A 143870-nucleotide genomic window follows, 5' to 3' on the forward strand; every position below is an offset into this window, starting at 1 on the left:
TTCTGCTGTTGCCATTCTCAGGGTAGTTTCATCACTGACTTCTCAGCTTCTTCATTATTTGTGAAATCAATTTCCTCTTTAATTTTTCCTTTTTTGACAGTATTAGAGTAGTTTCTGTGCTTATTGCTGTGCCCTGTCTTAATACACAGACAATATAACCCTCTTAGAAACAAGAGCAATAATGATAGTCATATCATTATTGACTCAGTTTTTTAATCTGAAAAAAGTGGCTTTGGAAAATAATATAAAAGAAATAAAATATTTGCATAAAGATGTCCATTTTAGCATGACATATAATAGCAGAAAATTGGAAACCACTTAAATGTCCAATATTTTTAAATGGCTTAAAAAATTAAAAAAATTAAATGCTGTGGTAACAGATGATACCCAAATTTCAGTGATTTATCACAGATTTATTTCTCATTCACATTACCTACCCTTTGCAGGTTAGCTATAGCTCTGCTTCATCCTAGGACCCAGTTGGAAGGACCAGTCCCCATGTTGGTCTCATGGCAGTGGACAAAAAGTATGGACAGAGTAACAGCTCTTAAAGCTTATGTTCAGATGTGGAATATTTCATTTCTGGACAAATTCCACTGGCCAAAGAAAGTCACATGACCAAGCCTGCTATCAATGGGACAGATACTACTCCTTCAGGGAGGCCCCTCCCCCGGAAGAGGTTCTATAGAGATGGACCCAGAGGAGAAGGGAAGGAAATTTGTTGAAGAATAATAAAACCTACCACATTAATGAAGACTATGAAGAAACATGGAAAATGTTTGATATGAAGAAAAGTAAAGTAAGAATCTACAAAAAGAGTTTACGTATACCATCATGGTGAATTCTGGTAACTGTTCACCAAAATCCATTCTAACCTGCTTCCTAGGCATATAAAGTTAGATGTAGTCATATGATTAAGTCCTAGTCAATGAGATATGAGTAGAAGGGATGTGTAATACTCCCTGGCCAGGTGCCTCCTTTACACATTTTTTGTCATCTACTAGCTGGTATCTGTTTGTGGCAATCCAACCTCAACCTTGTAGGTAACAAGGCTATAGAAGTTATAGAGGCACAAAGCAAGAGGACCGTGGGTCCCTAGATCACCATGTGGAGGAGAACACCTGTCAACCTACAATACCTGACCTAGACTGTTATGTTAGGGAGAAATAATTGTGTTCTTTAAGTCACTAAATTTTGAGGATTTCTTTTGAGTTCTATTAGCCTACTCTAACTGATACAAGTATTACTGCATTTGTAAAAGTAAATGATCCTGTCACTTCCTTCAATTTAGATGTCGTTGTCTCCATGAAGCCTTTCATGAGTCCCTCAGTCCAAATTAGGTATCTCTACTAGGTGCTCCTCATATCTACCCTTATTACACTTTATTGTACTTGTTTGTGTATCCATCCCTTTAAATAGAAAGCTATAACCACAGATCTTTGTTCACTGCTATGATCCTGGCTTCTAGCATAAGACATAACATCACAGAGCCTCCTTATATATTTGTTGAATGAATGAATGAGTAAAAAGGAAAGTAATTGTTTTATAATAATAGAATTACAGACGATTAAATGTAATATTTTAAATAATCATCCACTGACTTTTGACTATAAGTTAATATGCTTTATTTATAATTTTCTAATCAAATATGCCAAATTAAGTATTATCAATGATTATTCCTCAACATGTCTTTTGGACATTACACACATGAATCATAATATGAACTAGTGGGGTTTTTTCATTTTTTGGAATTTCATTTTGAGACAGGGTCTTGCTCTGTTACCCAGGCTGGAGTGTAGTGGCATGACCATGACTCACTATGGCCTCAACCTCCCAACCTCAAGCAATCCTTCCATCTCAGTCACCCAAATAGCTGGGACCACAGGTAAGTGCCGCTATGCCTGGCTAAGTTTTTAATTTTTTGTAGAGACAAGGTCTTGCTGTGTTGCCCAGGCTGGTCTTGAACTCCTGGGCCCAAGTGATCCTCCCATCTCAGCCTCCCAAAGTGTTGGAATTATAGGTGTGAGCCACCATGCCCAGCCTGAAACTGGTTTTTAACCCATCTGGGTTTGAAAGATCTATGCATGCACCTTATCAGCTACTCCAAGACTATTCTTTGTCTAAGGAATATCAAGAGGACTCACTCGCATGCACCATGATTTAGCATCTCCCAACTGTTCCCTCTCACATCTCTGAGCTCACAACAGTGAGTCAGAAGATTGTAGAAAAAGAAGTTAGAAAGAGTTCTTATGAGAGCATGAGATTTGAGAGTAAGCCAATCATCATTTTAAGTAGCAAAAGGAAACATTAGCTGGGCATGGTAGCTCATGCCTGTAATCTCAGAACTTTGGGAAGAAGCAAGTCATCTTTTTAAGTAGCAAAAGGAGATGTTAGCCGGGCATGGTGGCTCACGCCTGTAATCTCAGCACTTTGGGAGGCCAAGGAGGGCAGATCACCTGAGGTCAGGAGTTCAAGACCAACCAGCCTGACCAACATGGTGAAACCCCGTCTCTACTAAAAATACAAAAATTAGCTGGGCGTGGTGGCTAACACCTGTAATCCAAGCTACTCAGGAGGCAGAGGCAGGAGAATCACTTGAACTGGGAGGCAGAGGTTGCAGTGAGCCAAGACTGAGCCATTGCACTCCAGCCTGGGTGACAGAGCAAGACTCCATCTCAAAAAAAAAAAAAAAAAAAAAAAAGTTAAAAAGCTTTAACTTTCTCCTAGGTAAGATGGAAATAATAATAAACCTTAATTTTGAATTTTGTTGTTTTATTTATAACAACTGGACATATATTTACTCATTTTTATTATAAGTTTACACATGACCTCCTTCAGGACAACTGCAGACAACTCTGTCCCACCCATAACTTTTCCCAACCCCCACTCTCCCAAACACTTCCTCCAGGCCCATAGCTTCTAGAACACCAAAGGCATGAGCTATGGCTTCATTTGCTACATTCCATTATGCTTATTTGTTTATGTGACATTCTTTCTAATAGGCTGCAAATACCTTGAAGCCATGGACTTTGTCTTATTCATCTCGGTATCCTCAGAACATGGCTCAATAAATGTATGTTGAACGATGAATTAATCCCTAAGGCTGTGAATAAATGATACTTACTGTTTCTGGTGTTCCTGGCAGAGAGCTCATTGCATTTGGGAAGGGAAGGGCTGAATTCCCATCTTGGCTGGACCAGTTACCTATTACCTTGGGCAATTCTCTTAACCTCAGTTTTCATCTGTCAAATGTCTCTTTGTACTATTACATGTTTACTATGAAAAGGAAACTCTGTGGTTCAGGAAAACCTCAAAACCATCAGGAAAAAAAGCTGCTAAAACAAGCCATTTTTTAATGTGTATTGAAGGGTAGTCTATAGTCTTCCCAAAAGCCAAGAATACTCTCAGCTACAATATTTTGTAAGCAGTATTGATTCATAAATCACTTACTTTGGGTGGGGAGGGGTTTAAATCCTGCCCCTGTCCACTCACTGTGTCACCTTAGGTTCTCCAGGTGTGTTTCCTTTTGTAGAATTACAATTAATTTAACACATGCTTATTGAGCACTTATGTCTTGAGTATTTATTACATGTTGAGCCCTAAGCAATAGGCAAAAATTGGATTCATTTTATTGAAACAATATAAATATTTTTGGTCACTTTGCTTTCTGTATTAGTCCATTTCCAGGCTGCTAATAAAGAGATACCCAAGACTGAACAATTTACAAAAGAAAGAGGTTTATTGGACTTACTGGTCCACATCGCTGTGGAGGCCTCACAATCATGGTGGAAGGTAAAAGGCACATCTCACATGGTGGCGGCAAGAGAGAGAATGAGAGCCAAGCGAAACAGTTTCCCCTTATCAAACCATCAGATCTCGGAAGACTTATTCACTACCAGGAATACATTATGGGGGAAACCGCCCCCATAATTCAATGATCCCCCACTGGGTCCCTCCCACAACACATGGGAATTATAGTAGTACAATTCAAGATGAGATTTGGGTGGGGACATCGAGCCAAACCTTATCACCTTCCCTATACTCAGTCATGATCTTGAGTATTCAAACCATTCATTTCTTAAACTCTTTCATTCATGATATATTCATTTAGAATCTTTTCTTTGCAAGTGACAGAAAACATATCCCAAACAGGCTTATGCAAAAGGAAAAGAGATCATGTAACTAATAGTATAGAAGATAGGACTGGTTTTAAGTACTGCATGATGCAGGAGTACAAATGATATCCCCCAAATCTAGTTCTTCTGTCTCTCTCTTTATCCCTCAGTTCATTACCTTTGGGTTGGTACTGTTCTTTAGACAGAGTCCCCACTATAGTCATGATATAGAACTAATTAATAATTTTATATTCCCTCTTTCAGTGTCTTGGTATAAGAGGGCTCAATTCAGTTGTTTCTTGTGCTTATGATAGGGAAAATTAGAGTAGGTTGCTCTTAATTCTTCTAGCAAGCTCAGAAGGCATTCTTACACTTGTTATTTAAGGTACTGGCCAGTACAGGGGCAAGTATTAAATGAAGGTTAGGTGGGAAGCAGAGTAGGGGGTAGAATATACAGAAAAAAAATTAGATTATAAGAAACCACTTTTCCATTGAGAATCACTAAATCACGAAGTAAAAATCAAGGGGTCTACACAGAACATTAACATAGTTTAAATAGGGTATTTTAGTACAAAGAGCAGATTTGTCTAAATGTGATCCTGAGAACTCATGTTGGGTTACAGGCAAAAAGCTAACTGGAACCAGGGATCTGCCCTTTTACCAAAGAGAAAAGCTGCACCCAATTTCAGCTTCCCATAGGACTTCTTCCCCTCATAGAAGAATTGTAATATCTAATTAACCCCAAGGTCCCAGACAATGCCTATAAACAGTTGGCACCGCAACTTCAGATTGCCTGGCATCAAGCAGCCCGAGTAGTCCATCACTGACAAGGCTTCTCTTAGACTTGCACTATAAGAAGGGAAAGCAAAGGGGCAAGGGATTCTCTCAACTGAACCCAGTGTTACCCTTCAGGCCCAGCAAGGGCTCCCTCTTACCAAGGCTCAATTAGCTATTACTGGCCTGATCTACCAGCAGCAGAGATCAACAGTGAGCCCACAGTACAGCACCATTTCTCAAGGAGACCAGCCACTTTGGCAGATTGATTACTTTGGATCCTTTCCACATGGGGTGTGGGGCATGCAGTTCATTCTTGCCAGAGCTGATTCATACTCTGAATATGAGTTTGGCTTACCTATCCACAGTTTTCCCATGAGCACCACCATTCAGAAGTTTACAAATGGTCATATAGTAACATGGTATCCCACAAAGTATTGCCTTAAACCAATGGACCCATTTTACTGCAAAGGAGTTGCATATGACAATGAGAACTGCTGGCATCATATACCTCATCATGTAAAAGCAGACAGCCTCATGAAATGGTCCATGAAAGGCCCAGCTAACTTTTTAGCTTTTAGACCATACCTTGTGGAGTTGGGAGTGACACCGAATGTCGTTGGTCCCATGAATAGCCTCTATTCTTTTTACCATGAGTGACCCCATGTGAGACCAGAAGAAAAACTGCCCAGTTGAGCCCACCCCAATTTGTTGACCCACAGCATAATGAGCAAATAACATGATTATGATTTTAGACTATTGATGTTTTGAAGTGGTTTGTTGCAGGACAATAGAATATTGATACAACAGGTGAGGCCAAAAATATCTGAACTATCTGAAATGATACATAAGATGTGTCTGATACAGGGGAAAAGAATGCATACTAAGTACTACCACATTCCAAAGAGAGCTCCTAGGCACTTCTCTACAGGACTCACTGCAGAGGTGACAAAACCGGTTCTATGACCTCACTCAAACACTTCCTCCAGCCTAAATAAGAGAAGACTACAAGGGTGAGGTATCTTAGTTATTATCTTCAAGGGGGTGTTGTAGATTTTCTCTCCCACTGCAAAGGGGGAAGCCAATGAGAAAAATGAGAGTGAGGTGGCCTCTGAGAGCTGATTAAGAATGTCTTCAAGACATATCACCCTCCAGATGGTTGGTCACTGAACTGAAGCTATCTGTAGGTCCAACCCAGAGAGAAAGTTTTAGGGAGAGCCTGCTATGTATCCCTGGAGTTTGGAGGCCCATGTCAGTATAGACACTGACACTGCCTCTTGTCAGAATTCTAAAGGCAGAAAACTTGCTGGAGCAGCAATGACAAGGCAGCATGTCTGTTGTTCAGTATGGCAAGGACATGTGAACTTCTCATGGATCAGGTGAGTGTCTCAGAAGGCAAAATAGCTTGAGCTATTTGCTTGTGCCTGCCAAAGGGCTTGCCAGTTGTTGAAGTAACACTGGCAGTAAGAAACTATGGGTATTCCACAAGAGACAGGGGCTGAGGAGAAGTTTAAAAGGATTGAGTCCATATTTAAGAAATGTGCAGTGAAGGGGGTCCTGAACAATCATACTCACCCTATAAGAGCCAGCATTCGGATGCCAGTCATATAGAAGGCATTGACAACCAAGAGAGGACTTACAGCAGCACTGAAAAGTAAGAGAGACAAAGGGCTGAGAAAAGAGAGGCTAGATGGAAGAAAGAGCTTCATTTGTGTCCTGACAGGTACTCCTGAATCTTCCCAGTGGGACCCTAAGAAGAAGTCACAGAAGAAATCAACAGAGAGCCAATTTTCAGCATTTTCCATGTCCAGAAAAGACAAAGCCATGTTATGAAAGGATCAGTAAAGCAACACCTTGCCACCTCCATTTCTATCACCCCCGGAGGAGATACAGCTATGGTTAGCAAGATGGGGTAGGAGAAGTAGAAGCCTAAGGGACAGAAAGAGAAGGGTTACACCTGCTTCCTTGACTCGAAGCCCCTCATCGGTGGCAGGATCCAACTGGGAGAGAGGACAAGATATAATTTCAAATAAGGTCCGAGTTTTGATTATTTTATGGGTCTTCTGGTTGTCCCCTCAATGTTTTTTCCAAAGTCATGGAATGTTTAGCTAGTTACAGGACTGCTTAGAATAAGACCACGTTTCACAGTCTCCCTTGCAGGTAGATGCAGTAACGTAATTAAGATCTGACCAATGGGTTGTGAACATAAGTTGATGCTAACAACTTCTGGGTCATGCTCTTAAAGGAAATGGGTAGGCTTTCTCCCCCTTGATGACTGAAATGTGATGTGGTGCTGAGCCATTCTGGACCATGTAGACTAGGACAACAGTCTAGGAATGGTGGAGCAAGAAGACATAGGGAGACTAAACCATGGCTCAGTTTGTAGAACAGAGCTGCCGTGTTAGTCCACTTTTGCCATGTAATAAGCAAAAGTCTCAGTGCCATGCTACTGAGACTTTTTTTCTCACTCATGGTTTTGTGATTTGGCTGGGGCTGCTCTCCTTGGTCCGAAACCTGAACTTGAAGCAGGTTTTCTACAAATGTTTCAGCACGATGGGCCCCACTGTGTGGGGTGTGTGATAGGAGTGAATGAACCCCTTTCTGACCACATCCAGCTTCCAAAATGAGTGGCTGTTGACACTGCAGCTGCTCTACTTCAGGATGTGGGTCAAATTCAGCTCCAGTCTAGCTGTTACATTCTCATCCCCAGGCTAGAGGGAGATTGGAAGCTCCCAGAGGGACAGGAGAACTTCCTTCCCATAGCAGCAGTTGGATCGTTTGCAGTTTGCCCACACTTGCAGAGGCAACGCCTTGAGCCCTGCCCAGAGACATAACACCAGCGGATGCTGTTCCTTTCTCAGAGGTCTGAGTTTTACCTCCACAAGGCAACTCCTCTAAACGTATAAATTGTAATAATCCCAACCTCTTCCCGTCCTCCTTCTAGCTCTAGGCATAGTAGCTGCTTCCTGCAGTTGCTACCTCTGTGGTACATTAACAGTTCTCTCTGACCTTACCAGTTGCCTAATAATCAATTCTTGATATTAAATTTTATTGGTTGAAATAATTGGGGTGGTTTGTTTCCTGCTATCACCCCGAGTGATTCACTGGACTAAATCTTATGCCTGTTAGACACCTCTCAAGAATTTTCTCTTTGGCTGGGCGCGGTGGCTCACCACCTGTAATCCCAGCACTTTGGGAGGCCGAGGCGGGTGGATCACCTGAGGTCAGGAGTTCGAGACCAGTCTGGTCAACATGGTGAAACCCTGTCTCTACCAAAACTAATCAGCTGGACTACAGGTACACACTACTCAGTGTCCCAGCCACTCAGGAGGCTGAGGCACGAGAATTGCTTGAACCCGGGAGGCAGAGGTTGGAGTGAGCCGAGATCACACAGCTGCACTCCAGCCTAGGCAACAGAGGAAGACTCGGTCTCAAAAAAAAAAAAAGGGATTTCCTCTTTGATGTATTTTATGATATCCTCCCCCCATATCTGTCACTCCTCTCTGTACTCATTTCTATCACAGAACTTACTGTGCTCAAGTGTCATCATTGTTTTTTCTCATTCATCTCCATCCCAGGCCAATAGCTCCCTGAGGTTACAGCATTTCCTCAGTAGCTAGCACATAGGAAACTGAACAACACACGTTTGAATGAATGAGCAAGAAAAAATAAAATAGGAAAAAGAATTATTCGTATCAGATGGCTCATGTAGCACTAAAAATGAAAGAGAAAGTTAGATGGTGATGTGGGAGACAGGACTGTGGCTGCCAGCTGTGAGGCCATCTGCAAGCACACAGCAAGAAGCTCTTGATCAATAATGTGAACTCATAACAGGATGAAGAAGGTGCAGCTGAGGCTTTGCAAAGAATACTCGGTGACAGAACCCATAAGGACAAGCAAAGGGTTGGAAGACTCCCGAGGACGCAAAAGTGTGTTGGCCATTCGGGCTCCTGAGGGATGACCAAGCCTTAAGGGACGCCTCTCACTTGGTGCCTGGTCCTGCCAAGCCCTTTACTGGGTTTCTTGACTGGGTTTCATTACCCCGCCCCGCGCCACTAGTGGAAACAGGTAAAACCTGGAGAACCAGGTCCTACTTTAGGGGCCGTTCCGGGCATGCGTCATTACCCGCGCACGCAGGCGCAGTAACTTCCTCGGTAACTGGTACTGCCCATTTCCGATATGGGAAGTGTTTGCTCAGGCTTCCCTAATTTATCACCTTTCCTTTGGGCCCCCGCCCTCCTGTTCCTGTGGGGGAAGCCTCGCGAGATCGCCCTTGGCAGTACCCGGCGGCGCCATCTTTGTACCTGGCGAGCGACGGCGCCCGACGGAAGCCCTGAAGCCAGAGCTTGCTTGCCAAGCTCTCGCTCAGACCGGATCTAGGAAATACGAGGCGGGCCTCGGTGGGAGGGACGCACTGAGGGAGGAGGGAGGAAAGGGGGCGGCGGCGGCGGCGGCTCACACCGGATCCCGGCCCCGCACGGCGCGCACCCTGGGGGTTCGGGCGGGGAAGCGGCGCCGGCCCGGACCCCCCGCGGGAGCAGGCAACGGGCGTGAGGGCGAGGCGGCGGCGGCGGCGACCAGAGAGCAGCAGCCGCTTGGTGAGTGTCCGCGGGGAGGCCCGGCACCTGCCGGAGCTGGGACGTCGGAGGCGCCCCCGGGATCGTCCCAGTGACCCTGTGCCTGAGACAGTGGGCGTGTGCGCAACTGCTGGTGTCCCGGGGACTCAGCTCGGCCCGGGACTGCGGCTGACAGCGGGAACTGCGGGGCTGCGGGAGGTTTGCGCAGGGCCTGGCGCGTCCGCGCCCGCCCCAGACGCCCTGAGAGGCCGAGGGGAGAGGGAGTGGCTGGGGTGGGGTGTCGACTTTATTGGCCTTGGTCCCCCCAACGGAGGGGAAGATGCCCTTCCTCGCCGGACCCTAGGCATTGCGGAGAGTGAGCCTCTGTGGACCGGCTTTAAGCCCCCAGGAAGGTGTTTGAGGATGAGGACTAGCAGCACCAGCGTAGGGGCCGTTGAGGGTGTTGAGAGATGTGAAGGTTAGTAGCAGTATAGTAAGAATTGTTGGAGAGAAGGTTTACAGATGACTGTTGGTAGGTGTTGAGTAAGGAGAAAATATTGCTTTCCTTTAAAGATCACACAAGCAGTCCTCTGAGGTCCAACATCAGATTAGTTATTCCCAGTTGGAGTTCTGTAGCTTCCTACCGTGTGCCAGTTCATAAAGTGCGTAAAAGCAGGATTTGAAGGGTGAGGGACAGGTGAGGCATAAAGTAAGCTGCATTAAAAAAATCCGAAGTTTGTTAATGTGTTAAAATTAACACTGTTAATGTGTTAAAATGTAAAGCCTTCTGTTTCTACTGAAATGTAACTTACTTGAATTATTTAAGAAAACTTGCCACCTTTGGTCCAGACCGGGCTTGTCAGTTCGGTGTGTTTCTTCAGTGACGTTTGTCAATCAGGCAGTCATTTTGGCCTACAGTATATTTACTTCTGGTTTCTAAAAGAACAAGAATGAATGAGAAAAGGGAACGGTTTGGCAAACTGAGCTTTCTTTGCGCACTTTTTCATTTTGAAAGGATAAGAGAATTTACTTTTTTCTTTGCTTTAGCAATGATTTGCAGTAGTATACAAGAACACGTGGAAGAAGAAAGAAAGGGTTTTTTGAGATGAGAGTTTAATTTTGCACAGTGTTAAATTATAAGGGGCCTCATCACCCATGGCAAATTTTGTGATGGTATGTTTTTATGAACACCGGAAGAATGCAGGCATATACATATACATGCTTTTTAGTCAGTGTGTGATATGAATCTTTACAACCTTAGGGACAGCCCCCGCCCCCATTTGCTTACAACTGGCTTAATCAAGGGAAAGTTAGACTTCAGTGAAGGTAAATATTAAATATGTGATTTTCATCTTCACATCCGAAAGAACATAATCTGCATTCAATCACCCTGAATTTTCTTCCATATGTTTATTTGATGGAGTCTTCTCTTCAGTTATAGATACCACACTGTGTACAGTTTGTTGGAGCAAACAGAGCTAACGTCGATTATATTCAGGCACTGGAGATCCTCACAGCCACCCCGTGTTAAAAAGATAATGTTATCCCGATTGCACAGAACAATACTAACCTCGAATATTCTTTGGTGACTTCCCTGAGGAGATTATATAGCCCTTAAATTGCAGAGCTAGAACTCAGACCCATGTAGGTCTGATTCTAGAGCGTGTGTTCTTTCACCGTACTCTGCATAAGTTTTTGTGCTGACTGATACAAACTTTATGAAAATGGAAATTTGTGTTACAAAGAAACCTTTCAGTTCTGTTGGTAATCTTGAAAGCTTTCAGTGTCCTTGGCTCCAGATAATCTCAAGGTTTTTTTTTTTTTTCTTTTCGGATGTGTCCATTTTCTAGCCAGAGGTAATATTTGAGTTAGAAGTCTGCTAATCTGTAAAGATTCCTAATAGCTGGTAGTGACCTATCTGAAATTCAGATATTTTCAGCAACTTTGCCTCTTGCGTCAGCATGCCCAAGATACTTCAAAGAACAAATATTTTGTTTATTCTGGTCCTGAATAGTATTTCAAATTACATTATTAAAATGGCAACTATCTATAGGGATTTGAATTTGCTTTATCAGAGCCTGGAGGTACGCATACACACCCCAGCCTTCTCCAGCAAGTGGAGTACTTGACAGCTGACCCTGTTTTTCTTCTCTTTAAAAATTTGATACAAAGGTTTTGGACCCTATTCATGATTTGCAGAAAAGACGGCAGCTCTTCTGGGATCTACCATAATCTGCTATGGGGCAAGGGAATGAAAAGACCTTAACAGGTTCCCAGGCAGTATCTGAGGTGTTGGTGAAACAGCGTGAACATCTTGCCGGTGGTCACTTTTATCTCCCACTGTCTCTGCTGTTGCATTTCTTATGTGCTGCAGAGCCTGCCATCCTGGCCCTTATCTCTGCTCAAGAGAAGGGCTCCACATCTGAGTAGAGTTGAAGTGGAAGAACAGCCACAGAAATCATAAAAAAAGAGAAAAAGATACTAAATATCTGGTACTCATCCTCCACCAAGTCATTTGGTCAGGTTTAGCTGCCTAGTTAATTATCTCTGGCTGAAAGTTCTAGAAAAGTTATGCAATTTGGGATTTGCTGCTTCATTTAAGAAGTACATTGTTCGGGGGCCTTCAGTTAAGTAGTCCTGTCTTCATGGAAACAGAAAAAGAAGTCTTGTGTTCCTCAGTACACATCAGCATGTGTGTGTATTATGTGGCTTTAGAGACTGTTTTAAATAATCCCTTGGCATCTTGATGGGCAATCTTTGATCTGAATAAGTTTTTAAATATAGTTATACTCCCAAGAAAGAGTTAAATAAAATATACTTCCTTACTTGTGAAAGTAATTACTCATGGTATTTGGGCTGTTTATTAGGGCGAAAAAAATCAACAAATGATAATGTAACTGAATGCTTACCAAGTAAACAAAGCCTTTCTGAAATGATTTATATTGCCACTGTATAAAGATAAAACATTGGGAAATTGCCTCATATCTACTTATAAGTTTATTTTCATACCTTCTATATAGTAACCTCAAATGATTACCATGGCCACAAATATTTATTTCTCTAAAAGTGAAATGGACCTGACGAAATATTTGGAACTATCGAACTGAATTAATCCTAAATAAGAACATTTATTATAGTTTAATTCATGGACAGTTCTATTTGTCCAACTCTAACATCCTACTTCCCTCCCTGCTTCAAATTTCTCTACTTTCCATCCTCTCCTTCTGATGCTGTTCCTGCCATTTACCTGGCACCCTTAGTTTTCCGTTGACATTGAAGTCTTTGATAGGGTGGATACTAACAAGGAAGGCACCAAAACTCCTCCAAGTCCCTTCTCCACATTCCCGTGCTCTAGGAGGTCAAGAGGGATGTGGATAAGACCTCTTAACCCACCCTGTTCTTTCTTGAAAAGGAGAACGAGAATAGCCAGAGTGAGGGAGGCACTGTCAAGACCCTCCAATGGTTTCTCCTCCTCTTCCCTCTCCTTAAGCATCAAGGAGGAAAGTTGGTAAAAGCCCACGTGCTGCAGGAACAGGCACTGTACACTCATCCTCTTCAGCAGCCCACCATCTTCGCACTGTTTCCTCACTCCTTTCAGCTGCCATCCCCCCCTCCATCCTTCTTTCCCAGTTGGTCTTGCCTTCCTCATCCCTGGATCTCCTCCCACCCCAGCTCTGCCTTTTTGCCCTCCTTCATAGTGGAAGCCGAAGTCTATGGCCCTAGAGAACCTCAGACTTCCAGTTATGGAAGGGAAGATTTCCTTTTTCTACCTCCAGGGCTAAATGGGTCAGGAGTAGTTGCTGTTATCCTCAGTTGGAATGCTAAATTGATTTTCCTGTAGAAACATTGCCTGCACGGGTTCTGTGTTTTGTTATACTTCTGTAACCTTTTGGACATTTAGGCTTTTGTGAGCCGGCTTGGAAACCTAGCATATTGATCACTGTCTCCTGGAAAGGCAAAATCTGAGTTTCAAATAGATGATTTTAAAAATCAGCTTGTGCTCCAGAAATTGTTGAGGGTTGCCTGCTTTTTGTTAATTATTCACTGAAATGGTAGGTATTAATAGTACACCTTTAGCTGTCCGGAATTAGATTTATGTGGATCAGATGACTCTTCTGGGAGATAAACTGATAGGCTTTTTAGATTGTCAATGAAGAATTTCTAAATTTAGGCACATGTTTTGAAATAAAATTTAAGTTAGTCCCTCTCAGCCTAATATTGTCATTAAAGCAGGCATATCTTGAAGTTTTGTTGAAAGAGCATAGTTTTGGTTTTTCATAAAAGGAATATCTCGTTCCCACCGTGAATTACTGCTGATTTGAAACTTTTCAAAAGTATTGGATCTCTTGCAGTTATTTTACCCTCGTTTATTTAGTGAGTAAATAACATGGGACAGTGTGTTTGTTTTACTTCAAGATTTTAAAATAAAGAGTGTGTTGAGGTTACATACTGTTACCACTGTTTGTGATGTTCAGACAATTAAGTGAGGGATTTGAAGGTGATAAAAACAAAACTAAGTACATTTTAAATTTGTTTTCCATAAATGTGTTCAGTCTTATCTTGGTTGAAGGAAATACTCCTAATAAAAGGCAAGATGGGTTTTTTTTTTTTTAGTTTCCAAACCACTCTTCTGTTTGAAAAATGACTTTCAGTAAGCATGCTCTGTTCATTTTAAGACATTTTAGAGTTTACCAAGTTATTTAATTACACACAGAGTGCGGAGGTTAAAAATATGATCTCTAGCGGTAAAATGCTCAGATGTTCAGATCTGACACTAACTAGCTCTGTGTTCGTGGGCAAATTAATCTCTGACCTTTTCCCCCATTTTTGAAGTGGGGATAATGTGGTATCTACCTCATATAAGGATTAAATGAGCCAGAGGATGTATCATATTTAAAACATGCCTAGCAATGGTGAATATTCAAAAAGAGGTAGTTCTTATTATTACATTGTCATCATCATTACTACTATTACTGTTATTACTTTAGCTACTTTCTAAGATGATATGCCTTCTGTTCTGCGGTGTGGGCATGAAAGATATATTTGTTTACCTGGTAGCAATTTTTTAATGCAGAGTTTATTTGAGAGGTTCAGGGAGAGAGCAGTATGTTAACTGCTGGATACATCCACAATTGGCCATAGTGCAGGAAATTCATAGAATATTAAGCTTATTTTTTTCAGTTACACCATTCCTTTTTTTAGGTATAAAGAACTATGCCTTTTTGATGTTTGAGCAAAACTAGATTATTTGAGTGATTGCAATGTCTTTATTAAAATTCAGTTATCTTGGTATCTACAGGCTAGAGTCTGTGTAGGGGGAGCCTCAATTTCTAAATGATCCATTGGTAAGACTTTTTTTAAGCAGCACCATTTTCCCACAGAAAAATGTCACGTAATAGTGTTCCTATTCCCAAGCCAGCCCAACATATATGAATTTGAATACTGATAGTATTATAAAAACTAACTTTTATGTGTAACAGTGTCTCAGCAGGAACATGCACTGAGTACATCAAGTACTGAAAGATTATGACCACAATCTTGCAGATATGGCAGTAGGGCTATCTTCCTTTGCAGTTCTAGCAAGGACCGTCAAGCCTCGGGAAGAGAACTTTTTCCTCTGGTAGAGGCCGAGGGTAAGTAGTGGAGACTGGTTTCTAGAAGGCAGTAGCTTTTTTCTGGCGTGGCTCCTCAAAAGGCTGTATAGTATAGTGGTTAAACGCATGGACTGTCCACTCAGAGTGCTTATCTTCAAATCTCTGTTCCATTACTTACAGAACTTCCCATCTGTAAAATGTAGGTAAAAGTAGTGCCTCCCTTATGGGGTTCTTAAGAGGATTAAATGTGTTAATACGTGTGTAGCACTTAAAATAGCACCTGACCCATAAGTGAGTGCATAAGAAATGTTATGTATTTTTTAATTATTAAGCTTTACTGGTCTAGGATTTCTAGAATACCTTTGTCTGCTTGGCTGTCCACTGCCCACATCTTCTGCACTAAACAGGATTCTTCTCTTTCCTTTCCACTTTGGAATGGTTTCAGACTTTTCATTCCTGCCTGAAGTATTTTTTAAGGAGTTTTGGGGGATTTATTTTATTTTTTAATGTTGGAGAAATAGCATTTAAAGAGTCCCTTCTGAGAACCCACTCTGTTTCCCCATTTAGGCCTTGTGTTGATGGAGACCATTATTTTAAGAAAGATATTGACTGCGGGCATTTAATTGAGTCAGAATTGAGTTACAAATTTCTCAACTTTTAGTAGTTTTTGCTAAGTCATTTCTTTTTAAATAAGCTTTTTATTTTGCAATAATTTTAGACCTACAATGAAGTTGCAAAGATTATACAGAATTCCCATATACCCAAGTATATATAACCCTGGTACATTTGTCTAAACTAAGACATTAACATTGGTACATTATTGTTAGCGAAACTGTAGATTTTACTCGATTTTACCAGAATCTCACTAATGTCCTTTTTCTGTTCCAGAATACCATGTTGCACTTAGTTGTTAAGTCATTTTTAATTATTTGTATTTATATCATGGAGACCGTCAGTTCTTTAGTGAATAGATTTCTGTGGCTATAAAACCATTCTCTGTTTTAGTTTGAAGTTTTCTGCACATACTCAAGGGCTAGGTGTTTCCTCTAGGGATGGCAAGTCCAGGGATTTATCTTGGCACTGAACTTTATAGGTTGAAATAAAAGGAGAGAGTCCTATTATAGTGGAAAGAACACTATGGTGATGGAGTTTAGGCTAAAGCATTTTTATAATTTAAAACTGTTTTCATGGGACTAAATGAGTTCGTTTATGCACTATTCACTTTTGATGGATTTGATTTCAAAATGACGAGTCATTCTTCCTATTAAAAGTGTTAAGCATACTTCTTGGATATAGAAGCTAATTGAAATGAATTGGAGAATTTAATTTTTTAGTACTCATCATAGTTATGATTGACTTAATAAATTAATATTAAGTTAGTATAATTAAATTTCAGTAATTTAGAACATTTGTTTATATGCGCTTTTAGAAAATCCTTGGTTTCAATTTGTGATAACAATAGAGTCTTCTTGTTTTTTTCAGGGATACCATATGTAATAGGTGCCATTGTTACTCTAACTTTTTGCACATGCCTTCAGTTTGATGTCAAAGTCATCATTTAATGTAAACAGCAAGTTATCTGTTAGGCTGCACATCATGAACTTTACTTTTAGAAAGTCTTATCTTTTATGCCACAGAAATAGCATTTGGCTATTAGTCATGGATGGCAAAGAAATTAATTTTGAGTTGTTTGGATAAAAATGTTTCAGTTGACTATAGTGTGTATTGAGGGACACTGCCAGTAAACAAACTCTTGGTAGGTGGAAATCCCCTAGAAGTTACAGAAAATTGGGAGGAGGTTAACTTAATTAAATAACTTGAATTGTTTAGACGTATTCAGAGCTTCTTATGACCTTGAACAAATCACCCAACTTCAAAGGACCTTGGTTTCTTCATTTGTAAAATTAGGGAGTTTGACTAGATGTGTAAATCTAGTTGTTAGTTAACTTCTAAGATGTAAAAACCCTCTTGTTTAACAAAAACCTGCAAGATCAAGTTGCTTATCTGAAATCTTTATGAATCAACACGAGTCACTAAGTCTAGATATAAGTCAGTTTATCAGTTGGGTTCAAATAGTTTCAAACCAATATTACTGTAAGTTTGAGAGTCACTAGTTGGTTTGACACCTCTTATATATTTTTGGTAATTAGTATGTTGCTTTTTAAAATTTTATTATCTGATTTTTGTGCTTTACCCTGAAGCAATGAACTTCAAACATTTTTGTCCTCATATTCCCTAAACAATTGTGAAAAATGTACTCCTTTACACTTAAAAAAAAACCCAAATAACCTTTTACTGAAGTTTAATATGCAGAAAGTACACAGAAAGTATGGTAGTGAACAACTCAGTGAATTTTCACCACCTGAGCACGCTTGTGTACTAGCACCCAGATCAAGAAATTCTTACCACCTTACCCCCCTCCAGCCCCACCTCCGCATATTTTCCTAACTTTTAACACCACAGGTTAGTTTTGCCTACTTTTATACTTTATCTAAATGGACTCTTTTGTCTCTGACTTCCTTTATGCAACATTGTGAATTTGAGATGTATTTATATTGTATGTAGTTGTAGACTGTTCATTCTCATTACTGTATATCATTCCACTGTATGAATAGATCATTATATATCATTGTTGATGGATATGTAGGTAGATCTCAGTTTGTGGAGAATGTCTTTGTGACCTTGGAGTAGGCAAAGATTTCTTCAACAGGGCTTTTCAAGAGTAATTATTTCTTTTACAGTTTAGATTGGATAAGGAATGGGAGAACTGGTTTATTGAAATATGAGCAGTTAATTTTTTTTTTAATGTTAATGTATAGTTAAAAATACTCTCTAAATCTCAGGGAGAATGTTAGTATTTTTAACTAAATCTTCCAGGTAACAGGTTTGTGCTTTCATGACTATTTTGGGAGGAATTCCTTCAAAAATGTGTCATGTACTTCCTTGTCTTTTTGACTTGCCGATTTGTAGGAGTTTTTTACTATATGCTGGAAATGAGCCCTTGCTGGTTGTAAATATCTTCTCCCACTGTGTGGCATGCTTTTTCTATTTCATGGTATTCTCATAAGATTACTTCAAGGTATTCTCTCATCTCCTAGAAGCTTTATTGTTTTGGCTTTCGCATATAGATCTAGCATATACCTGAAATTGATTTTGGTATATTGTGTGAGGTAGGGGATAATACTGTTTTTTCTTATATGGATAGCTAATTGTCCCAGCACACTATTTCCCTGCTATTTTCAGGAATCAAATGTCCATATATCTGTGGTTCTGTTTCTGTGCTCTCTGTTCTGTTCCTTTGGTCTGTTTGTCTCTACTTGTACTGATGCCACATTGTCTTGTTTATTATAGTTTTATCATAAAACTTGATATCTAGTAGAACAAGTTCTTCCACATTGTCCTTCGAAAGCATCTTTGCTATTCTTGACCCTTCGCACATTTCTTTGATTTTAGTGTCATCTTGTCATTTTCCACACACACCCACAAAACCTGTTGCTACTCTGATTGGAGCTGCATGGAATCTAGAGAGCAATTTGGGAAGAATTGACATCTTTATCATTTTCTGATTCATGAACATGATACACTACTCCATTTATTTAGGTCTTTAATTTCTTTCAGTAATGGTTGTGATTTTCTCCAGAAGATTGTTCACAACTTTTGAGAGTTTTATTTGTAGATATTTGATATTTTTGATATCGTAAATGTTTTTTATAGCCATTATTTTGTTTGTTTATATCTTTATAGTGACCTTGTATCTAACAGTTTTGCTAAACTTTTAGTTATGTATCTTTAGAGTATGTATTCGATCTTTTACTATGTATTCAGTCTTATCTGCAAATAAAGTCTTGTTTCTTCCTTTTGAAATGTTATACTTTTGTTTCTTATCTTACTGTACTGGCTAGTATTTCAATTATAATGTTGAAGAGAAGTAGTAATAGTGGCGCTATTGTCTTCTTTCCTTTCTTGAAAGGAAAACTTTGAACATTTCTCCATTAAATATGATGTTTAGTTTAATTTTTTTCTAGCTATCATCAGATTAAGAAGTTTTATTCTGTCCTTAGTTTGTTAGGAGCTTACATCATGAATAGATACTGGATTTTATCAAATGTTTTTCCTACTGTTAATATAGCCATAGGATATTCCTCAAGTTACATTATATTGATTGATTTCCTAATGCTAAATAAACTGCATTCCAGAAATAAACCCAGCTTGGTCAACATCACATTTTCCTCTAATTTTACTTTGGAATTTTAGATCTTTGTTCGTGAGTGGGGTTGGCCTGAAATTTTGTTTTTCTTGTGCTGTCCTTGTCAGGCTTTAGTAGCCTTGTAAAATGAGCTAAGGAAGATACCTGCTTTTTGATTCTCTGGAAGAGTTTAGGTTAAATTTGGTTTTATTTTTTCTTTAAATGCATGATAGAATTTAGCAGTGAAGCCATTTAGGCCTAGAATTTTCTTTGTGGGAAAGCTTTTAATTACAGATGCAGTTTTAAAAATACTAATAGTATTCTTCAAGTGTTTCTATTTTGTTAATCTCTGCCTTTATATTCATTATATTTTATATACCTTTTAAGGAATTATTTTGCTCTTTTTCTAACTTCTTGGGATGGGTAGGTAGGTGTTTATACCCTTGTTTCCTTCCTGACATACATATTTAAAGCTATACATTTCATTTTCAAGTATTGCTTTACCTGCATCCCATCATTTTTGAGATGTAATATTTTAATTATTTGACAATATTTTTAAATTCTCACTGTAATTTCTTTTTTTGATCCATGGGTTTTTTAAAAGTATATTTCTTAATTTCCAGTAATATGAGAATTTTCTGTGTATTTTTTGTATTTTGTTTCTGGCTTTAACACATTTTCCTTAGAGAATTTTCTTTGAGTGATTTCAATCTTTTAAAATGCCCTGGGACTTACTTTATGGTTCAGCTTGTGGTCAGTTTTTGCAAATATGTAAGCACTTGAAAAGTATATATTCTGCAGTTATTGGATATAGCATTCTATATATGCCCATTGATCAAGTTTGGTAATCATATTGTATCTCTGTCCCTACTAACTTTTTTGTCTTCTTATTCTTTTAACTACTGAGAGAGATATCCTTTCTTTCTTTCTTTCTTTCTTTTTTTTTTTTTGAGCTGGAGTCTTGCCCTGTTGCCCAGGCTGGAGTGTGCAGTGGTGCAATCTCAGCTCACTGCAACCTCTGCCTCCTGGATTCAAGCAATTCTCCTGCCTCAGCCTCCCACATAGCTGGGACTACAGGCACGTACCACCACTCCTGGCTAGTTTTTGTAATTTTTGTATTTTTAGTAGAGACGGGGTTTCACTATGTTAACCAGACTGGTCTCGAACTCCTGACCTCAAGTGATTCACCTGCCTTGGCCTCCCAAAGTGCTGGGATTACAGGCGTGAGCCACCACGCCCAGCCAAGAGATATCTTAAAATTTACCCCTGAGATACTAATGCATGTCTAATTCTCTGAGAAGTTTTGTCAACTTTTGCTTTATATATAATTTGAGTCCATGTTATCAAGTGCATACAGATTTAGTTCTTTATATTGTTCTGGTGAATTAAGCATTTCATCACTATGAAGGGACTCTTTTTAACTCTAGTGATCCTTTTTCTTTGATTCTGTTTTGTCTGAAACGAATACGGCAACACCATCTTTAATATAGCAATACCATCTTTATTTTAGCTAATGTTTGCATGATATATGTTTATCCTTTTACTTTTAACCTTTCTGTATTCTCATGTTTTAGATGGGTCTCTTGAAAGCAACATATATTTGTAGATTTATTTTTTAACCCAATCTGATAATCGTTCTTTTTTGAAACATTTGATTCATTTATACTTAATATAATTATTGACATTTTGGGGTTAAGTACAACATCACATTTTTATTCTACTAACTCTGTATTTCTTTTTCCCCCTGTATTTTTCTTTTATTTGACTGAGTATTTTTATATCGTTTTTCCTTTATTACTTCAGATATCACTTATTCATTTGTATTCTTTTTGTGATTACCCTAGCATTTATAGCACGTATTCTTCACTTATCAAAGTCTAGTGTTAACTGATACTTCTACCTTCCTCCTAGTTGAAGCAAGAATATTAAAGCACCTTAGTTCCATTTACCTACCTTGTAACATACATATTGTTGTCCTGTAATTTAATTTTCTGTATGTATTTTAAACCTTACAAGACATTATTATTTTATACAGTCAATATTCCTTTAGATTTCACATGCTTATTTGAACTTCATGGGTCTTCATTCCTTTCTCTATCTGTGACCTTCCATCCTGAGGCAGTTTTCTTTTGCTTCATTCGTAGTGAGGGTTTGCTGGAGATGAACTCTGTTTTTATTTGTCTGAGTCTGTATTTTAATTTTTTTCTTGAAGGATATTTTCTCCTATACTAGGTTGGCAGTTGTTTTCTTCATGCTCCTTGGAGATACACGGTCTTTTAGCTGCCATTTTTGTTGTTGAAAACTAAGCTGTCAATCTAACAGTTGCTTCTTTGAAAGTAATCTCCCCACCCCTGCCCCCGCTGCCCCTCCATCAGGATGCTTTAAAACTTTCCTTTGTCTGGTGGGAATTCATTAAGATTGTTACACATGTGGTTTGACAGGTTTCATCATTTTTGGAACATTTATTCAAATATTGCCTCTGCCCCATTCTGTCTCTTTTCCTTCTGAGATTCTGATTAACTCTTGGATATTAGACCTTTCTCACTGTATCTTCCAGGTTTCTTACCCTGTCTTCATTCTGAGCGTTTTATTTTCCCCCACCTATCTTTTGGTTCACTATCTCAACGGTGTCTATTGGCTGTTAGACCTGTTTATTGAATTCTTAATTTCGGTTTTTGCATTTCTCAGTAATAAAATTATTCTTTGCTTCTTTTAAAAATCTGCTGTGTAGCCAAGGCAAAACCCCATGTCTACAAAAAAAAAACAAAAACACAAAAAAAACAAAAATGAGCTGGGCATGCTGGTGCATGCCTGTAGTCTCAGCCACTCAGGAGACTGAGGTGGGAAGATCACCTGAGCCCCAGAGGTCAAGGCTGCAGTGAACTGTGATCACGCCACCACATTCCAGCCTGGGTGACAGAGTGAGACCTGGTCTCAAAAACACCCAAATTCTGCTGTGTCACATTTTATGATTTCTGGGTCATTGCTGAGGTTTTTAAGTTTGGCTTTCATCTCCTTGAACATAGCAAGCATAATTTAAAATCCATGTCTGATAATTCCAATACTTGGAGTCCTTCTGAATCTGTTGTGGTCATCTTATCTTGTTTCCTCGTGTACCTGATTGTCTTTAATTGCATGCTGGGCATTGTATTTGAAAAATTATTTGAAAAATCATTTGAGACCAAGGATGATAGTTTTTCAGAAAGGAGTATATGTGTGTGTGTACATCTGCTTAAGGGAATCCAGAAAATCCAGAGTTGCTTAATCAAATCTCAGCTTTGGAGACCTTCCTGAGCCAACCAGATGACTCAAGGCCACACTGCATTCAGTGTATGAACTGATTTATTGTGGTTCACCCTTATTTCTAAGGTGTAGCCCCTTCAGGGTCCCAGCCCGAAAGTGGGTGAAGAGGATTTTCCCTTTTGTCCTTCTGTTTTAGCTCTTTGACCCTTTTAAGAAAGCCATTTCTTATATTTTAACCAACCCTATTACTTGCCTTCAGATAGGGAGGTGTTTTGTTGGCTCTTTATGGGCAGGATTTTCTTAGAAGTGGCAGAGACTATCATTTTCTCTAAGACTTCAGACTCAGCCCTAGTTCTGTTTAAGCTTTGTTTTATATAGCTGTACTCACTTGTATAATTATATACATTTTTAAATTGAAAGGTTACATTGTATGTGCGTAAATATAAGTAAATTGTTTACTAAACACTCAACAATATTTTAAGTTTCTTCAACCTTGGTCAGTTGCTAGACCTTGACAATGGACAGGTTTATTTAAATTTCAGCTATGTCTGGAATGGCTCAAAATATGAAATCCCTCTTAATTGCTATTGAAATTAGCATGCATAATACCAACTAAAGTTTTTTCCTGTCATGGAAGAGAATACTTTTCTAGTTACACTTTTGCAGTCACAACTTCTGTCTTAGCATACCTGTATGTTGGTATAATATGTATCTGCCTTGTAAAATAGGAAAAAAAAAAGGCAATTCTGCTGAGATTCTTAGATTTCTGCCATATGAGAACCCTCAAACAACCTAATCAATGAACATTGTGTTTTACTAACTTTTTTCCTTCTATGTAAATTAATAACCCACAGCAGCCTTGTGAGGTAAGTATGTGATAGTTAGGTGTGATACTAAGCAAAGGATTAGGAAACAGGGCCCAAGAGGTTAAGTAACTTGTTGGTAGTCCCACACCTGGTGAATGGCATATGTTCTTTGTCTGTTACTATTACAACATTGTGTTTCAGCTATAATGGCCAGGTAACTCTTGCTTGCAGATGTTCACTGACTTCCCAGTTTTATCATGTTATGCTTTCTTCCTTCTGTAAGTCATATAATATCCTGACCCCATGACTCATGTCCTGAAGATTGAGACAATTAGGAGATTACTCCTTCATATCTCATCCTCACCGCCTCCCACCCCATTTCTAGAACATGGTACCACCAGCTCTGAAATTTAGCAACCTCTCTGCCCTGTTAGAAAGCTTGCTGTGTCACTAGTCCTTTCTCATCCCTACACATACAGTCCCTTTATCTCTTTTTAGACATGCCTCAATTTTTCCAGTTCTAAAAAGATGCGTCTTTGCTTCCCAGTTCATTTGCCGTCTTTCTTGGCACTCAAGGCTTCCTTTGTTGCTTCTCCAGTCACTCTTGAAGAAATCCTAGCCAGTTGTGTTTGCCTTATCCTTCTGAATCTTAAGAAGGGCAAAAAGCTTATCTGCCTTGTACTTCTTTCCCAGCAATAGAGTCAGTGCTCCTATACTTCTAGTGGTGATTCTGCTTCTGAATCCCCCTCATATCTCATTTTCAAATCATTGTTTTCAGCATCCAGCAACATCCTTGCTACTCACTTATAATGATAGCCTTGAACAATTATCTTACGTTAGGCCTGTGAATGTCAAATACCCTTGTTCATTTGTAGGTACTTGACATTTGAACGTTTTATTTGAACATTTCTAAATGTACACAAATGAAAAGTCCAATGAACCTCTGATGCTACAGTTATGTACGTTTTACCATACTAGTTTCATCTCCTTACTCCTCTTTTTTCCAAGAATTTAAGGCATAGCCAACACATAATTTCACTCCTCAATAATTTAATATATCTAAAACAACACATTTTCTTATATAGCTACAATGTTATTATCTTATACAGCACACCTAATAAGAATTCTTAATAGCATATACAATACAGTTGACCCATGAACAAAGCCAAAATTAGGAGTGCTGACTGCCTGCAGAGTCAAAAATCCACCTGCACTTTTGTTGTTGTTGTTGTTGTTTTGAGATAGGGTCTCACTTTGTCCCCCAGGCTGGAGTGCAGTGGCATGATCATGGCTCACTGCAGCCTCAATCCCCTGGGCTCAAGTGATCCTTCCACCTCAGCCTCCTGAATAGCTGGGACCATGAGCATGCACCACCACACCTGACTACTTTTTTATGTTGTTTTGTGGAGATACGGTCTCCTCATGTTGCCCAGGCCAGTCTTGAACTCCTGGGATCAAGGGATCCTCCCACCTTGCCTTCCCAAAGTGCTAGGATTACCGGCGTGAGCTTCTTTTGACTCCCCCAAAACTTAACTACTACTAGCCTGGTGTTGAACAGAAGCCTTATCAGTAATATAAACAATTAACACATGTTTTGTATGTTACATATATTATTGTATTCTTACAATAAAGTAAGCTAGAGAAAAGAAAATGTTAAAAATCATAGAAAAATATATTTCCTACTCATTAAGTGGAAGTAGATCATCATAAAGGTCTTCATCGTTGTCATTTTTATGTTGAAGAGACTGAGGAGGTGGAAGAAAAGGAGGGGTTGGTCTTGCTGTCTCAGGCATGGCAGAGGCAGAAAAAGGGGAGGAGGTGGAAGGAGAGACAGGCACACTTGATGTAACTTTTTTTTATTGAAAAAAATCCACATATAAGTAGACCCACATACTTCAAACCTGTGCCATTCAAGGGCCACCTGTACTTAGCCCATCCTTAAATTTCCCTAATCGTCTAAAAAAAATTCTTTTTTTATAGTTGGTTTCTTTGCAACAGGATCTACTCATTGTATTTGGTTATGCCCCTTAAGTCTCTTAATTCTCTTATAATTTATAACAATCCTGTCTGCTTTTTTTCATCCTCAGACTATCCCATTCTGGTGAAGTATTGTTTAACTTGTTTCTTTATCCTCTTATTTCATATGGACTGGAAATTAGATCTATGTACTTAATTAGGTTCAGAATATATTTTCTTGGAGGGGTGGGCAAGAGTGCTTGTGGTCACTTCATATTACATTACACCTGGAGGCATATATTGTCTGGTCATTTCACCTTAAGTGTTGTGAAGGTTCATCAGAGGGTTCAAGTGGTGACAGCTTGATCCCTTTGTGAAGCCCAACCTTTTACCTAATGCTTTTACCATCCATTGATTACCAGTGCATGAATTTAGTTATGTAATTAAAGGTTGCAAAATTGTGATTGTTCAATTTGGTCACTTCTGCTATTATTAGCTGAAATATTTATATATGGACAAACTGTTTTCTCATTCACAAGAGCTATTTGATTAACCTGAAATATGTAGTCATTTATTGAGTTGTTAAATGTATAACTCTATTATTTTACTAAGGTTTATGAAAACTTGATAACTTGAAGAAGTTAAAGCTATTCCTGAATGTTAGATTAGTGATTTTTGTGGGTTGGGTCATGGGGAAGGCCTTCTAATCCTGAGTGAACAGTTCTAATCCTATTGAGAAGAGGTAAGGTAACAGGGAAAAACAAACAAACAACAAAACAGAAGAAAAGATTGTATACTCTGGTCATTGTTGTGGGCTTGCAGTGCGAGTGTGGTGCTTACTTGGGGTATGGGAATTTTAAAAAGTTCCTTTACTTTACCAGAGACTAAATCAGACTCACCACGGAGTCCTTTAAATTTTAAAGACCTATGGCCCTAAAAGGGCCTCAGCACAGTTTTGCAATCAAATTCATTTAATTTTAATGACTAGTACATCTTGGGAAGCTGCAGGGACTCCTGATGGTTTTCCAGGGATGCAGCTAAAGCTCTTCTTGCTAGCTTTCTCTGAAGCTAAAATCTCAGGAAAGCTTTGTTCATCCCCTCTGCTGTTGTAAAGCTCTGCCTTAGGCACTCGAGGTGATGAGAGAGGAGCAGGGTGGCTCAGACAGTCAGGAAAACTATCTCTTAGTGTCAATTAAACATAAATTTCATTCACTGAAATTTCATGTAGTAAAATGGCTGCCTGCTTTTTCATGACCTTTTGTTCATACACTATATCACTTGCTCACACTGTTGTATTTAAAGCTTTCACAGTTTGAATCTTACCTCATTAGCCTTTTATTTTTTAGGATACTGTCTTCAGCCTTTTCTTCAAGTTTCTAACCGTGAATTGTGTTGTGTCAAACTGGATGAATTATCTTAGTTGAATTTTTACCAGTTGAAAATTGGAGGTAAGGAGTATATTTCTTTTTTGAAATTGAATCTATATTACTGTTAACATGTTTACACCCTCCCCTCCATTTATATTCCGTGTCCTTTGTGTATTTAAGAGCAAGGATGACAAAAGATGTCCAAGTGATTTCATGTGCTTAGATTTAGGCCCTAAGTCAAGACCCTAAGAGCAGCAGCTGCTACTGCTACTACTAGTGCTAGTACTACTACTGCTGCTAGTGGGAGTTATAAATTCTTTGGACAATTCATTTGCTATTAGAAACTTCACCAGAAAATAGAAGGGTAATTTAGCAGTTTATTTTGAATAAAAGGGGCTAATCCTACTCAGGTGCCAGATCCCCAGCATTAGAGCTGGTGGAGATTGAAAGATCTGCCCCAAGAAATAACAAGATGTGTGTGGGATATACAAATCTTCCAACTTCCTAGTTTTTGTAATCTTTCTTATTCTCAAATCCATGTTGAATAACTGAATTAAGCAGATGGTAAATACAATATTATGAACAAATAAGGGTATAATTTTGTTAGTGGTATTGTAACCATAATTCTTGCTTTGAACCATTGGTAGATCTGTATCAGGAAAGACTACATAACAGTATCAGTTGTGATTTCTAGACAGTTTATCTTTCTACCTTATGAAAATGTTCCCACTTTTTTTAACATCTGTTTCCTAGTATAATAACACACACGGGTATGTGCTGTGAATTAAGTACTTAGGCAAGATGTTGTGACACCTGTTTAATAATCTTGGCTTTTAACAAGTTTTAAAATCCCTCCAGCCTTTAGTTATCTTCTTGTGTGAAGTGTTTGTATTTGGGTTGAGTTCAGGGTTTCTCGGATTTGGCACTATTGGCATCTTGGGCTGGATAATTTTCTGTTGTCAGGGGCTGTCCTGTGCAGTGTAGGATGTTTAGCAGCATCTCTGGACTCTGCCTGTCAGATGTCAATAGCACCTTTCCTCAGTATGACAACCAAAAATATCTTCAGACGTTGCCAAATGTCCCTTGCAGAGCAAAGTCACCCCTGGTTGGGAACTACTGGGTTAGATGATGTGGAGTTTCTTCCAGCTTTATTATTCTATAGTTTTTATTTTAAACAAAAAAACCTATTTTTTGTAATCAAGCTTAAATGTCGTCTCTTCCCTGAAGCTTTCCTCAGCTCTCCTTCTCTTTGTTCTACCTTCATTGTTTCTTTTTCTGACTACTAATTATGGAACTCACCCCACTCTATTATAACTGCCAGTGTGTTTCTCTCACTACGAGGACATGGGTCTTCAGTATCGCCAAGCTTAGATTGTATTAAATGAATGGGCAATGCATTAGAAATTGTTTAGTTAATGATTATAAATGGCATTTCTGTTAATCTTTCAAACTCTTCCACTAGGAAATTCCCATAGTTGTGATCTTGGATTTCAGGGTTAATGAGACTGATTATTCATTTTTTAAAAAAATCTTTTAAATATATTATAAGGCAGGAGCCTCCTATATGTATGTGAGGATGCTACATGAACACATCTAGGCTGCACTTGAGAGAAATCACACAGAAATTCATAACGTGAAGAGTTAAGTCATTTCAACTTTCATATCTAGAGGGTTTCTCCAGTACCTCCACTTTGCTTCTTAATCAGAAAGCTTCCATCTATTCAGAAAAAGGTAACAAGGAAAGTAGTAATATTTTTCCTTATATAACCTAAAATATATCACCATATTTGAAGTCACTATTTCTCAAACCCACAGTAAGAAATACATTTTAATCGTGATCTAGTACATATGCACATACCTGAAACAAGTTTTTTGAATTAGTATTTGCCATTACTGTGTGTGAAACACTTTGATATTTTCTGTTTTTTCTTTTCCCTGATAGTCATCACCTAGTATATTTGTTATACAATTCATTAATAGGTCAGAACCCACCATTAAAAAAACACTGTTCTAAGTAATCTCTTTAAGTAATAAAATGTGCAGATGATCTGCCTCTGGCATATGTCACCAATAGGTTATTCTGTCTTTCTTTTAAAATAACGTCATTTAGGAATTGATGCAACCAAGACCTTAAAACACCTTAACCAGAGCATATTAGATTTCCAGTTATTTTCAAGGCCTATATTTTCTCATTTATATTGAATATTTAGTGTGTATAAGGCACTGTAGCCAAAAGAGCATGTTTGGTTCTTGTTCTCAAGATTTATAGTGAAAAATCCTAGAGGAGACTAAAAAGTTAATATACTAAATGTTGAAAGTGATAATCCACACACAGTGAATTTTATAGGCATTTACGAAAGGGAGAAAACTTTATAGGCATGTAGGAAGGGGTTAACATAAATGTGGGATGGCAAAAAACAAACAAAAGGCCGGGCGCAGTGGCTCACGCCTGTAATTCCGGTGCTTTGGGAGGCCAAGGTGGGCAGATCACCTGAGGTCAGGAGTTTAAGACCAGCCTGGCCAAAATGGTGAAACCCCATCTCTACAAAAATACAAAAATTAGCCAGGCATGATGGAGGGTGCCTGTAATCCTAGCCACTCGGGAGGCTGAGGCAGGAGAATCGCTTGAACCCAGGAGGCGGAGGTTGCAGTGAGCCAAGATCGTACCACTGCACTCCAGCCTGGGCGACAGAGCGAAACTCCGTCTCAAAGGAAAAAAAAAAAAATGTGGGGTGGATTTTGCATTGTTGTATCAGAAAGTAGAAAAAAAATTACACATGGTAGAAGCAGCATTCATGTCAGTGCACAGTGCTTCTTGCTCATACTTGAAGTTCATTTTTTTTTTGATAAAGTAACTGAGAAATTAAAAAATAAGAAAGTTTGGTAAACTGCTAAATTAAATATATGATATAAACAGGGTATGTTATTTTAGCTCTACTGTGGTTGTAAAATGAAGTTTACTCAGGAGCTCAATTAGAAACTTGTGTGTATGATAGCTCTGATAAAAGCCAATATATGCCCTAAAATGATAATATTAACATTGAATTACTAGGTTTACTGAGAATGCAGATAATCTCTAAATGGGGAGAGTGCTCATCTGTCAAAATAAGTGAATAAGGTTACTATTTCTCTCTCTCTCTCTCTCTCTCTCTCTCTCTCTATATATATATATATATATATGTAGTTTTTCACAGACCAGAAACAGGATTTATAATAGAGGTAGCATTTTTCAAAAAGTTATACACACTGTATGCTATGCAATTAAAAATCATGTAGGCTGGGCATGGTGGCTCACACCTGTAATCCCAACACTTTGGGAGGCCCAGGTGGGCGGATTGCTCGAGCCCAGGACTTTGAGACCAGCATGGGCAATATGGTGAAACCCTGTCTCTATAAAAAATAAAAAAATTAGCCAGGTGTGGTGGTGTACACCTATAGTCCCAGCTACTTGGGCAGCTGAGATGGGAGGATCACTTGAGCTTGGGAGGTTGAGGCTGCAGTGAGCCGTGAGTTTGCCACTATACTCTAGCCTGTCTCAAAAAAAAAAAAAAAAAAAAAAATTATATGCATGCTTCATAGGCCTGGGCTTAATCCTCTCTTTTCTAAATAGAATGGAGGCTCAGGATGCTAAGTCAGAACCAGGTGTTGACTTAAGAAAATAAGTAGTGGACTTGTTTTTCTTTTTGAACTTCTGCTGTCTTCTGTGGGATAATGTAGAATTTACTTGCTGTAGAAGATATTTAAAGAAAAGAAGATTCAGCTTGTAAGGATACTTGGGAAAGAGCCAACCTGCCCTGAAAGTGTGGTCTAGCATCCTGTCTGCTGTTACTTTGAGGCACCAGAAGTCTACTAGTTTTTGTTACTTTCCATATTGAGTTGGGAAGTTAGCAAAAAGATAACCATCTTTTCGTTTTCTCAGATTTTATAGACTACTGAAAAGAAGTTGCTTTCAGAGCTGGAGATGTGAATAAAATTTCTGTGCCAGGGTTGATAAACCATCTTGAGGTATATTTTTTTTCTATTTTTAAATAACTATATTTTTTAGAACAGTTTTAGTTTTACAGAAAAATTGAGAAGATGGTACAGGGAGTCCCCATATACCCTGCACTCCGTTTCCCCTATTATTAACAGCTTACATTAACATGGTACATTTGTTACAATTAGTGAACCAATATTGAAACATTATTATTAACTGAAGTCTGTACTTTATTCAGATTTCCTTAACTTTTACTAAACATGTTTTTCTCTCTTTCAGGATTCCATCCAGGAAACCCCATCACAGTTGGTTGTTATGTCTCCTTAGACTCCTCTGGGCTGTGACAGTTTCTCAGACTTTTGTTTTTGAGGAGTACTGATGAGGTATTTTGTAGACTATCACTCAATTGGGATGTGTCAGATGGTTTTCTCGTGGGTAGAATGGGGTTATGGGTTTTGAGGAGGAAGACCACAAAGATAAAGTGCCACTCTCACATTCTCATCACACCATGCAAACAGTCCATACTATCAACTTGACTTATCACTGTTGATGTTGACCTTGATCACCTGGCTGAGAACGTGTTTGTTAGGTTTCTTCACTGTAATCTTTTTTTTTTTTTAAACACCTCTTTCCTGTATTGTGCTCTTTGGAAAGCAGTCACTGTGTGCAGTCCACACTGAAGAGGGGGGAGGTTATGCTCCACCTCCTTGAGGTGAATTATCTATGTAAATTGTTTGGGATTTCTGCGTGGGAGGCTCCCCCCAACCCTCATTTATTTATCATTCATTCATTTATTCAGTCATTTCTTTATATCAGCATGGGCTCATGGCTATTTATTTTATACGTTGGGTTATAATACAATACTACTTTATTTTGGTGTTCAAAATTTTCCAGCTTTGACCATTGGGAGCGCCTTCAGTTGGCTCCTGTGTCATTTTGACATGCCCTCATCATCATGGGATTTTGATTTTTTAGTACTTTCTTACTTTCTGGTACTACAAGATGCTCCAGGCTCATCCTATATATTCCCTGCCCCAGTTTTAGAATCATCCATTTCTCCACAGGGCCTTGGTTCCCTTTATTAAAGAGAGAATGCAATTAGAAATCAAGATCTGGATTCTGGGTGTGCTCATTACTCCTGGGGTATTGTTGCCTCTGTGTCCTCTCAGCTGAAATTTCTGCGTATGTAGTCTCTATATATTTATGCATATTTATAAATATTCTTGTGTATAAGTTTAATGTGGCAGCTAACAAACATTCTTTGTGGGGGCTGTTAAGTTTAAATTAAATATGAATATATTGTTTCTGGAGGCCATATTTAAATTGAAAATGTTTTTGAGGATTATTTTAATATAAATATTTCAGTCTTATAGTATATCTCTTGAGACTATAACAGAATATGAGATAGATGCAGTGAATATGTGACTATTTCAAAATGGTTTCTATTGTAATAAAAATCCTATAGGATGACTGTTTCATAAATTATTTAGAAGGCCTAATTTAGGGGAAATAATAACTATCGTATTCCTCTCTCCCTTGTTATTTGGTAGCACCTTTACATGTATGCATTAAAAATCTTGAAAAATGGAACTCTTATCTCTGCCAGTAAAATATCATTTGTTATGCCTCAATATTAGCCACTTTTTATTACTGTTTAACTTGAATAATTCACACTCTAGTATAAAAACTTCTGTTTTAAAAGCAAGGTTTGGTTTAAACTGTTGTTAAGAGTTATGACATCATCAGAGTCTTACCAGGTAGCCAGTAGTACGGAAGAATAATGGTTAAGAGCATAACCTTAAATTTGTATCTTAGTTTTGCTACTGGCTGACTGTGTAACCACAGGCAATTTATTTGCCCTCTCTGAACTTCAAGTTTACTTATTTGTAAAATGTGGATGATAATATTACCTCTCATGGAAGTATTTTGGGGATTAAATGAGGTAAAGCACTTAGCACAGTACTTGGTACACAGATACGGCTCAATAAATGTGATCTAAAATCAAAACCTCCAAAGCAGCAAAAAAATGGGTGAAAGCTTGAAAGCTTTATACTCATATACATACTGTGTTTTGTTCAACAATTATTACTGGGCCAGACCAACCAGAAAAATTAATGATTCTTTTATTTTGCAATCCTAAAATTCCTCTCAAGACAAGGCTAACTTTTCTTCAAACCTGGGAAATGCTCACTCACCTCATTACCTTAATATGCTAGCAGTGGCTGTCAGCCCAAGAAAGTATTGCCTCTCTAGAGGCCACTTGGGGGTGCTACTGAGATTTTATGGGAGGGGCCAGGATGCTAAATACCTTTCATTGCCTGGAATAGTCTTGCATGACAAGGAATTCTTGTGCCCCAAATTATTGCATCAATAGTATGCCGTTGAGACACACTAGAGTACACTGATACTTACCGTTGTATCTTTAAACCTTTCTGCAGAACACATTTTGGGTGTCACAAACCCAGGAGATACCTAGATGGGTGAAGCAAGGCCAGGCTGCAGTGCTTGGGACCAGCTAGGGAGTATAGGAACTAGGCAAACTGTCCTTTCTAAAAGGGGAGTGGTACCTTAGCTTCAGCCAGTTGTTGCCTGCAGTTGCTAGATCATGTGATTTTTCAGAGAAAAGCTAGATATGTAAATTTTTATGTGAAATCTCCCAGCTTTTTTTTTTTTTTTTGAGATGGAGTCTCGCTCTGTTGCCCAGGCTGGAGTGCAGTGGCCAGATATCAGCTCACTGCAAGCTCCGCCTCCCGGGTTTACGCCATTCTCCTGCCTCAGCCTCCCGAGTAGCTGGGACTACAGGTGCCCGCCACCTTGCCCAGCTAGTTTGTTTTGTATTTTTTTAGTAGAGACGGGGTTTCACCGTGTTAGCCAGGATGGTCTCGATCTCCTGACCTTGTGATCTGCCCGTCTCGGCCTCCCAAAGTGCTGGGATTACAAGCTTGAGCCACCGCACCAGGCCAGTCTCCCAGTTTTAAATGTAGCTCAACTTAAAACAACACTGCGGCGGCCAAACCAGGCAAATCTGTGGGCTGAATTCATTGCACAGACCATTGGTTTTACTACCTCTGATACAACTGTTTTAGGAAGTGACCTAAAATTCTGACAGAGGTAAAACACTCTGGGCCATAATGGCACCACCCTGTTTGTTTGCTGAGCTCAGAAAAAAACTGTGGAAACAAAGCACTAGATGTCGACATCATTTTCTAGAGTGTGGGGAATTGTGGCATTAGAGCAGAGCTCTGGGGGAGCTTCCTCTCTGATTGGGAGAAGCAATTCTGTTGGGAGACATCCTAGCAACTGCTTTTTCAGGAACAGAAACCACTGTGCCTTGTGTTACCAGCAGTCTTGAATTAGGGAGGTAGCTGCACCACTGAAGGAAGCCTCTGATTCCACTGCTAAGCATAGCATCTGGGCCCCATAGTGTGTCTTGCCTTTCAGAAAAAAATCCTCACAAAGCTGACATGCATTAAAGGCTTAAAACTCTGCAGAATCTCTTGGTTCATGTGGCCCCTGAACTGTGTGATGATCATAGGGTTTATGTCTTTAGTATTTCTTCTTTCTTGATCTAGGGTTACCGCCTACACAGCTCCACAATCCACAGCTGTGGCCATCTGGACTTTAGTGGGAGTGTTTCAAGGGTATCCCAGGAGTTTGGTCATGCCTGAGCCTAGCCTGTACAGTTTAGATACTGCTTGAGTCCTCTGTCTGGTTTTAAAGTGACAAATCATCATTCAGCGCTTATTGTATTAAGCCCATTATAATGTTAAGAAACAAACTCAATGTGTATTTTGCTTAGTAGTTGTTGCCTACATTGATATATATGGACAAGAATAGATTATATGCTTTGATCTGCATGGTAGCCACATCTATAATATGACACTATATGACAGTGTTTTCTATTGGATTAAATATAAAAGTACAGTGTAATACTTTACTGTAAAACTTTGTGTTTTTAAAGGAAACTGACTATATTAGGCCATTCTTACATCACTGTAAAGAAACACCCAAGGTAGGGTCATTTCTAAAGAAAAGAGGTTTAATTGGTTCAGGATTCTACAGGCTGCATAAGCATGGCACCAATATCTGCCCAGCTTCTGGTGAGAGCCTCAGGAAGCTTAACAATCATGGCAGATGGTGAAGCAAGAGCAGGCATGTAACATGGCGAGAGCGGGAGCAAGGCGGGTGGGGGAGAGGTCCTAGAGTTTTAAACAATCAGATCTTGAGTGAATGGAACAAGGACTCACCTAGGATGGTGCTAAACCATTCACAAGGGATCTGCCCCTATCATCCAGTCACCTCCCATCAGGCCCCACCTCCAATGTTGGGAATCACATTTCAACATGAGATTTGGAGGGGACAAACATCTAAACTGTATCACTGACTTAATTTATTGGCTGGAATATTTTCTATTTGTAAACAGAAAGCCTCCCAGTGAGCAAAATGGAAATTGCTTTTTTAAAGTATTTTAACATGATATAGTTATCAAAAAATTAAGTTTGAGTGTTATATATTACAGTGAAATACTAAATGATTATTCATGTCAATTAGTGCTTATGTGAGTGAATGTTTGTACAGGGCAGAGTGCTAACCACTATTAAGATTACATACATAATCCCTTAAGGGAGGATATGTGTTTACCAGTTTAGATTCCTATTTGTTGTGAAAAGTCAGTCTATTAATCATCTTTTCAGATGGTAGCCATTTTTGTAAGCTGTTGGCTTCCATTTGAAAGATGCTTTCACATGTTTTTTCAAAGGCAAGTATTTATAACCATTTTTTCAAAAGGCATTTTCTTCTTGTGTGTTTAAACAGCTAACTTATTTGTACAAGAATTTTTTCCTTCCCTCTCAGTCGTCCACCTCACCACACACCTTTAGCTCCCTATTTGAATGATAAACTTAATGAGGGTTTGCTCCTTAGCCAGTCAGAGAAAGGCACTCATAATTAGAAATGCTCTGATACCTACTAGTGACACAGTAGAAAGAACACAGACTTTGGAGAAGGCAGGCATGGATTTGAGTCATGATTCTGCCGTATGTTCATTCTTTGAGTTCATTTTCTTATTTGTAAAATGGAGATAATCATAACTACCTTTGAGGTACCAATAAATGGTAGCTAATAATAGTGATAAAAATAATGGTAACCTTGGATTCAGTAGCATCTGAGGTTTCTGAAGGCTCTGACAAAGCTAGGTGAGAGCTGGCCGCTCTCAAGATCTCTGAAGTATATGGAGCCTATGCTTTTGACACGTGAAGCCTGTCTGTCCTTGTTTTGATCCTTCTTGCCTTTTCTTCTATCTCATAAAAAAGACAATGGTATTGCCCTTGTATTTTAAAGGCTTGTAAGTAAGGTTGGGAAATGAATAAAACCGTTTTTGGGAGCCACTGGGAAAGCTGGAGTTAGGCCTTTGGCTGCTTCAGAAGCTCTTTATTGAAGGTTTGATTAAATAGCCATGAACTGTTCTGAATGTAGTTTAGCACCTCAAATATTGGGATCACTTCCTGTTAGGAAAACTGTTATTTCTGTAAATACAAGCAGATTTGATGAGTTAAGGTCATCCCTACCATTAAATTCAGTGAATTCCTTTTTTCTCCCCATTTCTCCTAATAAATATTTATTGAACACCTAGCCTGTGCTAGGCCGTGTGCCTACTTGATTGTATACCCTAAAAGGAGATGCTGAATTAAGGAATCTAAGAGTTCTAGGTTGTTGCCTATTATTTAAATGAAGATCCTAAAGCCTTAGAGCTGCACTGTCCAGTAAAGTAGCCACTAACTACAGGTGGCTACTGAGCACTGGAAATGGGACCAGTGTGAATTAAGATGTGCTGTAAGTATAAAATATACACTGGATTTCAAAGATATCATTTGAAATATATATATAAAATAACAATGATTTTATGTAGGTTACATTTAAAACAATATTTTTGACATAGGTTAAATGTTACAATTAATTTCACCTGTTTAAGTTGGCCACTAGAACATTTCTAATTATACATATGACTCACATATTTTTACTGGACAACGCTGCCTTAGAGCCTCAGTGACTTGGTAAGATTATACATCTAGCTAGGGCTCCTTTGGCCAGTGGAAATTAGAAATTGCTTTACTGTGAAAATGGAAGATAGATAATTCAAACCCCATTCAGAAAAAAGTTAAATTAACACTAAGGACTTTGAAACATTTTAAATCCTGGATTGTTAATCTGGTAGAATCTCTTAGTATTTCAGATTTGGGATTTTCAACAGGGACAAACTGGAAAAATATACCCATTGATTTAGTAGCCTAAACCAATTTTTTTCCCTAAGCGTTCACAAGTTACCCTATATAGGTGACTCCACTCCCTCGATATTTGCTGGGTGGGGGATGGCAGGAGATGGGGGGACAAGATTCATCTAAAAGGCTTGTCTATATATTTTTGAGTATGAATATTGTTTTATCCAAATCTATCTTATTAGGTAGATTGATTTAGTATAGTGAAATTGATTCATCATTTAACAATACTTGAGTAGATATGGGGTTGGGCTCTGGAAATATAGTGGTGAACAAGGCACAGACCTTGAGTAGAGCTACAGGCTTTTGTTTGGTTAGCTGGTTTTTGTTTTCATTTTTACTTTTTATTTGGAAATAATTTTAAACTGACAGGAATTATGAGAATAAAAATAGGAGAAAGAACACTGTATACCCTTTACCCAAATTCACCTATTAACATTTTCCTGTTTGCTTTATAGTTGTCTGTGCACACAGGTATGTGTGCATGTACACGTTTGTATGTACACACACGTACATATTTTTTTTTCTGAACTATTTGGGAGTAAGTTGCATGCCCTTTACCACTGAATGCTTCATTGTCTAATACCTAAAAATAGGAATATTCTCTTATGTAACCACAGCACAGTTATCAATTCAGTAAACAGGAAATTCAGTACATTTATTGATACAGAATACTTCTGATCTACCGTCAACATTTCACTTCGGTTAATAGATCCACTCATTTATTTTATAACAGTTTTCCCTTTTAGTATAGGATCCAATCTAGGATCAGGTAAAAGATTTAGTTGTCATGGCTCTCTCTTTTTTAACCTGGGACATTTTTCAAACCTTTGTCTTAAAATGACATTTCCTCCCCCCACCCTTTTTTATAGAAAAACCGAAAATGAGAAATGTTCTATTTCCTCATGATTAGTTTCAGGTTTTGCATTCCTGACTATAATACTATAAAATGATGTGTTCTTCTCATGGTGTCACATCTGGAGGCCTATGCAGTCCATCTGGCCCTCATTGGTGATGTTCATTTTGATCACCCAGTCAAGATGTTGTTCAATTTGTCCACTGTATAATTAAATTTTTCCCCTTTGCAACTAATAAGCTTTGGGTACACAATTATAAAACTGTGTGTACTTCCTACTCTTTGTGCAGATTTTCCCCTAGATTTAGCATCCATTGATGATACTTGCTTGAAGCAGTCTCTATACTATGATGACTGCAAAATGATTTTTCCAGCTCCAGCACTCCTGCATGTTTACCGATTGGATTTTACTGTAAGCAGGGACTTCCCTTCTCCCCTATTTTTGTATGTATGTATTTAGCTATCTTCATTGATACGGATGCACGGCTCCCTCTTTTCTACAGGTTTATAACTCATTACTGTCTTCTATTATTTTGGTATTCAAATTGTTGCAAATGTGGCCAGTGAGTGCACCTCTTCAAGTTGACTTCCAGGTCCTTATATGTTCCCATCACTTCTTGAGTACATCCTCACTGTCTGTAATAATGAGCTATATTCCAGGTGGGGCTTCAGGTTTTTTTGTTTTTTTTTTAAATAGGTGACAGCTTTAGGTGCATAGATGGTTTCAGTATAGTGTGTTTAGTGTTCCTGTGAGGGTAAGCAAAGCCTGCTTTGGCAGCATCATGGAGGGGAGAGGCAAGGCAGCAGGACTAAGACGGGGAGGGTCAGTGGAAGCCTCCTTAGAGGAGATGCCACCACTACTGAGTTGTACAGGATCAATAGGAATAAAGTGAAATATGTAACTAGACTTAACCATACTTTTTTTTTTTCTTTTTTAAATAGAAAATGACTGTGGTGCTAGAAGATCATCACTTTTGGAAAGCCAGTTAACATCCATTTCCTAAGAGAAACTTGGCCACCATTTGCTCTGGCATGGCGCAAAGCAGCCCACAGCTTGATATTCAGGTTCTCCATGATCTTCGACAACGTTTCCCTGAAATTCCAGAGGGCGTGGTGTCTCAGTGCATGTTACAGGTAAGTTACCTACCAGTGATAATGATATTAAGTTTTAGTTTTTCCTATTAGAGCTGGTGATGTGTGATGTAATTAGAACCCAGTTATGTTTTCTTTGTGTGTGTGTGTATGTGTGGTCGGGGGGAACATTTAGAGCAGGATTTCCCCTCAAACTTGGCACTGTTGACAATCTATCCTGGATAATTCTCTGTTGTGGGAGTCTGCCTTGTGCATTGTAGAATTACTAAACATTCTAGGCATCCGAGGCCTCTACCCAGTAAATACCAATAGCTTCCCCGCAGTTGTGACAACTGAAAATGTCTTTAGACATTGCCAGATGTCTCATGGGAGGCAAAATCTCCCACCATTGAGAACCACAGATTGGAGAGTAAAAGCAGGTAGCAACAAGAAAAACAGATTCTCCTTATGTTTCACTTTTTGAAGATTTTGGGTTGTACTATCAGTCCCTCAGTCCTTAGAGTTGAATTTTGAATCTCAAATTTATCGTTTTAACTTCTTAGACTATACACTTTTGAGTCTTTTTTTTTTTAAGTCTGTAGATAATCCACTCCTTGTTTTTCTAATGCTAAATCCTTACTGATATCTAATTTTAAATGTAAGCCCACTTTAAATGTAAGCCCACTTTCACTCACATTACCTTTGTCTTGCTATGTGTCTTACATTGAATCTCTCATCTCTAAGATAGAATGTGTCTTTCCCACTCAGGGGACAACAGAGAAGTAGGCCTACCACTTCCCCTGTCCCACTGTCCCCTTGTTGTGTTTTATGTCATCCTTCACAGGATCGTAGTGTTTTGAGTTATGGAACTTACCTATTTGCTTAACTGTGGGCAGCACTACTTCTACCATGCTCACTGGTCTTCCTCACACACAGTCAGTACTCATGTTCAAACTCTACCTTATGGCAGTGTGAGCAGCTCAGGATATAACCTAAACCTATATACAGGTGTGGTTAATTATAAATAGAGACTCACAGAACAATGATGGTAACAGAGGTGCTTCCTTTGTTTGCAAGCCCTTTACTAGTCTAGAGCTTTGGGCTTATGGTTTTTGTGTTACAGCTTGCCTTTGCTTTTTCTCACACACATTCCCAGCCTGAATCTCAGCTCTTTACTTTAGCCCCATTTTGGTTTCTGGTAGAGCAAAGATACTTCCCACCAGAGTGAAACCAAGTAAGGGTGAAGCTTTTAGTTTAAACCACTTCCTAGCAATCACCTTCCTCACCTATCTTAGGGCCCCACCTAGCCCTGACCTTGTTTTATTTCATTTAGCCCTTTATTACCTGCATTTCTCATGACCATTTAACTAAACTGAAGGAATAGAACTTTACATTCAGCTCAGTGAACATTTGTTGATAATTACACTGTCCTAAGTCTTCCACTTTTTTCTTCCTTTGGGATTAATAAAATATATTGTATGGAGATTTACCACCTACTGGCTCTGGAAAACTGTTTTTCACATTAAAATGTATGAGGCTCAGTAGTTTGCATTTAATGCGCAAGCCTTAGAGCCTCACTCAGGGGTATCATCCTCAATTTAGGATCACTTTTTAGGAATATGATGCTTTTTTGCCTCATTCCTTTCAAAAGTGTTTATTATATGTCTTAAAAATTCTTACCTCTGAAATGATTTTGATTTCTTCTTCATGTTTACTGTTTGATACATTTTTTATCCTTATTATAATCTATTCTGGTAGTTTTCTTTTTAAAATACTTCTGTAATAATAATACTTTAATATCTTGGTTTTGTGGTTTTTAAATTTTCTTCATAGGAAAATTTACTCAACTTGTCACTATAGACATGCTGACAATTCCAACTTTATATCATTTTGAATTTGGATACTTTTTGTGACAATACTACATAGGCTATCTAACTCAGCGTACAGAACATGGAATTTCAGGGTTATTAATAATAAAAATATCAGATGGTAAAGTATCCATGACTACCTTATGTTTAAAAGAAAACTCTCCAGTTTTTGTTTTCCCCAATCCATAGGTCTATTAAAAAAAAAAAAATAGAATACTTTATTTCACCTTCCATATTTTTTTTCCTTCAGATGTCTGTCAGTGACACATTCTAGTTGCCAATCAGTTTGAATCCTTTGGCTCCAAATTTGCTTTTAATATCTTCCCTTCCTTGCTCAATACGATTTTCAAGCAAGGTAAAAATAATTCAGATCTTTGAGTTGTAATGATTTTCTTCTTCAATTAATACATCTTTCTGTGACTCAAAGTATTTTTAAAAGTATTTGAATTTTAAATTTTCTATATTGATAATAATTACTATTTGTTACTATCATCTGGGTAGGATGTTAATGTTTTACATGCATGATCTCATTTTTTAAAGTATTTGAATTTTAGTATCAAAAACTTTATATAAAGAAAAGGTTAAAAATGATCTATAGAGTTTTAATAAAGCCAATTCATTAAATTTCTAAGAATTCATTTTGCAAAGATTTGCTTGACTTTTTTTTAAACTTCCTAAAGCTCTAGTTTAATAATGTCCTTTTGGCCAAACATCCTTTCCCTTGAAATTACCATGTGGAAAGAGCACTGGGACTCAGGAGAGTAAGAATCTAGAATTGACTTTCCAGTTAACTAGTTAAGTGCCTATTGTCAAGCAATGTAACTTCCCAGGCATCTCTTTCCTCATCTGTAAATGTGAGTTGCATTGGAGCAGATGAACTCTAATAGGAGTTCTCCCAACTCTAAAATTACAACATTATGGGTCCTGTTTTAGGTTTAACTTCATTTGGTTCTCAGCAGAAGTGAATTATTTCCTTTCGTTTTTATATAAAACATTTTTCCTAAAATATATAGTAATATCTATGCATGTGCATATCTCTGTGTATATTTATGAACTACAGAGAAAGTCACAATAATTGGGAAACTTTTATGGATTACTTCAAAAGCAGTGGATAATATGTGTCTTACACTAGTAAAATAGTTTGGAATTCTGTATTTCAATAGAAAACTGCTTTTTGATATATTAAAATTTTACAAAGAGGGAACCTTTTATTAGTCTGATTACTGTCAGTTGGAACTTCTAAAGTGTCAGTTTGCTATTACCTTCTTTGTGAGTGTGTAGAACTAAACAATTCACATCTTTCAGTGATTTTGAAAGTATACCAAGACACCTTTCAGCGGGTAAAAACTTTTGAGACTGTGAGGGTATGAATGAATTTAATTAAGGCAGTCGACACCAGGTTTTTAATTAAATTACCCTAACTCGGGCAAAGTCATGGAGCCATAGTTTAAGTTATGGATTTTTTTAATACTTATTCATTTTGCTTAAATCTTATATAATGGTTCAGACAGTTGAAGTTATTCAAGGATAAATTTAGGTAAAAGAAAAATGAGGGCTGCTTTAGAATTTTTATTGTTTTAACTCTTGAGGAATTTTATTGTAATTCTTTTTCTCCTTTTGTGGTTTTAGTGCCTTTTAAAAACTAAAGCATGGTTATTTTTATGTTTTTTATCGATTTAAATATTAATCATGGATATTACTTATACTTATATTGCAGCAATTGTGGTGAATCCGAGATAAGCCCAACATTTTAATTTGTTGAGATGCAACAAGTATAAAATGAGTCCTGGATTTGGAGTCAGAAAACTTGGGGTTGAGTCACAGTGTTCATTAGTAGGTACTTTACATTTCTGTAGCAGTAGCAGTAGTGGTAGTACTAGTAATGTGAGCTAAATGTTTGTAAAGTAATATGGATCGTTTGGTATCTCCTTTTCAGGATAGATGACCATGAAGCTTTTTGTGGTTAAGATACTGCTCTCTATTTATTCTGTGACAGTAGTATTTGCATAACTCTCTGGCAAAGCCTGACTTTCACTATTAGAATTTGTTAATGTTGCCAATGTTACTTTTACCATTTTTCTCCCCTAGAATAACAACAATCTTGAAGCCTGTTGCCGAGCCCTTTCCCAGGAGAGTAGCAAATACTTATATATGGAGTACCATAGTCCAGATGACAATAGGATGAATAGAAATCGCCTTTTACATATTAACCTGGGTGTCCATTCTCCTAGTAGCTATCACCCAGGAGATGGAGCCCAACTTAATGGTGGTCGAACACTGGTACATAGCTCAAGTGATGGACATATTGATCCACAGCATGCAGCAGGTAAACAGCTGATATGTTTAGTTCAAGAACCACACTCAGCTCCAGCTGTTGTTGCTGCTACTCCCAACTACAATCCATTTTTTATGAATGAACAGAACAGAAGTGCAGCTACTCCTCCTTCACAGCCACCTCAACAGCCATCTTCCATGCAAACAGGAATGAATCCGTCTGCTATGCAAGGGCCTTCACCACCACCGCCACCTCCTTCATACATGCACATACCTCGGTATAGTACAAATCCAATTACTGTTACAGTATCCCAGAACCTCCCTTCTGGACAGACTGTACCAAGAGCTTTACAAATTCTTCCACAAATTCCAAGCAATCTCTATGGATCTCCTGGTTCTATTTATATTAGACAGACATCTCAGAGTTCATCAGGAAGACAAACTCCTCAGAATACACCGTGGCAGTCCTCACCACAGGGCCCAGTGCCTCACTATAGCCAGCGTCCTTTACCTGTTTATCCACACCAACAGAACTATCAACCTTCTCAGTATTCTCCCAAACAGCAGCAGATCCCTCAGTCTGCTTACCATTCACCACCTCCTTCTCAATGTCCTTCACCCTTCAGCTCTCCACAGCATCAAGTGCAACCTTCCCAGTTGGGCCACATCTTTATGCCACCTAGTCCTTCAACTACTCCACCCCATCCATATCAACAAGGACCTCCTAGCTATCAGAAACAGGGAAGCCATTCAGTAGCCTATCTTCCATACACAGCATCTAGTTTATCCAAAGGTTCCATGAAGAAGATAGAAATTACAGTTGAACCTTCTCAAAGACCTGGGACAGCAATTAATAGGAGTCCTTCACCCATCAGTAATCAACCATCTCCACGGAATCAACACTCACTATACACAGCCACCACGCCACCTTCAAGTTCTCCTTCAAGAGGGATATCTAGTCAACCAAAACCTCCGTTTAGTGTTAATCCTGTGTATATTACATACACACAGCCAACTGGACCTTCGTGTACTCCATCACCATCTCCTCGAGTGATACCAAACCCAACTACAGTTTTTAAAATTACCGTAGGCCGAGCAACGACTGAAAATCTTTTAAATTTAGTGGACCAAGAAGAGCGCTCTGCAGCACCAGAACCTATTCAGCCCATTTCAGTGATACCAGGCTCTGGGGGAGAAAAGGGAAGCCATAAATATCAGAGGAGTTCTAGTTCTGGATCAGATGACTATGCCTACACACAAGGTAAACTTTAACCCTTTTATGAAATTTCATTTCTGTGATGAGGCAGCAATCTCCCATTCAAATATATTAGCTGTTTAGTTTTAATTAAATGTTTAGTATTAAATGTTGGGCAGTAGCATTGCTATTAAGAATAAAGTTAGTGGTCGGGTGTGGTGGCTCACGTCTATAATCCCAGCACTTTGGGAGGCTGAGGCGGGTGGATCACCTGAGGTCAGAAGTTTGAGATCAGCCTGGCCAACATGGAGAAACCCCACCTCTGCTAAAGTGTGGTAGCGCACGCCTGTAATCCCAGCTACTCGGGAGGCTAAGGCAGGAGAATCACTTGAAGCCAGGAGGCAGAGGTTGCAGTGAGCCGAGATCACGCCACTGCACTCCAGCCTGGGCAACAGAGGGAGACTGTCTGAAACAAACAAAAAGAATGAAGTTAGTGCTTCAGAGTCATCTATAGACTTTGTTTTAAAACATGAAATTGTAGGCCTAATAAGGCTTAGTTTAGAAAGAATATTCATAGAGCAAAAAATACAAGTGAAATGGAAATTGTCAAAAGTACAAACTACAGAGTAGGAAAAAAGAGATTCATGGAAAATGGAGTAAAGTTCATCAAATGAAAGAATTTGAATCTTTTCTAAAGAGGATGGCCCAGAGGGCATAATGATATTTACATATAAATAATATATAAGAAGTGGAATTATTGGATTAGCTAATAGTAGACCTAAATTAGATATAGAGTTTTTAAAACGTCTATTCAGATTGTTTCAAGATACCTGAGAATTTAGTTTTCTTTCAGTATATAAGAAGGGAAGTAATGATTAAGTATGCCTGGTAGTCAGCCTGTTCAAAACACACACAAGTATAAAGAGAATCTTAGGACAATAGAACAAGAGGGATGTTCAGGTGATGTTACTTTGGTAGCATTCAGAGAGCTAAATTGAAGCAGATATGGAGGCAGCATAGCATTATAAAGACATGAGAGTAAATGCCAACCCCCAAGTTGAATGAGTCTTTTATACATTAGTAATACATATCGAAATTTTCCAGTCACTTGTTCAGTGTTGTTCTCTGCAATGACGTTATCTATAATGCTGTAGCCTTGCTGTTACATCAACGAGCAAGGATGGAGAGGTTAGCAAAGCAATTGAAACTTGAGAAAGAGGAGCTAGAGCGGTTGAAGTCTGAAGTTAACGGTATGGAGCATGACCTGATGCAGAGACGGCTCAGAAGAGTCAGCTGCACCACTGCGATCCCTACGGTAAGTGAACTGTTAGATGTGTTAATAGGTGGGTCAGGATATTGGCTATCAGGTCATTTATTTTTCTTTAGGTTTTATTCCTGACAGAGTTCTGGGTTTTTTGTTGTTGTTGTTGTTGCTGTTTTTTTAAAACAATAGATGAAGGACTTTTGCCTTTAGTAGTTCTTGTCAAAATAATTCATGTATGCAAATTCCATAGGCTCATCAGTATTTTCAAACACTGATGATAATAATCAAGGTATAGCATCTCATTTATTTGTAAATTGCTTTCTGTCAAAATAGAAAAGTGCACACTGACCAAAAATTTGATGAATTATTCTTTGTGTATTCATTTATTATTCTAAGCGTATGATATATATATATTTTTAAACATTTAAAATTATTTTTATAAGTACATTAGTTCAGATGATTTAGAATAGATCAATATGAGTTTTGGGGAAGTGTTGACTGTAGAATATTTTAAGGCAGAGCAGTTTTGTTAAGTATAAATAATTGTAGAAACTGAGGTAACAGTATTGATTGATAGCAGTCTTAAAGGGAACTGCTCTAATGAAAAGATTCAGATAATATATTTTTAACATGTTGGTTAATGTATATGAGTTCTAACGATCCCAAGCAACTGATAATTTTGAAACATGTTTAAAATCTTGTGACTTCACAAGCTATGATCCAACCTATCATTTTACCTTTCAACATTTAGCAGTTTTGTGCATATAGTTTATGAAATGTGATACTATGCTAGATGCTTAGTACATACCTACCAGTGGGAAAAATAGATACATCAACAGATAATTATAATACAGTGTGGTAAGTGCTCTATATGTTCATGGGTAATGAGAGAATTCATACATCAACTCGTTTCTGTGCAGATTCAATGCACTTCTCTGCTCTTACATTATCCTCCTGCTGGAATGCCCGTCTAAAAAGCTCTGCACGTGTAAATCTTGTCTGTTCTGTTCTTCAAGGCTCAACTTAACCTCTACTTTTTCCATGAAGCCTTTCCTCATTTTCCTACCCTCTCTAAACTTAGGGCAATCTCTGAGTTTACAGGTTTAGAGAAGTGGGCATATGTCAGGGCTCTTGCAGTCAGCATGTCTGCAGCCACTCCCTCATAGAGAAGTTTCTACTTGAGGTTCTTGGCTTCAAAGGGGATCTGTGAATTCTCTGAAATTATATGCAGAGTTTCATAAGTGTGTCTAATACGGGAAGTGGGTCTATAGCTTTCATCAGATTTTCATAAGATTATTATATTGAAGGAAAAAAAGAGTGAGGAACCACTGCCCTAAACAATAGGCAGAGAGAAAAGGGGAAGGCATTTTAGAAAAGAACAATAATAAGGTAATGAAGGCTTGAAGTCAAGATGGAGAGTGACTTTTAGGAGACAGTGACTACAATTCCCTGGCATAAGCATGAGATTTCTGAAGAGTTAACAGAGGGTAAGTGGGGCTTTGACCTTGAATGCTAGGTCGAGGTGCTTGAACTTTATTCTGCTGGTAACAGGGAACAAGTGGGAGTTTTTGAGAAAGAGAGTCTTGAGAAATAGTCATATTCACTAATTTAATGACTTTTTTGTAATATCGTCTATAGTCCTCAGTATAGTCAATATTAGAAGTGAGGAGGAAGATTTTAACTACTTAAAGCAATGGAAAAATAACAGAGCCATCTTTAATGGAAAGGTGATGTTACTACAAATCAAATTTCTGCCTCATTTTCTCCATTTGAAATCTTAATTGAATCCTCTGATTGTGGAAGATATTGAAGAACATAACCCATATGGGAATCCACCTATGGTGATTGAATACTTTGGAAACCTTTAGGTACCTGTAGAGCATAAACGAATTTTCTTAGCATAGTAATTTTCTTTCTTTTTTTTTTTTTTTTTTTTGAGACGGAGTCTTGCTCTGTTGCCCAGGCTGGAGTGCAGTGGCCAGATCTCAGCTCACTGCAAGCTCCGCCTCCTGGGTTCACGCCATTCTCCTGCCTCAGCCTCCCGAGTAGCTGGGACTACAGGCCACCGCCACCTCGCCCGGCTAGTTTTTTGGGGTTTTTTTTTTTTGTATTTTTTAGTAGAGATGGGGTTTCACCGTGTTAGCCAGGATGGTCTCGATCTCCTGACCTCGTGATCCGCCCGTCTCGGCCTCCCAAACTGCTGGGATTACAGGCTTGAGCCACCGCACCCGGCCAATTTTCTTTAATCATATACATTTTATTTAGCAACTACTTGCTGTGTGATAATCCCTGCTAAATAAAATACTGGGTTTTTTTTTGTTGTTGTTTTTCATTGGAAGTGGAGAACTGTCTAATGTAGCATAGGTTAGTACTTTAAAAAATAAAAAGCCCCAGATTTTATATCAGAGCTCTTATTGACGTATCTTTTTTTCTTTTCTTTTTTTTTTTTTGAGACAGAGTGTCTCACCCTGTCACCCAGGCTGGAGTGCAGTGGTACAATCTCGGCTCACTGCAACCTCCACCTCCCAGGTTCAAGTGATTCTCCTGCTTCAGCCTCCCGAGTAGCTGGGATTACAGGTGTGCGCCACCACGCCTGGCTAATTTTTTGTATCTTTAGTAGAGACGGGGCTTCACCATGTTGGCCAGGCTAGTCTTGAACTCCTGACTTTGTGATCTGCCCGCCTCGGCCTCCCAAAGTGCTGGGATTACAGGCATGAGCCACTGCACCTGGTCCCCAGTCTATCTTCTTGAGAAAGGAAAAAGAGAAGTTGGTGAAACTGCTGCCCTGGGCTGTAATTTAAAGTTTTATTATAATTTCAAAGATACATAAAATAGTATAATGAACCCCCATGTAGCCATCCCCCAGACTGAGAAATTGGTAGTTCATGTGGGTGCTAACATCTGAGAGATAAGACATTTAAGTGTGTTTCCCATGTGTTGCCAAGCCTAGAGTAAAATGGAGGACAATTGTAGTACACGGCAGAGGGACAGTTGTACGTGGTGGTTGAGACAGTGAGTAGGCTTTCAAGTCAGGTGCCAGTTTGAATCCTACTTCTATTTGTGTCATTCATGTATCCTTGGATAAGTAACTTTCTCTATGCTTGTTATCTATAAAATGTGTGGTATAGTACCCATCTTACGGGATTTTTATTAGGATTATATGAGGTAATTTATGTGAAGCAGTTTACACAATGCCCAACAAATAGTAAGTGTTCTTATAAAAGTGTTGGTTGCAAAATACTAGAAAAATTTGCTTGAGGTTTAGACACACAAATCTAAAGCATTTTGTACTTTGACTTCCTTTGAACTTGAGGAACATATATAAGATTATTCTTATGTAAGAAATTAATCAAGAAATAAATCATTTAGTCAGAATGCCCATTTTGCTCATCAAGGCTCATTTGAAGAACCATGACATAGTGGAAAGAGAGCCCACATAGGCTTTGGAGTCAGAATTGCTCAAGTGCTCACTGGCTATATCTGACTTCTCTGCATCTGATTTTCCCTATCTGTAAAAGAGAATTATAGCAGGTACATTATAGTAATTGTCAAGATAAAGAGACAGTGTATGTAATAAGCCTGGCATGAAGTAGGTAATCAGTAGATGGCTAGCCTTATCATTGTCCCACTTGTGTATAGGAATACCCAGTAGAGAACTGATGTTTTTGCTACTAAAGCACACATTGCTACCTTCAAGTTTTCAAACAAATGCTTATCAGGCAGTGTATACAAAATTGATTAGAAAGCTGCTTGCCTAATGATACTGCAGTGCACATTTGTGACCAGCTATGGGGTAGGGGGAGTTGTAGAAACTTAGAGTAGCAGTGAAATAATCTTTTTCTAAGGAGAGCAGAAGTACATGTAAGATGCATGATGGTGTCATTTCCCTTAATCTGTTATTTGCAAAGCATTGTATTAAATGCTGATGAAGATGCCATCTCTTAGATCTGCATGTGAAATGAGATAGGTATATCTGTGAGTCTATATGTATTTGTGTGTGAGAGAAAATATAAGTACTTTCAAAGTATTGAGATAGAAATGTTAGCTTTTTGCCTATAAAGTTTATAGATGAAACAGTTTCAAGGAGAAGGGGGAAATGTAAGTTTTACCTTGAAAGATAAGATTTTAATATGCAGAAAGCTGCCAGTTGCCCCCTCCCTCAAGTTATTTCCCCCCATTCTTCCTGTTCTGATTAGGTTTTTGGACTGTCCCACAGCTTTGAGTCCCAGAGGCATAACTGAGGCCAAGCCACAAAAGAACATCAGTGGTCTCTGACGCTGGTCTATGCCAGCTTTGGAAAAAAAGCTTACCGTTTTTTATTTTGAAATGTTAGCTACAAACATCCTGTTATCTTACAGACAACTTTGAATTATACATACCCAATTTTGAAATTCCTTCTCCACAAAAACTACTTTTGACAAATGGTGGTAATTTCTCAGAAACTGCTTTTTTCCCCCCTCAGTTTAATCAGAAGCTACATGAAAAAGGACATAGGAATCTTACTGATAAACCCTTAGTAAGATCGAGTGCTTCTACTATCTTTGGAAATGAGCCTGTTGATGAGAGTACTTTTTGTTGTTTCTGAGTCTCGCTCTGTTGCTCAGGCTGGAGTGCAGTGGTGCAATCTGGGCTCACTGCAACCTCCACCTCCCAGGTGCAATCAATTCTCCTGCCTCAGCCTCCCGAGTAGCTGGGACTACAGGCATGCGCCACCACGCCCAGCTAATTTTTGTATTTTTGGTAGAGACGGTTTCGCCATGTTGGCCAGGCTGATCTCAAACTCCTGACCTCGAGTGATCCACCTGCCTCGGCCTCCCAAAGTGCTGGGATTATAGGAGTGAGCCATTGCGCCCGGCCTGATGAGAGTATGTTTTTTGTTATGAGCAAATGTGTGGTGGCCGCTTCACTGTTTAGGGCCACTGTGGCTGAAACATCTCTCTTGTCCTCAACTCCCTAAAACCTATGGAAAAGATCATCCTTTTCAGGTGCTTGACTTTCCTGATAGGTTCTTCCATGTGTTCCTAGGAAGACAGCATCACTGTCTGGAGCCCTTAACTAAATACATTATCTTTAATTTAAATGTTCAAGTATGTATTTTAAACTATTTGAATATTGCTTGATAGGCAAAGCACAAAGCATTTTACACATTAATGTCACATAGTTTTAGCCCATAGGAATTAGAAAAGGCAGTCCATAATAAATATTTCTGAATGACTTTTTTTGTTCCTCTAGCATTCTGTGGAATTGTAGCTATTATATTCTGCCTTTTATCACTTATTTTAAACTTTGATACCTGCTTATTTAATGGGCATTCTCAGTTATTCTGATGATACCTCCTAACATCATATGAATTAAGATATCCTTTCTGCTCATTTTTCTTTCACTGGCATATTAACATATTTAGCGTTCAGCAAAGTACATGTTTTTAACAGAATAGGATTTTGTTCTGCCTTCCTAGAGTAGCAGATACTTAATTTTTCACTTTATATGTTATAGTTAAAATCACCCTAGTCATTAATAACTGGGCTGTGCTGAAAGCTTCAGTATTTCAGCCTCTAGATTCTAAACTTTGACTTTTTTACTGTACATACATGTACACATGTGTATATATATACACATATACACGTGTACATATGTGTGTATATATATATATATATATACACATATATACACATGTATGTATAAAATAAGAATGGCATGGGAAGTAAAGGCTTCCAAAAAGCTTTATTGAATGGAAGATTAGGACTCTCTTCACATTTCAGTGCCTCATATGTGCCCCTGAAAGGCCTAATGAGTGGGCTGGCCTGAAGAGGTGGAGGCAGAAGAAAACAAAGTTGGGGAAAAAATGGAATTCAGTTGTTTCTGAAGTTTTCGTGCACTAGAGTAATTGCCTCCTTCAATCTAGAAAAAAAGATGACAAAAATATTTATATATGAATTTATATAGGAGTCTTTTATATAAATCCTGGCTCTACCAATTACTAGCTTTATAACTTTAAGAGAAGTATATAACCTCTCTGTGCCTCGGTTTCCTCATCTACAAATTGGGCACAGTATTAGTACCTACCTTAAAAGATTGTTAAGAAGAAGGAATGAGAGAATTCTGGTAAACACCATACTGTTGTAATTTTTACCAGGCTGGACAAGACTAAGATCATGGACATGACTCATTTAAAAGGTTGATTCTTACATTTTCCCTTACCATGAAAACATAGAAACAAAATATTCTCAGTGCTCTGTGATTAAAATGGTAGTATCTTGTATGGTAGAACACAGTCCACTGTTGCAGCTCGCCACTTTATATGCAGATTTTGTTTATATGTGGCCATTTTGATGTCCCCATTTTACCTGACTATTCCTTTAAAAACATACACATAGGACTTCTTAAACATGCCCTCTTATGGACTAAGGCCATATTCTTGGTAATACCCAATCATTACAATTAACATGAAACGCAGTTCTTAAATGTTGGGCTTGATAATGACTTTCCCACAATTGCTATTTTGGGTCCTTTCTTACTAGCCTGAGGAAATGACAAGATTGAGAAGCATGAACAGACAACTCCAGATAAATGTTGACTGTACACTGAAAGAAGTTGACCTCCTTCAATCTAGAGGTATAGACTTGATTATTTGGTAAACCATAAGTAATAGTGTGGTATTTTAAGCTGCTTAAATAGCAATAACTTTGGTTTTGTAGATTTAAGAGACAGTTTTTATCCATGATAAGATTACAATCCTGGTAAAGAGATCGCCCTGTCCCATGGTCATGGATCAGATTTGGGGATGAAAAAATAGTTTTACTTTGGCAATTTCATCAAGTTCTTATCATTTAGACTGTTCTCTGTTGTTACTTTGCATTTATCCTTTTTTTGTCATTTACTGTGAATATTTTATAAATTGATGGGTTTTAATTCTAAAACTTAGTAGAGTTCATATTATGTGATAGACATCTAAAGTATCTGTAAAAAGGGATCCCAAATCAGAGTATCAGATTTCTCAGTTTTAAAATAAACTCTATATGTTATTTTTCATGTTATGTTATGTGAAAACATTCAACTATAATCATAGTTTTAGTTTTTTGGATTTTTTTACAGAAGTATACTACAGCAGAAGCTCTCTTAAACTTTCATTTACCCAACTCACCAGATTAGAGATGGTCTTCATTTTCTGTGGAAAATATACTGACTGATGTCCACAGCTGCTGCATACTTTTGACTAGTAGGCTGCATTCTGGTAGGCCTATGAATATTGCTCCCATCGGTTAATTGTCTGCTTACCAAGAGTTGATTCTGTCCCCAAACCTGTTTATACCAGTTATTGTATTTCTGCATTTTAATGTTTCATAAACTGACATGAAGGAGAAAGTTGCTCTTTCTATGAAAGCCAAAGGCAGATCACTCAAAAAATAGGGATTGTGAATTAGATATTGGTGAAAACAACTGAAAAAGGTTAAGGGAGAAAATCATGTAAGTCTAAAAGGATTCTGTACTCAAATTGCATTATAAGTGTTCTTAATATCTTTCTTGCTCCATTCTAAAGCAATCAGAATTATAGATGAGGGTTCAGCAAACTAGGGCCTGTTGCCTGTTTCTGTGAATAAAAGTTTTAGTGGAGCGATAGCCATGCCCATTTGTTTACAAATTGTCTGTGGTTGCCTTTGTGCTTCAACAGCACAGTTGACTGCTTGCAACAGAGACTATATCACAGGTCCACAAAGTCTAAAATATTATCTGGCCCTTGACAGAAAAGGTTTGCCAACCTCTGCTGTAGGTCATCATGGGTGTGGTTTATGTAAGAAATACAATATGGAACCCCAGCCAACAGACACATAAAAAGTAGGTCTTCGTCTAACTTTAAAATATAGCTATATACAAGTGTTTTGTTACGTTAAAGTTGACATGTAATTTTTCTTAACGATTCTGTGTATTAATCAGCTTTCCTGCCCCCCCATCCCCCACACTTACTTTTCTTGATTATGGCAGCTAAGAGTTTCTACAGTGTTTTAAGAGTATATAATAAAATATCTCATTGCCATTTTTAGGCAAGATTAAACAAACAGTAGGCTGGGCACAATGGCTCATGCATGTATTCCCAGCAGTTTGGGAGGCCAAGGCAAGAGGATCACTTGAGCCTAAGAGTTAAGAGACCAGCCTGGGCAACATAGGGAGACCTCATCCCTACAAATCGTTTTTTAAAAATTAGCTAGGTGTGGTGGTATGTGCCTGTGATCCCAGCTACGTGGGAGGCTAAGGCAGGAGGATCACCCGAGCCCAGGAGGTCAAGGCTGCAGTGAGCCATGATTGCACCACTGCACTGCAGCCTAGGCACCAGAAAGAGACTTGGTCTAAAAAACAGAGAGAGATTAAAGATTAGTGGCAGGTGAACCCAAAAGACATGGCATTATCTGAACAGACAGAAGCAAATTTGAATGTGAAAATTGAGCAATCTAGTCAGGTACCCTTAAAGTTATTTGCAGAAGCCTAGTCACTCTCTAGCCCACTAACTTGAAGCAATCAAAGAATGACTATGCATGATGTAGGGGTTACATAAACTATTGCTACTGTATTTTACAAGATTGCATCAATTTTTTCTACTTGTGTGGTCTTTGAAGCAAAACAGTGAAACATTTGGTTAGGATACTTATAGTAAGCCTTTTGTGATCTAGAAATTAGAACATGAGCTGTAACAAGTAATTGAAGAAATAACATATGCAGCTTCTTAAAGCATAAAAAGATCCAATTAATACATCAGATAGCACTGTGGCTTTTATGAGCTATCACAGCAGTTATTTTCAGAAAATTATCTTAAAACAGCATATTCAAGTGGATAAAACATTTGTGAAAGGGCCTGCAAGGGAAACCACTATTAAGGTTTTCCAAGCAAAGAGCTGTGGTTTTTTTTGTCTGCATTGGACAATGAGCTCTTTGGGATACTTAGGCATTTCTAAATCTCTTTTCATAACGAATCTAAATGTATCCATTTTATACTAAATTCTACTCTTCCACACTGCAGAAAACTTTTTATACTGAGTTCCCAATCTAAACTTTTAAGCTAGGGAAGGAATCTAAACCTTTTTTGGTGGTGAGGGGGGAGGCAGGGAAATAAGCATTTAGAATAGATGCAAATCAGTGCATGATTTTATGAAAACCAGCTTTTTTTGTGATTTTTGGTAAGGAAAACGTGTTGGGGAAAAAAAAAAGTAGATCTGGAAATCAAGAGATATCATATATTTAAACTATCAGTGTTAGTACCATACAGCATCTTCTATAAATAAGTATGGCTACAGTTAACCGTAATTGTTTAGAACAAGCAGAGCACAGTGATAGGTTCACAGAAGTGAAGGCAGCACCCAAAACTGGCACTAGATCAAAACCAGCCTTGGAGGAGACACGGCAGGAGATGTGGCTGAAATAGACACTAGACCAGGGAATGAACATTTGAAGACAGGTGAAAATTTTGTGGCAAGACAAAATTCTCAGGTATTGTTCTATCTATTCTGAAACTGGCACCTTTTATCATTGATAAATCTTTAGGAAACATTTAACATTTATGATTCTCCTTTTCTTGAAAATAAGAATACATAAACTGTTGATGTTATTTCAGATGTATTGAGGTTGTTCAGTAGTCTCAAAATATAACTTGATTAATCCTTGTAAATGTTTATATTTGGCTTCTTCCATAGTTCAATTTATAATGAATTTTTAAGGTAAATTATGAAAAATATGAAAGTAAGCTTTCATTATTTAAGTGTTCTTTCTCACGGTTTGTTCATTAAAAATCAAAAGCAGAAAGAGAAAACAGTTCAACCATCCTTTCATTTCTCCTCTTCATTTATCTCCCCAAATGCCCACATGCCTAATCCTGCCTAAGGAGACTAGCCTTACAATTAGAAAAATATTCCTTTAGGTGTAATACATTGTAGACATACATCTATGTAGTGGTTTTCTTGGGTCTTTTCTCATAGCAATGAAAACACAATTTCATTGGGAGGATAGAATTACGTAATGAGTTCTGAAATCCTGGAAAACATTTTTTCCCTTATGTGTTTTATTTACATATTTTCTTTTAAAAAATCAAATAACAGGAAAAAAGAGTTCTTAAATGCCTGATGAATTTAATTCCTTTATAGGAAACTTTGATCCAAAAGCCATGAATAATTTTTATGACAACATAGAACCTGGCCCAATTGTACCACCCAAGCCATCTAAAAAAGGTGAGTATGAAAAATGTCACAAATATGACAGAAATAAATATCAAAATAATTTGGGATTTCACATTTATATCTGAAGAAACTTCCACTAGAGGTTAACTTATTCACCATAAAGTTACCATATTTTTATTCTTTTTCAGACAGGGTCTCATTCTGCTGCCCAGCTAGAGTGCAGTGGTGCGATCCTGGCTTATTACAGCCTTGACCTTCTGGGTTCAAGCGATCCTTCTGCCTCAGCCTCCCAAGTAGCTGGGACTGTAGGCACACACCACCATGCCCGGCTAATTTTTTTTATTTTTTGTAGAGATGGGATGTCACCATGTTGCTTACTGGTCTCAACAAATTTACCATATTGGTGTTAATGTGGCAATAATGAAATGTCCCCAAACTTTAGTTTTTAAAAAGTACTGAAATTAGTAACTCTTAGAATTACTGTCAGAGGTAATTTGATGGAATATATAATTTTTACAAACAGAAGTTGAAACGCTGTATTACATAGTTAACATTATAAATTTACTTAGCATTGTAAAAACTATAACCCTAAAAGATAATTCTCATAAAATAATGAGGATTTTAAAGGTCTAATGTGAGAATAGAAAGTTAGATTTGCAGTAGACTTAAGATTATTTTTCAGACAACAAAAGAATCCCTGTGTACTCAAAAGGGGAGCATAGCAATTAGTAGCGACTAGGTGTTTTCCCATCAAGAACAAAAGAAATCCTACATAACCAAGGTTTGAAGGAATCATTTCCGGATAATTGTTACATAGAAATGATTTAAAATTAAAGATATCAAATGTGTTCTTCTTATTTTTATGTACCAAATGTTTAACTGGCATTTCCATATCTTAAAAAATTAATTTTAATTGAACTTACACGTTTAGTCATTTAAGCCAGATGCAGTGGCTCATGCCTGCAATCCCAGCACTTTGGGAGGCCGAGACGGACGGATCACATGAGGCCAGGAGTTTGAGACTAGCCTGGCCAACATGGCAGAACCCCGTCTCTACTAAAAATTCAAAAATTAGCCAGGCCTGATAGCACGCGCCTGTAGTCCCAGCTACTCGGGTGACTGAGGCAGGAGAATCACTTGAACCCGGGAGGCGGAGGTTGCAGTGAGCCGAGATCGTGCCACTGCACTCCAGCCTAGGCGACAGAGACCCTGTCATTTATTCATTCTTTCATAAATAAGTAGTCATTGAATGTAGATTAACTTTCTGCCTCATTCTTAATATTTTAATTCTTTTTGCCTTAAGCAACTCCAGGTAGATTGATCGTGAAGACACATAGAATAGTGGAGAATGCCTTATTTTTTAAAAAAAAATTACCAGAGAGTATAACATTTAACATCTCATCAGACTTACTTTTAATTAAAGAATATATAAATTCTATCTAAATACTACCTGACCTAATTATTTAAATTTTGGTTGAATAGTTTTCTACGTGTATTAAGCTCATTACAGTGTGGTTTTTTTTTTTTTTCATTTATAAGTTGCAACACAGTATCTGTTCTTCTTTTGTTTAATATTACCATGGCTGTTTCATCTGATCTGCATTTAAAAAACAGTCTATTGATTTCTTTTGAGATGGAGACTCACTCCGTCACCTAGGCTGGAATGCAGTGGTGCGATCTCAGCTCACTGCAACCTCCACCTCCCGGGTTAAAGCGATTCTCCTGTCTCAGCCTCCCGAGTAGCTGGGATTACCCACCACCATGCCCGGCTAATTTTTGTATTTTTAGTGGAGACGGCGTTTCACCATGGTGGCGAGGCTGGTCTTGAACTCTTGACCTCAAGTGACAGCCTCCCAAAGTGCTGGGATTACAGGCGTGAGCCACCGCACCTGGCCAAAAAATGGTTTTATTGATTTCTAAAAATGATACAAAGAATCATCTTAGTGGATGACTGCCAAGTGCCAGATTTGGCACTTTGGCAGCATTATATGCAGTTTCTTGCTGAAAGTCACTGAAGTGTATAGTTATCATTGATCAATTTAGTCTTCTGGGTTCATAAAATCAGAGTCTTTAAACTTGATTTTGCCTGAATGTCTACTAAAGAAGTATCGCCAGACAAACTTTAGTTCATTGATTCAAGGAGCTGTCTTAGAGGAATTGCCCTATCTAAGGGAGTGCATTGGAAAGTTTTTACCCTGGAAACAGGATCAAGTTGATTAGAAATGGTGGAATACACATGCACCATGAGCCATCCCTCAGCATAAACTCCCTATAGGTGTGGTGTATTAGTCTGTTTTCACGCTGCTGATAAACACATACCCAAGACTCGGCAATTTACAAAAGAAAGAGATTTATTAACTTACAATTCCACATAGCTGGGGAGGCCTAAGGCAAGGAGGAGCAGGTCACATCTTAAAGAGAGCTTGTGCAGGAAAACTCTCCCTTATAATAACCATCGGATCTCGTGAGACTTACTATCAATCACAAGACCTGCCCCCATGATTCAGTTACCTCCCACAACACGTGGGAATTCAAGATGAGATTTGGGTGAGGACACAGCCAAACCATATCATGTGGTCTGAGGGACCCACCATAAATAACAGACACTGTCGTTACTCAGGAAATGTCAAGGTATTGAGCCAGGGACAAAGCCAGACCTCTCTTTGGGCAAGGCAGAATTCTTTCCTATGCAATAAAGCAGTGCTTAGAAGGGAGCATATAGCTTTAAATGCTCATATAAGACAGGAATATCCAAAATCAATGATCTAAAATTCTACCTTAAGAAACAAGACAAGAACAAAGTAAAACCAAAGTAGAAGAAAGGAAGGATAACAAAGCAAGAGTTTGATCTTTGAAAAGGTAAACAAAATCAATAAACTTCAAGGTAGACTGATCTGTAAAAAAAAAAAAAAAAAAAAGAGAACACAAATTATGATAATCAAAAGTGAAAGATGGGTTATCCATTACAATGATAATGATAATAAGGGAAAGTGATGGACATCTTTATGCCAGTCAGCTTGACACCTTAGATAAAGTGGACAAATTTCCTGAACCATATAATCTACCCAAACTGAAAACAAAACAGTAAATATTAGTAAGTGTGTGTGTGTGTGTGTGTGTGTGTGTGTGTATATATATATATATATATATATATGAAACTGAATCTACTATCAAAATTTTTCCCACAAAGAAAACTCCAGATCCAGATAGATTCACTGGTGGGTAAATCCTACCAAATATTTAAGAAAGTAAAAATACCAATCTTACACAAATGCTTTGAGAAAATACAGGAGGGAATGCGTCCCATATTTCTTTTTTGTTTTTTCATTTTCTTTTCATATTACTGAGAGGAAGTTGCAGAGATTTTCCGTATGCCTCCTGCCCCCCCAAATTCAAAGCCTGCCCCATTATCAGCATCCTACACCAGAGTGGTGCGTTTGTTACCATTGATGAACTTATATTGACACCTCATAATCACTCAGAGTCCATAGTTTACATTAGGGTTCGCTGTTGGTGTTGTACCCCATCTTTTTTTATGGCTCTAGCAGAACTCTGATTCTAAAACCTGGTAAAGACATTATGTATCTGCCCCTCACAAAAAGAAAACAAAATTTCAGATCAATATCCCTCATGAACATAGAAACAAAAAATCCATAATTCTGTTTTCTATCTCATTGACTTATAGTCACAATATATTAAAAAAAAAAAATACATCATGATCAAGTTGAGTTTAGCTTAGGAATGTAATCTTGGTATAAAAGCATTAAAAAACCAACCAGTGTAATGGGAGAAAAAGCATGTGATCGTTTCACCAGATACAGGAAAAACATTTGACAAAATTCAACAGCCATTCCTGACAGACAAAAACTTTTAACAAATTAAGAATAGAAAAGAACTCTTTTAGTCTCATAAAGGGCGTCTTTCAAAAACCTTTAGCTACCATTATTACTTAAATAATGCAATCCTGAACTTACTAACATTGGGAACAAGGCAAGGATGTCTATTCTCACCACCTTTATTCAACGTTGTACCTGGAGTTCCAAGACCATGCAGTAAGAGAAATAAATAAATAAATAAATAAATATTGGAAAAGAAGAAATAAAACTATATATACTACAGATGACATAATTATTTTTAAAATCCTAAGGATACTGAAAAACAACTATTAGAACGAATAAGTGAATTTAACAAGGCCTCAGGATGCAAAGTCTATATATAAACATTTTTACAATATCAGTAAACACTTAGAAAATAAAATTTAAAAGAGAATTTCATTTACAATGCCATCAAAAACCATGTAACAGGAATAAATTTATCCGGAGATGTATACATTGAAAACTATAAAACATTGTCAAAGGATATTTAAGAAGACCTAAGTAAATGGAGTGATATACCATGTTCATAACTGACTGAATCAATATTTTTGAGATACGTGTTCTTACAAGGTTATGTATAGATACAGTGTAATACCAATTATAACCCCATTAGGTGGTAGTGCATTTTTAATTAACAAACTGATTATAAAATTCATATGGAAATACAGAAAGTCCTAGGACATCCAAAACAATCTTGAAAAAGAGCAGCCAGAAGTCTTAGACTGGCTCAGTGCAATGGCTCACACCTGTAAACCTAGCATTTTGGGAGACCAAGGCAGGAGGATCACTTGAGCTCAGGAGTCCAAGACTAGCCTGGGCAACATAATGAGACCTCATCTACAAAAAGATTTAAAAATTAGCCAGACATGGTATAATTAAAAGTGTATTAAAAGTGTATTAGTGTAGAGCTAATTTAAAAATAGCTCATTGCAGCCTCACTTATAGTCCCAGCTATTCTGGTGGCTGAGACAGTAGGATTGCTTGAGCCCAGGAGGTTGAGGCTGCAGTGAGCCGTGATTGCAGCACCATACTCCAGCCTGGGTGACAGAGCAAGACCCTGTCTCAAAAAAAAAAAAGTCTTAGACTAACCAACTTCAGGACTTACTATAAAGCTACAATAACCACAGAGTGATATTGGTATAGGAATAAAGACATAGATCACTGGAACAGAATAGGGAGCCCAGGTTTACACCCCCCAGTCACACTGTCATTTGATATTTGACAAAAGCACCAAAGCAACCAATAGAGAAAGGAACATTTTTTCAACAGGCAGAGCTGGGAAGAACTGGATATCCATGTGGAAGAAACACACAGTCTGATCTCTACCTCACATCATACACACAAATTTGAGATAGATCATACACCTAAGTATAAAAGTTAAACTATAAAGCTTCCAAAACAGAATATCTTTGCAATATAGGTATAAAAGTTTTTAGACAGGTCGCAGGAAGCAATAAGAAAAACAATTGATAGATTAGTCTTCATTAAAGTTTTACACTTCTGCTCATCAAGTGACACTATTAAGAAAATGAAAAGGCAAACCACAGACTGGGAGAAAGTATTTGTAAAATATGTATCTGATGAAGGATGGTATCCAGATTATATAAAGAATTTCTACAACACAGTAATAAAAAGACAACTCAATAAAAAAAGGTGTAAAACACTTGAACAGACACTTGACAAAGGAATAGATATGAAAGACCATGAAAAAAGAAATATGAAGAAATTTTCCTGGGGTTATGAAATGGATCTGCTGCCAGGATCCTGTATAGTCAGATTGTGGTTTTCTAGCAATGGTGATGTTCGTGTTAATATGTCATTCTGAGGCCAGCAATCCCAGCACTTTGGGAGGCCCAGCAGGGAGGGAGGATCACTTGAGGTCAGGAGTTCGAGACCAGCCTGTCTAACAGGGTGAAACCCCGTGTCTACTAAAGATACCAAAATTAGCTGGGCATGGTGGCGTGCACCTGTAATCCCAGCTACTTGGGAGGCTGCGGCAGAAGAATCACTTGAACCTGGGAGGTGGAGGTTGCAGTGAGCCGAGATCGCACCACTGCACTCCAACCTGGGTGACAGAGCGAGATGCTGTCTCCAAAAAAAAAAAAAAAGTCATTTTGCCTTCTGTCTTTGGGACCAACACCATGTATTCGAGGTGGGAGGTTCCTGTTTGGTATCCTCCTTAGCTGGGAATTGAACAAGGCTTGCATTAATATTCCATGATGTGGTCCCATTAATATCAAGCTTCATCTAGCTCTCTACATGTACCTTTACACTAAAAAGACTTTGTTTGTTTGTTTTTGTTTTGAGACAGGGTCCCGCTCTGTCGCCCAGGCTGGAGTGCAGTGGTATGATCATAGGTCATTGCAGCCTCGACCTCCCAGGCTCAAGCCATCCTCCTGCCTCAGCCACCCGAGTAGCTGGGACTACAGACGCACACCACCACACCTGGCTAATTTTTGTATTTTTTGTGGAGACAGGGTTTCGCCATGTTGCCCAGGCTGGTCTCGAACTCCTGGGCTGAAGCGATCCTACTGCCTCGGCCTCCCAAAGTGCTGCGATTACAGGCATAAGTCACTGTTCCTGGTCTGAAAGACTCTCTTCTATGGCTCATTTGACTCAAATACAATTTGCTAAAACTGATAGTCCCTTAGAGTTAGTTATAATGGGATTTCGGTTACAATTTCATAAATATGTATTGAATGCTCAGTGCGTATCTCGATTATGTATTATGTAGATAGATGCTTGATGTTACAAAGGGAAAACATGACTCCTACCCCAAGCAGTTTATACTCTACATATATACCCTTTTAATAAAAAGGAGACTAGGAAGCCATCTCAAATAGTCCTCTTTGCTATAAATGAATTTCTATTTTAGAAATTTAGTAGTTGTAATTCTATAATAATATATATTATTGGTAAAAGTATAAATGGTTCTGTTATATGCCAAATTGTCTTTAACCCGTTTTTTTATCTTTTTCTGCTAAAACTTAGAAACAGTAGAACTTGATTAAATTCTATAATTTTTTGGTGAGGCTTTTATCAGATTTATAAAAGCTATTTAGTTTTCTCCATAAAATCAAGTTTGTTTTCCATTAAGCACTTGCAGATTCTCATTTTGTATTTGAAACTAAATCGGCCTTTTCTAAAAGTACATATAGTTTAGCACAGATTGGCTTGCAATACCACTCAAATAAAAAACAAAAAAAAAAGATAAACCAGTAAAACACAAATTACTGGTAGAATAGGTTTATTGGTTTGAATAAATGTCTTGGAGTTATTACAGATATATAGCAGAAATCCAAGTGGAATATAGTTGATCTGAATAGTAAGTGTGATAATTAGAGAAACAATATGAGGGAGACAGAAGGAAAGAGAGAGAAAGAGACAGAGGAACAAGCCTTTTTGGATTGAACTTTGTAGTTAAGCAATACAGTGTGTACATGCTCTTCAGCGGGCTTAGAAAGTCTCCCAACCCTTATTAGTAACTCATAACAGTGGCAGATTGGACTTTGTAGTTAAACAATACAGTGGGTATGTGTGCTCTTCAGTGGGCTTAGAAAGTTCCCCCAATCCTCATCAGTAAGCAAGCAAGCACACTGACCTTGGTGTCCCACAATCTGAGCACTGGTCCTGGTCATCTTGGCCACCTGACCTTGTTCAAACTCAATCTGAGCACCACAGAGGGACAATCCCGCCAAGTACTCCCAAGGTTGGAAGAGTTAGTGAGATAAGGTATGTGACTCTGTAGAAGTACTTTGCAAATCTAAGAAACAGAACTTTACTTTATTCTTTGGAGCCTAAGGAGACATTAACTCTGCTTTTGTTTACTTGGACAATGGAGTGTTTAAGTACCTGAGCACCATGCTTTGGATTCTGGAGCAGTGATTTCCAAAGATGAGTTGTACTGTCAGCTCAGAATTGATTAGAAAATGCAAGATCTTTCTTTGGTTCCTAAGGGCAAATAATATAAAGGCTGCCATTTTTCATTTTTAATACAAAGGGTTGCTTACTAATAAACTATAAATTTATAGAAACAATATTCTAGCAAGATATTAGGATGCCTACAGTTCTTGTCTGTGTTGCAAAGTGTCTGCTGGGCTTCTGCACACATAGGTAACTGGAATTCAGGAAATGATTTGGGAGCATGTGGTTGTCAGTATATAATATCGAGTTGGTTCTGATTTTTCAAGTACTGCTATATTTAAAAAATCCACCAGACACAGTTGCCTGTAATACCAACACTTTGGGAGGCTGAGGTGGGAGGATCACTTGAGGCCAGGAGTTTGAGACCAGCCTGGGCAACATAGTGAGACCCTGTCTCTACAAAAAATAAAATTAAAAAAATTAGCTGGGCGTGGTAGTGGCATGCACCTGTAGTCTTGGCTACTTGGGAGGCTGAGGCACTTGAGCCCAGGAGATCAAAGCTGCAGTGAGCCATGATTGTGCCACTGTACTCCAGCCTGGACAGCAGAACAAGACCCTGTCTCAAAAAAAAAAAAAAAAAAAAAAATCCTGTCATTTTCATCACATTTCATCATTCTAATAGCCTTACTGTATGGATAGTACCCATAATTTTTAAATAATTATTGCTTAATCAGATACTTGCTAAAGTATATTTTCCCAAATTTTGCTTTCACATTGACATATATTTGCTATCACTGAGTTTGTAACCTTAATCCATTAAAAAGTAGAAAACAGTGAAATAGGGCATTTGTTCTAAGTAATGGGACAAGATGTAATTGGAGAAGATGGAAAAAGTCGTAAGAACCACTGCTCTGTATAAGTTGTAAAAACAGTATTAAATATGGTACTTGCCCTTGCTAAAAAGGTAACATGAAGTAATAGGAAGGGTAAATGCACTCAGCTGCGTGGGTTGCATGAAAGATCTTGTGAGCCTGTTCACTCTTGGAGTTGAAAGACTGGATCACTTCTTTCTGGCGTTGTTTCTTCTTATGCAGACTCCTCAGACCCCTGCACAATTGAGAGAAAAGCCCGAAGAATTAGCGTGACCTCCAAAGTACAGGCAGACATCCATGACACCCATGCAGCAGCTGCAGATGGTTTGTACTTGTGTGTCCAGAGTTTGTGCAGAATGTCCAAAGACACATGTTAATCTGTGTAGAATTATAAGTAAAACCATACCTTTATTTTCTGCTTTAAAAAATTACCAAGTTTCTAAGGCTGTGCTGTCCAATAGAAATATAATGTAAGCCACATATATAATTTAAAATTTTCTAGTAGCAAAGATGAAATTTTAACATTTTATATAATTCAGTATATACAAACTATTATTTCAATATGAAATCAATATAAAATTATCAGGGAGATGTTTTACATCCTTTTTATACTAAATCTTTGAAATCTGGTGTATATTTTACACTTATAGCAACACTGAGTTTTTAGAGCATGTCTATTAAAAACCAACAACAGTAAGATACAAATTTTTTTTAAGTGTTAGGTTTTTGGGCATATTGTTCTTTTAAAAGGTAAAGACAAAAGAGGTCCTTTTCTGAAAATGGCATAGTAGGCCAGGTGTGGTGGCTCACGCCTGTAATCCCAGCACTTCGGGAGGCCGAGAAGGGTGGATCACGAGGTCAGGAGATCAAGACCATCAAGACAGTGAAACCCCGTCTCTACTAAAAATACAAAAATTTAGCCGAGCGTGGTGGCGGGCGCCTGTAGTCCCAGCTACCTGGGAGACTGAGGCAGGAGACTGGCGTGAACCCGGGAGGCTGAGCTTGCAGTGAGCCGAGATAGCGCCACTGCACTCCAGCCTGGGCGACAGAGCGAGACTCTGTCTCAAAAAAACAAAAAAAAAAACAAGGAAATGGCATAGTAAACATTTTTCCTCCAACCGAAGGCTTTATTCCTCCATATGAGACAAAAAAGAAAACTGTATTAAATCTACATGTTTTAGAGTCATGAGCCAAACAAAAGACACAAGGTGGGTGATATTGGCAGTTAAAAAGCAATAGTTGAAGCAAGAGAAACAAGCCCATCTCCTATTTATAGTCATAGAAAGTGACTGAAGAACCCAGTAATTTTCTGTTACATCGTAAGGCTAAGATCACCTTCCTGTTTGAGGCTGAGCATTATCATACCTTGGGGTAAGGTTCAGGGTCTAAAATTCAGTTCTCTTTACCTCTTGGGGAATGTTATGACATTTGTCATATAAGGCAAATTGATAAACTAGAAGTCAGCTTGTTAATTTCCAGTGGAAGATATGCCTAGCCCAAAATAGTAACTGACAAAGCTTCCCTAGATCTGTTTCTTTTGTTACCTATTTAAAAAGGTGTTGCTTACCTTAGATCTTAATCTCATTTCCAGTTCATAGTGACCATTTCCAGTTACCCCAGATTCCAGGGTGAATTCCATCTGGAGATCTTTTTTTTTTTTTTTTTTTTTTTTTTTTTTTTTTTTTTTTTAATTTATTATTATTATACTTTAAGTTGTAGGGTACATGTGCATAACGTGCAGGTTTGTTACATATGTATACTTGTGCCTTGTTGGTGTGCTGCACCCATCAACTCGTCATTTACATCAGGTATAACTCCCAATGCAATCCCTCCCCCCTCCCCCCTCCCCCCTCCCCCCTCCCCCCTCCCCATGATAGGCCCCGGTGTGTGATGTTCCCCTTCCTGAGTCCGAGTGATCTCATTGTTCAATTCCCACCTATGAGTGAGAACATGCGGTGTTTGGTTTTCTGTTCTTGTGATAGTTTGCTAAGAATGATGGTTTCCAGCTGCATCCATGTCCCTACAAAGGACACAAACTCATCCTTTTTGATGGCTGCATAGTATTCCATGGTGTATATGTGCCACATTTTCTTAATACAGTCTGTCACTGATGGACATTTGGGTTGATTCCAAGTCTTTGCTATTGTGAATAGTGCCGCAATAAACATACGTGTGCATGTGTCTTTATAGCAGCATAATTTATAATCCTTTGGGTATATACCCAGTAATGGGATGGCTGGGTCATATGGTACATCTAGTTCTAGATCCTTGAGGAATCGCCATACTGTTTTCCATAATGGTTGAACTAGTTTACAATCCCACCAACAGTGTAAAAGTGTTCCTATTTCTCCACATCCTCTCCAGCACCTGTTGTTTCCTGACTTTTTAATGATCGCCATTCTAACTGGTGTGAGATGGTATCTCATTGTGGTTTTGATTTGCATTTCTCTGATGGCCAGTGATGATGAGCATTTTTTCATGTGTCTGTTGGCTGTATGAATGTCTTCTTTTGAGAAATGTCTGTTCATATCCTTTGCCCACTTTTTGATGGGGTTGTTTTTTTCTTGTAAATTTGTTTGAGTTCTTTGTAGGTTCTGGATATTAGCCCTTTGTCAGGTGAGTAGATTGCAAAAATTTTCTCCCATTCTGTAGGTTACCTGTTCACTCTGATGGTAGTTTCTTTTGCTGTGCAGAAGCTCTTTAGTTTAATGAGATCCCATTTGTCAATTTTGGCTTTTGCTGCCGTTGCTTTTGGTGTTTTAGACATGAAGTCTTTGCCCATGCCTATGTCCTGAATGGTACTACCTAGGTTTTCCTCTAGGATTTTTATGGTATTAGGTCTAACATTTAAGTCTCTAATCCATCTTGAATTAATTTTCGTATAAGGAGTAAGGAAAGGATCCAGTTTCAGCTTTCTACTTACGGCTAGCCAATTTTCCCAGCACCATTTATTAAATAGGGAATCCTTTCCCCATTTCTTGTTTCTCTCAGGTTTGTCAAAGATCAGATGGCTGTAGATGTGTGGTATTATTTCTGAGGACTCTGTTCTGTTCCATTGGTCTATATCTCTGTTTTGGTACCAGTACCATGCTGTTTTGGTTACTGGAGCCTTGTAGTATAGTTTGAAGTCAGGTAGCGTGATGCCTCCAGCTTTGTTCTTTTGACTTAGGATTGTCTTGGAGATGCGGGCTCTTTTTTGGTTCCATATGAACTTTAAAGCAGTTTTTTCCAATTCTGTGAAGAAACTCGTTGGTAGCTTGATGGGGATGGCATTGAATCTATAAATAACCTTGGGCAGTATGGCCATTTTCACGATATTGATTCTTCCTATCCATGAGCATGGTATGTTCTTCCATTTGTTTGTGTCCTCTTTGATTTCACTGAGCAGTGGTTTGTAGTTCTCCTTGAAGAGGTCCTTTACATCCCTTGTAAGTTGGATTCCTAGGTATTTTATTCTCTTTGAAGCAATTGTGAATGGAAGTTCATTCCTGATTTGGCTCTCTGTTTGTCTGTTACTGGTGTATAAGAATGCTTGTGATTTTTGCACATTAATTTTGTATCCTGAGACTTTGCTGAAATTGCTTATCAGCTTAAGGAGATTTTGGGCTGAGACAATGGGGTTTTCTAAATATACAATCATGTCATCTGCAAACAGGGACAATTTGACTTCTTCTTTTCCTAACTGAATACCCTTGATTTCTTTCTCTTGCCTAATTGCCCTAGCCAGAACTTCCAACACTATGTTGAATAGGAGTGGTGAGAGAGGGCATCCCTGTCTTGTGCCAGTTTTCAAAGGGAATTTTTCCAGTTTTTGCCCATTCAGTATGATATTGGCTGTGGGTTTGTCATAGATAGCTCTTATTATTTTGAGGTACGTTCCATCAATACCGAATTTATTGAGCGTTTTTAGCATGAAGGGCTGTTGAATTTTGTCAAAAGCCTTTTCTGCATCTATTGAGATAATCATGTGGTTCTTGTCTTTGGTTCTGTTTATATGCTGGATTATGTTTATTGATTTGCGAATGTTGAACCAGCCTTGCATCCCAGGGATGAAGCCCACTTGATCATGGTGGATAAGCTTTTTGATGTGTTGCTGAACCCGGTTTGCCAGTATTTTATTGAGGATTTTTGCATCGATGTTCATCAGGGATATTGGTCTAAAATTCTCTTTTTTTGTTGTGTCTCTGCCAGGCTTTGGTATCAGAATGATGTTGGCCTCATAAAATGAGTTAGGGAGGATTCCCTCTTTTTCTATTGATTGGAATAGTTTCAGAAGGAATGGTACCAACTCCTCCTTGTAACTCTGGTAGAATTCAGCTGTGAATCCATCTGGTCCTGGACTTTTTTTGGTTGGTAGGCTATTAATTATTGCCTCAATTTCAGAGCCTACTATTGGTCTATTCAGGGATTCAACTTCTTCCTGGTTTAGTCTTGGAAGAGTGTAAGTGTCCAGGAAATTATCCATTTCTTCTAGATTTTCCAGTTTATTTGCGTAGAGGTGTTTATAGTATTCTCTGATGGTAGTTTGTATTTCTGTGGGGTCGGTGGTGATATCCCCTTTATCATTTTTAATTGCGTAGATTTGATTCTTCTCTCTTTTCTTCTTTATTAGTCTGGCTAGTGGTCTGTCAATTTTGTTGATCTTTTCAAAAAACCAACTCCTAGATTCATTGATTTTTTGGAGAGTTTTTTGTGTCTCTATCTCCTTCAGTTCTGCTCTGATCTTAGTTATTTCTTGCCTTCTGCTAGCTTTCGAATGTGTTTGCTCTTGCTTCTCTAACTCTTTTAATTGTGATGTTAGAGTGTCAATTTTAGATCTTTCCTGCTTTCTCTTGTGGGCATTTAGTGCTATAAATTTCCCTCTACACACTGCTTTAAATGTGTCCCAGAGATTCTGGTATGTTGTATCTTTGTTCTCATTGGTTTCAAAGAACATCTTTATTTCTGCCTTCATTTCGTTATGTACCCAGTAGTCATTCAGGAGCAGGTTGTTCAGTTTCCATGTAGTTGAGCGGTTTTGATTGAGTTTCTTAGTCCTGAGTTCTAGTTTGATTGCACTGTGGTCTGAGAGACAGTTTGTTATAATTTCTGTTCTTGTACATTTGCTGAGGAGTGCTTTACTTCCAATTACGTGGTCAATTTTGGAGTAAGTACGATGTGGTGCTGAGAAGAATGTATATTCTGTTGATTTGGGGTGGAGAGTTCTGTAGATGTCTATTAGGTCTGCTTGCTGCAGAGATGAGTTCAATTCCTGGATATCCTTGTTAACTTTCTGTCTCGTTGATCTGTCTAATGTTGACAGTGGAGTGTTGAAGTCTCCCATTATTATTGTATGGGAGTCTAAGTCTCTTTGTAAGTCTCTAAGGACTTGCTTGATGAATCTGGGTGCTCCTGTATTGGGTGCATATATATTTAGGATAGTTAGCTCTTCCTGTTGAATTGATCCCTTTACCATTATGTAATGGCCTTCTTTGTCTCTTTTGATCTTTGATGGTTTAAAGTCTGTTTTATCAGAGACTAGTATTGCAACCCCCGCTTTTTTTTGTTCTCCATTTGCTTGGTAAATCTTCCTCCATCCCTTTATTTTGAGCCTATGTATGTCTCTGCGTGTGAGATGGGTCTCCTGAATACAGCAGACTGATGGGTCTTGACTCTTTATCCAGTTTGCCAGTCTGTGTCTTTTAATTGGAGCATTTAGTCCATTTACATTTAAGGTTAAGATTGTTATGTGTGAACTTGAGCCTGCCATTATGATATTAACTGGTTATTTTGCTCGTTAGTTGATGCAGTTTCTTCCTAGCCTCGATGGTCTTTACATTTTGGCATGTTTTTGCAATGGCTGGTACCGGTTGTTCCTTTCCATGTTTAGTGCTTCCTTCAGGATCTCTTGTAAGGCAGGCCTAGTGGTGACAAAATCTCTAAGCATTTGCTTATCTGTAAAGGATTTTATTTCTCCTTCACTTATGAAACTTAGTTTGGCTGGATATGAAATTCTGGGTTGAAAATTCTTTTCTTTAAGAATGTTGAATATTGGCCCCCACTCTCTTCTGGCTTGGAGAGTTTCTGCCGAGAGATCTGCTGTTAGTCTGATGGGCTTCCCTTTGTGGGTAACCCGACCTTTCTCTCTGGCTGCCCTTAAGATTTTTTCCTTCATTTCAACTTTGGTGAATCTGGCAATTATGTGTCTTGGAGTTGCTCTTCTCGAGGAGTATCTTTGTGGCGTTCTCTGTATTTCCTGGATTTGAATGTTGGCCTGCCCTACTAGGTTGGGGAAGTTCTCCTGGATGATATCCTGAAGAGTGTTTTCCAACTTGGTTCCATTTTCCCCCTCACTTTCAGGCACCCCAATCAGACGTAGATTTGGTCTTTTTACATAATCCCATACTTCTTGCAGGCTTTGTTCATTTCTTTTTCTTCTTTTTTCTTTTGGTTTCTCTTCTCGCTTCATTTCATTCATTTGATCCTCAATCGCTGATACTCTTTCTTCCAGTTGATCGAGTCGGTTACTGAAGCTTGTGCATTTGTCACGTATTTCTCGTGTCATGGTTTTCATCTCTTTCATTTCGTTTAGGACCTTCTCTGCATTAATTACTCTAGCCATCAATTCTTCCACTTTTTTTTCAAGATTTTTAGTTTCTTTGCGCTGGGTATGTAATTCCTCCTTTAGCTCTGAGAAATTTGATGGACTGAAGCCTTCTCTCATCTCGTCAAAGTCATTCTCCGTCCAGCTTTGATCCGTTGCTGGCGATGAGCTGCGCTCCTTTGCCGGGGGAGATGCGCTCTTATTTTTTGAATTTCCAGCTTTTCTGCCCTGCTTTTTCCCCATCTTTGTGGTTTTATCTGCCTCTGGTCTTTGATGATGGTGATGTACTGATGGGGTTTTGGTGTAGGTGTCCTTCCTGTTTGATAGTTTTCCTTCTAACAGTCAGGACCCTCAGCTGTAGGTCTGTTGGAGATTGCTTGAGGTCCACTCCAGACCCTGTTTGCCTGGGTATCAGCAGCAGAGGCTGCAGAAGATAGAATATTTCTGAACAGCGAGTGTACCTGTCTGATTCTTGCTTTGGAAGCTTCCTCTCAGGGGTGTACTCCACCCTGTGAGGTGTGGGGTATCAGACTGCCCCTAGTGGGGGATGTCTCCCAGTTAGGCTGCTCAGGGGTCAGGGACCCACTTGAGCAGGGAGTCTGTCCCTTCTCAGATCTCAACCTCCGTGTTGGGAGATCCACTGCTCTCTTCAAAACTGTCTACAGAGACAGGCAGGTTTCCTTGAGCTGCTGTGAGCTCCACCCAGTTCGAGCTTCCCAGCGGCTATGTTTACCTACTTAAGCCTCGGCAATGGCGGGCGCCCCTCCCCCAGCCTCGCTGCTGCCTTGCCGATAGATCACAGACTGCTGCGCTAGCAATGAGGGAGGCTCCGTGGGTGTGGGACCCTCCCGGCCAGGTGTGGGATATGATCTCCTGGTGTGCCTGTTTGCTTAAAGCGCAGTATTGGGGTGGGAGTTACCCGATTTTCCAGGTGTTGTGTGTCTCAGTTCCCCTGGCTAGGAAAAGGGATTCCCTTCCCCCTTGCGCTTCCCAGGTGAGGCAATGCCTCGCCCTGCTTCAGCTCTCGCTGGTCGGGCTGCAGCAGCTGACCAGCACCGATCGTCCGGCACTCCCCAGTGAGATGAACCCAGTACCTCAGTTGAAAATGCAGAAATCACCGGTCTTCTGTGTCGCTCGCGCTGGGAGTTGGAGACTGGAGCTGTTCCTATTCGGCCATCTTGCTCCGCCCCCCCCCCATCTGGAGATCTTTAGTCTCCTATTCATTGACCTCAGTCTCAATAGGGACCTAAAAGACAGAAATTACAGGTTAACTCTAGATGCAAAGAGCTTTTTTGAGCACAAAGCCAGAGGGACTAAGGACCTAAGAGGAATGTAAATTTGGATTTCTTTATCAAATCCTGGGGACCAACATAAGGTTGCCAGGTATGGGCATTTTTAAAAACTGATATATGAAGGATTTTTAATGCCAAAAATGTAGGAAAGAATATGAGAATAAAAGTCTTTTATACTGAATGAATTTAGCTTTATGAAAAATGAACTGTAGAATCTTTCTCTTTTCACTGTTCTGGGGAAAACTTTGGTATGAACTGCCACTGCTATTTATGAACCATTAATATAAAATACATGCATATTGTAGAACTTAAGTTGTCATGGAAGAAGGCACACATTTAGTCAGATGTTTAATATAGTATGGATAGTATTATACTATAGAGAGGAAAAGTCAAGGTGGGCTGAACGTCAGGGAAAACTTACAGAGGCGACAGAATTTAACATGCTATAAAACATTTCTCTCTCTTTTTTTTTTCATTTGGCTAGAATAAAGCATAACTCTCCACTATTTACAGGTAATGACCTAGGAAGGCAGTCTATTCTGGACATATATCCATCTTCTTATAGCCAAAAAAAAAAAAAAAAAAAGTAATTAGAACAAAGTAAAAGATCAACTTTCTGTTCAACTATGCATTTCCAGTAGATATGTTTACTAATTGGCTTACATATTAAAGTAGGCAATTAACTCCCTTGATTTTTGTGGTATTTTTCTTTTCAGTTTGGAATTATACTTGGAAAAAGGTTAATCTATTTACCTTCCCCCGCCCCCCTTAATCCTAACCTCCCTCAGAGCATCGAACTGGCTCCACACAAAGTCCTCGGACACAACCTCGAGATGAAGACTACGAAGGGGCTCCATGGAATTGTGATAGCTGCACCTTTCTTAACCACCCAGCACTAAATCGCTGTGAGCAGTGCGAGATGCCACGGTACACTTGAATTCAGAAAGTCTGCGCCAGGTTGAAAGTGAAACTTTGAGCACCACCAGAAGAAAAGGAAACCTCGGGACTCTATTCATCCACCCAGCCTTTTCATTTTCGATTGCACAGCGGGGAGGAGGAATGGCTTTGTGGTCGTTGTGCTCACGAAAGGAAAAATGGGGAGGTCTTTTTTTCTCCTTTCTTAACTCACTACAGTGTGAGAGATAGGAAGGGATACTTGAAACTGGGAAAGGATTCACTCTGTGAAAGAATGTACACACAGAAGTCAAGAGCTCTTCTGTGGTGGAATCCCAATTGTTAAAGTTACTGCTGAGTGGCCCTTATTTTTCAAACTAGAACTTTGAATCATAGTATAAAATGTTACAGTTTATGCAAACTGTGAATTCCCAGAGCAGACTTACCTGGTCGCTGCTCTCTGGAAAACCAAGGCTCCCCGTGCTTCTTCCGGTTGCTTCCTACTAAAGAGGACAACAGGAAAAAGCACCTAGAATATTTTTTTGGGGGGGCGGGGGGCAAATTAATTAAGGGTATTTGTAATTGCTGCTTTTTTCAGGGGTTATTTCCAACACACATACATGCACACAAACAAAATGTTTTAAAATGTGATTTGTAGCAGTCAGGAACTAGGCATATCATGCCTTTGTTTAAAAGTACAATCAGAGGTGGTAAGATGCCTTTGGCTTGTACAGTGATTCATCAAGCTCTATCAACACTGGTAACTAAGACCTACTTATGCCACATAAGAGATGCATTTTTTAAGTTACTGCATGTTTTTATTAAGGCCACCGGTTTTCAAAATAACAAGTCCTTACAAAGTATGATTTTATAAATGATATTCTCGTAACACTGCGCTTTGCCAGTAGCACAGAGAATGTATGCCAAATGCAAGTCCATTCCAAAATCCATTTGGAAATCTTGAACTCAGCTGTGGTTCTTACACTTTGGCAGTCCATAGGGCCTTTTTTTTTTTCCTCCTTCCAATTTTGTGATAAATTCATGATGTTTACAGCACAGATAAAACTTTGTGCCATAATCCTAATTTAGCTGAAAAGAAATCAATATTAACTGTTGGATAAAAACTTACTTGCACATGTTAATAAACCAATGTGAGGGGAATTACAGTTGGCCAATGACAAAGTTGCACACTGCATTATTTGGGAAACGAGAGGGATTGTCAAAAATTATTAAGAGAAAGGTGAATATAGAGGACTTTGAAACAGAACTTTTAAAATTTAACATAACTGTATCTAGAGGTCAATTGAGTTTCTACAGGCAGTTCAGGTCATTTTAAAGCACTCCTTATTTATGAAATAGAACTTCAGGGTGTGGATAAGTGAAGAGATATAAAATCATGTGACTCACTAAGGCGCATCACTGGAAACTTAATAGCACGTTTCATTAAGGTCTCTGCCATTGCTGGAGTTCCTTCTTAGCTCAGAATTGGAGTTTTGGAATCTTCCCCTCATTTTGGTGAGTATAAACAGCAATAAAGTTAGTAGGTTCTCCCATCCTAAAAGATTTTACCTGAGGATATCATCTTAGGAATATCCATAGACTCTCCCATCAGGTATCTCCCTGAACCCCCATACACAGACACACACCCCCCTTCTAATTTAGCAGTAATCTCTGGCAGACCTGGAAAAGCAAGCTGCTCTTAATAGCATAATGAAACCAAAGGCGTAATAACTCATCATAGTTTTCCATCAGAATCATCATTTCACACTCTGCCTACAGCTTTGAAAACATTTTTTCATATGTGAAAAATTCCCCCAAAATATATCCACTTGTCTCCCAAAGGAAGCGTGGTAATTACACTGATAAAACATCTCTCATACAACAACTGTGGCAAAACTGTAAAAATAACGGTGAGAAAGCAGATGGGCTCAAAAGCATGGTCCCCAAAACAATGTTCTTTAAAGGTTTTTGTAACACTGGTCTCTGTCTCCAATAACAGTCTAGCCGTCCTACTGTTCTGTAATATGCCTTTGCCTTTGTATGGTTTCATATCTCTTTAGTGATGGTCAACCCCACTTGTTTTTAAGTTACAATTTAGGGGAAAATATATATATATACTGCTTGGTGTCCTAGCTAAAAGGTTTACCAGTATTCATAGTGATATGCTGAAGTGGAGGCAATTAACTTGGCAGTTGTCAGTTGAGAATGAAAGTAGCATGTCTGAAAACAGTCTGATGCTTTATAAAACCACGTAGATGACTTTAAAACTATTGCATGAAAATACATCAAGGTTAATTAGCTGTTATACAGTAGATGCATGGTTTCAATTCTTTGGTGATGTATCTAGTCAATCATTGTTTTCACCTGCCAGGAAAAGAGAGCAAACAGTCTATTGGATAGGTGTAAAGGGTGGGGTATGCAGTATCAGATTGATTTTAAGGAAGTTTTGTACATGTTAATTTTTAATTGTGCATAAGTTTCATATGCCAACATAGGCTGTATTCAGTTTTAAAACAGGCAAAATGACTTGACACTGATAAATCTGATATATTTAACTGTGTTCCGTATGTATACTTTTTGCCTATGACCAGTTTGAACAAGAATTCACCGAACTTTCAAGGTGCCTTTTCAAAAGGATCTTGTAATCAGTTGGTATGTACAGACAATTGGCATGAAAGTGGTAGGATATAAATTGGATGATGCCTGGCTGCTGAGGTGCCTGTGCTCTCTGGATCAGCTGGTGCACTTCTTGTTTCCTGTAAGAGGTTTGCTTCTTTAAAATGACTAGTTTGATGTATCTGGTAACATATAGACCTGACTATACATTTTACATTATTTCACTATTTTGTAAACTGGGATTTTAGAAAGCACGTTTGCCATTTTGTTAAAGTACATTGCCCCTTAAATTTTGGAGTAGTTTTTAAAAGTTTAAAATGGTAATAGAGGAGCCAGAAACTTTCTAAGCATTGTAAAATGTTTTGAATTGATATTGACTTTGTTTGGAAGAGAGTAGAGGCAGGGGGTTTTAAAGAAACAAAGAAATGCATTGTAAAAATGTAGTTTTAGAGCAGATTAATAATGATGGTGGGGAAAGTGTTGCTAATTTGTTTATTTCCCTGGAAGAAATGGGAAGTGTGATAAGCAGTTTAATTTTTAAGGAGCTGGTCTCAATTTTAGTACTTTTTAATTATGCAAATAAATCAATGTTTCCTTAAATTTTGTCATTGCTTTGTCACAGTTGTCTAGGGTTCATATCCAACCTTCTGTGGCAATTCAATTTTATATAGTCTTTTAAGAGGTAATTGTAATGTATTTCTGACAGTATAAACAAAAAGAATATAAGGCATAGACGAATTGTCCTTTAAAAATATCAATGATGTATCCTGGAATGTGAAGATGTCTCTTTAGAGTTAAAAATCGAATTATTTTAATATTGTACCATTGTTAGACCTTGAATGAGTCCATGTTACCGTGTGTGTCTGTATATCTGTAGAGAAAGAAAAATGACAACTGAAATGTTACTTTTTAAAATCGGAATAAATTGGGCACTGCCTGTGTTGCGCCACTACTGTATCTTTTCGAAAGAATTAACAGTATTTGCCTATTGTAAAAGTTAATTCTGATGACGCTTTCACATTCACCAGATTTCTTTTCCTGTATTATTTGCATCCCCAAATATTTAATACAAGTAGATTCTGCATGGCTTGGGCATTCAGAGATTAATAGAATGATGACTCAATTTTAATTCTAAAGCCATGAAAAGTTACTTTAAGACTGAACAATTCTGAATTATTTATGATACCAAATGTCCATGTTTCTTTCCCTACTGTAAAAGAATTGATCAGTTTCTTCATTAAAGCAGCAAAAACTTATTAAATCTTGTAAATACCATGTCTCTTTTAGATTTCTGTGTATGCTGTGAATGAAATCATTTTGAGATGAAATTGTACAAAGGCATTTTAAAAGGCTCTGCATGCATCGTACCTCCAAACAGTACATATTCGGAAAGTCAAAGATTCCTGCAAAATAAATAAACTAAAAGCAAACACTACATTCTGCATCTTTTCTGTGTAGTTAGAAATTTACAGTATCAAATTAGTTCTAGTGTCAGCACTCATATGTCTGGACTGAAATATGCTGTCTCACAAACCTAATCATCACATTTGTCTTCCTTTATTAGAACATGTAATGTTAGATTTGGGGTATTAAGTGCACATTACTCCAATTGGAAAAATTGGTAAAATTATACATAAGCAGGTTTTATATAAAAGTTGGAATATGTTAGGAACTTCTTTTCATTCCACTTTAGAATGTTATTTACAAAAGAATACGTAGTTTTCTTTTTTAAAAAATCTTTGTCATTTCAGAGGCAAATAACGTTCTGATAATTTGTTAGGGTCTGTAGTAAACCTTTACAACTTTTACACAGAAATTACCACAAATGAATTATAGTAGGTAACACTTTCAGTGATTAAGCACATTTAAATTCAAAATCATTTCCAGGCTGGGCACAATGGCTTATGCTTGTAATCCCAACACTTTGGGAGGTCGAGGTGGGAGGAAGGCTTAAACCCAGAGTTCAAGACCAGTCTGGGCAACATAGTGAAACTCTTGTCCATTCAAAAAATATGCAAATTAGCTGGTCATGGTGGCATAGGCCTGTAGTCCCAGCTACTCGGGAGGCTGAGGTGGGAGGATCGCTTGAGCCCAGGAGGTCAAGGTTACAGTAAGCCCTGGTTGTGCCACTGCACTTCAGCCTGGGCAACAGAGCGAAACTGTCTCAAAAAGGCATTTCTACTACACTGTTTTAATACATGAAAAATTGCAAACATACGCAAGTAGAGATATAATGATCCCCCATTTACTACCCAGCTTCCAAAATTATCTATGTATAAGCGTTCTTATTTCATCTATGTTTTCATTCCACCTCCCCCTAGATTATGTTGAAACAAATCCCAGACATCATATCAATTCACTGGTAAATAAACTTTCAACATAAGCAAAGTACACTCATCACACCTTACAAAATAATTTAAACACTGAATATCCAGTGGTAAGTTTCTCTAACGTTTCAAAGATTTTTTAACAAGCTTATCCAAATTAGGGTCTAAATAGAGTACATGAAATTGATTATGTCTTTTAAGTCTATATGCATTCTCATAGTCTCTGTCAGAAGCCCAGTCATGTGTTAACTGGATTTTTTGAGACAAGATCTCACTGTGTCACCCAGGCTGGAGTGCAGTGGCACGATTACAGCTCACTGCAGCCTCCAACCCCTGGGCTCACGTGATCCTCCTGCCTCAGCCTCCTCAGTAGCTGGGACCACAGGCTTGAGTGGTGTCACCATGCCCAGCTTATTTTTTTTTTTTTTTTTTTTTTTAGGAAATGGGGCCTTGCTATGTTGCCCAGTCTCGGAATATTTTTACAGGGGAATTCCCTCATCTACTATTGAGTTATCCTCCACCACATCTTATAGTTCAATTATGCATAGAATGTGAAAGATAATTTTTAAGACAACTTTTTAAATAGTGTGTGCAGTATTCCCTTCCCCTTGCTTCCTGCACCCTGGGTTGTCCCTTTTAAACGACTGATTTTTAAATAGAAAAGTACTTCAAATCTGTTTGGTTACCACAACAATGGTTCACTGTGGTGCTCATTTTCAGAGACATATCTGGTTTTTTTTGTTTTTTTTTGTTTGTTTGTTTTTTTGAGACAGGGTTTTACTCTCACCTAGGCTGGAGTACAGTGAGTGGCACGATCTTGGCTCACTGCAGCCTCAAACTCCAAAGCTCAAATGATCCTCCCACCTCAGCCTCCCAAGTAGCTGGGATTACATACGTGTGACACCATGCCCAGTTAACTTTTGTATTTTTAGTAGAAAGAGGGGTTTGCCATATTGCTCAGGCTGGTCTCGAACTCATGAGCTCATGCCATCTGCTCACCTCAGCCTCCCAAAGTGCTGGGATTATAGGTGTGAGTCACTGCACCTGGCCCATAATTAGTCTTTAATCCCACTATCACTATGATGATTTCAGGTATTGCCCAGCTCAGTTTTCCACACAGAAGACTGGAGGACTGTTGTGTAGGAGATGCACAGTGTGTATCCCACCTGCATTCCTCCGAAGACTTCCTGACTTGACTTTGTCCTCTTGGCCTTTTTTCTAGAACATTGACCAGGTAATGTTTTATGATGGAGATTTCAAAGATATTAATAGAATATGTGAGTGAGATTTTGTTTTGCAAGTTCCTTATTCTCAGAGCAGTCAAACCATCTCACTTGTCCTGCCTCGTGAACATTGGTGGGTGTGCTTTTGACCACCCTTTCATAACATGACAGTGATAATATATTGTGCAAGAAAAGTGGTGCTGCCTAGCTCTCTAGAGTTTTGCACTGCGGTGGGAACAAAATGCCAGTTACTACATTCTATATTACTTTGTTTTCTTTTGACTGACTTGTGCATTTATTCCTGGGGACTGAGGCAGTTTTCAGGCAATTCCATTCCCTTGATCAAGAACTGCTAACATTTACAGCAATTTCTAAATCCTATCCCCCAATTCTGTTTTCTTTCAAATCATTTAGTCTGATTTGGGTGTGCAAGATTCAAAAAAAGATATATGGAAGGTATTTGGGGTTGGGAGAGGAGAAAATTGGGTTAGCATATGGAAATAGCTTGCATCCTCTATACACTTTGACAGTGAATCAAATGGTCACATGTGGCAGGAAGACTCTGATTTTAAGATTACGATTTGAGATTCTCTTCCCAAATTCCACTGGTGTAACTAACAAAAGCGTTTTCAAGGACTAGAGAATAGGCTCTCAGGGTCAGAAATTACAGGAAGCAGATGGGGATGTATGGAGGGCAGTAGCAACCAGTGTCAGCCAGCCCACAATTCTAGCCATCAGTGAAAGTCAACCTGCAAATCAAGTCTATGGGACTCCTCAAAAGAACCCATGAAGACCCCCAAACTCTGAGCAGTGGGCAAATGGGAAGGGATCTGTGTGCTGGACAGGAAGCATGTAGATTGCAGCATTTGCTTTCTGGCTCACTTGGCACCACAGTTCACTACAGAAAGCATTTAATGGGAGTGGTTTGGCCACCTAGTTAAGGGGCATAAGGCACCAAGTAACTTCAAGCTGCCACAATGAACATAGAGGAAAAGCTTGCTTGGCCCAGCTGAGGATTCCAGGGAGCAGTTTTCAACCCCGCAATGAATACTTAAAACAGCACCCATTGATGCCTGTTACTGAGTGGCTGAAAAGAAATGCTTAGCAAAGCGATGAACTTCCCGATCTTTCTAATACTTTTAGTAATTTCCAACCAAGAAAAATTAGACTACAGAAGTAGACAAATTTTTGCTTAAGATATTAAAAGAGTTAAACAATGTGACCCACATGGTATTTACAATTCTTTAAAAATCAAATGTACATGAAGATGTAGCATTCTGAAAAAAGAATCTCATTCTACAGAAGGGAAAGAGAAAACCTTAATTTCTAAATTGAATTCCAAACAAAATTTACAACCATGTTGTGTCTCTCAAAAAGGAACAATCAGATCAAAAAAGGTTTCCTTCAAAGGAAAACTAATTTTTGCTAAAACTCTAAAATACAAATACAGGTAGTGAAGTTCAGAAAACTGAGTCAATAGAGATTCTAGAATTCGGAGGAAAGAGATACTGAGATGAAGAGCTGACATAGAGAAGAAATAAACGTGAAACTAGACTCAGGAGATGCAATAAGGAATACCAGAAAAAACAAACACAGCAGATAGGAGAGAAGCAATGAAGATACAAGAAACATGGGACAGGAGGATTGAAAAAATCTTACCTATGAAGGTCAAATAAAGGAACACAATTGTCTGATTTTCACGTGCAAAAGAGACAAATAGTGAATATTATCAGTTTGGTTAAATCTACTATAATAAAACTTTATACCTCCCAATAACCAACTGTTCTTTCAAATGTCCAAACATTTACCCCCCAAAAAATCAAGAAAACCTCAATTCCTAAAACGGAATTATACAGGCCACATTCTTCTGACTGTAAGGCATCAAATCTAAAAATAACTAAAATCAAGCCACCTGAAAATGAAAAGAAAAAGCTCTTCCAAATAAATCAAAAATGGAATAAAAAATAATTGTCAGATTTAGTTCAGGTGACTCAACAAGAGCCTGTGGCAAAGACATTATCTCATAAACTAAAAAGATGTTCAGCTCCCAAAGAACAGGAGAAAATAAAAGAGTGCCATATCCCAGTGATGTTTTATATTGTGCAAATGTTGAATTATTTCTAGATGTAAATGAATTGTCCACACTCATAATAGAAGCTGTTGCACAAAGAAATAATTCAGAACTGTAGTTGATGTCACTTGTGGGAAATACATTTCCAACACAAGATGTCCCTATGCAAACTCTAACAATGAAATGAAATCATGTCAAAATTTGCAGCCCAGCTATAGTCTGAGAGAACACTCTGTCTAATACGGCCGGTGTCAAGAATCCTTATGAACTGGAGAGCCCTGGGGAAAGAGTTGGATCAGAAGTATTCCAAGGCCAAGCTGATGTGTAACATGTGTGAGAAAGTGTTTTTAGAAGCCATCAGCTTAAGAATGCATGTGAGTATACATAAAGGAGTCAAACTCGATATCTGCCACGTCTGTGGAAAGGTATGTATGCATTGTAACTAGCTGAAAACGCATGTAAGAACTCATACGGGTGAGAAGCCTTACAAATGTGAATTATGTGATAAAGGCTTAGCTCAAACATGCCGGGTAATCACCCATAGTCACATGTATCATGGTAAGAAGAAAAAAAAAAAAACCTGTAAATGTGATATATGTGATTTACAATTCGCAACCGCTAGCAGTCTCAGTATCACGCAAACACACTGATATGGTTTGGCTCTATATCCCCAACCAAATCTCATGTCAAACTGTAATCCCCATGTGTGGAAGGAGGGGCCTGGTGGGAGGTGATTAGATCATGAGGGTGGATTTCCCCCTTGCTGTTCTCATTTAGTGAGTTCTTAGAGATCTGATGTGTTTTAAAAGTGTGTAGCACTTCCCCATTTACTCTCTTCTCTCTCCTGCCACCAAGTAAAGAAGGTGCTTGCTTTCCTTTGTGCCTTCCGCCATGATTGTAAGTTGCCTGAGGCCTCCCAGCCATGCTTCCGGTTAAGCCTGTGGAACTGTGAGTCAATCAAACCCTTCCTTCATAAATTAACCAGTCTCAGGTAGTTCTTTGTAGCAGTGTGAAAACAGACTAATACAGACACCTAGTGGAGAGAAGTCATATGCCTAAGAAAGAGGAGTGGACAGAGATTTGCCTAACCTAGCAGCAAACTGACCTGTCAGGTTTGCATGCATATTAAAGGAAGCCTTACGTGTGTCACACCCAGAAGATGGTATTTCCTGCCCCTAATTCTTATCACGCATACTTGAAACAAACAGGTGAAAACATATACAAAGCATTTGTGGGAAAACTATTTCTTCAGAAGTCAAACACTTTGAATCCCATCAATAAGACAGACCATTTATGATGCAAAAATTCTTACAAAGATATTAAAAAATATAAAGAATAAAACAGAAGTTCATTCTGGAACAGACAAAGCTCTAGATTTCAGTATAGAGGATCATATCATGCTTGGAGTGAATAAGATTCCATACAGAAAAGTCCTGAATCAGAAACTATGGATTTGAAAGTTTCTGAAAAGGCTTTAACACTGACTCTTCCTCTTGGGACTAAGGACCTGTTATCAATAATCAGGCTCTTACAACAGATCCTTCTCATGGTTAGCTGGGAACCAGAGATAATTTTTTTTTTTTTTTGCAATAACTTATACTGACTTTGTGAGGAATATGAAATGACTAAAATATCTGATAGTAGACATAAATATCTCTTGTAAAAATTTCATTCACCAAAGTAAAAGCACCTCATACCGCATCCTATTTCCCCTAATTTATTATTAAATTGATAAAAATTGTCTTATGTACATGATGCTTGGAAATATGTATACATTGTGGAATGGCTAAATTGAGCTAATTAACATATGCATTACCTCACATCATTATTTTTATGGTGAGAACACTTTACATCCACTCTCTCAGCATTTTTCAAGAACACAATATATTGCTTTGTTTTGAGATGGGTGGTGGGGGGGGGTCTCACTATGCTGATCAGGTTGGTCTTGAACTCCTGGCCTCAAGTGATCCTTTCACCTCTGCCTCCTAAAGTGCTGGGATTACAGCCATGAGCCACTGCGCCTGGCCAAGAATACAATATATTGTTAACTACAGTCACCAGGTGGTGCAATACATCTCTTGAACTTATTTCTCCTAACTGAAATGTTGCATCCTTTGACCAACATCTCCCCAATCTTCCCACTCCCCGGCCTCTAAATAACCAACATTCTTCGCTTTGCTTCTGTGAATTTGCCTTTTTAGCTTCTACATATGAGGGAGATGCAAATCAAAACTACAATGCAATACCACCTTACTCCTGCAAGAATGGCCATACTTCTAGAAATCAAATAATAGATGCAGGCATGGATGTGGTGAAAAGGGAACACTTTTACACTGCTGGTGGGAGTGTAAACTAGTATAACCATGATGGAAAACAATGTGTAGATTCCTTAAAGAACTAAAAGTAGATCTACCATTGACTCAGCAATCCCACTAGTGGGTATCTACCCAGAGGAAAAGAAGTCATTATGTGAAAAAGATACTTGCACACACATGTTTATAGGAACACAATTTGCAATTCCAAAAATATGGAACCGGCCCAAATGCCCATCAATCAATGAGTGGATAAAGAAACTGTGGTGGATAAAGTAACTGTGGTATATATATATACACACACACACACATACATACACATACACACCATGGAATACTACTCAGCCAAGAAAAGGAACAAAATAATGGTATTCACAGCAACCTGGATGGAATTGGAGACCATTATTCTAAATGAAGTAACTCAGGAATGGAAAACCAAACACCGTATGTTCTCACTCATAATTGGGAGCCAAGCTATGAGGATGCAAAGGCATAAGAATGAAACAATGGACTTTGGGGACTCAGGGGAAAGGCTGTGAGGGGTAACTACACACTGGATACAGTGTACACTGCTTGTGTGATGGGTGCACCAAAATCTCTCAGAAATCACCACTAAAGAACTTATCTATGTAACTAAATACTACCTGTTCTCCCAAAATCTATTGAAATAAAAATTTAAAACACACACACACACACACACACACACACACACACACAGAGAGAGAGAGAGAGAGAGAGAGAGAGAGAGAGAGAGAGAGAGAGAGAGATTGATTCTAGTGAAAAAGTCCCCCAACTTGGGGGAAAAAAAAAAGAGAACTACCTGAGACCTTACATTCCTAGGATAAATCCCACTTGGTCATGGTGTACAATCCTTTAAACACACTCTTGGACTCAATTTGCTAGTATTTTGTTGAGGATTCTTGCATCTATATTCATAAAGATACTGGTCAGTAATTTCCTTGTGATGTCTTTGTCTGGCTTGGTAACAAGGTAATGCTAGCCTCACAGAATAAGACAGGAGGTGTTCCCTTCAATTCTATTTTTTGGAAGAATTTGAGAAGAATTGGTGTAAATTTGTCTTTAAATGTTTGGTAGAATTGACCACTAAAGCCATGTAGTCCTGGATGTTTCCTTTTTAGAAGGTTTTTGATTACTCATTCAATCTGCTGTAAGTCTAAGAAATTACATTTCTTCTTGAGTCCTTTAGGTAACTTGTATGTTTCTAGGAATTTGTCCATTTCATTTAGGTTATCTAATTTCTTGGTGTGTAATTGTCCATAGTATTCTCTCACAATCCTTTTTATTTCTGTAATATTAGTAATAATGTCTCCAACTTCATTTCTGATTTTAGATATTTATATCTTTTCCTTGTCAGTCTAGCTTAAGGTTTGTCCATTTTCTTTTCCTTTTCAAAGAACCAACTTTTGTTTTTATTGTCTCTTGTTTTTCTATACTCTATTTTAGTTATCTCTGCTCTAACCATTATTTCCTTCCTTCTGCCAGCTTTTGGTTTAATTCACTATTTTTTCTAGTTCCTCAAGGTGTAAAGTTAGCTATTAAGATTTTCGTTGTGTGGTTGTTTTTTTTTGTTTTGTTTTGTTTTTGCTATTGTTTCTTGAGACAGAATCTCACTGTCTCCTGGGCTGGAGTGCAGTGGTACCATGTTGGCTCTCACTTTAACCTTCGCCTCCTGGGTTCAAGCGATTCTCATGCCTCCGCCTCTTGAGTAGCTGGAATTACAGGCATGCACCACCACATCTGGCTAATTTTTGTATTTTTAGTAGAGATGGGGTTTCATCATGTTGGCCAGGCTGGTCTTGAACTCATGGCCACAAGCGATCCACCCACCTTGGCCTCTCCAAGTGCTAGGATTACAGGCATGAGCCACCACATCGGGCCAAGTAGTGGCACTTACAGCTATAAATTTTCCTCTGAGGGCGCCTTCACTGCATCCCATAAGTTTTGATATGTTGTGATTTACTTTTCATTCATCTCTAAGTATTTTCTAATTTTTCTTTTGATTTCTTTTTTGACCCATTGGTTGTTCTTGTTGTTTAACTGCCACATATTTGGGAATTTTCCAGTTTTCCTTCTTTTATTGATTTCTAATTTTATTCTATTATGGTCAGAGAAGATACCTTGTATGATTTCACTCTTTTTAAATCTATTGAGACTTGTAAAGCCTAATATATGGTCTATCCTGAAGAATGTTCCATGTGCACTGGATAAGAATGTACATTCTGCTGTTGTTGAATGGAATGTTCTATATATGTCTGTTAGGCTTAGATGGTTTAATGTTTCAGGCCTCTATTTCTTTATTGGTCTTTTGTCTAGATGTTTTATCCAAGATTTGAAGTGTTGTACTGAAGCTTCCAACCATTATTGCATAACTGTATTTCGCCCATCAATTCTGTCAGTTTGCATCATGTTTTGTAATAATGATAGTTTTAAAATAGTAATTATAGCATAATGATAATAATAGCTAACAGCTTTTTAGCAGTTAGGATATGCTAGGCACTATTCTTTGTGCCTTGACTGTAATAACTCATTTAATTTTCACAACTCAATGAGGCAGAGTGCTATTATCATTTACATTTTAAAAATGAGGTGGCTGAATTTGAGAGAAATAAAGCAATTTGTAGAAGATGACAAAGCAAGTAGGTGGTAGGTGGAACAAGGATTTCATAGATAGAATCCTTAACCATTAATAGTCTAGGCTATACCCTAAAACAAAAATAAAACACCATCATAGGAATTCATATGGCATAAAAAGATGTAGTATATGTGTATGCTTATGCTTGCAGAAATATGGGTATTTTTAAAAAATGAGCTTAACACAAATGGAGGAGTTAATATAGTGTTTCATTCATTGTGCCCATTCAGAAAGTAAACATTTTTTTTTGTACCTAAATGTTAATCCTGAAAGCAGTTCATGTTTACTATTGGAAACTAGCATATCCAAATCTGGGGCCAAGAGCGGTGGCTCATGCCTGTAATCCCAGCACTTTGGGAGGCCACGGTGGGCGGATCACTTGAGGTCAGGACTTTGAGACCTGCCTGGCCAACATGGTGAAACCCCATCTCTACTAAAACTACAAAAATTAGCCAGGTGTGGTGGTGGGCGCCTATAATCCCAGCTATTTGGGAAGCTGAAGCAGGAGAATAACTTGAACCCGGGAGGCAGAGGTTGCAGCGAGCTGAGATCCTGCCATTGCGCTCTAGCCTGGCTGACAAGAGTGAAACTCTGTCTCAATAAACTATAATAAAAAAAAAAAAAAAAGAAAGAAAGAAAAAAAAAACCCTGCTCTTTGCAACAATGTAGATGGACCTGGAGGGTATTACCTTAAGAGAAATAAGCCAGGTACAGAAAGACAAATACTATATGATTTCATTTATATGTGGAATCTAAAAGAGTCAAGCTCATAGAATCAGAGAGTAGATGAGTAGTCGCCAGGGGTAGGGGAACAAGGAAATGGGGAAGTGATGGTTAAAGGGTACAGAGTTTCAGTCATACAAAACTGAGTTTCGGAAATCTATAGAGCACAGTGCTACTGTATTGTGTACTTAACATTTGTTAATGGTAGTTTTTTATTTTTTTTTCTTTTTGAGATGGAGTCTCACTCTGTCCCACAGGCTGGAGTACAGTGGCACAATCTCAGTTCATTACAACCTCTGCCTCCCAGGTTCAAGAGATTCTCATGCCTCATCCTCCCAGGTAGCTGGGATTACAGGCGTCCGCCACCATGCCCAGCTAATTTTCACACTTTTAGTAGATATGGGGTTTCACCATCTTGGCCAGGCTGATCTCAAACTCCTATCTTCAAGTGATCTGTAGGGCAGATCTTATATTTTGTTCTTACCACAAAACAAGCAACCAGAAATGGTGGCTCACACCGGTAATCCCAGCACTTTGGGAGGCTGAGGCAGGAGAATAGCTTGAGGCTAGAAGTTCAAGATCAGCCTGGGCAACATAGTAAGATCCTGTCTCTACAAAAAAATGTTTAAACTAGCTAGGCATGGTGGTGTGTGCCTGTAGTCCCATGAACTCGGAAGGGTGAGGCAGGAGAATTGCTTGAGCCCAGGGAGTTTGAGGTTTCAGTGAAGTATGGTTTGCACTACTACACTCCAGCCTATGTGGCACAGTGAGACCCTGTTTCATAAAACACACACATACACACACACACACACACACACACACACACACACACTTTTGGATATATTGATGACCTTGACAGTGATGCTTTCACAGATATATATTTATCCCCAAACTCATCAAGATTAAGTATGTGCAGCTTTTTAGATGTCAATCATACCTTAATAAGGCAGTCAAAAAAAATAAAGATACTGGAAATCTTAGCTCTTATAAATCCATCCACATGGATAAGCTGCTTTGTCAAAATATTTATATATATTTCAATTAAGCAGATATCAAATAGTGAATCTAATGATTATTTATATTGAAATATTAATGTGTGGGAGTCTCATTAGATTTTAAACTGCCACACAATCTCTTAGAATAGTGCAATTTATTCTACAGAATTGAACATATTATGTGACTTAAGGATTGTCATATTAATTATAGGCAACTGAATATAGAAGACTTTAAATTACAATTTTGAGGATATATGAAGTTGTGGGGACTCCAGCTTGGTCGGTAACCATCATGCACTACGTTAAATGTAAGGCAGATGAGTCTTACACCATATTCTAACTAATGAATGGTTCTCTCGCATACACGAATTACCACCTTTTACATGACTAATGGTTATTTATCTTAAAAGAGCATATACCACTATTCTTTTTCTATGCAATCTTCCACAGTGGAGGCCAGATGAAATTACATCTCAGATGAAATTACTTGGCCCGTTTGTTTCCTTTGCTACAAACCTGGAATGAACTTAAACCATTTTTAATATCAAGTATCATGGTGTTATGCTAAAGTCATAAAAGATGTTACCACTGGGAGAAGCTGGGTGAAGGGTTCATAGGACTCTATGTGCTATGTTTGCTATCTTCTGTGAATCTACAATTATTTTAAAAGATAAAAGTTTAAATATCAAAAGTTTGTAAGGACATCAAGTTATCTTAGGCAACCCAAACCGTTAATCCTGTTCTCAAAAGTGATATGTTGAATATTGCATCCAGACTAGGCCTTCTAGTTTTCACAATGTTGCTGTTACAAACCTTTATATATATATACATACACACACACACACACATATATATACACATACATACACACACACATATATATACACATACATACACACATACATACACAAGCATATATACACACATACACACACACACACACACACATATATATGTATGTGTGGTGTGTATATATATATAAAAGTGCTCTGTAATGCTGACTCTCAACAATCTAAATTAGACCTAAATGAAACTTGTGTTAATACAATGGAATCATAATCTAATTTCTACTTTGATTTCTAAACCCAATTACAGAAATTTCCTCAACATCATACCAAAAGTAACTCTTTCATTACTCCTTTCTGAATCATAGGAGTTTCTAAAGACTGTGGCATTAAAACCTGGGTGTGGTGGCTTCTGCCTAGAATCCCAGCTACGTGGGAGGCTGAGGTGGAAGGACTGATTGAGCCCAGGAGGTTGAACCTGCAGTGAGCTGAGAATGCACCACTGCACTCCAGCCTGAGCGACAGAGTGAGACTCCATCTCTTAAAAAAACCCTAAAAATAAAACAATGGAGTTCAAGTTTGCAAGTATTTGTGCCGTTAGGAATATGAATCTTTGCTCATTCTTAGAGAAATATAAAGCACAAGGCAGATGGACCCTGTCTGCTAAGGCGTCCACTTTTTCCAGAATTATGTGTGCCCCGACAAAAATTCTTACAGACAATGCCTCACTTCCCCAATTGGAAATAAATTCTTCCACATACCCTCTCCCATGGAGCTCAAATGAATGAAGCAGTGTATACTGAAGATGTAAAACGGTGTGTATAGACACACATGTAGCAAATGCTATTAAGAAATATAGCTCTCTAATGTTACAAAGAAATTATGGCATGTACATGCAACAGAATATTATTCTACTTTAAAAACAAAGGAAATCCTGCCCTTTGCAACAATATAGATGAACCTGGAGGGTACTAGGTTAAGAGAAATAAGCCAGGCACAGAAAGACAAATACTATATGATTTCATGTATATGCGGAATCAAGAGTCAACTCATAGAGCACAGAGTAGACTAGCAGTTGCCAGGGCTAGGGGAACAAGGAAATGGGGAAGTGATGGTTAAAGGGTACAAAGTTTCAGTTATGCAAACTAAGTTTTGGAGGTCTATAGAGCATAGTGCTAACAATGCTGTATTATATACTTAACATTTGTTAACAGGGCAGGGTTTGTTTTTCGTTTTGTTTTATTTTGAGATGGAATCTTACTCTGTGGTGCAGGCTGTAGTACAGTGGTGTGATCTTGGCTCATTACAACCTCTGCCTCCCATGTTTGAGAGATCCTTGTGCCTCAGCCTCCCAAGTAGCTGGGATTACAGGCGCCTGCTACCATGCCCAGCTAATTTTTGTATTTGCAGTAGAGACGGGGTTTCACCATGTTGGCCATGCTGGTGAAGTTTAACCATAAACTTGAACTCCATCATTTTATTTTTAGTTTTTTCTTTTAAGAGATGGGGTCTCACTCTGTCCTTCAGGCTGGAGTGCAGTGGTGCCATCTCAGCTCACTGCAACTTCAACTTCCTGGGCTCAAGCAATCTTCCTATCCCAGGCTCCTGAGTAGCTGGGACTATAGGCAGAAGCCACCATACCCCGGTTTTAATGCCATAGTTTTGAAAAACTCTTATGATTCAGAAGGGAGTAATGAAATACTAATTAAAATGTGTCAGATTTTTTGGGTCTTTTGAGTTGTTTCACCAAAAACATAGGTTTTGAATTTTAAACTATGGGAAAAGTCCATGGTTTTAAAACCACACTAAAAATGATTATGATTGTTTACAAAAGAAGGCTCAGGCAGGTTTTGGCAGCAGATGAGTTTCCTAACTCTATGAAGTCAGGCACCTCAGCCTCCTGAGTAGCTGGGACTATAGGCACATGCTACCACATCCAGCTAATTTTTTAATTTTTTGTAAGGACAAGGTCTCACTACGTTACCCAGGCTGGTTTTGAACTCCTGAGCTCAAGTGATCTGCCCGCCTGGGCCTCCCAAAGGGCTGGGATTACAGGCGTGAGCCACTGGACCCACCCTGTAGCGCTTTTTTGTGCTCCTGAGCTCTATGCAACTCTTACAAGTGGGTATTTTGACAAAAGCACCTACTGATTTCATTTGTGGTCTCTAAGTCTTCTCTGAGGGAGTCCCACGTATCATCTCCAGCAGTGGAATGGAAGATGCCTATCTCTGCCTCAGAAACTTGAGATTTTTATACCCGTTTTGAGCAGGTGATCTTTGTCTTTAGTGTGATTTTTAAGGATGTTTGCCTGATGATTGGGCCCCCTCAGATTGCTAGAGTTATACAATTTCAGTTGATGGATGGATTGTTGTTTTATGTCCTGTATTATCTTTAAGCCAATGTGAGCTGCAGATTTTTATTCCTCAATCGAAGGTACAGTCATGCTTTACATGACTAGATCTTGTTCAGACCTCACCCTAGGCCACCTAACTCAGAAGTTAATAGCTGTTGGGACCCAGGAATCAATGTTTTAAAAACTCCCTAATAATTCTGATCTCCAGCCAGGGATTAGAACCACTGGACTAGAGTTGCAAAAGTTTTTACTTTAAAATGTCTGAGGCCTAGGATTTTGACCTCCTGATAACACCACCTACTTTATTATTTATTTATTTATTTATGATAGGGGGTCTCACTCTGTCGCCCAGACTGGAGTGCAGTGGTGCAATCTCGGCTCACTGAAACCTCCACCTCCCAGGCTCAAGGGATCCTCCCATCTCAGCCTCCGGAGTAGCTGGGACCACAGGCACACACCACCAGACTTAACTAATTTGTTGTATTTTTGGTAGAGACAGGGTTTCGCCATGTTGCCCAGGCTGGTCTCAAACTCCTGGGCTCAAGAGAGCCCTTTGCCTCGGCCTTCCAAAGTGCTGGGATTACAGGCATGAGCCACCATGACCAGCCATACACCATCTACTTTGGTGAAATACCTGAGATCCCATGGATGTGAAGCAATTGTCATGAAAATTCGACTTCGCTAAAGTGGGGCTTTTTTTGAGATTTTTAAGTATATTTGCATTGAAAGTGAGTCGTAGATTTGGTTGCGTCACATGGTCATCAAAATATATTTGGCTTAAAGTACTCTTACATCATTAACCCTTTAAATTTTGATAGCTTTTGTGCTGTTTGTGCTTTTGACACGAGAGATCAAATGAAAAAAATTCACATACACAGGTTTACTTTTCCATTTTAACTTTAGAGCTCTGGCTTTTTCATAACCAGTTATTTGGACTAGTATAAACACATTACCTTTGGTCAACAGATAGGCTTTCCACTTGGAACATTCTAGGTTTATCTCTCATAAAAAATAAGTGGCTGAGCTTGAACCCAGAAGGCTGAGGTTGCAGTGAGCCGAGATTGCGCCATTACCCTCCAGCCTGGGCGACAAGAGTGAGACTCCATCTCAAACAAACGAACAAAAAAATTAGTGGTTGAGCATTTTTTTTTCTGACATGGAGCTGGGACTTGAATCTTCTGGTAAGTAGATTTAAGTCACATCTTTCTACCTAATGCTAGCCCTTGTTTCACACATTGCTGAGGAACAATTTAAGACAAAAAAAAACCCTCATGTCTCCAAATGAGGTTTTTCTATACATATATACAGTTGTACATAGCACCTGGCAAATAATGGGAGCTGCATAAAGACTTGATTGAGGCTGGGTGCAGCGGCTCACATCTGTAATCCCAGCAGTTCGGGAGGACGAGGCAGGTAGATCACTTGAGCTCACGAATTTGAGACTAGCCTGGGCAACACAGCAAAACCCTATCTCTACAAAATTTAGCCAGGCATGGTGGTATACACCTGTGGTCTCAGTTACTTGGGAGGCTGAGGTGGGAAGATGGCTTGAGCCCAGGAGGCAGACGTTGTAGTGAACCGAGATTGTGCCACTGCATTCCAGCCTGGGTGACAGAGCCAGACCTTGTCTCAAAAGAAGAAGAAAAAACAAAGACTCGATTGAATGAATGTCTGGTATACTTGGGTCAATAAGTCAAGAAGATTGTTGGGGGTGGGGATGGGGAGCTGACAATAGTCATATTTCATAAATGAATGGTAGTGCCACTGAGATATTTTGTCACAAAGGAAAGAGAAGCTTAATACAGCCAGCCAGTCTCAGTGGAGGATTGAGAGGCAGTGATGGCTCTGATCCCAGTATGAGGACAACACAGGTTGTCCAACAGTGCCAGAGCAGCCCTGGCCCGGGCCACTAAGGAAGTGTGCTATGCCCTCGGGGCAAAGCCTGCATGCAGAAACCCCATTCTGCAGTGTTCCCAGGCCCGAGTACCCTGTTCTAGGATCATTCTATTAACACTACTGAGAAAGACGGAGGGGGTGCCCGATGCTCTCTTATTTTTAAAGGGGTGTGTGTAAATGCTGAAGAAACTTTGAAATCATCACAGATGGACATGAAGACACAGATGTGAACTTCAGCTTGGGGGGCAGAGAGGTTCAGCAGTGGGATCCCAGCTTATCTGGCCATGGTAACTCTATCCACCAGAACTGTGGACACAGGTAAAGGATCTTGAGAATTCCCAGAAATACTTCGTCTGGTATAGCCCTTAATTGTCCTTCAGGATTCATTTTCCACATCTTCCCTTTAGTACTAGAAATCTCTGAGTTCTAGTTTACAGAACATAAGAGTATGGCTTCTGTTTGTGATCTATATGTGAGTTTCCGTTATTTTATTCTCCACATGATTACAACTTAGACCAGAATCCCTACCATTTTCTCATGCAAGGGACTTTAATTACTAATAATTTATGCTGCAAAACTAAAGAGTTTAATGTTTAAGAGATATTTGAAAATAAACATGTAAATTAAAATGAAAAGATTAAATGGAAAAACTGGAGAGAGAGCAACAGATGAGTTATTTTAATGAGAGAGAATAAGAATCTATTTCCTTCTTTAAGTTACTGATATATAGAAGTACACACATCCTCAATGTACAGCCTGAAAATTTTTACATATATAGACACCCATGTACTCAACCAGATCAAGATACTGAATATTTCAGGCATCTCAGAAGGCTCTTTTGCTACCCATCTGAGTTAGTTCTACAGAAAGGGTAACCATTGCTTTCTTACCAATCAGTTTTGCTCACTTTGAACTTGATATACAGCTTGTGTTTTTTGGTGAAGAGGAAAAATTTTAACTAAGATTGCTGTAGCTCAGAGAATATTTGATGGTGGGATTCAGGAAAAAAAAAATCACAGAGTATAAGGAAGACCCATTCCAAGTCATAATCATTCTAGAAGTGCTCTCTTCCTACCAAAAACACCAGGATGAGCTATAAAATCCTTCTCATAGCAGCTAAGGAAGACACTCTGCTTTTTTAAAAAGGAGGATTTAGTCTTGGATATTGGAGTCTCATTAGGGACAGGAAATGTTTACCATTTCAGTGTCACGTGGATCATTATGCTGAGGCAAAAGGAACAATAAAATCTAGAGTAATTAAAAGACAGTTGCTGCGGCGTGTGAAGGAAGGCTGATAGCCTTTTACAATCAGGATGTCCACCCTGCACTGACGAGTCCCGAGAGTTTAAAACAGTGCTTGGCATATTCTAAGCATTCAATAAATATCTACTGAAAGAATGTTGAATTAATGAATAATGAATAAGTTTGAAGGAAAATTTCTGAAATATTTATCGGGTTATTTTTCTACCACCCAGAAAATAGTAATAAATTGAAGAATAATAGTACTTGTTTTTGTGAACCTTCAACATTTCTCTTCAAAAATATCCCAGTTTTAATTCTCTCTCAAGCAAATAACGATAAAACAATATGAGCATTATTCCCTAAGCATTTTTTTTTTTTTTTTGAGACAGGGTTTGGGTCTGGTTCTGTTGCCCAGGCTGGAATGCAGCTGTGCAATCACAGCTCACTGCAGCCTCAAACTCCTGGGCTCAATCCTTCCACCTCAGCCTCCCAAGCAGGTAGAATTATAGGTGCACACCACCATGGCCAGCTAGGGTTTTCTGTCCTTAATTTTTTATTTTTGCAGAGGCAGATCTTGCTATGTTGCCCAGGCTGGTCTGGAACTCCTTGCTCAAGCAGTCCTCCTGCCTCAGCCTCCCAAAGTGCTGGGATTATAGGCCTGAGCCACTGCACCTGGCCCATAAAGAGTTTTGAAAGATCTAACAGCCCATCTGTTTGTTGTTTCATTTTTTTCTGTTGGTACTAGGGCAGGCTTTCTTTGATAAAATGTTAAACCAATATTATGTATTAAATGGCTAAATGTGGACAGCATCTCAACATGCAAGTATCTTAGATAAAAAATAGAATTGTTCTACAATTTTTTGTCCTCTAAGCAGCACCAGATAAATTCTTATCAGTCATGAATTAATTAACAACAGGGAAGCCAAATGCGGTGGCTTACACATGTACTCTCAGAACTTTGGGTGGCCAAGGCACAAGAATCACTTGAGTCTAGGAGTTTGAGGCCAGCCTTGGCAACATAGTGGGACACTGTCTCTACAAAAAATTTTAAAATTCACTGGGTGTGGTGGCATGCAACTGTAGCCCCGGCTACTTCAGGGGCTGAGGTGGGGGAATTGCTTGGGTTCAGGAGGCTCAGCTGCAGTAAGCCATGATGACACCACACAGGCACTCCAGCCTGGGTGATAGAATGACATGCAAGGCAAGGGCAAGGCAAAGGCAAAGGCAAGGGTAAGGGCAAAGGCAAGGGCAAAGGCAGAACCAGGCAATGCAAGGCACAAGGCAAGGCAGGGCAAGGCACAAGGCAAGGCAAGGCAAGGCAGGGCAAGACACGAGGCGAGGTGAGGCAAGGCAGAAGGCAAGGCAAGGCAAGGCATGAGGCAAGGCAAGGCACGAGGCAAGGCAAGGCACGAGGCAAGGCAAGGCACAAAGCAAGGCAATGCAATGCAAGGCACAAGTCAAGGCAAGACAAGGGACAAGGGATGTCAAGGCAAGCCAAGGGACAAGGAAAGGCAAGGCACAAGGCAAGGCAAGGCAAGGCAATGACAAGACAAGGCAAGGAAGAAGGCAAGGCAAGGCAAGGCACAATGGAAGCCTAGGCAAGGCAAGTCAAGGCAAGGTACAAGGCAAGGCAAGGCACAAAGGAAGGCTAGGTAAGGCAATGCAAGGCAAGGCAAAGCAAAGCACAAGGCAAGGCAAGACCAGGCAAGGCAAGGCATGGCACAAGGGAAGGCAACGCAAGGCACGTCCCAACGCAAGGCACAATGCAAGGTTAGGCAAGGCAAGGTACAATGCAAGGCAAGACACAATGCAAGGCAAGACACAAAGAAAAACTAGGCAAGGCAACGCAAGGCACAAGTCAAGGCAAGGCAAGGCAGAAGGCAAAGCACAAGAAAAGGCAAGGCAAGGCAAATCCAAAGGCAATGCAAAGCAAAGCTCAAAATGAGGCAAAGCCAGGCAAACCATGACACAAGGCAAAGCAAGGCAAAGCACAAGGCAAGGCAAAGCACAAGGCAAGGCAAGGCAAGGCAAGACACTAGGCAAGGTAAGGTAAGACACAGGGCGAGGCAAGGCAAGGCAAGCACCAAGGCAAGGCAAGGCAAGTCAAGGCACAAAGCAAGGCAAGAGAAGGCAAGGCACAAGGCAAGGCACAAGGCAAGGCAAGGAATGGGACAAGGTAGGCAAGGCAAGGAAAGGCAAGGCAGAAGGAAAGGCAATGCAAGGCAAGGCCAAGGCAACACAAATCAAGGCAGAAGGCAGGGCACGGCCAGGAAAAGCAAAGAACAAAACGAGGCAAGGCAAAACACATGGCAAAGCAACACAAGGCAAGGCGCAAGGCACATGGCAAGGCAAGGCATGACAAAACACAAGGCAAATCAAAGCAAGGCATAAGGCAAGGCAAGATGAGGCACAAGGGAAGGCAGGGCAAGGCAAGGCACAAGGCAGGGCAAGGCAAGGCACAAGGCAGATCAAGGCAAGGCACAAGGCAAAGCAATGCAAGGCAAGGCACAAGGCAAGGCAAGGCAAGGCAAAAGGCATGGCAAGGCAAAAAACAAGTCATGACACAAGGCAAGGCAAGGCAAGGCATAAGGCAAGGCTCCAAAGAAGGCAATTCCAAGGCAAGGCAAGGCGATTCAAGGGCACAAGGCAAGCCAAGGCAAGACAAGCCAAGGCAAGACAAAGCAAGGCAACACAAAGCAAGGCCCAAGGCAAGTCAGGCAAGGTTCAAGACAAAACGAGGCAAGGCAAAGCAAGGTACAAAGCAAGGCAAGGCAAGGCACAAGGCAAGGCAAGGTAGAAGGCAAGGCAAGGCAAGGTAAAACAAAAGGTAAGGTGAAGCAAGGCACAAGCTGAGTCAATACAAGGCGCAAGGCAAGGCAAGGCACAAGACAAGGCACAAGACAAGGCACAAGGCAAGGGAAGGGAAGGCACAAGGCAAGTCAAGGGAAAGCATGAGGAAAGGTAAGGCAAGGCACAAGGCAAGGCAAGATAAGGCACAAGGAAAAGAAAGGCAAGGCACAAGGCAAGGCAAGGCAGGGCAAGGCAAGGCAAGACACAAGGCATGGCAAGTCAATGCAAGGCACAAGACAAGGCACAGTAAGGCAAGGCACAAGGCAAGGAAAGGCAAGGTACAAGGCAGAAAAAAGGCAAAAAAAAAAAAAGGCAAGGTACAAGGCAAGGCAAGTCAAGGCAAGGGAGAAGGCAGAAGGCAAGGCAAGGCACAATGCAAGATAAGGCAAGGCAAGTCACAAGGTAAGGAAAGCCTAGGCACAAGGCAACGCAAGGCAAAGCACATGGCAAGGCAAGGCACAAGGCAAGGAAAGGCACAAGGCAAGGCAAGGCAAAAGGCAATGCAAGGCATAAGGCAAGGCAAGGCAAAACACAATGCAAGGTAAGATGAGGCAAGTTACAAGGCTAGGAAAGGCTAAACACAAGGCAAGGCAATGCAAAGTAAAATGCAAGGCAAGGCAAAAGAGGCAAGAAACAAGGAAAGGCAAGCCAAGACACAAGGCAAGGCAAGAAAGGCAAGGCTCAGGAAAGGTAAGGCAAGCCAATACACAAGGCAAGGCATCACAAGGCAAGTCAAGGTGAAGGCAAGGCAAGGTACAAGGGAAGGCAAGGCAAGGTACAAGGGAAGGCAAGGCAAAAAGCAAGGCAAGGAACAAGGCAAAACAAGAAACAAGGCAAGGCAATAAAGACAAGTCTAGGCAGGGTCAAGCAAGGAAAAAGCAAGGCAAGGCACACGACAAAACGAAGCAAGGGAAGTCAAGGCAAGGCACAACGAAAGGCAAGCTAAGGCAAAACTCAAGGGAAGGCAAGGCAAAGCACAAGACAAGGCAAGGCACAAAGCAAGGCAAAGCTAGGCACAAGGCAAGGCACAATGCAAGGCAACACAAGGCAAGGCGCAAGGCAATGCAAAGTAAAGCAAAGCAAAAAGAGGCAAGGAAAGTGACAAGGCAAGGCATGCCAAGGCACAAGGCAATGCGACCTAAGAAAAGGCACAAGCAAGGCAAGGCACAAGGCAAGAAAAAGCAAGTCAAGGCACAAGACAAAGGCAAGACACAAGGTAAGGCAAGGAAAGGCAAGACATAAGGTAAGGCAAGAAAAGGCAAGGCACAAGGCAAGGCAATGTAAGGCACAAGGCAGGGTAATTCCAGGAAATGTGCAAGACAAGGCAAGGCAAGGCACAAGGCAAGGCAAGGCACAAGGCAAGACAATGCAAGGCAAGGCAAGGCAGAAGTCAAGGCAAGCCACAAGGCAAAGCAATGCAAGGCAATGCACAAGGCAAGGCAAGTCAAAGCACAAGGCAAGGCAAGGCCAGGCACAAGGCAGGGAAAAGCAAAAAACAAGGCATGATGCAAGGCAAGGCAAGACACAAGGCAAGGCAAGGCAAAAAGCAAGGAACAAGGCAGAGCAAGGCAAGGTAGAAGGCAAGGCCAGGGAAGCCAAGGTAATAGGCAATGCAAAGCAAGGCAAAAGTCGAGGCAATACAAGGCACAAGGCAAGGCAAGGCAAACCATAAGGCAAAGCAAGGCACAAGGCAAGGCAAGTGAAGAGAAGGGACAAAGGAAGGCAAAGCAAGGCAAGGTAAGGAAAGGCAAGGAAAAAGGCAAGGCAAGGCAAGTCACAAGACAAGGTAAAGCAAGGCTAGGCACAAGGCAAGGCAAGGCACTGGGCAAGGTATGACAAGGCACAGGCAAGTCAATGCAAGGCACGAGCCGAGCCAAGGCAAGTCAATGCAAGGCAGAAGTCAAGGCAAGGTGCAAGGAAAGGCAAGTAAGGCACAAGGCTAGGCCACTAAAGGCACAAAACAAGGCAAGGTAAAAGGGAACACAAGGCAAGAAAAGCCAGGACACAGGACAAGGTAAGGCAAGGCACAAGGTAAGGCAAGGCTGAAAGCAAGGTGAAAGGAAAGATAAGGCACAAAGCAAGGCAAAAGGCAAGGAACAAGGCAGAGCAATGAAGGTAGAAGGCAAGGCCAGGGAAGCCAAGGCAATGGGCAACGCAAAGCAAGGCACAAGATGAGGCAATACAAGGCACAGGACAAGGCAAGGCAAGGCAAGGCAAAAGGCAAGGCAAGGCAATGCACAAGGCAAGGCAAAAAACAAGGCAAGGCAAGGCAAAAAACAAGGCAAGGCAAGGCAAGGCACTGGGCAAGGTATGACAAGGCACAAGGCAAGTCAATGCAAGGCACGAGCAAAGGCAAGTCAACGCAAGGCAGAAGCCAAGGCAAGGTTCAAGGAAAGGCAAGTACAGCACAAGGCCAGGCCACTCAAGGCACAAAACAAGGCAAGGCAAAATGGAACACAAGGTAAGAAAAGCCAGGAAACAGGGCAAGGTAAGGCAAGGTACAAGGTAAGGCAAGGTAAGGCAAGGCAAGGCTGAAAACAAGGTGAAAAGAAATATAAGGCACAAAGCAAGGCAAAAGGCAAGGCAAGGCAAGGCAAGGCAAAGCAAAATAAAACCAACCAACCAACCAACCAAACAAACAAAACAAAAAACAAAACAAAACAAAAAAACTGGCAAGGCAAGGCACAAGGGAAGGCAAGGTAATGCAAGGCAAAACACCAGGCAAGGTATGGCAAAACAAGCCAAGGCATAAGGCAAGGCAATATAAGGAAAGGCACACGGCAAAACGAGGCAAGGCACAAGGCAAGACATGGCAAGGCAAGACAAGGTACAAGGTAAGGCAAGGCACAAGAAAAGGCTAGGCAAGGCAATGCACAAGGCAAGGAAAGGCAAGACAATGCTCAAGGCAAGACAAGGTACAAGGCAAGGGAAGGCAAGGGAAGGCAAGGCACAAAGCAAGGCACAAGGCAAGGCACAAGGCATGACAAGGCAAGCAAAGGCAAGGTAAGGCACAAGGCAAGGCAAGGCACAAGGTAAGGCAAGGAAAAAACAAGGCACAAGGCAAGGCAGGTCTAAGCATAAGGCATGGCAAGGCACAAGGCAAGGCAAATCACAAGGCAAGGAAAGACTAGGCATATAGCAAGACAAGGCAAGTCAAAGCACAAAGCAAGGGAAGGCAAGAAAGGCAAGACATAAGTAAAGGCACGGCAAGACAAGGGACAAGGCAGGTCAAGGTAAGGTAAGGCATGAAAAGGAAAGGCAAGGTGCAAGGTAAGGCAAGGCACAAGGCAAGGGAAGGCAAGGAAAAAAGGCAAGGCCAGGCATGGCACACAGCAAGGCAAAGTGAGGCAACTCAAGGCAAGGCACAAGAAAGGCACACCAAGGCAAGGCACAAGGGAAGGCACACCAAGGCAAGGCAAGGCACAAGGCACAAAGCAAGGCAAAACAAGGCATAAGGCAAGGCAAGGCAAGGCAAGGCACAAGGCAAGGGAAGGCAAGGAAAAAGGCAAGGCCAGGCACGGTGCACAGCAAGGCCAAGTAAGGCAACTCAAGGCAAGGCACAAGGAAGGGCACACCAAGACAAGGCACAAGGGAAGGGAAGGCAAGTCAAGCCAAGGCACAAGGCAAATGTAGAAAAGGCAAGGCAAGGAAGGAAGAAAACAAGACAAGGCAAAGGCATGAGGCTAGGCAAGGTACAAGGCAAAACAAAAGGCAATGCAAGGAGGGAAACAAGGCAAGGCATGAAAAGGCACAAGGCAAGGCAAGGCAAGGCAAGGCACAAGGCAAGGCGAGGCAAGCTGTAAGGCGAGGCAAGGTGCAAGGCAAGGTGAGGCAAACTGCAAGGCAAGGCAAGGCAAGGCACAAGGCAAGGCAAGGAAAAGCACAAACCAAGGCAGGGCAAGTCAAGGCACAAGGCAAGGCAAGGCAAAAGGCAAAACAAAGGAAGGCAAGGCAAAAGACAAGGCAAGACAAACACACAAGGCAAGGCAAGGCACAAACAAGGCAAGGAAAGGAAAGGTAAGATACAAGGCAAGGCAAAACAAGGCAAGGAACAAAGCAAGGCAAGAGACAAAGCACAAGGCAAGGCAGAGCAAGGCAAGGTACAAGGCAAAGCAAGACAAGGCACAAGGCAAAGCAAGGCAAAGCAGAGCAAGGCAAGGTACAAGGCAAAGCAAGACAAGGTACAAGGCAAAGCAAGGCAAGGCAAGGCACAAGGCAAGGAAAAAGGCAAGTCCAGGCAAGGCACAAGGCAAGACAAGAAAAGACAAAAGGCAAGACAAGAAAAGACAAAAGGCAAGACAAGAAAAGACAAAAGGCAAGGCAAGGCAAGGCAAAGCACAAAATAAGACAATGAAAGACAAGGCAAAAGGCAAAGCAAGGCAACGCCCAAGCAAGGCAACACAAGGCAAGGCAAGGAGCAAGACAAGGCAAGACGAGGCACGGCAAGGCAAGACGAGGCATGGCAAGGCAAGACGAGGCACGGCAAGGCAAGACGAGGTACGGCAAGGCAAGACGAGGCAAGGCAAGACACTAGGAAAGGTTAGGCAAGGTTAGGCACAAAGCAAGGTAAGGCACAAGCAAGGCAAGGCACAAGGCAAGGCAAGGCAAGACACAAGGCAAGGTGGAAGGAAAGGCAAGATTGGGCACAAAGAAAGGCAAGGCAAGGCACAAGGCAATTCAATGTAAAGCAAAGGCAAGGCAATGCAATGCAAAGCAAAGGCAAGGCAAGTCATGGCAAGGCACAAGTCAACGCACGGCAAGGCACAAGTCAAGGCATGGCAAGGCATGGCAATGCAAAACACGGTACAAGTCAAGGCACAAAGAAAGTCTAGGGAAGGCATAAGGCAAGGAAAGGCAAGGCAACACTCAAGGCAAGACAAGGCAGAAGGCATTGCAAGGCAAGGCAAAAGGCAAGGTAAGGCAAGGCAGAAAACAAGGCATATGGCAAAACAAGGCGCGAGGCATGGCAAGGCAAAGTGCAAGGCAAGGGAAGATACAAGGCAAGGCAGGGGAGAAACAAGGCAAGGAAAGGCACAAGGCAAGGCAGGTCTAGGCACAAGGCATGGCAAGGCACAGCAAGGCACAATGCAAGACAAGGCAAGGCAAGTCACAGGGTAAGAAAAGGCTAGACATAAGGCAAGGCAAGTCAATTCAAGGCATAAGGCAAGGGAAAGCAAGGAAAGAAAGGCAAGACACTACAAAAGGCATGGCCATCCTGGCTAACACAGTGAAACCCCATCTCTACTAAAAAATACATAAAAATTAGCAGGGCATGGTGGCAGGCACCTGTAGTCCCAGCTACGTGGGAGGCTGAGGCAGGAGAATGGTGTGAACCTGGGAGGTAGAGCTTGCAGGTGAGCCAAGATTGCGCCACTGCACTCCAGCCTGGGTGACAGAGCAAGACTTCGTCTCAAAACAAACAAAACAAAACAAAACAAAACAAAACAAAAACACACACGGCAAGACAAGGCACAAGGTAAGGCATAAGGCAGGTCAAGGTAAGGCAAGGCACTGCAAGGAAAGGCAAGGGGCAAGGCAAGGCAAGGCACAAGGCAAGGCAAGGCAAGGCAAGGCAAGGGAAAGCAAGGCAAAGGGTAAGGCCAGGCACAGAACACGGCAAAGCAAAGCAAGGCAAGTCAAGGAAGGGCACAAGGAAAGTCAAGCCAAGGCAAGGCACAAGGCAAAACAAGGCACAAAGCAAGGCAAAATAAGGCACAAGGCAAGGCAAAAAGCAAGGCAAGGCTAGGCAAAGCCAGGCAAAGCAAAGCAAGGCAAAGCCAGGCAAAGCAAAGCAAGTCAAGGCAAGACACAAGGGAAGGCAAGACACAAAGCCAGGCAAACAAGGCAAAAGACACAAGGCAAGGAAATGCAAGGCAAAGTGAGGCAGGGCAAGGCAAGGCGAGGCAAAGCAAAAGGCAAGGCAAGGCAAAAGAAAGGCGAGGCACAAGGCGCGGCAAAGCCAGGCAAGGCAAAGCCAATGCAAAGCAATACACAAGGCAAGGAAAAACAAGGTAAGGCACAAGGCAAGGCAAGTCAAGGCAAGAGAGAAAGCAAGGAAAGGCAAGAAACAAGACAAGGCAAGGCAGGAGGCAATGCAAGGCAAGGACAAGGTACAAGACAAGGCAAAGCAAGGCACAAAGGAAGGCATCACAATTCAGAAGGCAAATCAAGGCAAGAAACAAGCAGAGACGAGGCAAGGCACAAGGCAAAGCACTACAAGACAAGGTAAAGCATAAGCCAAGGCCAGGCAAGGCAACGCACGGCACAAGCAAGGCAAGGGACAACGCAAGGCACAAGGCAAGACAAGGCTCAAGGCAAGGCAAGGAACAAGGCAAGGCAAGGAATAAGGCAAGGCAAGGCAAGGCAAGGAACAAGGCAAGGCAAGGTAAGGCACAAAGCAAGGTAAGGCAAGGCAAGGCAAGGCAAGGCAAGGCACAAGGCATTACAATTCAGAAGGCAAGTCGAGACAAGGAACAAGCCAAGGCAAGCCAAGGCAAGGCAAGTCGCAAGGCAAGGCAAGCCAAGGCAAGGCAAGGCAAGGACAAGTCAAGGCAAGGCAAGGAACAAGGCAAGGCACAAGGCAAGGCAAGGTGAGGCTCCAGGCAAAGCAACACAAGGAGCAAGGCAAGGCTAGGTTAGGCAAGGCACAAGGCAAGGCAAGGCAAGGCTAGGCACAAGGGAAGGCAAGGCAAGGCAAAGCACAGGCAAGGTAAGTCAAGGCACAAGGCCAGCTATGACAAGGCACAAGCAGGGCAAGGTAAGGTGAGGCACAAGGGAAGGGAAGGCAAGTCAAGCCAAGGCACAAGGCAAGTGTAGCAAAGGCATAAGAAAAGGCAAGGTAAGGAAAACACAAAACAAGGCAAGGCACAAGGCAAGGCAAGGCAAGGAGAAAAACAAGTCAAGCCATGGTAAGGCACAAGACAAGGCAAGGCAAGGCACAGGCAAGGCATGGAAAAGCAGAAACCAAGGCAAGACAAATCAAGGCACAAGGCAAGGCAAGGCAAGAGGCAAAACAAAGCAAGGCAAGGCACAAGTCAACACAAGGTAACACAAACGCACAAGGCAAGGCAAGGCACAAGGTAAGGCAGGGCAAGGCAAAAGGCAAGGCAAGGGAAGGGATGGTAAGGCACAGGGCAAGGCAAGGCAAAGCAAGGCATAAGGCAAGGCAAGGCACAAGGCAAGGCAAAGCAAGGCAGGGCACAAGGCAAGGCAAGGCACAAGGCAAGGCAAGGCAAGGGAAAGCACAAACCAAGGCAAGGCAGAAGCCAAGGCAAAGCAAGGCAAGGCACGAGGCAAATCAAGGCAAGACAAGGCAAGGTTAGGCACAAGGCAAGGCAAGGCACTAGGCAAGGCACAGGCAAGGTATGACAAGACACATGGCACAAGGCAATTTAAAGCAAGGAACAAGTCAAGGAAAGTCAAGGCACAAGGCAAGGCAAGGCAAGGCACAAGGCAAGGCAAGGGAAAGCACAAACCAAGGCAAGGGAAGTCAAGGCAAGGCAGAAGCCAAGGCAAAGCAAGGCAAGGCACAAAGCAAATCAAGGCAAGGCAAGGCAAGATTACGCACAAGGCAAGGCAAGGCAAGGCACTAGGCAAGGCACAGGCAAGGTATGACAAGACACATGTCACAAGGCAATTTAAAGCAAGGAACAAGCCAAGGAAAGTCAAGGCGAAAGTCAAGGCAGAAGGCAAGGCAAGGCAAGGCAAGGCATAAGACAAGTCAGGCAAGGCGCAAGGCAAGGCAAAGCAAGGCATGAGGGTAGGCAAAGCAAGGTAAGGCAAAGCACAAGATAAGTCAGGGCAAAACACAAGATAAGGCACAGCAAGCCAAGGCAAAACAAGGCACAAGCAAGGCAAGGCAAGGCAAGTCACAAGGCAAGGCAAAACACAAAGCAAGGCAAGGTGAAAGATAAATCAAGGTTGGGCACAAGGCAAGGCACAAGACAAGGTAATGCAAAGCAAAGGCAAGTCATGGCAAGGGGCAAGGCAAAACAAGGTACAAGACAAGGAAAGGCACAAAGAAAGGGTAGGCAAGGCAAGGCACAAAGCAAGGAAAGGCAAGGCAACACTCAAGGCAAGACAAGACACAAGGCATGGCAAGGCAGAAGGCAACACACAAAGCAAAACAAAACACAAGAAATGGCAAGGCGAGGCAAGGCACAAGACAAGCCAAGGCACAAGACAAGGAAAGGCATGGAAAGGAACAAAACAAGGCAAGGCGCAAGGCAAGGCAAGGCAAGACAAGGCAAGGCAAGGTAAGGCAAGGCAAGGCCAAGGCAAGACAAGAGAAGGCAAAGCACAAGGCAAAACAAGGGAAGGCACAAGGCAAGTCAAGGCACAAGGCAAGAGAAGAAAGTCACAAGAAAAAGCAAGGCACAAGACAAGGCAAGGCGAGGCACAAAGCAAGTTGAAGCAAGGCAAGGCATAAGGCAAGGAAAGGCCAGGCAAAGCAAGGCCATGGCAAGGCAAGTCACAAGGCAAGGCTAGGCACAAGGCAAGGGAAGGCAAGGGACAAGGCAAGGCAATGCATAAGGCAAAATATGATGAGGCATAAGGCAAAACAAGGCAAGGCACAAGCCAAGGCAAAGTATAAAACATGGCAAGGCAAGACAAGGCACGAGGCAAGGCAAAGCAAGGCTCAAGGCAAGACAAGGCATAAGGCAATGTATGAAAAGACACAAGCCAAGTCAAGGCAAGGCACAATCCAATGAAAGTCAAAGCACAAAGCAAGGCAAGGCGAGGCACAAAGGAAGGTCGGCAAGGCAAGCCACATGGGAAAGGCTCAGCAAGTCAAGGCACAAGGCAAGGCAAGGCAAAAGAAGGGAAGGCACAAGGCAAGGAAAAGCAAGACACAAGGCAAGGCAAAGCAAGGATAGGCAACGCAAAAGGCAAGGCAAGGCAAGGCAAGGCACAAAGCAAAGGCAAGGTCCAAGGCAAGGCAAGAAAAGGCACAAGGCGAGGCAAGGGAAGGCATGAAGCAACACAGGCAAGGCAAGGCACAAGGCACAAAGCAAGGCAAGTCAAGGTGCAAGGCAAGGTAAGGCAAGGCAAGGCACAAGGCAAGACAAGGGAAGGCAAGGCAAAAGGCCAAGTCAAGGCAAGGCACAAGGCAAGGTAAAAGGCAAGGCAATGCAAGACACAAAACAAAGCAAGGCAAGGCCAGGCCAAAGGCAATGCAATGCAAGTTACAAGGCAAGGCAAGGCCAGGCAAGGAAAAGCACAAAACAAGGCAAGGCAAACACAAGGCAACACAAGGCATGACACAATGTAAGGCAAGGCAAAGCACAAGGCAAGGCAAGGCAAGGCAAGGTGCAATGCACAAGGCAAGGCAAGGGAAGGGACAAGGCAAGGCCAAAGCAAAGGGCAAGGCAAAGCAAAAGGCAAGGCAAGGCACAAGCCATGGCAAGGCAAAGCAAGCAACGGCACAAGGCAAGGCAATGCAAGGCAAGACACAAGGCAAGGAAAGGCAAGACCCAGGCCAAGGCCAGACAAGGCACAAGGCAAGGCAAGGCAAGGCAAAGCACAAGGCAAGGCAAGGCAAGGCAAAAGGCAAGGCAAGGCAAGACAAGGCACAAGGCAAGGCAAGGCACAAAGCACAAGACAAGGCACAAGGCAAGACAAGGCACAAGGCAAGGCAAGGCACAAAGCACAAGACAAGGCACAAGGCAAGGCAAGGTACAAGGCTAGGCAAGATAAGGCACAAGGCAAGACAAGACAAAACACAAGGCAAGGCAAGGTACAAGGCTAAGCAAGGGAAGGTAGAAGGCAAGACAAGGCATGGCACAAGGCAAGACAAGGCATGGCACTAGGCAAGGCAATGCACAAGGCAACGTATGACAAGAACGTATGGCACAAGGCAATTAAAGCAAGGCACAAACCAAGGAAAGGCAGGGCACAAGGCAAGATGATGCAAGGCAAGGCACAAGGCACGTCCAGGCAAGGCAAAGCAAGGCACAAGCATAGGGAAGGCAAGGAAAGGCACAAGGCAAGGAAAGGCAAAGCCCAAAATAAGGCACAAGGCAAGGCAAGGCAAGGTAAGGCAAAACACAAAGCAAGGGGAGGCAAGGTCAAAAGCAAGGCAAGGTTGGGCACAAGGTAAGGCAAGGCAAAGCAAAGACAAGGCAAGTCATGGCAACGCCTTGCCTTCACTTGCCTTGCCTTGTGACTTTCCATGCCTTGCCTTGGTTTGTGCTTTTCCTTGCCTTGTCTTGTGTCTTGCCTTTCGTTGCCTGGCACCTTGCCTCGCCTTGTGCCTTGCCTTGCGTTGCCTGGTGCCTTACCATGCCTTGCCTTGCCTTCTTCCTTGGCTTGCCTTGGCTTTTGCTTTGTCTTGCCTTGGCTTGCATTTTGCCATGAGTTGGCTTGCCTTGCCTTGCCTTGCCTCATGCCTTGCCTTCACTTTTGCCTTTTGTTGCCTTGCCTCCACTTGTGCCTTTTGTTGCCTTGCCTCCACTTTTGCCTTTTGTTGCCTTGCCTTGTGCCTCCCTTTGCTTTGCCTAGTGCCTTGCCTTGCGTTGCCTTGCCTTGTGCCTTGTTTTGTCTTGCCTTGTGCTTTTCCTTGCCTTTTGCCTTGCCTTCCTGTGGGTTGCCTTTTGCCTTGCTTTAGTCTTGCCTTGCCTAGCTGTCTATTGCCTTGTGCCTTGCCTTGTGCCTTGTCTTGGGCTTTGCCTTGTGTTGCTTTGTGTCTTGCCTTGCCTTGACTTTTGCCTTGCCTTGCATTGCCTTGCCTTGCTTCTTGCCTTGCCTTGTGCCTTGCTTTGCCTTGCTTTGCCTTGTCTTTCCTTGCTCCTTGCCTTGTGCCTTACCTTGTGCCTTGTCTTGCCTTGCCTAGTCTTACCTTGCTTTGTGCCTTGCCTTGCGCTTTTTCCTGCCTTGCCCTACCCTTGTGACTTGCCTTGCCTTGTGCCTTGCCATGTCTTGCCTTGTTTTCCTCCTTGCCTTGCCTTTTACCTTTCCTAGCCTTGCCTTGTGCCTTCCTTGCTTTGCCTTTTCTTATGACTTGCCTACACTTGCCTTGTGCCTTGGCTTGACATGCCTTCCCTTCCCTTGCCTTTTTTGGCTTGACTTGTGTCTTGTCATACCTTGCCGTGTGCCTAGTCTTGCCTTGTGCCTTGCCTTGTTCCTTCCCTTGCCTTGCCTTAAGCCTTGAGTTGTGCCTTTCCTTGTGCCTTGCCTCGCCTTGGATTGTGCCTTGCCTTGTGCTTGCTTTGACTTGCCTTCTGAATTCTAATGCCTTGCCTTGTGCCTTGCCTTGTCCCTAGCACTGTTTTGCCTTGCCTCGTGCCTTGCCTGGCCTTGCCTTGCCATAGCTTGTGCCTTGCCTTCTGAATTGTAATGCTTTGCCTTGTGCCTTGCCTTGGCTTGTCTTGTACCTTGCCTTGCAAATTAGGCAAGGCAAGGCACAAAGCAACGCAAGGCACAAGGAAAGGCAAGGCACAAGGCAAGTCCAGGCAAGACACCAGGCAAGGCAAAGCAAGGCACAAGGGTAGGCAAGGCAAGGTAAGTCAAGACACAAGCAAGGAAAGACAAAGCACAAGATAAGGCACGCCAAGGAAAGGCACAAGGCAAAGCAAGGAAAGGCACAAGGCAAAGCAAGGAAAGGCACAAGGCAAAGCAAGGAAAGGCACAAGGCAAAGCAAGGAAAGGCACAAGTGAGGCAACGCAAGGCAAAACACAAGTCAAGACAAGGTAATGTCAAAGGCAGTGCAAGGGTGGGTGCAAGGCAAGGTACATGGCAAGGCAAAGCAAAGGCAAGGCAAGTCATGGCAAGGCAAGATAAGGTGCAAGGCAAAGAAAGGCACAAGGCCAGGTGAGACAAAGAACAAGCACGGCAAGGCAAAACACGGCAAGGCACAAGGCAACAAAAGGGGAAGAACAAAACAAGGTGAGGCAAGGAAAGACACTAGGCAACACAAGGCGAAGCACCAAGCAAGGCAAGGCAAGGCACAAGGCAAGGCAAGGCACAAGGCAAGGCAGGTCAACGCAAGACGCAAGGCACAAGGCAAGGCAAATCAAAGCACAAAGCAGGGCAACTCAAGGCACAAAGAAAGGCAAGGGAAGGCAAGGCCAAAGTCAATGCACAGCAAGGCACAAGGCATGGCAAGGCCAGGAAAGGAAAGACAAGAAAAGGCAAGGAAAGGCACAAGCCAAGGCCATGCAAGGAAAGGCACAAGGCAAGGAGAGGCAAGGCACAAGGCAAGGCCCAAGGGAAGGCAAGGCACAAGTCAAGGCAAGACAAGGCACAGGGCAAGGCAAGGCACAAGGCAAGACAAGGCACAAGGCAAAACAAGGCAAGGCCAGGCATAGCCAAGGCAAGGAAATCCAACACAAGGCACAAGGCAAGGCAGAGGGAAGCCAAGGCAAGGCAAGACAGAAGGCAAGGCAAGGCAAGGCAGAAGGCAAGGCAAGTCATGGCAAGGAACAATGCAAGGCAAGGCATAAGGCAAGGCAAGTGCAAGGCAAGGCTCAGCAAGGTAAGGCACAAGGCAAGGCAAGGCAAGGCACAAGGCAAGGCAAGGCAAGGCAGCAGGGAAGGCAAGGCACAAAGCAAGTGAAGGCAAAATGCAAGGCAAGGCAAGGTGCAAGGCAAGACAAAGCACAATGGAATGGCAAGGTAAAGCAAAAAGCAAGGCAAGGCAAGGCACAAGGCAAGGCAAAGCAGAAAGCAAGGCACAGCAAGGCAAGACCCAAGTCAAGGCAAGTGAAAGCAAGGCACGAGGCAAGGCAAAGGAAGGCAAGGCACAAGGCAAGGCAAAGCAAGGCACAATGCAAGGCAAGGCACAAAACAAGTAAGGCACAAGCAAGGCAAGGCAAGGCACAAGGAAAGGCAAGGCACAAGGAAAGGCAAGGCAACACAAGGCATGGCAAGGCAAGGTGCAAGGCAAGGCAAGTTACAAGACAAGGCAAGGCACAAGCTAAGGCAACGCAAGGCAATGCACAAGGGAAGGGAAGGCACAAGGCAAGGCAATGCAAGGCACAGGGCAAGGCAATGCAAGGCGCAGGGCAAGGCACAAGTCAAGAGACGGCAAGTAATAAGGCGAAGCAAAACAAGGCAAGCAAGGCAAGGCAACACAAGGCATGGCGAGGCAAGGTACAAGGCAAGGCAAGTTACAAGACAAGGCAAGGCACAAACTAAGGCAATGCAAGGCAATGCACAAGGCAAGGGAAGGGAAGGCACAAGTCAAGGCAAGGCAAGGTGCAAGGCAAGGCAAGGGAAAGCACAAGGCAAGGGACAAGGCAAGACAAGGCAAGGCAAGACAAGGCAAGGCAAGGCAAGGCACAAGGCAAGGCAAGGCACAAGGCAAGGCAAGGCAAGGCAAGGCACAAGGCAAGGCAAGGCACAAGGCAAGGCAAGGCAAGGCAAGGCAAGGCAAGACCAAGGCAAGACCAAGGCAAGGCAAGGCAACCAAAAGGCAAATGAAGGGAAGGCAAGGCATAAGGCAAGGCAAGGCACCAGGCAATGCAAGGCTAAGCAAGGCACAAAGCAAGGCAAGTCAAGGCAAAGGCAAGTGAAGGCAAGGCACAAGGGAATGGCAAGGCAAAGCAAAAAGCAATGTAACTCAAGGCAAGACACAAGGCAAGGCAATTCATAAGACAAAATATGACAAGGCATAAGGCAAGGCACAAGCCAAGGCAAGGAGTAAGGCACAGCAAGGCAAAGGTAAAAGCCGGGAAAGCATAAGGCAAGGAAACGCAAGTCACAAGGGAATGCAAGGCAAGGCAAGGCAAGCCAAGGCACGAGGCAAGGCAAGGCACAAGGCAAGGTAAGAAAAGGCACAAGGCAAATCAGGCAAGGCACAAGGCAAGGCAAGGCAAAGCACAACGCAAAAAAAGGCACAATGTAAGGAAAGGCAAGGCAAAGCCAAGGTGAGGAAAGGCATACAGCAAGGCAAGGCAAGGCAAAGCACGACAAGGCCAGGCCAAAGGCAAGGCACAAGGCAAGGGAAGGGAAGGGAAGGGAAAAGGCCAAGTCCAGGTAAGGCACAACACAAGGCAAGGCAAGACAAGTCAAAACGCAAGGCAAGGCAAAGCACAAAATAAGGCAATGAAAGGCAAGGCAAAAGGCAAAGCAAGGCAACGCCAAAGCAAGGCAATGCAAGGCGAGGCACAAGGCAAGGCAAGGCGAAACACAAGGCAAGGCAAAAGGCAACGCAAGGCTGGGCACTAGGCAAGGCAAGGCACAAGGCAATCTAAGGCAAAACAAAAGGCAAGGCAAGGCAAGGAAAGGGAAGGCAAAAGCCAACGCAAGGCTGGGCACTAGGCAAGGCAAGGCACAAGGCAATCTAAGGCAAAACAAAAGGCAAGGCAAGGCAAGGAAAGGGAAGGCAAAAGGCAAGGCAAGGCAAGGAAAAAGGCAAGGCACAAGGCAAAGCATATGGAGAGGTGAAGCCAGGCAAGGCAAAGCCAATGCAAGGCAATACACAAGGCAAGGCAAGGCACAAGGCAAGGCAACACAAGACAAGGCAAGGCACAAAGCATGGCAAGGCAAAAGAAGACAAGGCATGGTAAGGCAAGGCACAAGGCAAGGCAAGGCATAAGCCAAGGCAAGGCAAGGCACAAGGCAAGGTGAATCAAGGTACAATGCAAGGCAAGAGAAGGCACAAGGCAAGGCAATGCAAAGCAAAAGGCAAGGTAAGATAATGCAAGGCACAAGGCAGGGCAAACCAAGGTAAAAGGCAAGGCAAGGCGCAAGGCAAGTAACGAGGCAAGGAAAATCAATGCATAAGTTAAGGCAAGGCAAGCCACAAGGCAAGGGGCAAGGCAAGGCAAGGCAAGGCAAAAGGCAAGGCAAAAGGCAAGTCCAGGTAAGGCATGAGGTAAGGCAAGACAAGACAAAAGGCAAGGCAAAAGGCAAGTCCAGGTAAGGCATGAGGTAAGGCAAGACAAGACAAAAGGCAAGGCAAGGTAAAGCACAAAATAAGGCAATGAAAGGCAAGGCAAAAGGCAAAGCAAGGCAATGCCCAAGCAAGGCAATACAAGGCAAGGCAAGGCAAGGCAAGGCAAAAGGCAAGGCAAGGCTGGGCACTAGGCAAGGCAAGGCACAAGGCAATGCAAGGAAAAACAAAAGGAAGATAAGGCAAAACAAGGCAAGGCAAGGAAAGGGAAGGCAAGGCAAGGAAAGGGAAGGCAAAAGGGAAGGAAAGGCAAGGCAAGGAAAAAGGCAAGGAATAAGCCAAGGCAAGGCAAGGCATAAGCCAAGGGAGGGCAGGTAACAAGGCAAGGAAAATCAATGCACAAGTTAAGGAAAGGCAAAGCATAAGGCAAGGCAAAGCAAGGCAAGGCAAATCAAAAGGCAAGGCACTAGGAATGGCAAGGCAGAAGGCAAGGCACAAAGCACAGCAAAGCAAGGCACAAAGCACAGCAAGGCAAGGCAACACACAAGGCAAGGCAAAACAAGGTGCAAGGCAAGGCAAAATAAGGTGCAAGGCAAGGCAAGGTGCAAAGCAAGGCAGAAGGCAAGGCACATGGCAAGGCAAGGCAAGGCAAAGCAAGGCACAAGGTGAGGCAAGGCACAAGGTGAGGCAAGGCAAAAGCCAAAACAAGGCAAGGCGCAAGGGAAAGCAAATCAAGGCAAAAGGCAAGGAAAAGCACAAGGCAAGGCACCAGGCAAGGCAAGGCAAGATATCAGGAAAGGTAAGACAAGGCAAGGCATGGCTTGTGCCTTGCCTTGCACCTTGCCTCACCTTGCACTACATATTGCCTTGCCTTGTGCCTTGTCTTACACCTTGTGTCTTGCCTTGCATTGCCTTGTGACTTGCCTTTCCTTGCCTTGCTTTGTGCCTTGTCTTGCCTTCTGCCTTGCCTTGTGCCTTGCTTTGTGCCTTGCTTGCTTTACCTTGCCATGCCTTGTGCTTTGCCTTGTGGCTTGCCTTGCATTGCTTTGCCTTGCCTTGTGCCTTGCATTGCCTTGCCTTGACTTTTGTGTTGATATTCCTTGCCTTGTTAACTTGCCTTCCCTTTGCTTGTGCCTCGCCTTGCCTTCTGCCTCGCGCCTTGCCTTGCGTTGTGTCTTGTCTTGCTTTGCCATATCTTGCTAAGGCCTTGTGCCTTGCTTTGACTTGCCTTGACTTCTGCCTTGCCTTGCCTTGCATTGCCTTGCCCTTTGCTTTGCATTGCCTGGCCTAGCCTTGCTTTGTGCCTTGCCTTGCGCCTTGCCTTGACTTACCTTGTTCCTTGCCTTACCTTACATTGTGCTTTGTCTTGCCTTGCCATGTCTTGTTCCTTGCCTTGCATTGTGCTTCGTCTTGCCTTGCAATGTTTTATTCCTTGCCTTGCCTTGCCATGTCTTGTTCCTTGCCTTGCCATGTCTTGTTCCTTGCCATGCCTTGCGTTGTGCCTTGTCTTTTTCCACGCCTTGTCTCCTGCCTTGCTTTGACATGCCTTGACTTCCGCCTTGCCTTCCATTGCCTTGCCGTTTGCTTTGCATTGCCTGGCCTAGCCTTGTGCCTTGCCTTGTGCCTAGCCTTGTGCCTTGCCTTGCCTTGCGTTCTGCCTTACCTTGTGCCTGGCCTTGCTTTGCCTTGTGCCTGGCCTTGCTTTGCCTTGTGCCATGCCTTGCTTTGCCTTGTCTTGTGCCTTGCCTTGCGCCTTGCCTTGCCATGCCTTATGCCTTGCCTTGCCATGCCTTGCCTTCTGCCTGGCCTTGCCTTGTGCCTTGCCTTGCCTGGTGCCTTACATTGCCTTGCTTTGTGCCCTGTCTTGCCTTGCCTTCTGGGTTGATTTGCCTTGGCTTGTCACTTGCCTTGCCTTGGCTTGAACCTTGCCTTGCCTTGTGCCTTTTCTTGCCATACCTTGCCTTTCCTTGCGCCTTGCCTTGTGCGCACAAGGCAAGGCACAAAGGAAGGCAAGGATAGGCAAGTCACGAGGCAAGGCAAGTCACAAGGCAATGCACAAGGCAAGGCAATGCAAAAGGCAAGTCAGGGCACAAAGCAAGGCAAGGTAATGCATAACGAGAGGCAAGGCAAGGTGAGGCAAGGCATAAGGCAAGGCATAAGGCAAGACGAGGCATAAGGCAAGATGAGGCATAAGGCAAGACGAGGCACAAAGCAAGGCTAGGAAAGGCAAGTCGCAAGGCAAGGCAAGGCAAGGCACAAGGCAAGGTAAGACACACACAAAAAAGCAAGGCAAGGCAGAACGCAATGCAAGGCAAGGCACAAAGCAACGCACAAGGCAAGGGACTAGGCAAGGCAAGGCAATGCAAAACAAAACGCAAGGCAATGCAGAGCATGGCACAAGTCAAGGCAAGACACAAAGCACAAGGCAAGGCACGGCACAAGACAAGTCAAGGCAAGACAAGGGACAAGGCAAGGCAAGGCAAGGCACAATGCAAGGCAAGGAACAAGGCAAGGCAACACACAAGGTAAGGCAAGGAAATGCACAAGGCAAGGCACAAGGCAATGTGAGGCACAAAGAAAGGCAAGGCAAGGCACGAGGCAAAGCAAGGCAGAAAGCAATGCAAGGCACAAGGCAAGGCACAAAGCAAAGCAAGGCAATGCACAAGGCAAGGCACAAGCCAAGGCAAATCAAGGCGCAAGGCAAGGCAAATCAAAGCGCAAGGCAAGAGAAAGCACAAGCCTAGGCACATGGCAAGGGAATTCAAGGCACACGGCAAGGCAAGGCACAAGGCAAGGCAATGCAAAGCGCAAGGCAAGTCAAGGCACACAGCAAGTCACAAGGCAAGGAAAGGCACAAAGCAAGGCAAGGAAAGGCACAAAGCAAGGCAAGGGAAGGCAAGGCAAGGCATGGCAAAGCAAGGCACAAGGCAAGGCAATGCAAGGCACAAGCCAAAGCAAGGCAATGCACAAGGCAAGGCAATGCATAAGGCAAGGCAATGCAAGGCACAAGCCAAGGCAAGGCAATGCAAAAGGCAAGGGAATGCATAAGGAAAGGCACAAGCAAAGCACGGCCCAAGGCAAGGCAAGACAAGGCAACAAACAATCGAGGCAAGGCAAGGCAAAAGGCAAGGCTAAGCCAGGCAAGGCAAGGCCAAGACAAGGCAAGGCAAGAAAAGGCAAGTGAAGGGAAGGTAAGGCACAAGGCAATTCAAGGCAAGGCACAAAGCAAGGAAATGAAGGCAAAAGGCAAAGCAAGGGAAAGCGCAAGGCAAGTCTAGGCAAGGCACAATGGAATGGCAAGGCAAAGCAAAAAGCAAGGCATGGCAATCAAGGGAAGGGGCAAGTCAAGGCAAGGCACAATGGAATGGCAAGAGAAAGCAAAAAGCAACGCAAGGCAAGGCACAAGGGCAAGGCAATCAAAGCAAGGCACAGCACGGCAAGGTACAAGGCAAGGCAAGCCAAAGGAAGGCATGAGGCAAGACAAAGTAAGGCACAGAACAAGGTAAGGCACAAGGCAAGGCAAGGCAAGGCACAAGGCAAGGCAAGGCAAGGCACAAGGCAAGGCAAGGCAAAGCACAAGGAAAGGCAAGGCACAAGGCACAGCATGGCACAAGGCGAGGGAAGGAAAGGGACAAGGCAAGGCAATGAAAGACAAGGCATGGCAAGGCAAGGCAAGGTACGAGGCAAGGCTAGGCAAGGCTCAAGCCAAGGCAAATCAAGGCACAAGGCAAGGCAAAGCACAAGCCAAGGGAAGGCAAGTAACATGGCAGGGCGAATCAACACATAAGTCAAGGCAAAGCAAGGCACGAGGCAAGGCAATACAAAGCACAAGGGAAGGCAAAGCAATGCAAAGTAGGCCAAAGCACAAGGCATGGCAAGGCAAACCAAGGCAAGGCACAAGGCAAGGCAAGGCAAGGCACAAGGCATGGCAAGGCACAAGGCCAGGCAAGGCACAAGGCATGGCAAGGCAAGGCAAGACACAAGCCAAGGGAAGGTAAGTAACAAGACAAAGCAAATCAATGCACAAGTCAAAGCAAGTCAAAGCAAGTCAAAGCAAGGCAAGGCAAGGCACAAGGAAAGGCAAAGAAATGCAAGGCAAGTCACAAGGCAAGGCAAGGCAGAAGGCATGGCAAGGCAAGGTGCAAGGCACAAGACAAGACAAGGTGAGGAAAGGCAAGAAAAGGCAAGGCACAAAGCAAGGCAAGCAAGGTACAAGGCAAGGCAAGACACAAAGCAAAGCAAGGCAAGGCGAAAGGCAAGGCAAGGCACAAGGCAAGGGACAAAACAAGGCAAAAGGCAAGACAAGGCAATGCAAAGGGCAAGACAAGAGAAGGCAAGGCAAGGCACAACACAATGCAAGGGAAGGTAAGACAAGACATGGCAAGGAAAGGCACAAGGAAAGTCAAGTTACAAGGCAAGGCAAGGGAAGGGACAAGGCAAGGCACAAAACAAGGCAAACCAAGGCATAAGCTAGGCACAAGGCAAGGGAAGGCAACTAACAAGGCAAGGCAAATCAACGAACAAGTCAACGCAAGGCAAGGCAATGCAAGGTAAAAGGCAAGGCAAAGCAATGCAAGGCAAGGCACAAGGCAAGGTAAGGCACAAAGCAAGGCAAGGCACAAACCTAGGTAAGGCAAGGCAAGGCAACGCACAAGGCAAGGCACAAGGCAAGGCAAGGCAATGCAAAGCACAAGGCAAGACAAGGCAAGGCAAGCCAAGGCACAATGCAATGCAAGGCAAGGCACAAGGCAAGGCATGGCATAGCACGGCAAGGCAAGGCAAGGCAAAGCACAAGGCAAGGCAGGTTACAAGGCAAGGCAAGGCGAGGCACAAGGCAAGACGAGGCACAAGGCAAGGCAAGGAAAGTCACAAGGCAAGGTAAATCAAGGCACAAGGCAAGGCAAGCCACAAGGCAAATGAAATCAAGGCACAGGCAAGGCAAGGCAAGGCACAAGGCATGGCAAGGCAATGCAAAGTGGAAGGCAAGGTAAGGCCAGGCACAAGGTAAAGCACAAGGCAAGGCCAGGCATATGGCAAGGCAAGGCAAGGTGCAAGGCAAAGCAAAAGGCAAAGTAAATCAAAGCACAAGGCAAGGCAAGGGAAAGCACAAGGCAAGGCACAAGGCACAGCAAGGCAAGGGAAAGCACAAGGCAAGGCACAAGGCACAGCAAGGCAAGGCAGAACGAAAAGCAAGGCACAAAGAAAGGTAAGACACAAGGCAAAGCAAGGCAGGAAGTAAGGCAAGGCAAGGCGCAAGGCAAGGCATAAGGCAAGGCAAGGCAAGGCAAGGCAATGCAAAGTGCAAGGCAAGGCAATGCAAAGTGCAAGGCAAGGCACAGCAAGGCAAGGCAAGGCAAGGCACAAGGCAAGGCAAGGCGCAAGGCAAGGCACAAGGCAAGGCAATGCAAAGTGCAAGGCAAGGCACAGCAAGGCAAGGCAAGGCACAAGGCAAGGCAAGGGAAGGTAAGGCACAAGGCAAGGCAAGGGAAGGTAAGGCAAGGCATGGCAAGACAAGGTACAAGGCAAGGCAAGTTACAAGGCAGGGTAAGGCAGGTTACAAGTCAAGGCAAGGCGAGGCACAAGTCAAGGCAAGGCAAGTCAAAAGGCAAAGTAAATCAAGGCACAAGGCAAAGCAAGTCACAAGGCAAGGGAAATCAAGGTGCAAGACAAGACAAGGCACAAGGCATGGCAAGGCAACGTAAAGTGCAAGGCAAGGCAAGGCAAAGCAAGGCCAGGCACAAGGTAAGACACAAGACAAGGCTAGGCACATGGCAAGGCAAGGCAAGGCACAAGCCAAAGCAAGGCAAAGCAAAAGGCAAGGCAAATCATAGCACAAGGCAAGGCAAAGGAAAGCACAAGGCAAGGCACAAAGCAAGGCAAGACAAGGCACAAGGCAAGGCAGAGGAAAGGTAAGGCACAAATCAAGGTAAGGCACAAATCAGGGTGAGGCACAAGGCAAAGCAAGGCGGGAAGGAAGGCAAGGCATAAGGCAAGGCAAGGCAAAAGGCAAGGCAAGGCACAAGGCAAGGCAAGGCAATGCAAAGTGCACAGCAAGACAAGGCAAGGCACAAGGCAAGGCATGAGGCAAGGCAAGAAAAGGCATGGCAAGGCAAGGCACAAGGCAAGGCATGAGGCAAGGCAAGGCACAAGGCAAGGCAAATCACAGCACAAAGCAAGGCAAGGGAAAGCACAAGGCAAGGCACAAGGCAAGGCAATTAAAGGCACAAGGCAAGGCGAGGTGAGGCGAGGCGAGGCAAAAGCAAGGCAAAGCCAGGCAAGGCAAGGCCAAGGCCATGGCAAGGCAAGGGAAGGCACAAGGGAAGGCAAGGCAAGCAGAAGGCAAGCGAAGGGAAGGCAAGGCACAAAGCAAGGCAAGACAAGGCACAAAGCAAGGCAAGGCACAAAGCAAGGCAAGGCACAAAGCAAGGCAAGGCAAGGCACAAAGCGAGGCAAGGCAAGGCAAGGCAAAAGGCAAGCCAAGGCAAGGTGCAAGGCAAGTCAGGGCAAGGCACAAAAGAATGGCAAGGCAAAACAAAAAGCAAGGCAAAGCAAGCCAAGTCAAGGCAAGGCAGAAAGCAAGGCACAGCCGTGCAAGGCCCAAGAAAAGGCAAGCCAAAGCAAGGCACGAGGCAAGGCAAGGTAAGGCACAGAACAAAGCAAGCAACAATGCAATGCAAGGCACAAGACAAGACAAGGCACAAGACAAGGCAAGGCAAGGAACAAGGCAAGGCAATGCAAGGCACAAGGTAAGGCAAGGTACAAGGCAAGGCAAGGCACAAGGCAAAACTAGGCCAGGCAAGATAAGGAGAGACAAGGCATGGCAAGGCAAGGCACAAGCCAAGGCAAATCAGGGCACAAGGAAAGGCAAATCAAGGCACAAAACAAAGCAAAGGAAGGCACAAGGTAAGGTAAGGTAAAGCCAGGCAGAACTAGGCCAAGGCAAGGCAAGGCACAAGGCAAAGAAAACGAAGGCACAAGGCAAGGCACAAGTCAAGACAAGACACAAGTCAAGGGAAGGCAGGTAACAAGGTAAGGAAAATTAATGCACAAGTCAAGGGAAGGCAAAGCAATGCAAAGCAAGGCACAAGGCAAGGCAAGGCACAAGGCAAGCCAAGGCACAAAACAATGAAAGGCAAGGCACATGGCAAGGCAAAGCACAAGGCAAGGTAAGGCACAAAGCAATACAAGGCAAGGCAGAAGGCAAGGAGCAAGGCAAGGCACAGGGTGAGGCAAGGCAAGGCACAGGATGAGGCAAGGCAAGGCACAAGGCAAGGCAAGGCAAGCCACAAAGCAAGACTAGAAAAGGCAAGACAAGGCACAGCAAGGGAAGGCAGAAGGCAAGGCAAGGCACAAGCAAAGGCAAGGCAAGGCAAGACAAGGCAAGGCAAGTCAAGCCACAAGGCAAAGCAAAGCCAGGCAAGGCAAGGCAAGGCACAAGGCAACGCAAGGCAAGCAAAAGGCAAGTGAAGGGAAGGCAAGGCACAAGGCAAGGCAAGGCACCAGGCAAGGCAAGGCACAAAGCAAGGCAAGTGAAGGTAAACGGCAACGCAAGCAGCAAGGCAAGTCAAGGCAAGCCACATGGCAAGCAAAGCAAAAATCAAGGCACAAGGCAAGGCAAGTCAAGGCAAGACAGAAAGCAAGGCACAGCAAGGCAAGACCCAAGTCAAGGCAGGCCAAAGCAAGGCATGAGGCAAGGCAAGGTAAGGCACAGAACAAGGAAAGGCACCAGGCAAGGCAAGGCACAAGGCAAGGCAAGACACAATACAAGGCAAGGCAAAAGGCAAAGCAAGACAAGGCATGGAAAGGCAAGGCACAAGGCAAGGCAGGACAAGGCAAGTTATAAGGCAAGGCAAGCCACAAAGCAAAGCAAATCAAGGTACAAGGCAAGGCAAGGCAAGGCACAAGACAAGGCACAAGGCAAGGCAATGCAAGGTACAAGGCAAGGCAAGGCACAAGACAAGGCACAAGGCAAGGCAATGCAAGGTACAAGGCAAGGCAAGGCAAGGTAAGGTAAGGCACCAGGTAAGGGACACCAAGGCACAAGGCAAGGCAAGACAAGGCACAAGCCAAGGGAAGGGAAGTAACAAGGCAAGGCAACTCATGCACAAGTCAAGGCAAGGCAAGGCACAAGGCAAGGCAAGGCAATGCAAGGCAAGGCACAAGGCACGGCAATGCAAAGCAAGGCAAGGCACAAGGCACAAGGCACAAGGCACAAGGCAAGGCAAGGCACAAAGCAAGCCAAAGCAATGCACAAAGCAAGGCAAGGCACAAGGCAATGAAAAGTACAGGGCAAAGCAAGGCAAGGCACAGCACAAGGCAAGGCAAGGGAAGAGAAGGCAAGACAAAGCATGGCAAGGTAATGCTCAAAGCAAGGCAAGTTACAAAGCATGGCAAGTTTCAAGTCAAGGCAAGTCAAGACACAAGGTAAGGCAAAGCCAGGCAAGGCAAGGCAAGGTCAAGGCAAGGCAAGGCAAGGCACAAGGCAAGGCAAGCAAAAAGCAAGCCAAGGGAACGCAAGACACAAGGCAAGTCAAGGCACCAGGCAAGGCAACACAAATCACAAAGCAAGGCAAGTGAAGGCAAAAGGCAAGGCACAGCTCAAGGGAATGGCAAGGCAAAGAAAAGAACAAGGCAATGCAAAGCACAAGGCAAGGCAAGTCGAAACAAAGCAAAGAGCAAGGCACAGCAAGGCAAGGCCCAAGTCAAGGCAAGTCAAAGCAAGGCATGAGGCAAGGCCAGGTAAGGCACAGAACAAGGCAAGGAACAAGGCAAGACAAGGCACAAAACAAGGCAAGTCAAGGCACAAGGCAAGGCAAGGCAAGGCACAAGGCAAGGCAAGGCAAGGCACAGGGCAAGGCAAGGCAAGGCAAGGCAAGGCACAAGGCAAGGCAAGGCAAGGCAAGGCAAGACAAGGCACAAGGCAAGGCACAGCAAGGCAAGGCCAAAGTCAAGGCAGGCCAAAGCAAGGCACGAGGCAAGGCAAGGTAGGGCACAGAAAAAGGCAAGGAGCAAGGCAAGGTAGGACACAGAAAAAGGCAAGGAACAAGACAAGGCAAGGCACAAGGCATGCTAAGGCACAAGCAAGGCAAGCTAAGGCACAAGCAAGGCAAGCAAGGTAAGGCACAAGGCAAGGCAAGGCACAAGGCAAGGCTAGGCACAAGGCAAGGCAAGGCACAAGGCAAGGCAAGGCAAGGAAAGGCGAGGTAAGCAAAAGGCAAGCAAAGGGAAGGGAAGGCAAGGCACAAGGCAAGTCAAGGGACCAGGCAAGGCAAGGCAAGGCAATGCAGTGCAGTGCACAAAGCAAAACAAGTGAAGGCAAAAGGCAAGGCAAGGCACAAGGCTACGCACAAGGCAAGGCATCGGACAAAACAAGTAGGAGCAAGGCAAGGGACGAGGCAAGACAAGGCCAGGCAAGGCAAGGCTATGGCAAGGAAAGGCACAAACATAATTCAAGGTAAGGCCTGGCAAGGTATAAGTCCAGGAAACGCAAGGCACAAGGAGAAGTGAGGAAAGGCACAAGGCAAAACAAGGGATGGCACAACGCAAGGCAAGGCAAGGAAGGCACAAGGCAAAGCAGAGCAAGGCATCGTGCAAGCAAGGCAATGCAAGGCGAGGCACAAGGTAAGGCAAGGCAAAACACAAGATGAGGCAAGGCAAGGCAAAAGGCAAGGCAAGGCTGGGCACTAGGCAAGGCAAGGCACGGCACGGCATAAGGCAATGCAAGGCAAAACAAAAGGCAAGGCAAGGCAAGGCAAGGCAAGGGAAGGCGAAAGGCAAGGCAAGGAAAAAGGCAAGGCACAAGGAGAGGAGAAGACAGGCAAGGCAAAGCCAATGCAAGGCAATACACAAGGCAAGACAAAAGGCAATGCAAAAGGAAAGGCAAGGCACAAGGCAAGGCAAGTCAAGGCAAGACAGTTCAAGTCAAGACAAGGCAAAGAACAAGGCGAGGCAAGGTGCAAGGCAAAGAATAAGGCAAGGCACAAGGCAAGGCAAGGCAAAAAAAAAAAAAAAAAGACAAGGCAAGGCACAAGCCAAGGCAAGGGAAGGCACAAGGCAAGGCAATGCAAGGCACAAGGCAAGGCAATGCAAGGCAAAAGGCAAGGCAATGCAAGGCAAGGCAAACCAAGGCAAAAGAAAGGCACAAGACAAAAGGCAAGGCAAGGCACAAGTCAAGGGAAGGCAAGTAACAAGGCAAGGGAAATCAATGCAAAAGTCAAGGAAAGGCAAGGCACAAGGCAAGGCAAAGCAACGCAAGGCAAGGCAAGTCAAAAGGCAAGGCACAAGGAACGGCAAGGCAAAGCAAGGCAAGGCACAAGGCAAGGCAAAGCAACGCAAGGCAAGGCAAGTCAAAAGGGAAGGCACAAGGAATGGCAAGGCAAAGCAAGGCAAGGCACAAGGCAAGGCACAGCATAAGCCAATGCACAAGGCAAGGCAAAACAAGGCACAAGGCAAGGCAAAAGGCAAGGCAAGGCAAAAGGCAAGGCAAGGCAAGGCAAGGTAAAAAGCAAGGCAAGGCAAGGCAAGGCACAAAGCACTGCAAGGCAAGGCAACACACAAAGCAAGGCAAAACAAGGCACAAGGCAAGGCAAAAGGCAAGGCACAACGCAATGCAAAGTGCAAGGCAAGGCACAAGACAAGGCACAAAGCAAGGTACAAGGTGAAGCAAGGCAAAAGCCAAAACAAGGCAAGGCACAAGGGAAGGCAAATCAAGGCATAAGGCAAGGCAAGGCAAGATACCAGGAAAGGCAAGACAAGGCAAGGCATGGCTTGTGCCTTGCCTTGTGCCTTGCCTCACCTTACGTTATCCATTGCCTTGTCTTGTGCCTTGTCTTGTGACTTGCCTTTCCTTGCCTTGCTTTGTGCCTTGCCTTGCTTTGTGACTTGCTTACTTTGCTTTGCCATGTCTTGCTCCTTGCCTTGTGGCTTGCCTTGCCTTGCCTTGCCTTGCCTTGCCTTGCCTTGCCTTGCCATGACTTGTGCGCTGATATCCCTTGCCTTGTTACTTGCCTTCCATTTGCTTGCGCCTTTCCTTTTGCCTTGCCTTGTTCCTTGCCTTGACTTGCCTTTACTTGCACTTTGCTTTGCATTGCCTGGCTTAGCCTTGCCTTGCATTGTGCCTTGCCTGTGCTTAGCCTTGTGCCTTGCCTTGCGCCTTGTCTTGCCTTGCCATGTCTTGTTCCTTGCCTTGCCATGTCTTGTTCCTTGCCTTGCCTTGCGTTGTGCCTTGCCTTGCCTTGCGTTGTGCCTTGCTTTGACTTCTGCCTTGCCTTGCATCACATTGCCCTTTGCTTTGCATTGCCTGATCTAGCCTTGCCTTGTATTCTGCCTTGCCTTACCTCGTGCCTGGCTTTGCTTTGCCTTGTACCATGCCTTACTTTGCCTTAACACACCTTGTTCCTTGCCTTGCCTTGCTTGGTACCTTGCCTCATGCCTTGCCTTACTTTGCCTTGCCATGCCTTGTGCCTTGCCTGGTACCTTACATTGCCTTGCCTTGTGCCTTGCCTTGCCTTTCTTTGTGGGTTGATTTGACTTGGCTTGTCACTTGCTTTGTCTTGTGACTTTTCTTACCACACCTTGCCTTTCCTTTTCTTGCCTTTTCATGTGCCTTGACTTGGCTTGCCCTGTGTCTTGCCTTGCCTTGCCTTTCCTTGTGTTTTGCATTGCTTTGCCTTGCACCTTGCTTTGTGCTTTTCCTTGCTTTGCCTTGTCTTGTGCCTTGCCTTACCTCGTCTTGCTTTGCCTGCCTGGTGCCTTGCACTGCCTTGCCTTGTGCCTCGTCTTGCCTTTCCTTGTGGGTTGATTTGTCTTGTCTTGTGACTTGCCTTGCCTTGTGCCTTGCCTTGTGCCCTTTCTTGGCATACCTTGCCTTCCCTTTTCTTGCCAAGGCACAAGGCGACGCACAAAATAAGGCAAGGATAGGCAAGTCACGAGGCAAGGCAAGTCACAAGGCAATGCACAAGGCAAGGCACAAGGCAAGGCAATACATAACGCAAGGCAAGACAGGGTGAGGCAAGGCACAAGGCAAGGAAAGGCACAAAGCAAGGCAAGGAAAGGCAAGGCACAAGGCAAAGCAAGGTGCAAGGCAAGGCTCAAGGCAAGTCAAGGCCAAAAACATGGCAAGGATAGGCAAGTCACAAGACAAGGCAAGTCACAAGGCAATGCACAAGACAAGGCAAGTCACAAAGCAAGGCAAGGAAAGGCAGGGCGCAAGTCAAGTCAAGGCAAGGCACAAGGCAAGGCGCAAGGCAAGGCACACACACACACACAAAAAAGCAAAGCAAGGCAAGGCACAAAGCAATGCACAAGGCAAGGCACTAGGCAAGGCAATGCAAAGCAAAAGGCAAGGCAATACAAGGCATGGCACAAGTCAAGGCAAGGCAAGGCAAGGCAAGGCACAAGACAAGTCAAGTCAAGACAAGGAACAAGGCAAAGCAAGGCACAACGCAAGGCAAGGCAAGGAACAAGGCAAGGCAAGACAACACAAGGTAAGGTAAGGCAAGGCAATCCACAAGGCAAGGCACAAGGCAAGGCAAGGCACAAAGCAAGGCAAGGCAGAAAGCAATGCAAGGCAAGGCAAGGCACAAGGCAAGGCAATGCAAAGCGTGAGGCAAGGCAATGCAAAGCGCGAGGCAAGGCAATGCAAAGCGCGAGGCAAGGCAATGCAAAGCGAGAGGCAAGGCAATGCAAAGCGCGAGGCAAGGCAAGGCAATGCAAAGTGCAAGGCAAGCCAAGGCACAAGGTAAGGCACAAGGCCAGGCAAATCTAGGCACAAAGCAAGGCAAATCAAGGCACAGAGCAGGGCAAGGCACAGGCAAGGGAATTCAAGTCAAAGGCAAGGCAAAAGCAAGGCAATGCAAAGTGCAAGGCAAGCCAAGGCACAAGGAAAGGCAAAAAGCAAGGCAAGGGAAGGCAAGACAAGGCATGGTAAAGCAAGGCACAAGGCAAGGCACAAACCAAGGCAAGGCAATGCACAAGGCAAGGCAAGGGAAAGCATAAGGAAAGGCACAAGGCAAGGTAAGGCACAAGGCAAGGTAAGGCACAAGGCAAAGAACAATCAAGGCAAGGTAAGGCACAAGGCAAGGCTAAGCCAGGAAAGGCAAGGCCAAGGCAAGGCAAGCAAAAGGCAAGTGAAGGGAAGGCAAGGAACAAGGCAAGTCAAGGCATCAGCAAGGCAAGTCCAGGCAAGGCACAAAGCAAGGCAAGTCAAGGCAAAAGGCAAAGAAGGCAAGGCGCAAGGCAAGTTAAGGCAAGGCACAAGGGAATGGCAAAGCAAAGCAAAAATCAAGGCAAGGCAAGGCACAGAGCAAGGCGATGAAGGCAAGGCAGATAGCAAGGCACAGCAAGGCAAGGTACAAGGTAAGGCAAGCCAAAGGAAGGCATGAGGCAAGGCAAGGTAAGACACAGAACAAGACAAGGAACAAAGCAAGGCAAGGCAAGGTACAAGGCAAGACAAGGAAAGGCAAGGCACAAGGAAAGGCAAGGCACAAGCAAATGCAAGGCACAAGGAAAGGCAAGGCACAGGGTAAAGCAAGGCATAAGACAAGGCAAGGCACAAGCAAGGAAAGGCACAAGGCAAAGTAATGAAAGACAAGGCATGGAAAGGCAAGTCAAGTTACAAGCCAAGGCAAGGCAAGGCACAAGCCAAGGCAAGGCAGGGCACAAGCCAAGGCAAATCAAGGCACAAGCCAAGGTAAATCAAGGCACAAGACAAGGCGCATCAAGACACAAGACAAGGCGCAAGGCAAGGCAAAGCACAAGGCAAGGCAAATCAACACACCAGCCAAGGCAAAGCAAGGCACAAAGCAAGGCACAAGGCAAGGCAATGCAAAGCACAAGGGAAGGCAAAGCAATGCAAAGTAGGCCAAGGCACAAGGCATGGCAAGGAAAACCAAGGCAAGGCACAAGGCAAGGCACAAAGCAAGGCAAGGCACAAGGCATGGCAAGACAAACCAAGGCAAGGCACAAGGCAAGGCAAACCAAGGCAAAGCACAAGGCAAGGCACAAAGCAAGACAAGGCACGAGACAAGGCAAGGCAAGGCACAAGCAAGGCAAGGCAAGGCACAAGGCAAGGCAAGGCACAAGGCAAGGCAAAGGCAAGCTACAAGGAAAGGCAAGCCAATGCATAGGGCAAGCCAAGGCAAGTCAAGTCAAGGCACAAGGCAATGCACAAGGCAAGGCAAGGCACAAGGAAAGGCAAGAGAAGACAAGACAAGGCATCGCAAGGCAAGGCACAAGGCAAGTTACGAGGCAAGCCAAATCAGAGCAAGGCACAAGCCAAGGCAAGGCAAGGAACAAGGCAAGGCAAATCAAGGCACAAGGCAAGTCAAGGAAAAGTGCAAGGCAAGGCAATGCAAGGCACAAGGCAAGGCAAGGCAATGCAAGGCACAAGGCAAGGCAATGCAAGGCACGAGGCAAGGCAAGATAAGGCAGGTACAAGTCAAGGCAAGGCACAAGTCAAGGCAAGGCACAAGGCACGGCAAAGCCAGGCAAGGCAAGGCATAAGGCAAGGCAAGGCAAGGCAAGCAAAAGGCAAGGGAAGGGAAGGGAAGGCACAAAGGAAGGGAAGGGAAGGCACAAGGCAAGGCAAGTGAAGGCAAATGGCAAGGCAAGGTGCAAGTCAAGTCAAGGCAAGGCGCAAGTCAAGTCAAGGCAAGGCATAAGGGAAAGGCAAGGCAAAGCAAAACGCAAGGCAAGGCACAAGGCAAGGCAAGGCAGGCAGAATGCAGGCACAGCAAGGCAAGGCCCAAGTCAAGACAAGCCAAAGCAAGGCACGAGGCAAGAGAAGGTGAAGCGCGGAACAAGGCAAGACAAGGCACAAGGAAAGGCAATGCAAGGTACAAGGCAAGGCAAGGCACAAAGCAAGGCAAGGCACAAAGCAAGGCAAGGCAAAGCACAAGGCAAGGAAAAGGAAAGTAAGGCAAAAGTCAAGGCAAGGTAAAACACAAAGTAACAAAAGGCAAAGCCCAAAGGAAGACACAAGGCAAGGCAAGACAAGAAAAGACAAGGCATGGCAAGGCAAGCCACAAGGCAAGGCAAGGCAAGGCACAAGCTAAAGCAAGAAGAAAGCCAAGGCAAGGCACAAGCCAAGGCAAGGCAAGTAACAAGGAAAGGCAAACCAAGGCAAAAGCAGGGCACAAGGCAACGCAAGGCAAGGCACAAGCCAAGGGAAGGCAAGTAACGAGACAAGACAAATCAATGTACAAGTCAAAGCAAGGCAAGGCAAGGCACAAGGAAAGACAATGCAAGGCACAAGGAAAGGTAAAGAGGTGCAAGGCAAGGCAAGGCAAGGCAGATGGCATGGCAAGACAAAGCAAGGCAAGGTACGGCAAGGCACAAGGCAAAACAAGGCAAGGAAAGGCAAGAAAAGGCAAGGCAAGACACAAAGCAAGGCAAGCAAGGCGCACAAGGCAAGGCACAAACCAAGGTAAGGCAAGGCACAAAGCAAAGCAAGGTATAAATCAGGGCAGAAGGCAAGGCAAGGCAAGGCAATGCAAAGCGCAAGACAAGGCAAGGCAAGCCAAGGCACAAGGCAACACAAGGCAAGGCACGGCAAGGCACAAGGCAAGCCAAGGCAACAAAAGGCAAGGCACAAAGAAAGGCAAGCAAGGTACATGACAAGGCAAGGCACAAACCAAGGTAAGGCAAGGCACAAGGCAAGGCAAGGCAAGGCAAGGTATAAGTCAGGGCAGAAGGCACAGCAAGGCAATGCAAAGCAAGGCAAGACAAGGCAATACAAAGCAAGGCAAGACAAGGCAAGGCAAACCAAGGCACAAGGCAACACAAGGCAAGGCAAACCAAGGCGCAAGGCAAGCCACGACACAAGGCAATGCAAGGTAAGGCACGAATCAAGGCAAGGCACAAGGCACGTCAAGTCACGTCAAGGCAAGGCAAGGCACAAGACAAGGCAAGACAAGACAAGGCACAAGGCAAAGCAAGGCATAGCGCAAAGCAAGGCAAGGCACAAGGCAAAGAAAGGCAGAAAGCAAGGCAAGGCAAGGCACAAGGCAAACCAAGGCAGAAAACAAGGCAAGGCATAAGGCAAGGCAAGGAACAAGGCAAGGTAAGGCAGAAGGCAAGGTGTAAGGCAATGCAAAGCCAAGGCAAGGCAAACCAAGGCACAAGGCAGAAGGCAAGGGAAGGCAAGGTACCAGTCAAGGCAAGGCACAAGACAATGCAAGGCAAATCCAGGCAAAGGGCAAGGTGAGGAAAAGCACAAGGCAAGGCAATGCAAGGCAAGGCACAAGTCAAGCCAAGGCAAGGCAAGGCAAAAGGCTAGGCAAAGCCAGGCAAGACAAGGCTAGGCAAAAGGAAAGGCAAGGCAAGCAAAAGACAAGTGAAGAGAAGACAAGGCACAAGGCAAGTTAAGGCACCAGGCAACACGAGGCAAGGCAAGGCACAAAGCAAGGCAAGTGAAGGCAAAAGGCAAGGTAAGGCACAAGTCAAGGCAAAGCAAGGCACAAAGGAAGGGCAAGACAAAGCAAAAAGCAAGCCAAGGCAAGGCAAGGCAGAAAGCAAGGCACAGAGAAGCAAGGCCCAAGTCAAGGCAAGACAAAGCAAGGCATGAGGCACGGGAAGGTAAGGCACCGAACAAAGCAAGGAATAAGGCAAGGCACAAGGCAAAGCAAGGCAAAAAGCAAGGCAAGGCACAAAGTAAGGCAAGGCAATGCAAAGGGCAAGGCAAGGCACAAACCAAGGCCCAAGGCAAGGCCCAAGGCAAGGCACAAGGCAAGGCAAGCGAAAGCACAAGGCAAGGCAATGCACAAGGAAGACAAGGCAAGGCAGAAGGAAAGGCAAGGCACAAAGCAAGGAAAGGCACAAGGCAAAGCAAGGCAGGAAGCAAGGCAAAGCAAGGCAGGAAGCAAGGCAAAGCAAGGCAGGAAGCAAGGCAAGGCAAGGCACAAGGCAAGTCAAGGCAAGGCAGAAAGCAAGCCACAGCCAGGCAAGGACCAAGTCAAGGCAAGCCAAAGCAAGGCATGAGGCAAGGCCAGGTAAGGCACAGAACAAGGCAAGGAACAATGTAATGCAAGGAACAAGGCAAGGCAAGGCAAAAGACAAGGCAAGGCAAAAGGCAAGGCAAGACATCAGGCAAGGCAAGGCACAAAGCAAGGCAAGTGAAGGCAAAAGGCAAATCAAGGCAAGGCACAAGGAAATGGCAAGACAAAACAAAAATTAAGGCAAGGCAAGGTAAGTCAAGACAAGGCAGAAAGCAAGGCATACCAAGGCAAGGCCCAAGCCAAAGCAAGGTACAAGGCATGGCATGGTAAGGCACAGAACAAGGTAAGGCACAGAACAAGGCAAGGCAAGGCACAAGGGAAGGCAAGGGAAGGCACAAGCAAGGCAAGACACAAGCAAGGCAAGGCAAAGTACAGACAAGGCAAGACAGGGCAAGGCAAGGCACAAAGCAAGACAAGGCGAAAGGCAAGGCAAGGCAAGGGGCAAGGCAAGGCAAGTTACAAGGCAAGGCAAGGCAAGATACAAGGCAAGGCAAATCAAGGCACAAGGCAGGCAAGGGAGGGCACAAGGCAAGGCAATGCAAGGTACAAGGCAAGGCAAGACAAGACAAGGTAAGGAACAAGGCAAGTGAAACCAAGGCACAAGCAAGGCACACACCAAGGCAAGGCACAAGGCAAGGAAAGGCAAGTAAGAAGAAAAGGCAAATCAATAAACAAGTCAAGTCATGGCAAGGTAAGGCACAATGCAAGGCAATGCAAGGCACAAAGCAAGGCAAAGCTATGCAAGGGAAGCCGAAAGACAAGGAAAGGCACAAGGCAAGGCAAAGGACAAGGCAAGGCACAAGGCAAGGCAAAGGACAAAGCAAGGCAAGGCAAGGCACAAGCCAAGACAAGGCAAGGCACAAGCCAAGGCAAGGCAAGGCACAAGGCAAGGCAGAAGGCGAAGCAAGGCAATGCGAAGCACAGGGCAAAGCAAGCCAAGGCAAAGCAAGGCACAAGGCAAGGCAAGGGAAGGCAAGACAAGGCACAGAAAGGCAAGGTACAAGGCAAGGCAAGTTGCAAGGCAAGGCACAAGGAAGGTAAGGCAAGGCACAAGAAAAAGCAAGGCAGAAAGCAAGGCAAGGCACAAGGCCAAACAAGGCAACACACAAGGCAAGGCACAAGGCAAAGCAAAGCAGAAAGCAAGGCAAGGCAAGGCACAAGGCAAACCAAGGCAGAAAACAAGGCAAGGCAAGGCACAAGGCAATGCAAGGCAATGCAAAGCACAAGGCAAGGCAAGCCAAGACACAAGGCAAGACAAGCCAAGGCACAAGGCAAGGCAAATGAAGGCACAGGGAAAGGTGAGGAAAAACAGAGGGCAAGGCACAAGGCAAGGCAAGGCAAGGCAAGACAAGGCAAGGCACAAGTCAGGGCAAAGCAAGGCAAAAGGCAAGGCAAAGCAAGGCAAGGCAAGCAAAAGACAAGTGAAGGAAGGCAAGGCACAAGGCAAGTCAAGGCACCAGGCAATGCAAGGCAAGGCAAGGCAAGGCACAAAGCAAGGCAAGTAAAGCAAAAGGCAAGGCAAGGCATAAGTCTAGTCAAGTCAAGGCACAAGGGAATGGCAAGGCAAAGCAAAAAGCAAGGCAAGGCAAGGCACAAGCCAAGGCAAGTCAAGGCAAGGCAGAAAGCAAGGCCCAGCAAGGCAAGGCACAAGGCAAGGCAGAAGGAAAGGCAAGGCACAAGGCAAGGCAAGGCATAAGGTAAGGCAATGTAAGGCACAAGGCAAGGCAATGCAAGGCAAGGCAAAGCAATGCAAGGCAAGACACAAGTCAACTCAAGTAAAGCTAAGGCAAAAGGCTAGGCAAAGTCAGGCAATGCAAGGATAGGCAAAAGGAAAGGCAAGGCAAGCAAAACACAAGTGAAGGGAAGGCAAGGCACAAGGCAAGTTAAGGCACCAGGCAATGCAAGGCAAGGCAGAACGCAAGGGAAGGTGAGGAACAAGGCAATGCTAGGCAAAGCAAGGCAATGCAAAGCAAAAGGTAAGGCAATGCAAGGCAAGACACAAGTCAAGGCAAGGCACAAACCAAGTCAAGGCAAGGCAAGAAAAGGCACAAGGCAAGGCAAGGCAAGACAAGGCACAACGCAAGGCAAGGCAAGGGACAAAACAAGGGAAGGCAAGACAAGGCATGCCAATGCAAGGTAATGCAAGGTATGGCAATGCAAGGCAAGGCAAGTCACAAGGCAAGGCAAATCATGGCACAAGCCAAGGCACGGGAAGGCACAAGGCAAGAAGGCAAGCGAAGGGAAGGCAAGCACAAGGCAAGATAAGGCAAAAGGCAAGATAAGGCACTAGCAAGGCAATCAAGGCACAAAGCAAGGCAAGGGAAGGCAAAATACAAGGCAAGGCAAGGTGCAAGGCAAGTCAAGACAAGGCACAAGGGAATGGCAAGGCAAAGCAAAATAAGGCAAGGCAAGGCAGAAAGCAAAGCACAGTCAGGCAAGGCCCAAGTAAAGGCAAGCCAAAGCAAGGCATGAGGCAAGGCAAGGTAAGGCACAGAACAAAGCAAGGAAAAATGCAATGCAAGGCACAAGGCAGGTCAAGGTACAAGGCAAGGCAATGCAAAGCACAAGGCAAGGCACAAGGCACAAGGCACGAGGCAAGGCAAGGCGCAAGGCAAAACAAGGCCAGGCAAGGCAAGGACAGACAAGACATGGCAAGGCAAGGCACAAGGCAAGGCAAGGAACAAGGAAAGGCAAATCAAGGCACAAAAAAAGGCAAGGGAAGGCACAAGTCAAGGGAAGGCAGGCATAAGTCAAAACAAGGCACAAGGCAAGGCAAAGCACAAGGCATGACAAGGCAAAGTAAGGCAAGGCACAAGGCAAGACAAGCCACAAGGCAAGCAAAGGCACAAACTAAGGCAAGGCAAGGCAAAGCATAAGGCAAGGCAAGGCAAGGCAAAGCACAAAGGAATACAAGGCAGGGCACAAGGCAAGACATAAGGCAAGGCATAGGGCAAGGCAAGGCAATGCAAAGTGCAAGGCAAGGCAAGGCAAGCCAAAACACAAGGCAAGCCACAAGGCAAGGCAAGGCACAAAGAAAGACTAGGGAAGGCAAGACAAGGCATGGCAAGGCAAGGCACAAGCCAAGGCAATGCAAGGCACAAAGTAAGGCAAATCAAGGCACAAGGCAAGGCAAGGGAAAGCATAAGGAGAGGCACAAGGCAAGGCAAGGCACAAGCCAAGGCAAGGTAAGGCAAAGCACAAGTCAAGAGAAGGCAAGGCAAGGCACAAGACAAGGCATAAGCAAGGCAAGGCAAGTACAAGGCAAGACAAGGCACAAGCCAAGACAAGGCACAAGCCAAGGCACAAGGCAAGGGAAGGCACAAGGCAAAGCAAGGCACATGTAAGGCTAGGCAAGGCACAAGGCAAGGCAAAGCCAGGAAAAACAAGGCCAAGACAAGGCAAGGCACAAGGCAAAGAAAACCGAGGCACAAGCAAGGCACAAGCCAAGGAAAGGCACAAGCCAAGGAAAGGCAAGTAACAAGGTAATGAAAATTAACGCACAAGTCAAGGGAAGGCAAGGCACAAGGCAAAGCAAGGCACAAGAAAGGCTAGGCAAGGCACAAGGCAAGGCAAGGCAAGGCCAGGAAAAACAAGGCCAAGACAAGGCAAGGCACAAGGCAAAGAAAACCGAGGCACAAGCAAGGCACAAGCCAAGGAAAGGCACAAGCCAAGGAAAGGCAAGTAACAAGGTAATGAAAATTAACGCACAAGTCAAGGGAAGGCAAAGCACAAAGCAACCAAAGCAAAGTACAAGGCAAGGCAAGGCACAAGGCAAGGCAAAGCACAAGGCATGACAAGGCAAAGTAAGGCAAGGCACAAGACAAGGCAAAAGGCAAGCAAAGGCACAAACTAAGGAAAGGCAAAGCACAAAGCAAGACAAGGCGAGGCACAAGGCAAGGCAAGGCACAAAACAATACAAGGCAGGGCACAGGGCAAGACACAAAGCAAGGCATAGGGCAAGGCAAGGCAACACAAAGCCCAAGGCAAGGCAAGTCAAAACACAAGGCAAGCTGCAAGGCAAGGCGAGGCATAAGGAAAGACTAGGGAAGGCAAGACCAGCCCTGGCAAGGCAAAGTACAAGGCAAGGCAAGGCGCAAGGCAAGGCACAAAGTAACACAAGGCAAGGCACAAGGCAAGGCAAAGCACAAAGCAAGGCAAGGCAAGGCACAAGGCAAGGCACAGGGCAAGGCAAGGCACAGGGCAAGGCAAGGCAATACAAAGCGCAAGGCACAAGGAAAGCCACAAAGCTAGGCAAGGCAAGGCACAAGGCCAGACTAGAAAAGGCAAGACAAAGCACGGCAAGCCAAGGCAGAAGCAAGGCAATGCACAAGCAAAGGCAACACAAGGCATAAGGCAAGGCAAGGCGCAAGGCACAAGGCAAGGTGCAAGGCACAAGGCAAGGGAAGACAAGTCAAGCCACAAGGCAAGGCAGTCAGGCAAGGCAAGGCACAAGGCAAGGCAAGCCACAAGGCAAGGCAAGGCAAGCCACAAGGCAAGGCAAGGCACAAGGCAAGGCAAGCAAAAGGCAAGGCGAGGCACAAAGCAAGGCAAGTGAAGGCAAAAAGCAAGTCAAAGGGAAAGGGACAAGGCAAGTCAGGGCAAGCAACAAGGAAATAGCAAGGCAAAGCAAAAATCAAGGCAAGGCACAAGGCAAGGCAAGTCAAAGCAAGGCAAGTCAAGGCAAAGCAGAAAGTAAGGCACAGCAATGCAAAGCCCAAGTTAAGGCAAGCCAAAGCAAGGCACGAGGCAAGGCAAGGAAAGGTAAGGCACAGAACAAGGCAAGGCAGGGCACAAGGCAAGGCAAGGCAAGGCCCAAGGCAAGGCAAAGCCCAAGGCAAGGCAAGGCAAGGCACAATGCAAGGCAAGGCAAAAGGCAAAGCAAGACAAGGCATGGCAAGGCAAGGCACCAGGCAAGGCAAGTTACAAGGCAAGGCAAGGCACAAGGCAAAGCAAGACAAGGCATGGCAAGGCAAGGCATAAGGCAAGGCAAGTTACAAGGTAAGGCAAGGCAAGTTACAAGGCAAGGCAAGTTACAAAGCAAGGCCCAAGGCAAGGCAAGGCACAAGGCAAGGCAAAAGGCAAAGCAAGACAAGGCATGGAAAGGCAAGGCATGGAAAGGCAAGGCACAAGGCAAAGCAAGTTACAAGGTAAGGAAAGGCAAGTTACAAGGTAAGGCAAGGCACAAGGCAAGGCAAAGCAAGGCAAAAGGCAAAAGCAAGACAAGGCATGGAAAGGCAAGGCAAGGCGCAAGGCAAGGCAAGTTACAATGTAAGGCAAGGCAAGTCACAACGTAAGGCAAGGCAAGTCACAACGTAAGGCAAGGCAAGTTACAAGGCAAGGCACGAGGTGAGGCGAGGCAAGAGGCAAGGCACAATGCAAGGCAAGGCAAGGCAACACAAAAGGCAAAGCAAGACGAGGCATGGCAAGGCAAGGCACAAGGTAAGGCAAGGCAAGTTACAAGGCAAGACAAGGCACACAAGGCAAGGCACATAGGGCAAGGCAAGGCAAGGTACAAGGCAAGGCAAAAGGCAAAGCAAGATGAGGCATGGCAAGGCAAGGCACAAGACAAGGCAAGTTACAAGTTAAGGCAAGGCAAGTTACAAGGCAAGGCAAGTTACAAGGCAAGGCACAAGGCAAGGCAAGTTATAAGGCAAGGCAAGTTACAAGGCAAGACCCAAGGCAAGGCAAGGCCCAAGGCAGGGCAAGGCAAGGCAAGGCACAAGACAAGGCATGACAAGGCAAGGCAAGGCAAGGTACAAGGTAAGTCAAGGCACAAGGTAAGTCAAGTTACAAGGTAAGGAAAGACGAGTTACCAGGCAAGTCAAGGCAAGGCAAGGGACGGCACAAGGCAAGGCAATGCAAGGTACAAGGCAAGACAAGGTAAGGCACAAGGTAAGGGACACCAAGGCACAAGCAAGGCACAAGGCAAGGCAAGACAAGCCACAAGCCAAGGGAAGGCAAGTAAGAAGGCAAGGTAAATCAACGCACAAGTCAAGTCAAGGCAAGGCTCAAGGCAAGGCAAAGGAAGGCAAGGCAAGGCAGAAGGCATGGCAGAAGGCAAAGCAAGGCAAGGCACAAGGCAAGGTGGAAGGCAAGGCACAAGACAAGGCAAGGCAAGGCAAGGCACAAAGCAAGGCAAGGCAAGGTGGAAGGCAAGGCAAGGCACAAAGTAAGTCAAGGCAATGCACAAAGCAAGGCAAGGCAAGGCACAACGCAAAGCAAGGCAATGCAAAGTGCAGGGCATAACAAGGCAAGGCAAGCCAAGGCACAAGGCAAGGCACCAGGCAAGGCACCAGGCAAGGCAAGGGAAGGCAAGGGAAGGGAAGGGAAGGGAAGGCAAGGGAAGGCAAGGGAAGGCAAGGCAAGGCAAGGCTCAAGGCAAAGCAAGTTACAAGGCAAGGCAAGTCAAGGCGCAAGGGAAGGCAAGGCAAGGCACAAGGCAAGACAAAGCCAGGCAAGGCAAGGCAAGTCAAGGCAAGCAAAAGGCAAGCCAAGGGAACACAAGACACAAGGCAAATCAAGGCACCAGGCAAGGCAGGGCAACACAAGGCACAAGGCAAGGCAAGGCAACACAAGGCACAGGGCAAGGCAAGTGAAGGCAAAAAGCAAGCCAAGGGAACACAAGACACAAGGCAAATCAAGGCACCAGGCAGGGCAATACAAGGCACAAGGCAAGGCAAGTGAAGGCAAAAGGCAAGGCAAGTGAAGGCAAAAGGCAATGCATGGTGCAAGGGAATGGCAAGGCAAAGCAAAGAGCAAGGCAAAGCAAAGAGCAAGGCAAGGCAAGGCACAAGGCACGGCAAGTCAAAACAAAGCAAAGAGCAAGACATATCAAGGCAAGGCCCAAGTCAAGGCAAGCCGAAGCGAGCCATGAGGCAAGGCAAGGTAAGGCACAGAACAAGGCAGATAAGGCACAAGGCAAGGCAAAGCACGAAACGAGGCAGGGCACAAGGCAAGAAAACACAAGGAAAGACAAGGCATGACAAAGCAAGGCAAGGCAAGGCACAAGGTAAGGCAAATAAAGGCAAAGGATGACAAGGAATGGCAAGGCAAGGTACGAGGCAAGGCAAGGAAATGCACAAGGCAAGGGAATGCAAGGCACAAGGCAAGGCAAGCCAAGGCAAGGCAAAGTCAACTTAAGGCAAGGCAAGGCACAATATAAGGCAAGGCAAAAGGCAAAGCAAGACAAGATATGGCAAGGCAAGGCACAGGGCAAGGCAAGTTACAAGGCATGACACAAGACAAGGCAAATCAAGGTACAAGGCAAGGGAAGGGACAAGGCAAGGCAACGCAAGGTACAAGGCAAAGCAAGACAAGGTAAGGCACAAGGTAAGGGACACCAAGGCACAAGCAAGGCACAAGGCAAGACAAGGCACAAGCCAAGGGAAGGCAAGTAACAAAGCAAGGCAAACCAATGCACAAGTCAAGGCAAGGCAAGGCATAAGCAAGGCAAGGCAAAGCACAAAACAAGGCATGGCAAGGCAAAGCAAGGCAAGGCACAAGGCAAGGCAAGTCACAAGGCAAGGCAAAAAGGCACAAGGCAAGGCAAAAGGCAAGGCAATGCTAGGCACAAGGCAAAGCAAAGCAAGGCAAAGCAAGGCACAAGGCAAGGCAAAACACAAGGCAAGGCAAGGCGCGAGGCAGAGCAAGGCAAGACACAAGGCAAGGCAAGGCACAAGCCAAAACAGGGCAAGGCACAAGGCATGGTAAATCAAGGCACGAGGCGAGACAATGCAAAGCACAAGGCAAGGCAAGGCAAGGCGCGAGGCAGAGCAAGGCAAGACACAAGGCAAGGCAAGGCACAAGCCAAAACAGGGCAAGGCACAAGGCATGGTAAATCAAGGCACGAGGCGAGACAATGCAAAGCACAAGGCAAGGCAAGGCAAGGCACAAGGCAAGGCAAGGCACAAGGCAAGGCAAGGCACAAGGCAAGGCAAAGCCAGGCAAGGCACAAGGCAAGGCAAGGCACAAGGCAAGGCAAGGCACAAGGCAAGGCAAGGCACAAGGCAAGGCAAAGCACAAGGCAAGGCAAAGCCAGGCAAGGCACAAGGCAAGGCAAGTGAAGGGAAGGCAAGCCAAGTCAAGGCACCAGGCAATGCAAGGTGGGGCAACGCAAGGCAAAGCAAGAAGCAAGGCAAGGCACGAAGCAAGGCAAGGCAAGGCACAAAGCAAGGCAAGTGAAGGCAAAAGGCAAGGCAAGGCAACATGCAAGGCAAGATAAGGCAAGGCAAGGCAACATGCAAGGCAAGGCAAGATAAGGCAAGGCAAGGCACAAGGGAATGGCAAGGCAAAGCGAAAAAGCAAGGTAAGGCAAGGCACAAGGGAATGGCAAGGCGAAGTATAAAAGCAAGGCAAGGCATAAGGCAAGACAAGGCAAGGCAAAAAGCAAAGCACAGCCATGCAAGGCCCAATTAAAGGCAAACGAATGCAAGGCACAAGGCAAGGCAAGGCACAAGCAAGGCAAGGCAAGGCACAAGGCAAGGCAAGGCAAGCCACAGGCAAAGCACGGGCAAGGCACAAGACAATGCAAGGTGAGACAGGCAAGGCAAGAAAAGCATGGCAAGGCAAGGCACAAGGCAAGGCAAGTTACAAGGCAAAGCAAGGCAAGGCAAGGCACAAGACAAGGGAAGGTAAGTAACAACGCAAGACAAATTAACACACAAGTCAAGGCAAAGCAAGGCAAGGCACAAGGCAAGGCAAAGTAAGGCAATGCAAGACACAAGGCAAGGCACAAGGCAAAGCAGAAGGGAAGGCAAGGCACAAAGCAAGGGAAGGTAAGGCACAAAGCAAGGCACAAGACAAGGCAAGGCACAAGGCAAAGCAAGGGAAGGCAAGACAAGGCATGGTAAGGCAAGGCACAAGGCAAGGCAAGTTACAAGGCAAGGCAAGGCAAGGCACAAGCCAAGGCAAGAACAAGGCAAGTCAAATCAAGGTACAAGGCCAGGCAAGGGAAAGCAAAAGGCAAGGCAAGGGAAAGCACAAGGCAAGGCAAGGCACAAGGCAAGTGAAGGGAAGCAAGGCACAAAGCAAGTCAAGGCACCAAGCAAGTCAAGGCACCAGGCAAGGCAAGGCACAAAGCAAGACAAGTGAAGGCAAAAGGCAAGGCGCAAGGCAAGTCAAGGTAGGGCACAAGGGAATGGCAAGGCAAAGCAAAAAGCAATGCAAGGCAAGGGAAAGCAAGGCACAGCAAGGCAAGGCCCTAGTCATGGCAAGCCAAAGCAAGGCAGCAGGCAAGGCAATATAAGGCAAAGAACAACACAAGGCACAAGGCAAGGCAAATCAAGGCACAAGGCAAGGCAAGGCAAGGCAAGGCACAAGGCAAGGCAAGGCAAGGCAAGGCACAAGGCAAGGCAATGCAAGGCACAAGGCAAGGCAAACCAAGGCACAAGTAAGTCACAAGGGAGGCAAAGCAAGGCAAGGCACAAGGCAAGGCAAGGCACAAGCCAGGGGAAGGCAAGGCAAATCAATGCACAAGTCAATGCAAGGCAAGGCGCAAGGCAATGCAAGGCATAAGGCAAGGCACAAGACAAGGCACAAGCAAGGCAATGCAAGGCAACACAAGGCAACACAAGGCAACACAAGGCAACACAAGACACAAGGCAAGGCACAAGTTAAGGCACAAGGCAAGTCAAGGCAAGGCACAAGGAGGGCAAGGCAAAGCAAAAAGCAAGGCAAGGCAAGGCAAGGCAGAAAGCAAGGCACAGCAAGGAAAGACCCTGGTCATGGCAAGCCAAAGCAAGGCACGAGACAAGGCAAGATAAAGCACAGAACAACGCAAGGCACAACGCAAGGGAGGGCACAAGTCAAGGTAAGGTGCAAGACAAGGCAAGGCACAAGGCAAGGCATAAGCAAGGCAAGGTGCCAGGCAAGGCACAAGGCAAGGGAAGGCACAAGGCAAGGCACAAGGCACAAGGCAAGGCAAACCAAGGCACAAGCAAGTCACAAGGGAGGCAAAGCAAGGCAAGGCACAAGGAAAGGAAAGGCACAAGCCAAGGGAGGGCAAGGCAAATCAATGCACAAGTCAGCGCAAGGCAAGGCAAGGTGCAAGGCAATGCAAGGCACAAGGCAAGGCAAAGCAATGCAAGGCAAGGCACAAGACAAGACAAGGGACAAGCAAGGCAACACAAGGCACAAGGCAAGGCAATGCAAAGCACAAAGCAAGGTGCAAGGCAAGCCAAGGCACAAGGCAAGGCAATGAGGCAATGCAAGGCACAAGGCAAGGCAAGATAAGGCAAGGCACAAGGCAAGGCGCAAGGCAAGGTGTAAGGCAAGACAAGGCAAGGCATAAGGCAAGGCAACACAAGGCAAGGCGCAAGGCAAGGCAAGCAAAAGGCAAGTGAACGGAAGGCAAGGCACAAGGCAAGTCAAGGCACCAGGAAAGGAAAGGCAAGGCACAAAGGAAGGCAAGTGAAGGCAAAAGCCAAGGCACAAGGCAAGGCAAGGCACAAGGGAATGGCAAGGCAAAGCAAAAAGCAAGGCAAGGCAAGGCAGAAAGCAAGGCACAGCAAGGCAAGGTAAAGCACAGAACAATGCAAGGCAGAAGGCAAGGGAGAGTGCAAGGCAAGGCAAGGCAAGGCACAAGACAAGGCATAAGCAAGGCAAGGCAAGTACAAGGCAAGACAAGGCACAAGCCAAGACAAGGCACAAGCCAAGGCACAAGCCAAGGCACAAGGCAAGGGAAGGCACAAGGCAAGGCAATGCAAGGCACAAGGCAAGGCAAACCAAGGCACAAGCAAGTCACAAGGGAGGCAAAGCAAGCCAAGGCACAAGGGAAGGCAAGGCAAATCAATGCACAAGTCAATGCAAGGCAAGGCAAGGTGCAAGGCAATGCAAGGCACAAGGCAAGGCAAAGCAATGCAAGGCAAGGCACAAGACAAGACAAGGCACATGCAAGGCAATGCAAGGCAACACAAGGCACAAGGCAAGGCAATGCAAAGCACAAAGCAAGGTGCAAGGCAATGCAAGGCGCAAGGCAAAGCAAGGCAAGGCACAAGGCAAGGCAAACAAAAGGCAAGCGAAGGGAAGGCAAGGCACAAAGTAAGGCAAGTGAAGGCAAAAGGCAAGGCAAAGCACAAGGAAATGGCAAGGCAAGTCACAAAGTAAGGCAAGGGAAGGCACACGGCAATACACAAGGCAAGGCAGTGCAAGGCACAAGGCAAGGGAAGACAAGGCAAGGCACAAGGCAAGGCAAACCAAGTTACAAGCAAGGCACAAAGCAAGGTAAGGCACAAGGCAAGGCTAGGAGCAAGCCAAAGGAAGGCAAGTAACAAGACAAAGCAAATCATTGCACAAGTCAAGGCAAGGCAAGGCACAATGCAAGGCAATGCAAGGCACAAGGCAAGGCAAAGCAATGCAAGGCAAGGCACAAGGCAAGGCAAGGACAGGCAAGGCAAGGCAAAGCAATGCAAGGCAAGGCACAAGTCAAGGCAAGGCAAGCTAAAGGCAAGTGAAGGTAAGGCAAGGCATAAGGCAAGTCAAGGCACCAGGCAAAGCAAGGCAAGGCACCAAGCAAGGCAAGTGAAGGCAAAAGGCAAGGCAAGCCAAGCCAAGCCAAGGCACAAGGGAATGGCAAGGCAAAGCAAAGAGTAAGGCAAGTCAAGGCAAGGCACAAGGCACAGCAAGGCAAGGCCCTAGTCAAGGCAATCCAAAGCAAGGCACGAGGCAAGACAAGGTAAGGCACAGAACAATGCAAGGCATGAGGCAAGGCAAGGCACAAGGCAAGGCAAATCAAGGCACAAGGCATGGCAAGGCATGGCAACACAAGGCACAAGGCAAGGCAAGTTACAAGTCAAAGCAAGGCAAGGCAAGGCACAAGTCAAGCAAGGCAAGACAAATCAAGGCATAAAGCAGGCGCAAGGCAAGGCAAGCAAAAGGCAAGTGAAGGGAAGGCAAGGCACAAGGCAAGTCAAGGCATCAGGCAAGAGAAGTCACAAAGCAAGGCAAGCGAAGGCAAAAGGCAAGGCAAGGCCAGGTGCAAGGCAAGTCAAGACAACGCACAAGAGAATGGCGAGGCAAAGCAAAAAGTAAGGCAAGGCAAGTCAAAGCAAGGGAGAAAGCAAGGCACAACAAGGCAAGGCCCTAGTCAAGGCAAACCAAACAAGGCATAAATCAAGGCAAGGTAAGGCACAGAAAAACACACGACACAAGGCAAGGCATGGCAAGGCAAGGTACAAGGCAAGGCAAGTTACAAGGCAAGGCAATTTACAAGGCAAGGGAAAGCACAAGCCAAGGCAAGGCAAGGCACAAGGCAAGGCAAGGCGCAAGGCAAGGCACAAGACAAGGCAAATCAAGGCACAAGACAAGGCAAATCAAGGCACAAAGCAAGGCAAATCAAGGCACAAGCCAAGCGAAGGCAAGTAACAAGGCAATGCAAATCAATGTCAAGTCAAGGCAAGTAACAAGGCAAGGCACAAGTCAAGTCAAGGTACAAGGCAAGTCAATGCAATGCAAAGCAAGGCACAAGACAAGGCAAGGCACAAAGCAAGGCACAAGGCACAAGACAAGGCAAGGCACAAAGGTAGGGTACAAAGGCAAGGAGAGACAAGGCATAATGAGGCAAGGCACAAGGCAAGGCAAATCAAGGCACAAAACTAGGCAAGAGAAGGCACAAGGCAAGGCAATGCAAGGCACAACAGAAGGCAAGGCAAGGCAAGGCACAAGGCAAGGCAAAGTTCAAAGCAAGACAAGGCAAGGCAAGGCAAGGCAAACCACACAGCAATACAAGTCAAGGCACAACACGAGGCACAAGGCAAGGCACAAGGCAATGCAAAGCACAAGGCAATGCAAAGCACAAGGCAGGCCACAAGGCAAGGCAAGGCATGGCACAAGGCAAGACTAAGAAAGGCAAGAAAAGGCATGGCAAGGCAAGGCACAAACCAAGGCAACGCAAGGCGCAAGGCAAGGAAAGGCACAAGGCAAGACAAGACAGGGCAAAGCATATCTCAAGGCAAAGCAAGTCCAGCCACAAGGCAAAGCAAAGCAATGCACAGCAAGGCCATGGCAAGGCAAGGCACAAGGCAAGGCAAGGCACCAGGCAAGGCAAGGGCACAAAGCAAGGCAAGTGAAGGCAAAAGGCAAGTTAAGGCAAGGCACAAGGCAAGTCAGGGCAAGGCACAAGGAAATGGTGAGGCAAAGCAATTATTAAGGCAAGGCAAGGCACAAGGCAAGGTAAGTCAAGACAAGGCAGAAAGCAAGGCATACCAAGGCAAGGCCCAAATCAAGGCAAACCAAAGCAAGGCACAAGGCACGGCAAGATAAGGCACAGAACAAGGCAAGGAACAAGGCAAGGCAAGGCAAGGCACAAGAAAGGCAAGGCAAGGCATAAGGCAAGACAATCCACAAGCAAGGCAAGGCACAAGGCAAACCAAGGCAGAAAACAAGGCAATGCATAAGGCAAGGCAAGGCAAGGCACAAGGCAAGACAAGGCAAGGCAAATCACAAGGCAAGGCAAGGCAAGGCACAAGACAAGGCAAGGCAAGGCACAAGGCAGGCAAGGGAAGGCACAAGGCAAGGCAATGCAAGGTACAAGGCAAGGTATGACAAGGTAAGGAACAAGGCAAAGGAAACCAAGGCACAAGCAAGGCACAAGCCAAGGGAAGGCAAGTAACAAGACAAGGAAATCAATGAACAAGTCAAGTCAAGGCAGGGCACAATGCAAGGCAATGCAAGGCACAAAGCAAGGCAAAGCAATGCAAGGGAAGCCACAAGCCAAGGCAAGGCACAAGGCAAAGCAAGGCAATGCAAAGCACAGGGCAAAGCAAGGCAAGGCAAGTCAAGGCACAAGGCAAGGCAAGGGAAGGAGAGACAAGGCACAGCAAGGCAAGGCAAGGCAAGGCAGAAAGCAAGGCAAGGTAAGGCACAAGGCAAACCGAGGCAGAAAACGAGGCAAGGCATAAAGCAAAGCAAGGAACAAGGCAAGGCAAGGTAAGGCACAAGGCAATGCAAAGCACACGGCACGGCAAGCCAAGGCACAAGGCAAGCCAAGGCACAAGACAAGGCAAGGCACAAAGTAAGGCAAATGAAGGCACAGTGCAAGGCAAGGAAAAGCAGAAGGCAAGGCACAAGGCAAGGCAATGCAAGGCATAAGGCAAGGCAAGACAAGACAAGGCAAGGCAAAAGGCAAGGCAAAGCCAGGCAAGGCAAGGCTAAGGCAAGGCTAGGCACAAGGAAAGGCAAGGCAAGGAAAAGACAAGTGAAGGGAAGGCAAGGCACAGGGCAAGTTAAGGCACCAGGCAAGGCAAGGCAAGGCACAAAGCAAGGCAAGTGAAGGCAAAAGGCAAGGCAAGGCACAAGTCAAGTCAAGGCACGAGGGAATGGCAAGGCAAGGCAAAGCAAAAAGCGAGGCAAGGCAAGGCACAAGGCAAGTCAAGGCAAGGCAGAAAGTGAGGCACAGCAAGGCAAGGCACAAGACAAGGCAGAAGGAAAGTCAAGGCACAAAGCAATGTAAGGCACAAAGCAAAGCAAGGCAGGAAGCAAGGTAAGGCACAAGAAAAGGCAAGGCACAAAGCAAGGCAAAGCAAGGCGAAGCAAGGCAGGAAGCAAGGCAAGGCATAAGGCAAGGTAATGCAAGGTGCAAGGCAAGACAAGGCAAGACGCAAGGCAAGGCAAAAGGCTAAGCAAAGCCAGGCAAGGCAAACCTAGGCAAAAGGAAAGGCAAGGAAGCCAAAAGACAAATGAAGGGAAGGCAAGGCACAAGGCAAGTTAAGGCACCAGGCAATGCAAGGCAAGCCAAGGCACAAAGCAAGGCAAGTGAAGGCAAAAGGCAAGGCAAGGCGCAAGTCAAGGCAAAGCAAAAAGCAAGTTAAGGCAAGACACAAAGCAAGGCAAGTCAAGGCAACGCAGGCACACCAAGGCAAGGCACAAGGAAAGGCAGAAGGCAAGGCAAGGCAAGGCACAAAGCAAGGTAAGGCACAAGACAAAGCAAGGCAGGAAGCAAGGCAAGGCAAAAGGCAAGGCAATGCAAAGTGCAAGGCAAAGCAAGGCAAGGCAAGGCACAAGGCAAGGCACAAGGCAAGGCACAAGGCAAGGCAAGGCAAGGCAAGGCAATGAAAAGTGCAAGGCAAAGCAAGGCAAGGCAA

At 43.1% G+C, this 143870-nt stretch overlaps 1 protein-coding gene across 12 annotated transcripts; it reads left to right on the top strand.

Annotated features, from left to right (window-relative positions):
- The first annotated feature begins 9340 nt into the window (after positions 1-9340).
- On the top strand, positions 9341-76970 carry LOC105490353 (TGF-beta activated kinase 1 (MAP3K7) binding protein 3). 12 transcript variants are annotated; one of them, XM_071088823.1, is made up of 13 exons: positions 9342-9487; positions 26577-26678; positions 30517-30602; positions 30853-30956; positions 31638-31755; positions 38647-38838; positions 42361-42476; positions 42732-44178; positions 45267-45427; positions 51898-51991; positions 55507-55590; positions 64373-64474; positions 72814-74055. In XM_071088823.1, the coding sequence occupies exons 7-13, from the start codon at positions 42423-42425 to the stop codon at positions 72960-72962; spliced, it is 2091 nt and encodes a 696-aa protein (XP_070944924.1). In that variant the 5' UTR covers positions 9342-9487; positions 26577-26678; positions 30517-30602; positions 30853-30956; positions 31638-31755; positions 38647-38838; positions 42361-42422; the 3' UTR covers positions 72963-74055. The 12 variants fall into 12 exon arrangements, with proteins under 12 accessions (XP_070944926.1, XP_070944924.1, XP_011754171.1 ...); XM_011755864.2 differs by lacking the exon at positions 42361-42476 and having other exon boundaries at positions 9343-9487; XM_011755862.2 differs by lacking the exons at positions 31638-31755; positions 42361-42476 and having other exon boundaries at positions 9343-9487; positions 72814-76970.
- The last annotated feature ends 66900 nt before the right edge of the window (positions 76971-143870 follow it).

Source organism: Macaca nemestrina, chromosome X (assembly GCF_043159975.1).
Source record: "Macaca nemestrina isolate mMacNem1 chromosome X, mMacNem.hap1, whole genome shotgun sequence".
Lineage (NCBI taxonomy): Eukaryota > Metazoa > Chordata > Mammalia > Primates > Cercopithecidae > Macaca > Macaca nemestrina.

Bases quoted from the DNA above. Each gene is read 5' to 3' on its own strand.
- LOC105490353 (XM_071088825.1), top strand. From the start codon at position 38,737: ATGGCGCAAAGCAGCCCACAGCTTGATATTCAGGTTCTCCATGATCTT. The intron at 38,839-42,731 runs GTAAGTTACCTA...TTTCTCCCCTAG, and splicing joins TGTCTCAGTGCATGTTACAG to AATAACAACAATCTTGAAGC. The intron at 55,591-61,725 runs GTGAGTATGAAA...GTTTTGAGACAG, and splicing joins ACCCAAGCCATCTAAAAAAG to GGTCCCGCTCTGTCGCCCAG.